A 136,207-nucleotide genomic window follows, 5' to 3' on the forward strand; every position below is an offset into this window, starting at 1 on the left:
TGCTTGCTGCTGGGGGTACCCTGATCCCAAACCACAGCTGGGGCTGGAGGTGGCAGTGAGCTCTCCTGCTCCTTTTTCAGGACATGGGTGATGGAGACACTGGCAGGGAAGAACAGAGTGGGTGCTGATGCTCTGCAGTGCCGGTAAGGAGGGTGCACATTGATCTCCAGGGTTGCAGCCTGCCCCTAGGATGCCCTGCTAAAAACCCCTATAGTCCCAAGCTTGCTGCTCCGACCACTTTGCCTGTTTCCTTGCAGACCACCACGGCCAGGGATGGCGCAAGGTGTCTGTCCCACTGCGGTGCTCAAGCTGCATGTCCATGGGGTTTGGTGGCCAGCGTGCAGTGGCATTTCCTTAGTCTGACAAACTGAGCCTTGTCCTGGGTGTCCCCAGCAGCTGCAGGAAAAAAGTTGGGAGCAAAAGGAGGTACAGAGGAGAAACCCAGCAAGGGACCAGCTGGTGGCTGGGTCAGTCTGCCAGCCCCGTGGTTTGTTTTCACTTGTGCATCTCAGCTGAGGATGGAAACTTGGGTGATCTCAGCAGGACAATGATTGTGATTTTTGCACGGGGTGTTTTTGGATGCCAGCCACAGCAGCAGCCCTGCTCAGGCATGCATGCAGGAGCTGCTCAGCAAGGCAAAGCAGGGGACAAATCCTGGCCCTGGGACGTCTCTTTGCAGCACCACATGGCATGAAATGTGTTTAGGAGTTGCCTCTGGGCAGGGACTGTGGGTAAACAAGCTGTCACACATGCTGCCACGTCCTGGGCAGAGAGCTCTCCGTAGCAGAGATGCAAAAGCGCCTGCGGAGCTGTGCTGATGCCAAGTGACACCCGTGGGGGTCCCCGCTGCAAGGACATTCCTGTCTGGCTGAAACTCGTACAGATTGCCCTGTGCCCCGAGGTCTGCAGCTCACTTCTTCACGCTGCTTCTGTGTTTGGGGCTTTTTGTTTGCTTTATGTTGCCTGAGCACAGCAAATCACACTGTGGTGGGAGGTGGGAGCTGCTCTCCTGTCCTACTCTGTGCCCCCAGCAGAAGGGAGATGCGTGGGCTGGGAGCTCAGTGCACCCTGGTTTTGGAGAAGGAGGCTGTTTGGGTGCAGTGTGACAAAGCCCTGTCCCCTGCCACCAGCCTCTGTGTGACCTGGAGCCCCTGAGCTGGATGTGGCTGCTCCAGTGCAGTGTGGGCTCTCTGCTTATAGCCCCACTCAGTGAAGCCTTTCCCTTTGTGCTCTCTGGTTTCTCCCCATGCTCGAAGCCTTCTGCAGGGTGGCAGAGGTGTTTCATCTTTCCCGACACAATGTGATTTTCTGCCATCAGCGCTTTTCCAGCAGCAGCCACCTGCACCACAGCTGCTCCTGAGCAGAAAGCAGGCTGCACCAGGAGCCTGCTCTCGCTGCTGACCAAGGAGCAAATCACTCCCGTGATGGGCTTCCCACCGCGACCAAACCTTTCTGCTCTGCCTGCAACACCTTAATGAGATGTTAAGCACAGTTTATCCTTATTCCCTTCCTGCATTAACTCTCATGCCCACTCTTAGATGCACAGGGGGACCTGGGACGAGCCCCACTGCACCCTGCAGCACCAGGGTCCCCTCAGGACTGGGGCAGAGCAGCTGGAGAGGGAACAAGCCCCAATCCCACCTTCCCTGATGAACTATATCATGGGGTTCCCTGTGCAAAGCTGCAGACACCCAAGGAAAAGGTTTTTTCCTGTCCTGAGCACTGTTGCAGCAAGGCTTTGGTGCTGCCCTGTGCCCTTTGCATCCCACCTGGTTCAGTCCCGCTGCTTATTCCCCATAGAAATGAGGATTTCAGTTCATCACGTCTGCCCGGTGGGCAGCGAGCTGCCAAGCAAGGGAGAGGGAGCCTGCAGCAGCCAGCCGGAGAGCTGGGAGAAAGTGCTAGGTAATAGAGGTATTTATTATAGGAGGAAGGAAATTTATATGCTATTCCTGCTTCTTCAGCTTTCAGTCATTGCCAAGGGGAGAGGAGGAGTGGGCAGCTTGTGCAGGAAATAGCCAGAAGTCTGTTTTCTGCCCATTTGTCAGTCTGATGAACAAGAAAAATATAGGTGGCCTTGATAAAGGAGAAAGAGAGAGTCTGGAGGAGGCTGGTGTGTGCCTCCATGGCCGTTCAAAGCCATGAGCAGCCCTGGGTTCACAGGGCAGCTGCCCTGCACTGGGGCCAGACCCCAAGGCTGGAACCATCCCGGTGGGGTCCTCCCCCCATGCTGGGGCAGAAAGCTGTGAGCATGGGGCGAGGGCAGGGGCAAAGAGGGCTGCAGGAGGTGGGAGAAGGGCAGAAAGGGCTTGTGGAGGGAGCTCATGGGCTGCGGAGGGGACAGGCTGGAGGAGAAGCCTGGGTAAGGATGGTGTTGGTGCCTGGAGCTGTCACCACAAGGCTGCACATCTCCCCTTGGTGAGGCTCTGCCTGTTAGTTTATCTGAAGTGCTTGGCATCTACCAGAGAAAAGCACTAGGGAGTGAAAAACCCACCAAGTATTAAGTGCTAATAATTCCCCGCTTTTATTTGCGGTTATCCACCTACATGAAAGAGGCTGGGTTTTTGCTGACACTTTCTTGCTGGGAATTGAATGCTGCCTGAATCATCCATCCAGGGCCATTTGCTCATAAAAGTAAGGAATTGCTGTTTGAATCTTTTTATTCCTGCTAACGTGACACATGCAGCAGTGACGAATCTGGAGAGCCGTTGTGCAGGCTGGGATGTCCGTGCAGGCACGTAGCAGGAACGTGGGTGCTTGTGCACCCTCCTGGGGGTGCAGATGCTGCCCAGGTCTATTTGGGCTCAGCCTCGTGGAGGAGAAGCTTCTGGGGCCATTTCTGGGGAAATCAGGGCCCTACCAGGCTGTACCTGCAGCTTTTCCAAGAAGCTCCTTGAAGCAGCCTGAGGGGCATCTTCTCCCCCTGGGTACCAGGGTCTGTGCATCTCAGAGCAGGGCTGGAGTGGGATTTTCACCCCCCAGCCCTGTGAATGTGACAGCACACAGGGGAGGACGGATTTTTATTATTTTTTTTTTAATCTTGATGCTTCCAGAGCTGCTGGCTTGGCTGGACAATGAAATGCTTTTCCTTTGGCAGAGATAAATAGGTAAAGCCATACCCTCCGGCATCCTGGCTGCTGCTTCTGTGCTCAGATGTGATAAATTCATCCCGGGAGAGACCTGAGACAGCCCGGCCCGAGGGGGCTCAGCCCGGGGCAGGATGAGTGCTGTGCACTGTGGCACTGGGCCAGGTCCTGCTCTCCAGCCCCGCAGCCTCATGCCTGTCCCTGCCAGAGCCGAAACCTCCCTCAGCTGTGAGGATGTCTCCAAATTAGGGACGTTATTAACTACAAGCTGCTTTTCCCCCGACTGCTGCTTGCACAAACGATAACTGATTTAAAATGAATTGAGCCAATTACTGCAGTTTTTCCTAAAACAGATGATGGCAATCCTCTGGTAAGAAGGAGCAATCCCAGCTGCAGCGTGGATAAGAGTTAGACACTGAAATGCCCTTTGGGCCTGAATTTCCAGCTGTCTCGGTTTTCTGGTCTACGTCTAGCTGCTTTTCCTCAATCGCATGTGAATTTAGGCAGCAGCAGCCAGGGGCTGCTGACTGGGCTAAGCCACCGCAGGCTGCAGAAGGTGACAGTGTCTGCTCTCTGTGCAATTATTTGCTAGGAATGAGCGATGCTGCAATGATCCTTGCTGTTCGCAAGCAAGCAGTGCCTGAAAATATTGATGTAGTTATGGAAAAGCAGAAAGAAATAACACCTGAATTATTTTTATTCAGCCTTGAGGATGGGTTGGGGGATTTGGCATGGCAGTTCCTTGGTGCTTGTGCATGGGGAGGTTCCTGTGTGGGAAAGGTGGGGTGTCCATGGGCTCCAAAAGGGTACCTCCTGCCCCAGGTTATTTAACCAAGTGCTTATTTCATAGCTACAAGCGCCTGGTGTGCTGGTTTCATATCCTATCTGCACACAAAGTTCATCAAACTTTAAAGAACAAAAACCTGCCACTGGATGTCTTGTCCTTGCCACGCAAGGTGCTTCGGTGAAAAGGAAACCTAATGAAGATGAATTCGAGCTTAACTGTGTGCAAATGAGTTAAGGAATCTTGAAATCAGCTTCCCATTTGTCTGCCTTTCCAAAGCCTGGGAAATACTGATTTGTGCCAGTGCATCGTGTTCCCAACAGAAAGAGCAAGGAGGGACACGGGTGCCTCCAGGACGGGGACAGGTCGGATCCTGCACTGCCTCTGCACCAGCTCAGTTTGCCACAAACTCTGAGCCATTGGCAGTTTGGGCTTTGGCATGCAAACACAGCAGGTCCCCAGCTTGTTGCTGTAGCTGTTGTGTTCCCCGGTTTGGCTGCAGCCCCCCACCCCAGGATTCCCTCTCCTCGGGGCACCTCCTGGGTCCCAGCCCCCAGCATAGCCCCGTTCTTGCAGCCCACCTGGAAAGCCTTTGGCACAGAGACTGGATGAGCTGCTGCAAAATCAGTGAGTGATTAAAACCCCTTTGGGCAATGCACACAACTGTACTGTTTTATTATATTGCCGTCTGAGCAGTAAAAATACACAGATAAACACATCTAAACCAATCTGAAACATGGGGTCAGGAATCTGGGCTCCTGCTGCTCCTCCTTTTAATCTCCTCTTAAGTGATATATCTTCTGATTGCTTTTGTCAGCTCTTTAAATTTAATAACTGAAATAACCATCTTTTCCTATTGTTCACTTATTTATAAGTGCGGGATCAATAAAGAATATCTTTAAAAGCCCCTGGATTTGAAAAATGAGGGGTGCATGGCCTGGAAGGCAGCTGTGAGGAAATTATGACTTTGCACTTCCAACAGTGTTCAAAATAAGGTGGGAGAAGAAAAAAAGGAAAGCTCCCTTCAGTGAGATGCTTTCAGTAACCAAAAAAAACAGAATCGATGAGGCTTTAATTTGTAGTCACAGATTGCCTGGTTGCTGCACTTCTGCCCTGTCCCTGCATGGGCCAAATTGTGTGGTTTTGGGGAAAGTGGGGCTGCTGCTTGGCTGCCTGGAGTTCTTGAAGGGGGTTGCTAAAGGGGAGGTGAGCGTCATTAACCACTGCTGTGGGGCTGCTCTCCTGGGGTGGGTTTATCCATTTATTCCCCATCTTCAGTCTCTTCCCTGAGGGAAGCAGCTCCTCCTTTGCCTCGTGGATGATTGCAGGCTGCCTGCACCTCTGAGCACGTCGCCAGCACTGCTCATGCAACCTGTGCAGGCAGCACCCACCTCGAGAAGGCTCCTTGCATTGGGATGGATGCAGCAAGGAGGTAAAACTATTCTAAAAAGGAATTCCCTCTGAGAAGCATCCCTGAGACTGCAGGGGCAGGCCAGGTGCTTGTGACCTCTGCTGGCTTTACAGAGTTTAAAAAAAAAAAAAAAAAAAAAAAACTTTTTGCAAAGGTTTTGCACATCTGGCGAGGCAGCTGGCTGGGGGTGGCCAGAAGGGATTGCTGCAAGCATCTGCTGCTGCCTGGCCAGCTGCAGCATCATGAGCAGAGACAGCACAGGGCTGGGGCACTCTGTTCCTTCCCTCTCCTGCAAAGTCCCCAGCCCACCTCCGACAGGATCCCTGGCGCCATGTGCTGCTGCTCTCCCCCTCCAGGGCCTGCTGCAGTGCTGTTGGTTCTGCTGGCATCGCTGCATCGCAGCAAAAGCCAAGCAGCCTTTGTAACTGCAATATTGTACAAGAAGAAAAAAGAGAGAGGGGTCTGCAGCTTAGCACAGTGTTGTGTTTCGGGGGGGGGAAAGGGGGAAGGAGGGTTATGGAGGGCTGCATTCCCACAATATATTGCACTTTAAAGTCCATGGGGTGGGATAAGTGATGCCAATGGGGCTTCTTTGCTTCCTTTGTACACCGTGTGTTCAGTCACCTGCTGTAAAACAGCCCCGGTGCTTCCACTCCTCGGCTTCAAAGAACAGAAGGAAAAGGGCTTGGTGCTCTGGCAGTGCAGGGAAGGAGGCTCCTGAGACCCGGGGAGAAGGGAGGACGAGCCATGAATTATTCAGCGTGGCTGTCGGTGTGAGAGCAGAACTGAGACCCACTCCAGCAGTGACCCCAGCATCAGGCTCTGGCCAGGAGCCCTGAATTTGGGCGATGCAGCCTCAGTCCTGCTGGGAGCAGAGGCACGAGGGAGCCCGGGGAGCTGGGGCTGGGGGCTTCTGTCCCTGCATCCCTGCCCTGGGGGCAAGCCTGGGGGCAAACTTCCCATCGGCTTTGGTTGCTTTGGCCCAAAAGAGGAGGAAAAATGGCTGAGAAGGGGCACGTGTGTGCTGAAAGGAGGGGGGTGGCTGCAGGTGAGAGCCCCAGTAGTGAACGTGGCTGGGATTGCCCTCCAGCCGGCTCGGTAACAAATTCCCTGACACAGGGAACAATTTTTCCCTGACTCTGCCAGTTCCTTAACACTGCCGACTCTAAGGGCCCCGTGGGGAGGGGAACTTGCACTCTGCAAAAAGCTCTCTGCTGCAGCTTTATTTAAGGCTATGTGGTGGACGCCGAGATATTAAAGGCCAAAAAAAAGCCACTATAATGGATGGTGCTAGGCTGGGCAGCGAGCACCTCTGCCCCTGTGGCCATGATACAACAGCCACAGCAGCTGCCCTGTGCCTTTTCCCTGTCTCTTTTTGCTCCTAACCCCTTTTGGTGCTTCAGCTGATGGGGCTGTTACCTCACTGGGGACAGTCACTGGTCTCACCTCTGTGATCTGTGCTTGATTATTCCCAGGTCCCCTTTTCCTGGCTTTTGAGGCAGCCCTGGGCTGGTCTCTAACAGCAGCGTGGCGTTTTCTCAGCTGGACATCAGCGTCTTGTCGACACGGCCCAAGAGAAAGGAAAAGGACTGAGCGTCTTTATTTTTCTCTGTGCTGCTTCTGTTTATTTCTTACTTTTTAATCCCTACTTCTCATCTGTAGAAGTCCTTGTGCTGACACGATGTTATTTATTTATAAAATATGTACAGGAAGGTGCTTGGGTACCGGTCCCACCCTCCAAGGCTGGCCGTGCTTGTCCAACCAGCAGGAGCGAAGGTGAAAGACGATTTCTGTGCCTTGGAGCTGGGAGAAGGAGGAGAAGGAAAGGGCTGAGAAAGATAGAGACTTCAAAGTATGTGAGCAAATATTTACAGGTTCCAAGACACACACACAAAAAAAAAATATATCTACAGTGTTGTCTTGGGGATACAGGGAGTCAGGCTTGAAGTAGAGCCTGCTCACAGCTCCATTTGTTATATTGATTTATAAAGACTACGGGTATTGATTTCTGCTGGCTGTGCTGTCAGCAGGGTGCGCAGCCCCGGTGAGACCCAGGCTCGGGTGCTGGCAAGGGGCAGCCGAGACCACTCCAGCCACAGATTTGTGCTGCTGGGGATTTTGCAGCGGTGCTGTCATTGTTTATGCTTAGTTTTTTGCAAATGAGGGCTGAATGCTTCTGAGGCACTCCCTTGAGCACCAGGGAGAGGAGGATGCTAGCAGGGAGCGTGTTTCTGAGCGGATGGGAGGCAAATATTCTTCTTCAGGGTTTCCCACTGGCTGCTGCTGTTTTAACGTGATGTGAACTAAGCTGAGGTCTTTGCTGGCACTTGGGGCAAGTAGGGAGCATTCCCAAAAACTGACCAGCTCCCGGGAGCTGGGGATGGGATGTGGATTTTGGTGCCTGCAGAGGTGCTACAGAGGCTGCAGAGCAGGGGATGGAAATGGTGCTGTGGAGTGGATCTGCTTGTGAAGCCACAGCGAGAGAAGCATCCACCCTCCTTGCTGCCACCCTGCAGCTCTGCACGAGCACATGGAGGCCATGAGGAAAGGTTTTGCATGCAAATCCTGGGGCAAGAGATGCTTTAAAGCAGATTTCCCTCCTGGACCAGTAGGTGTCATGAAAGGACACCCCCCTACCCCAAACAGCCTGGAGCTTGCTCTTTCCCCCGTGCTGTTGCACCCCAGCTCTGGTTGCAGACTGGCTGCCCAGTATGGGATTAGCACAGCATCGATGTGCAGGGAGTGAGGTGCTCCAGGGCTGGTGTTTGCAGGGGGCAGGATGCTGCTTGCACCTGGGGGTGCCCTGGTGCTGGACTGCAGCAGCATGGAAGGGCTCAGTGTGCCAGGTTGGTACCCATGGGGACAAGGGGAAGCCGTGGCAGTGTGCACAAGGCTGCTTTGCCAGGCAGGAGCGCAGAGCTCTGCAGGACGGCAGGAGGGGGCTGCTGGTGTGCAAGGGAGTGACTGCGTGGGATCAGGTTGTGGGTGTGAGGGTGTCTGTCTTGGTCCCCGAGCTCGGTGGTCACCCCAGTTCAAACTGTCCATGGTCTATGCAGGTGAAACTTGGCTGGAGGAGACGGAGGAGACCTCGGTCTTGCTCTGGGATACAGCGGAGGAGACATCTTCGTCCCCAAAGGGGTTCTTGCCGCAGCAGATTGTGGTGATCATGCAGTTACGGAACTGAAGGGGGGAGACAAAAGGAGAACAATGGCACCCGAGGGCAGCAGCGGTGAGCTGTGAGACTGAGAGCCCTGAGCTTGCTGCTCCCCTGGGCTGAGATGCAACTGGGGAGGACCAAGGTGCCCACAGTGACACTGGGTGTACTGGGAAGCCCCAGGCAGGGGAGAAGCTGTGCCCTGGGACGTCTCACCTGCTTGTTCATGAGGACATAGATGATGGGGTTGTAGAGGGAAGAGCTCTTGGAGAAGAAGGCAGGCACTGACATGAGCGTGGCGGTGAAGTCTGCTCCCTTGTTGGTGAAGATCCAGAACGCCACCACGGCGTAGGGCGTCCAGGCCAGCATGAAGCCCAGCACCATCAGGATCACCATCCGTGTCACCTCCTTCTCTGCCTTCTGCGTGGTGGCCGACTCCTGCTGCTGCGCAGCTGCCTGCGGGTGAGGGGCAGTGAGGGGCAGCCCCCAACTTTCCCCCTCCTCAGCATCACCTCCCCTCTCCTGCCCGTGCTGCCCCCCCGGTGCCCATTCACCCCTCCGTGTGCCCCCACCCCGGCTGTTACCTCTCGGACTTTGCAAATGAGGCGCCCGTAGGAGAAGAAAATGACCACGACCGGGATGATGAAGTGGATGATGAACATGTAGAGGACGTAGGACTCGTTGTGGTAGTCGGGGTTGTGGGTGTAGTAGTCTGGGCCGCAGGAGCACTGCATCCCCTCAGGCATGTATCTGCCAGCGAGAAAGGTTAGGACCATCACCAGGACCCTCCCCGGGACAACAGGAGGGGTTCAGCCTGGGGACTGGATTCCCCAAAGAAGGGGGGATGCTCCCAGAGTGGCACGTGTCTGGGGGGAGCTGCTCCCCAGCTTCTTCTCTGCACCCTGTGCCCCTGGCCTAGCTGGCTCTGCAGCACAGCTCCCGTGGGACCAGCAGCCTGCAGCACCGCTCACACCGTGCCGACACGTTGCGCTCGGGTGCATAGCATCGTTTTGTTGTGACACTGCTTCCTCCCACGGGCAGCGGGCTATTTATTTCCTTCCTACGTGGCTGAGCACTTGCCTGCCAGGAGCCACCTGCTCTCTCCCTCTGCAGATGGAGGCAAGCTGAGCAGGAACGAGAGCTGCTGGCTCGGTGGGTCTGAGCTCTGGAAGGCTTGGTCCCTGACACTGTGTCGGGCAATGGGATGCACAGCTCACATCCTGGGTGCAATACAGGTCAGGCTGGGTGGGAAGCCAAGGACCTGCCTGGCCCTGAATCTTTATCCAAAGCCAGAGAGGAGCTGTGTGCCCATGCCGTGTTTTAGGGGGATGATGGAGGGACTTTGTTGCTCCAAAGCCACCTCCTGCCTGTGCCCAAAGAGGTGATAGGGGCTTGTTATGACCTAGGGGTGGCAGCTAGGGTTGGAGCTGCAGCTCTAGGGAAATCACCTCTGTCTCACTCCTCCTTTTCACTGCTTGATGTTCTGGGTGGGCTTCGGCTGATGCATCAGCTCCTGGCAGGGGCTGTGGGTGAGTGCAAGAGCCAGGACTGAAATTCACTGCAGTGCTGGGAGCAGAACAGATGGGTTTGCAGGAGAACATGGCAGGGATGCTGGTAAAGGTTCTGCAGGGCTCCCAGCAGCCACGCTACAGCAGCAGCACATGAGCAAGGCCACGCTTGCTCCCCAGAGCAACCTTGTCTGTGGGGCTGGTTGCTCAAACACCCTTTATGATCTGCAGAGAGAAATGAGACCTTCACGGCACAGGTGGGACGAGCCATGCCTAGCAAAGCCATTCTTTCCCTGCAGGGTGTAAAGGGCAATTGCAGCTGGAGATGCCGAGCATCCCCCGACTTACCTGGACCAGCCGAAGAGGGGAGGTGCAGCACAGGAGAAGGCCATTATCCAGGTGAAAGCGATGCCCATCATGGCGTGGGTCGCGGAGAAGCGGAAGTTTCCCATGGGCTTGCAGACGACGATGTAGCGTTCGATGGCCAGGACCACCAGGGACCACAGGGCAACCTGGCCTGCGGGAGGGAGGGAGGAAGGGAAGGAGGGTGTGCAGTGGTGGTGAGATCTCCTCTGAGCTTGTGCTTCCCTTCGTGGTCACAGCGAAGAGCAGCGGGGATAGAGGGGTGGGGGATCAGCAAGGGATAACCCGCATCCCATGCAGCAGCTGAGAACCTCTCTCAGACATATAAAAGGTCTGGGAGCTGAGGAAGCATCTGCATTGTGCTGGGATGCTGGTGATGGAGGAGGGGAATGTTGTGTTTTTTCATTATTTAAAAAAAAAAGGCAAACAGGGAGTAAGGGTGCAAGGAAGCATAGTTTCCGGCAACAATGCCAGATGCATTCAGACCTGTTGATGCCTTTAAATGTGCGTTTCAGGAGTCTTCTGCCAGTGCTGGATCGGGGGGGAGGCATGTGGGGGAGGCTGTGTGGGTGAGCGTGCATGCACATGTATTTATAAGGGATAATTAAACTTCAGGGGATTGGGAGCGTTTAGTCGGTGCTGTAAGCCTGCTAATGCCCCCAGCTGTGATAATCTGCTGATAACTACACCCTGTGCTAGGATTCACTGGAGACCTGCTGCTCAGTGACTGCTTCCTATCAAACTTTCTTCCCTGTGCTCAGGAGCCACTGCTTGCTTTAGTAGATAGGAAACCTGGAAGGGCGAATAATGTTGCTGGAAAACCCCTAGGCTCACTCAATTGGAAACGCTGCAGACCCACAGGGTCTTCCGATCCTAAGCCATTCCCTGGTCTGTGGCTTGGATCAGGATGCTTAGCTTTGTTTTTGCCTAGCAGAAGATCCTTCTTTTGTTGAGATCCACATCATAGCAGGAAATACCCCGCCTGGGGGAAAAAATTAAAGTCTTTGCAGTGGTTGTGAGTGTCTGCAGCAAGGATTAGCGGCTGCCAGATAAATCGCAAAATGTAGTGTGGGCCTGGCTGTCTGCGGGGGTTTGGGTGTAAAATGGATTTTCCCTGCTCTGCAGGGGGGCTTTCTGCAGGGTGAAGCATTAGCAGTGTTTGCATCCCTGAGAAAAGGAAGCTCCCAAAGGCACCCAAACTGGGTGCAACTGGGGCAGAGCTGAGCAGTTGCTACAAAGTCTGGAATCCTCCTTCCCCTCCATGTTGCTGCTCTTCTCTTCTGGTTAAGAGCTGCCACAGCTTCCTTTTGCTCCAGGATGAGCTGTGGCCCCACTCCTCATCTTGCTCTCCTCCTCTCCATGCCCATGCCCCTTCTGCAGGTTCCCTCTCCTTTCCTGGGATGTCTCTTCCATCTCTGAACCCTCCCAAATGCTTCACCTTGTTCCAAAAAGGGAAGCCTTTTGGTAAAGATGCTTGGCACTGACTCAAAGACACCGCATCTACATCCCCAGCAGGTCTTTGCTAGTTGCATGACCTTGACGCGAGACCCCTGAATGCGCCCTGGGCAGCTCGGCCAAATGACCCCAGGCCTGATCCTGCAAACCAGGATCCCTTCCCAGGCCTGCTCGTTTCCTTGCCCTGCTAGTGGTGAGGTGGCTGCATCTTGGCATCAAGATCAAACTTGCATAAATCTCTTTTCCTCCCCATCTTCAAGCCGCAGGGAAGAAGCATCTTGCATGAGGAGCCCTGTGCCAGTGGGACCATCCCAACAGCACCACAAAGGCATGGAGTTGGGCTCCTAAGGCCCTGAAGAAGCAAAATCACCCGCTGCCAAGCCTGGCCTCAGACCCAGGCTCCCACCCCGCAGCCCTTACCTCCCAGCGTGGCGAAGAAGCCCTCCACAGCACAGCCAACAGGGCCGAAGACGAAGTATCCATTCCAGGCCGTGTAGAAGGTGACCGTGAAGCCAAAACAGGCCATGAAGAGGTCAGCCACCGCCAGGTTGACCAGGATGTAGTTGAGCGGCTGCCGGAGCTTCTTGTGTTTGAAGGTGACCAGGAGGGTGAGGAGGTTGATGGGCAGACCGGTGGAGATGAGGAAGAAGATGTAGCAGCACACAAGGCGGTATTTCCAGGGCTCGGCTAGGTAATACTGGGGGTACTCGAAGGGGCTTCGCACCACCCCTGTCTTGTTGGACATAGGCACGTAAAAATTGATACCTTCCGTCCCATTCATCCTGCCAGTATTATGGCAGCTGCTGTGCTTTTAAGGTTACTTTTAAAGCAAATGTTCTTTTTTTTTTTTTTCTTTTTTTAATTAATTTTGTTTCAACCCTGATTACAAAATAAAAGGGGGGGGGGGAGCCCCAACCCAATGTTTAAAAAATAAAAAATAAATAAAAGACCCCTCCCCTCACTCCAAAACTGAATTAAGTGCTAAGAACAACAGTAAATCCCAAGGGAAGGAGAGGTGGTGCGCTGGCCCCGCACCACATCGAGGGCTGGCGGTGCCGAGGGAGGTTTTATACCCTTGGTCTTCCTTGAGGGAGTGCGGGGGGAGGCCGGATTAGGGGCTAGGCTAAGTTTGTATGACAAGGGCAACAGGATTGAGAGGGGCTGATGGTTTAAGAACCCTCTAAGCAGCCAGTTGGCCCCAAAACCTGCATTAAAGCGTATTAATTTCCATTAAGTGTTTAATATTGTTTAAGGAGTTGGGGGAAGGAAGGGAAGGGCTTGGGGAGCCCTTTGGAAGAGGGGTGAAGGCAGGAGAAGAGATGGTGAGTTGGGGAGCAGTTTCTTTGGGTGACCAATGGGGGAAATGGGTCTGTGTTTGAGTCTGTGGTGGACCATAGCCTTTGGGGAGTCCCTGGGTGGTTGAGGGACTCCATCGGAGCCTTGGGGGCCCAAGGGGTGCCCAGCCCTGCTCCGCCATCCTCAGGCAGATCACTGGGAGAGCAGCAGACAGAGTTTGGCCGTGCTGTGCTTCCCGTGCCTGGTTCAACGTGGGCACTGCATGTTTTGGGCCCGTGTCCCTGTCACAGGGCAAAACCAGGTTCTGCTGATGTGGGTCAGGGCCACCTGCATGCATGGCACTGAGCAAAGGCAGGAGGGGAAGCTGCTTCCATCCCAAAGGCTGCAAGTTTGGTAAAAAGAGCATTTGGGGGACAGGTTGGCTGTGTTGCATCCTGGCTGTGCTAGAGTGAAAAGAGCTAAATTTCCTCCTCTGTCTTGCCTCCTCTCCTGGCTGGAGGATATATTTTGTTCGGCTGACCCTCCAAGGACCTCCGGTAGGAGTACACCATCCAGCATCTCCCATCCGTGCCTCTTCCCAGTCCCAGGGAGCTGGACACCAATCTGGGTTGGGGCTTTGCAAGGATTGGCAGGGCTTAGGGAGGATCCCTGGCCACAGCTCTGAAACCAGCCTGACGGTGCTGCTGTTTGCTGGAGAAGCAGAACCTCAGCTCCCTGGGGGGGAAAGGAAACTTTGGTGATGCTGTCATCCTCAGTTCCCTCCAGAGATGGTGCAGAGAGACCAGCACCAGCCTGTAGCCACACTGGGATGGAAGTTCCTGGTCTCTTGGTGCTCATCTTAAGGTGTGGGACCTCTATCCCAGTGCACGCAAGATTGTGAAACCCTTCTCAGCAGCATCGGTGCTAGCTTGGAGCACCAGAGCTCCATCCTGGACAAGCTCTTCCTTCTGGGTCAGGGGTACTCCTTCTCCAAGAGACCTGCCTAAGGCGCCTTAGCGAAGCTCTTCCATTAATCTCTGACATCTGGTGGCGTTAATGGCCCTGATCTGTTAATGCCGTAAGCTGCTAGCCTCTTTCCCACAGCTGCCCTCCACCAAGGCAAGGTGGATGGAAAAACTCAATGCTGTCCTGCTGGAGGAATGAGGTCTCCTGCTATTCTGCAGTCTCTCAGAGCTAGAGGGCAGGAGCGGAAGGCTAAGGGGTGTGGGTGGGATGAATGATGTCCTAATCGCTGGCCCACTGATCCATCTGCACAGGTCTGAAAGGAGCAGAAGTAGGACATGGCAAGAGTAAGTGGGTCACAGCAGCCTCAGGTGCCCTGGGATAAGCAATGCCCATGGGATGTCCGTGCCTCTCAGAGCGATCTCCCTGCATGTCCTGTGGAACCACCGGGTGTGGAGTTCCCAGCCCAGATCTTTTCAAGACTTTCCACAAGGCTTTCCTTGAGGAGAAGGCTTCTGTGGGCAGAACTCCCTTGGCCCTACATCTCAAAACTTTCCCCAGAGCTGTTTCGTGCCTTTCCTGTCCATAGTCAGGCTTCTGGATGTACAAAAGCTAAGCGTGTTTTTGCAGAATTAGTTGAGTACTAAAAGAGAAAGTTAATACACATAAAGAGGCATGTGCAGATGTGCTTCTCAATTCCATTGTGGAATCTTTCATGGTGCAAGACAACTCCTTTCACCTAAAAGATATTACTATGCCTGTCCACCTTCATAAGACTTGGACCCTGGTGCCAGTGCCAGCAGCATCTGAAAGCTCTGGTGTGTCTCCAGGGCTTTGCACAGAAACATGGTCATCTCCATGGACTGCGACTTTTCACTTCCTGATATTTCTTTCCATAAGACTTTGTGGTGTCTCCTCTTCTCCTAAAGAGTAAAAAACGTTGTACAAATGAAGCATATTTGAGGGGGGAGGAGGCAAAATGGAAGCCTGTTTTAGATGGTGCACCAAGTTTGGGGGAAAAGGTCCGGAGGTGTTTTTTTTTTTTTTTTTTTTTGGATCAGCGCAGATCCTCTCCTCTCCCTGTTCCAGCTAACACATGGCACAACTTCGGCTTCATGCTTGGCACCCAGCAGCCTTTCATACACAGGATTACCAACACCTGGGCCACGAGGACTCTCACATCATCTTGGACTAGGTCTGGACCTGCCCCTTTCCCATTTTGGAGACCTGAATGTGGAGCAGGTAAGCCTGAGTCCCCTGTGTTACACTAACAGGGCTGAACACAGTGCTGTCCCTTCCCAGCTGTCTTCGTGGACTCAGCTTCTCCCCCTGGCAGGCTGAGGGCAGCGTTTTGGTCGATATCCCAAGGCTGCTGTTGGCATGGATTTAGAGCTCTCCGCAGGTCAGCGGCAGCCGGAGCAATGCCGAAGGCCTCGAATCAACTCTGCAGAAGAAAACGACACCAGGGAGGTTAGCTGGTTCCTCCAGGACATGCCCTGAATGCAACCTCTCTTCCCTCTGTGTCCCTGTCACAGAAATGGAAAGTGATGGCTTTAATTTGGTGTCTCTTAGCGGGGAAACTTTACGGACTGTCTCCCAGAGAGCTCTCAATTGCTTTCTATGCTGACTCCATGGCAAAGAAAGCAATAGCAAAATTCAGGCCCTGTTTAATGCAAGAAGAGAAGCTTGCTTCCTTTGTGTTTGTCCTTAGGAGAAGGAAGGTTTTTCTTCCCTCATACAGGCTTTTCTGCTTTGCTAAGCTCTTTGAGATGAGATTGTCTCTTATTCATTGTTTGTCAGCACATTGCGTGAAGGAGCCCTGAGCTTCTCCAGGCTTTCATGTCCTGTGTAAAGCAAGAAACGATAATTATAATCAAATAACCAAGCTGATACGGTTGGTTTCTGGGATTTGAGTGGCAAGCAGAGCGAGCCACGCAGCTGTGTTGGGGGTGGCTTTCCCGTGGGGGTGGCAGCTGGGAGCCCTTTGCTGTCCCCGTCCCTGCCTCCGTGCAAGGAGCACGGCCGCTTGGACAAATACGAAGGAGTGACTTGCCCAAGGGCACACAGGAAATAAGCTGCAGAGAAATGCAAAAGTAATAGAAATCACTCCTGAGGCAAATGTCTGAGCTTAAATTCTGGTGATGGCCTCATGTATAGGACCTTAAACCTCAGCCACGAGCACCAGGCACCAACACTGAATGCAAAGTGATGCTGAGCTTGCTTTTGTGCTCTTGGCAGGTTCTGCAACAAGCTGCTTTGAATATACCTGCTGGAGGGGTTCATTCCGCCCTCCTGGGCAGGAGGAGAGGGAGACACAAATATCATGGTGCCTCCCAGTCCTCCAGCTGCCCTGGGAAGACCTCGCCTCCCCATATCAGATAGCAGCCACGCGCGGCCACTGCGCTGAGCCGCTTATGCTGGGCTTGTGAGCTCCCTCGCCAGGAAAGGGGTTAAAGCAAGATAAAGCTGGAGCGCTATGGAGACCATATGGAGGGGAAGAAAACCCTTTATCCTGTAATTGGATTCGTTCCCAGCGGCTCCCGGCGGAGGTGAGGCTGAGTGGAGCTGACAGGACGTGATGGGTGAGGCGCTGCCAGCCGCCCCGTCCAAAGCAGGATGTGTGTGCACAAACTTGTGGATCAATCCGTTAGAGTGGATCAAATAGATTTAAATGCGTGGCAGTGAGAAGGAGGACACAGATGTATTTGCAGTTTGGTTTGGTTGGCTGCTCCTTGCTCAGCGTGGATTAACTCGGCTGTGGCTGGTGGGGCTGGCTGCTCACGGCTCTGCCGGGCTCACACGGCTGCATCCACCCAGGACAAGGAGCTGGTGGTGCAGAGAGGCTCTTTATTCCATGCCCTTGCTTCTTTCCCCAAAAATTAGAGTTCACAGAAGTCTATCTCCTGCTTTGCTTACTGCATGCATGAGCTTTGTGCAGGAGGACGCCCCAGGTCTTGCTTTCCCTGCAGGTTCCCCTTCCTTCCCCTGAGGGAGCTCTTGGGGCTCTCCCCACCAGTGCAGCTTTGCAGGGGGTGGATGCACCAGAGCCAGAAGGCAGCTGGGAAGTGGGAGAGCTTCACTGCTGCCAACCACATCTCATGTGCAAGCAAGCAGGCCCCTGCCACCTCCCTGGCTTTTCCTCCTGCCACTGATCTAGGTAACATCTCTGCAAGCACCATAGGATTTCCTTGGAGGGACGGAAAGTCCCTGGGACCTGTCATTTTCTTGCCAGCGAGCTGAGCAATCCCGGTTCAGCTGCAGACCTGCACCACTCAGCGTGGTGCTGTCAGCACCTTTAACTAAGTGATAAACCAGAGCTTTGCAGCGGTTTGCAAGACAGTCTCACCAACCACGTAGCACCGGGACCAGCAGGCAGCACAGCCCAGCAAACCAAAGCATCACGACCACTTCTCTCTGTACGTTAGCAGCTACTTAATGGCGCAAACCAACCTCTGATGAGGGCAACGGCCAGCGAAAGCAGGAAGATGCTGCCTGCTCCTGTGAGTTCTTTGTCTTGCAAACTGGAAAAAATAAAAATTAAAAAGATAATAATAAATTAATTCTGGTTGGATTTTGTTCTGTTTTAGGGGCTCTTTGAGGCAGGTGGGAGATAAGGGGTGTTTACAAGGAGAGCTGGGAGCTCGGGATCTCTGTGCAGCTCTTCTCTCCAAGCTCTGCTTTGCCCATCCAGGAGCAGACACGTAACTGCGATGCCTGAGAGGCAAAAGGAAAGATTTTTCATTGAATGCTGAAGGGATGCAAAAGAGCAGCCTTTGTTCTGCAGTGCTCAGTATCACTTGCTGTGGCCTGGCTTTGAGAATGGCTGAGCAGTCAGATAACGGGGTTTAGGCAAACAGAAATAATCTTTTATTTTTAATTTGTAAATCTCATTTGAAGTTGAACTGTTATTCCTCGGGGCCTTATTGTGGATGTTTGTAGCCCTCTGTAGTGATGCTTCATACATGCTGTTTCATTTTGTCATAACTGGGTCAATTTTTTTTCATTTCCAGTCCATAGCCCTTGGTTTTCTCTGTGGAGACTGCTGCGAGTTGGCCAGCCGGGATGTAATCTTTTGGGAAAATCGTGGAGGAAATCTGGAGGTGGGTTGCTTGTTTTCTGCTTTCAGAGGAGCTGCTTCTGGTACCTGGAGGGAACGCCTCTGTGCTCCAACATCCCTATGGGACCATGGACAGCCAAAACTGGCGCATCAGCTCCCAGCAAAGACGCTTTAGGTCTCTCACCAGAACAACCATATTCTGTACCTTATTGCCCTATTTTGAGGCTGCTATTCCTCTTGACTGGAGTCGAGGCTGCGCATCCTTCACTGGAATTCATTTTGTCTTTTTCTTGTTGTCCCTGCTTTAAAGCCTTGCAGGGATTTGCTCCAGACCAAATGTGTCCCTTCTCTCCCTTTGCCCTTCATCCCATAATTGGATTCATTTATTCCGTCCAGCCCACCCTGGCGTTCCCCATCCCTTTACGTAACGACACCTCTCTGGGCTGTGCCTGGCCGACCTAAGCCTGGCGCTTTACTTGACCTCCAGCCACTGAAACCAGCAGAGGGTTTGCACCAATTCCTGTTGCAGGCTGAATCCTGTGTTGGTACAGTGACCCTTTTCTTTTGCACTTCCTTTTCCCTTCCCATTTACTTCATCTTTTTCCTTTCCATGTGCATTTTGTGGTCTCGTGCCACTGTTGCATCTCCATGCTCTCACCAGGGCTGGGCTCTGCATGAACCCTGGGCACGTGCTCCTGCCCCACATGGCGTGAGCAAAGAGGGAAATGCAGCAGCCCAAGTAATGGCAGGATCACCTGGAAAAAATGATTAATTTCTCACTCCTTACATTAATATTTATTCTCCTTAATTCTTGGTCTTTACTGCTTTAGCTCTCTAAAGCTTTTGTGGTTGAGAGGCTTTCACTGAGGTTGCTATTCATCACCTAAGCAAAACATCCCTGGATTAAGCAGGCATTTTATCAAATTTGTGTCCTGTGCTGGAACCAGATTTGCCTGGACGGATGTGCCTGTCTCTGCAGATCTTTCTGCTGTTGTCTGACACCTGCAGCTGGTGTTCCCATGTCCCAGCTGGGATATTTCCCTGATCACCCATTTGGTTCTTGGAGTCTCACCATCCATGCTCAGCATGCTCATTAACTTGCCATGTGCATGGTCTCTTTTTCACCCTGAAGACATCTGACCCCGTTTCCTTGCTGCCTCGCAGACTGAGTTGGTGTCTTGAAAGTCTGAAAGGAGATAAAGCTGCAGCAAACTCTACTCCCCTGCTGCAGATAAACTGCTATTAAAAGCTGAGGGTTTCTGGAATGAAAAGGGTGACTCTCCATTGAAAGCGCTGATAAATCCTGGGCATCCAGCATAATCCGGCCTGCTGTATCAGGAGATCTCGTGGGAGCTGGCAGCATTGAGAACAGCAATGTCTTTTTGTGCTGCAGTTCTCCCATGGACAGATAATCTCCGTGGCCAACAGCAGCAAAGGCTGGGGGATGGATCTCAAATACTCTTACTTCAGTTTTTATTCCCCTTCCTTTCTCAGGAAAACCACTGCTGCCTTCTGCAGGAAGGCAGGCTGTACCTGCAAACCTCGCCTGCAAAAGGGACTGTGGGGCTGCATTTTGCATCCCGCCTGTGAGCAAGAATATCATACATCACCTTCCTGCTGATTTGGCAGCGCAAGCAGCCCTGCAAAGCAGCGATTTAATGCACTTCTTGGTGCCTTAGTGTTTCGTCTTGCTATGCTTAACCTGATATATTGTTGTTTGATGCAGGAACAGTAGGGGGTGTAAAGAGAGGTAATACGAAAATAAAAGGTCAATGGGTGCCTGGTGTGTGTAAAGGCTAAATTGCTCTTTCATCAAATCTAATAAATATTCCCTGTGAGTTGGGTAGGGAGCTCCTTTCCTGAAGGATTCCTAAGTGATTGCCCTGCCTCCAGTGCCTCAGCCCAGGGCTGGGGGTGCTGGAGGCACGCAGGGGCTCCCAGATCTTGCTGAGCCCTGGGGCAAAAGGAACAGCCCTGGTGCAAAGGGACAGCAGTGACTGATGAGGGACAAGGCAACCTCAGCCCCTCACAGCGCGTGAGACTGCATTTTCCACTGTTCCTAAAAATATTCCTGAGCCTTCTAGTGCAAAACTGGTGGTTTGGATTTGAACACCAAAATGGAAACAGATGAGCTGTATCCCATCTTGTTTTCTCACCTCCTCTCCTTTCTCTCTTCACTTGTTCCAGACTGGGTAGAGAATGGCAAAGGAGTGACCAAATATGAAGAAAAACAAAGGAAGGAATCAATTATCTTTTTTTTTTTTTTTTTTTTTTCTTCTGTTGAGAAACCATAACATTTTTATAAGCATGGAAACCTGTTTGGTTTTTGTTTTTTCTTTTTTCTTTTTTTTTTTTTTAGATGAAATGTAATGATTAGGAAATGGGGTCCTTTGACTAGTGGCTGTCTCTTCTGTCTCTGGTGGAGAACCTAAATCTTTCTAGGCTGTAGCCAGATGGATGTACTGTCCTCTTTCTTTCATTTGTATGTCCTTTGCAGACCTGAAGAAACTGAGGCAGCAGGCAGAATTTCCAGGTGTCCTCGCTTCTGGGGTATCTGCTCTAGGTGACCTTAAGCTTGGTTTCTAGAAAGACTTTGGAGTTACAAGGTATAGCACTGACGCATTAGCTTTTAATGTCTGCTGGAGGCTCTCAAAGGTGTGCTGAGTGCCCAGAGGAGCTCAGTGAGGTGCTGGGATGTAAATTGAGGCCATCCTGATGGAGATGGCTCTGCTGTGAAGGCATCTGGGCGTGTTGGTGTTGAGGAGCTACAGAGCTGTGTGCTTGCAGGTACAAATGAGTTTGTCACCTACGGAAGGTAGTGGTGGGATGTTCCTTGTGCTCTGCTGCACATCCAGAGCCTCCTCCTCCTTCTCCATGTCCTGTACCTCTTCCACAGCTCCCAGCTCCTCAGCACCAGGAACCAGGCAGTGGAGTGGGTGGAGAGAGGAACGACACAAGGCAAATTCCCCATTAATCCAAAAGATCATTATGAGCTGCCAGAACCAGGAGGGCGAACTGTTTTGGGGAGTCAGCAGGAGTTAAATCCTTGCTATTGATTCTTTCCCGGCCCGGCTGCATGGCTGAGCATTACCATGAATTACACTGCCGAGCAGCGGGGAGAAATGGAAGTGGGTGCAAAGCAAGCGTGGGGATAGGAGGGGGATGCCTGCGTGCTTAAAATATTTATGATGCAAATTAACATGTGTTTTAAGCCTGTGATTCTTCAAATATTTATCTAGCATTAATATTTTGAAAACTGCATTAAAATTTGCCACCGGTGCTTTATTCATTAGGAGAGTTCAGCAGCCACAGACAGCAGTGCCTGCTAAATCTGTAACGCGTCCATGCAGAGACAGCAGCTGGAGGATGGTGCCTGGGCTGTGAGAAAGAGCTTTCTGCTCCCACTTCCAGAGCAGGAGCCTAAAATGAATTCCTTACCCACGTTGACTTCAGCTGTGACTGCAGACATTACATTCAGCAGTTCACGCACCGGGCTTCTTGACCCATCTGACTCCAAGTAAAAACACTGTAATGTGAGGGAGGTGAGATTGATACTCCTGTAGGAATCAGGAAGGGGAATTAGGGGCTGAGGGTTGTGAACTTGCCTAAACCTGATGGCTACTGTGGGTCTGATGGAGCTGTGAGAGCAAACTGAACTCCTCCAAGCACAAAGGCAAGGTTTTCCATCTTGTATGTGCTGGCCCCATTCAAGGAGATTTTTGGACAAGGGCGAAAAAGAGGGTGACCTGCTGTGCTATGGCTCTGACAGCCCCAAATTACAGCCTTTGGGGCACACAAATTCCCAACCACGCACCAGGCAGAGCGGCAGCAGGGCTCCAGCCATTTGTTCTTTCCCCCTTGCTCTCTATGTGCTGCCTTAGCCTGGGGCCGAAGCTCAGGTTCAGACCAGCGCTGGCTTCTAGCTCCTGTTTTTGATGCCAGCCACTTGCCAAAATACCCCAGGCACGGAGTGACTTGGAGGGAAAAGTACAGGACATGGAGACAAATGCTTGGTGGTGCTGGCACAAGGAACTCATTTTCCCTTGATTCTTTGACACTGCAATTGATGCATGGCTTAACGGACTGCACTACCACTGCCAGTTGCCTGTTAAAATTACTCCCAATTATGGCAAACGTTTAACTTTAGGTACAAGCAGGACTGTGAGCGGCTTCATTTTGCACATCATTTTTTTTGGTTAAGCTTCTAACCTCTGCTGTAATTTTGCTTCATAAAACCTGGAGGGTTTAAGGGAGCCTGCAGACTGCAAGTTGTTACAGGGACTGCAGCAGGGCAGAGTTTTTGCCTTGTGATGCTAGGGGTCAGACTTCCAGCTGTGACTTTTATTTTCCCATATCCTCATTCTGCACTGGTGACAGGGCATGCCAAGCCTGCCTTTATGGACTGGGAAAAATAGGACAAAAGGGTGCCCGTTTGTGCCCGTTTTTCCCACCTGCTCTGGTGTTTCCACTGTGGAGGTCCTGGAGTCAGGTCCCTTATTTCCAGTTTTGTTTCCTTTCCCTTTTTTGTACCTTTGCATAATTATGAGGTGAAGCTGGCCGACAGCATCCAGCTAATACAGATATGATTAATTTTCATCTTTCCTTTTTATTTTAAAGGTTGTGCTCTCCAATGCAGAAAGCTTCACCACAGACGGATGGGAAAGCTGCCAGCCAGCCACATTTTTGAGGTAAAAGGGGACAAGACACGGGAAAGTTTAGTGCTTTGCAAAAGTGACCTTTCTTGGTAATTAATTTGTCACTTCCCAACACCATCTGCTGACTCGTCAGCTGCATCCATCATAACCATAAAAAAAGATACTGAAAAAGTCAATTAAAACAAGGACCAGTGTCAAATGGGCTTTGCACAAATTCTTTTGCAAAGGTGGGAGAGGAAAAAAAATATATAAATAAAAGCTAGCCCAACAACCTATTCTATAATATCCTTTTCATCAACACACATACCCATGGTCCCAGGGAGAAAAACTATGTTGAGCTCCCCGGAAGTTTTATAGCCAGGACCACTTCACTGCCCAGTGATAAACAGTAATAAATACACAGGGATCTGGGAAGCATCTCAGCGACTGCCACAATTTTAAGCCAGGATTTGGCCCAAATCGAGCAGTATTGACTGCGGTGGCAGCAGCAATCGCCTTGCGAGGGGCACCATGCAGCACGGTGTGTACACATCGCATCGATCAGCTGCGCTGCGGATGGGTGAGAAAAGTCATTTTAGGGGTTTGGGCTGTAGCTCTTTTCCTCTTGTCTCCAGCAAATAGCACCAGTGCTTAGTGCTCAACCAGCCGGGCAGGAACCCTGCTCTAACACCCCGTGAAGCCATTTGATGCAGGAGGCTTTCATTGCTTTCTCCACCTCATTTTTTCCTCCTGCATCTCACTCACTTGCGGCTGCTTGCTCTCGAGGTTCCTGGTGTGTAGCCGCTGATCTGTGAGCAGCACCGGGACGTTTCTGGCCTGATCCCAAACCCTCCAGCCTCAGCACCTGTCTGATGGCTTCCAGAGACAACCCTGGGAGATCTTAAGCAAATCGCTTTCTCTTTCTGCACCTCATTTATCTGGAGGGAGATGTTAGTGCAAGGTTCAGTCCCTGAGGGGTAGTGCTGTGCCCGGGATTGTGAGATGTGTGGTTATTATGGTAACAGGGGCCACACAGGTCTCAAAACGGGCAGATAAATAGCTCGGGCTGCCTTGGCATCTCCCCACTCATCTGCTCAGTTTTTAAAGCTTTTGGTGATAGGTTTAGCATATATCGTTTTATTTATTATACTAATATTTAGCTCTAGATCCTGCCAGGGGATTTGTTGCCTTGAACGGATACTTCCGTAATGCCAGTGGGTCAAACTTCATTCTGCTGTGGTTTTGGCACCATTTGGTATTGTTGTTACTGTGATTTGTTAACACGACAGTAGAAATACAATCGGTGCATGCATCATTTGACTGCTGATACACTTGCATCATAAAGACATTATCCTGGGGGCTCACAGCCTACGTAGACAAGCTGAGAGAAGAATTTATCCACCTTACAGATGGGGAAACTGAGGCAGGCAGCAATCTGCATTAGGGGCCCTATCCAGTTGTGGGATGCACAGAGAACAGCTGCCAGGGGATCATCCTGGAAACGAGAAACTCTTAAAAATCTGATGCAGATAACAGTGCTGCCCATCTGGCATGCTCGTTTCCATGCATGCCAGGTAGCTGCTCCCTGGCCCTGCTGGGAGTGGGGGCACCGGTGTGTGCACAGCTGTGTGTGTGCATGGGTATATAAAGGGTGGGGAGCACAGCAGGAGCATCCAGGTGTGAGAGGGAACAAGAAGAGGTCTGACCTCCAGCACCCGGGCTGCGCTCACCAGGTAGGTGTGTGGTTTGTGCTTCCATTCCCCAGCTCAGTGGGGTGACCCGTGGGTGCTCGGGTGGGTGCTGGTGGCACCAGAACCCGTTGGCTTCAGCAGCAATTGCTAAACGTGAGAGAGCTCTGACAAAGAAGGAGGAAATCAATGCTTAAATAAGGGGAAAGGTGCTTTCGGCTCTTAACACATGGTGGAAGCATTGATTCCATCACCTTCTGCCTTCTTGTTTTGCCGTGAGCACCCAGCAGACACTGGAGAGTGCTGCAGAGGCACGGCAAGCCCTGGGTGCCCTCTGCACTTGGGAAACTGCTTTAAACAGACCAAGAAGAAAAATACATGTATTTGTACAGCTCCTATTGATGGTAACAACTTCATTTTTATTTATTTATTTATTTATTTATTTATTTATTGGAAGACAGAGCCTGGCTGATAAACCCACTTCCTTGTCACTGTTCTCACACCAGTACCAGGTGGATGTTCACCCCTCCTGCCCTCAAATTGGCACTTCACTCCCGCTTTACTCAGGCATAAGCCGAGCTGGGCAATGCTGCTCCCAGCCTCGTGTGACCTCGGTGCTTTGTTGTGCTGATGCTGAACTTGGGATCCTCCTGCTTTGTGCTTTCTCTTTGTAGCTGGGAAGCAAATTCACAAACAACAAGGTACATATCTGCCTGGAGAGGCATTGAGCCGGAGATCTCGGGTCTGACAGACATGTCCTGCCTACAAAATAAGGAATAGACATTCAGAAAAGATATTTTTTGACTGGAGTAATGTGCGGGGGTGTTTCTCTGGAGGAAGAGGGAGAGAATCAATTCACAAAGGGCTAGTCAATACGAGATGAAGGAGGTGACTGAGTTTATTTCTTTGTATGTGGTAGTATTTCATTGCAGCGTTAGAATAAATGAAACCACACAAAAGATTGATGCTACTGAGATAACACCGCATTATCAGCACATATGCATATTGACATGCTGTATTACAAGGGGAGAGCCTGAGAAATTCCCCTTCTGATCACTCCAGCAACAGCTCCATTTCGCGAGGTCTCCCAGGGTGATCTCTGAGCGTTCCTGATGGTTTTCTGTCCCGGTGTGAGTGGTAAGGGATGAGATGCCCTCTCCTGGGTGCAGAGCAGTGACGAGGGAGAGGAGTGGGGCTGCAGCCACCTTCACTTGCTATGGGAGCTCCCCTGGCCTGGCACGAAGCTGGGGGATGTGACCGGCAAGTGCTGCAGGAAGGGAATATTTATTAACTTCCACTGGCCTCCAGCTCAATACTAGCTGATATTTATGGGAAATCTAATTTAGGGGTCAAATTTGACCTAACAATGTCTTTTTAATAATGTCCAAACCGAGAGGTTTCTGAAACTAATTAAGGATCAGGCTCCAGTCAGGTAGAGTAGTTAAGCTGTGAGAGCAGACTTCATTAAATGCGTCCAGAGAGAATATTTTAATATTTAAAGAGAGCATTTAATGTTTATATAAGTTCTCTTCCAATGCAAAGTCACTGTTAAATCACTTCAGAAGGTAGTTTTTAAAGCCCTTTATACCAGACTTTTATGCAGCAGGGCTGGCAAACACCCTTCCCAGCTCTCTTGAACCCAGTGAGGCTTATTAAAGGATTCAGTCTATCGGTGCAGATTTTCAAGGGTGAGGGATATAAAAACAAAATTTAACAAAACAGCTGTAGTAAGTTCTTTCTCTCCTGCAGCATCACCGTCTCCCTTGCTGTCAGTGGGATTGACGCGTGTGTTTTGCTCTGGATGTGTGGAGGTCTTAAACCACTACAGCTGGAGGGCTAAAGCTTGCAGAACAGAGGGAGTCTTTAACCGTACTGAAGGGCTGGGCTTTCAGTCTCCAGAGATATTGCTCAAGAACAAATCTGTTTACAAGAAATAGTTTGAGAGGAGAACTGTCAGTCAAGGCACTTCTATTCTCAGCTTAGGAGCAACTGGATGAGTAAATATACCTTTAGTTAGCTGGTGGCTAAATTAGATTGCAGCTGATGAAAAGCCGAAGGGATTTCTTGTCAAACGGCCCTCTCTGTTATCACCCCGGCACCATCCTTCCTGTGTTCTTCAGGCTCTCACGATGGTTTCGAAGAAGGCGATGGCCAGTTTGCTGCTGGTGTACGTGGTGTCCATGTTGGCTGAACAGACTGAAGGCTTCGTGCCATTTTTCACCCAGAGCGACTTCCGAAAGATGCAGGTAACTCATGGGATGTCCTGCAGTGGCAGGAGCCCTGAAAAACATAGGGAAGGCTTCTTCCTCCCTCTGCTCCCAAGCCCTGTGTACACCATGCCACTGTTGATCCCATTGTCTGCCCCCTCTGTTAGGACAGAACATCTAAGAGTGGCAGTCCCTCCTCATCCCATAGTGGTAGGAGATGGCAGAGAACACTTCCAAGACTTGAGACTAAAGAAGAGCCTGGACTCCTTTACATAAAAACTAAAAAACCCGTGCGGGACATCATCTGCTGCTAGCAGCTCTTGCTTTTCTTTCCTCCATGCTAGTGGTTGTGATTCCTATAGAGAAGCTGCAGCCTCCCATCATCATACTGATGGGTCTTTTTGTTGTAACAAATAATTAACCATCCTCCAGATGGTTGTCACCTCTGGGATGTGCAGAGAGAATGTTTTTTCTTTTGATGTGAAACTAATACTGTTGAAAGGTGTCAGGCAGGCAGCCTCAGAGACTGCATCTTCTCCTTAAACACAGCCAAAGGGAGCTTCCCCCGCACGACACAATCCATTGATACTGGGGAGGAATCTTTTTTTTCCCAACACCTACTTGCTCACTGGATAGTGATTTCTTCTTATGGGGAGCACAGACATCCTTCAGCCTCCTTGAAGGAGGAGATGGGGACCCACGCACAGTCCCCAGACAGTTCATACATCGTCACCCTTTTAGTTATGTGTCTGCTGGTGATTGAGGGGCTTCTGGAGGTACGTGGGTGAAATCAGTCTCAGCTTTCTTCTAGAGGCTGCCTCTTCTCCTCCGAGCACGTGTTCAAACCAAAGCAAGTGCACAGCAAGCAGTCAGCATGGCGCTGAGCGCAGCCTTCGCTGTATCTTTCATCCTGTTTTGTCGGTCATACCCCGAAGCAACTCTGGCTTTTCTGTTTGGGGTAGGAAGAAAGGAAGGGTCCTGAAGCCAAGATTAGCCCCATAAGTGGGAAAGAACTGATGTTACAGACTTCCAAGAAAGTCTGGCCATATGTGTTGTCTGCACAGAGCTCTCCATTTGCAATGAGCTTGAGCAGGTTTTTGTTAAACTTCGGTGCCACTGAGACAGAAAAGAACCAGGACTGAGCCTATGGAATGGCTGCGTGAGGTCGGTGTGCTCAGCTGTCACGTCCTGCTGCCAGCAGTGTCTTGCACGGATCAAAGCAGTCATCCAGGAGTGTCAGGTTTGCTGCAGAGCTTTACCCACAGTCCCATAACCCAGCCTTACACTGAGCATTGCGGCCCCTCCTGCATATCACAGTTACAATCCCCAAGGCCACGATGACCGCAGCTCTGTTCCCCATGAGCTGTGGCCCTAGGGTAGGATGCTGCAGGCAGCGCTCAGACCGCCAGTCCCTCTGGTTTTCTGCCCTGCTCCGTGGCTGTTGATGTGATGCAGAGAGGGTTTGGTACCTGTGCAAAGCTGCCACACGGCACCACTTCCCTGTTTGCTCTCTGCTGTGGGGTTTCAGGAAAAGGAGAGGAACAGAGAGCAGAAGAAATCCCTGACCCCGCTGCAGCAGCTGGATGAGGAAGGCCTCGCTGAGCAGGCTGGCGCAGATGTCACAACAATCCAGGTACGTTGAACCCTGCGACTCTGAGAGCTCATAGGGACACGTGGGGGAGAACTGACAGCCCAAGGGCTGCCCCATGGGGCCTGGTGACCACCAGGTGCCACAAGAGAAGCCAGAGGGTGTTATTAGGGAGCTCACAGCCTGTGTAAAGCAATAACACCCATTTCCTACCAGCTCTGCCAGGCAACCAGGCAAGGATGCATCAGAGAAAGGTTTTACCTCCAAGCCATAAATTATCTCAGAGGTTTAGCAGCCTGGTCACCCCTCAGACCTGCCTGGCCTCTCCCTTAGCATGGGAAGATGGAAACAACATGAGGTCTGTCTCCGCCGTTCAGTGAACGCCAGCCAACTGCAAGGCAGTAATTTGCAGCTCTGCTTCAGGTCTGGTTTTAACTTGTCACTCTTTCAGGCAGCTCCGGATCAGCTGTCTGGTGTCACTCACCTCCCATCTCAGTCCTCTGCACTGCCAGGATCTTATTTATAAAGTTGGGTCCGTACAGCTGCACCCCCCAAAGCCTGTATATAGAGCAGAAAATTGCCAATTTTAGGGATTTAAGTGCCAGTCTAAGCCCTCAAAGGCACGCTTACTTGGTTAGCTAAGTCCGAAAATTGCACTTTCCCACTTGAATACGGGGAGCCCTTTGCCCGGTCGATGCAGCCACTCCTGTGCTCAGCACAGCTGCCTTCTGCCAGCCAAAGGAGCTTTTAGGTCTAGCCCAAGCAGCGGGACGGGCAGCGGGGCCAGCCTGGAGTTTGGCCAAGACACAGGTCGATGTGCAAGTGCTCTCATAACTGCGGTACACCGATGATCAATAATAGGATTTAAACAGCAAAGATTTGCAGTTCAAAGCATTAAACAGCTGGCACATCCCTTGTCCAATGCTCCCCAGACGCTGCAGCCCTCCCGTGCCTCCAGCCACGAGTGGAGCAGCTCTATTTACCTCTAGCACATCTGAGCCATGTCTCAAAGTCAGGCTGGAGGTAGGGCGATGTCTCCTTCTCAGTCCTTTCTAAGGCAGGATGCTTCGCCAGCATCAGTAAAGCTGCTGTCTTGAAGGGTAAAGGTATGAGATAGTGGGGGATTTTAAGGTGCAGAAATGATTTTTCTTTGCAGCCTGTTGCCGGTAGGTGCCTTTCTCTGTATTTCTGAGTCAGACCATAGATGCTCCAACGCATGAAAACTTTGGCATTTTCACCAGCACAAGATTGCACTGCAGTACGTGGGGTTGACTTAATGTTGCTTTTCCCCATGCAAGGATCATCTCACATCAGCATTAGACCCTTTACTGACTTGAGCAAAGTGGGGTCGAAGCACTCAAACCTGCCTGCCTCTGCTCCCCTCAGCCTTTCCTGATTTTCTTGCTTCCTCCACAGCTAGCTGTTCCTGTTAAAGCCGGGATGTGGCTCATCTCAAGGCAGCTGGAAAAATACCAAGATGTCCTGGAGAAACTGCTCGCGGAGGTGTTACAGGACACCCCAGACGGTACTGTCAGAAGGTTGATTCCTGCCTTGGGAATTCTGCCTTTCCCTCCTCTCAGCAGCTCATCATCACCGAGATATTTATATTCCTCAGAAGGGTTTTTGTGTCATGTTTGCTCACTTTACAGAGTCCTCAGATACCCCACCCACTCACATGCACGCGGTTCCCTTCTGGGAAGGTTATACACTCTCTTAGGGTGCTGTCCTGGCCCCAGAGCCACTGTTGACTGTTAGCAGCATTGCAACACTTCCCAGCAGCTCTCCCCAGCCCTGCTTTCCACCTCCCTAGTCCTCCCCAATAGTCCTCAGTCTTTAGGGTGTAATTTCCAACAACACTTACAATGCTAGCTGCATTAGAATTGTAATGCAAGCTGTGAGGCACTTTGGCACCCACAGGCAGGTGTGGACACCTTGCTCCCTGCACTGGGGCTTAACACTGGGTGAATTGGCTGCAGCTCAAGGTCTTGAGTGCTAACAAATCCAGCCCTGGGATTTTCTCTTAGTGTATAGGAATTGCAAAAGGAAAAATGCAGGGGCGGGGGGGGATGCATCTGTTCCAGCCTCAGGAGTGATGGAATGATTATCACTAGTATTATCACTGAACCTTTGTCTGATTTGGGCTTAAATACCCCAGACAACAGAGTCCCTGTTATCCCTGGGGGAGTTATTTTACTTTGGCCTGTGCTGATTTCAGCCTCCTTGTTTTTCAGGTGAGGAGCTGAGAAGGAGAAAATGATATAGAAAGCCTGGGAAAGACTGAATGATAAATTTAAGGACACTTGTTCTTTCCTCTTTGCTTTTTAGCTGACTGATATCTGCAGCATCAGAAGAGAAAGCGATGCAGCTTGCTAAAGCTGAAAGACTCCACTTATGTAAACGAAATCTGTAAAAGAGATTAACAACAAAATCTGAGGTGAGATAATAAAATGCGCAGTATAATTAAATGGAGGATTTGTGCCTTTTTTTTCTGCATGCGTCTCAGCCAGATGGCAAGCAGCAAGTGTGGGAAAGACGAGAGGGAGGGTTTCCAGTTCTAGAGAAATCACGTCCTTCTGAGAAGCACAAAGCATGCTGCAGCACATGAGTAATTAATCTTCGTGGACTAATAGCTTTTAACCTTCCCTTTTGGCAAAGAGGGAAACTGAGGAACATTTACAGGGACAAACCAGGGACAGAAGCACAGGCTGAGGAGCTTGGGTGTGGGTTCCCACCCAGCTCAATGCTCCAGACACAGCAGGGCAATTCTCCTACACGGCTGGGAGAATACCGGAGTCCTGATGTGCAGTTTCTACCTGCAATCTTAACTCCCTGTTGCTCAGCCAGGCTACACGCATCTAAACAGCATCGCAGGGAACACCTCACCCGTAGCTATGATGTGAACAGACACAGTGTGAAATGACACAGAGCTCTGGCCCGATTTCTGGCTCTCAAACAAACCTCTATGTGACATCGTAATTCCACTTGAACATATTGCTCTCCATTTACATACCTTTGGCTTATTTTAGAGCTGCTCCTCTCTACTGGCAGCAGGAAATCCAACATATGTAAAGTAAGGACTGATGAGATGAATGGTACGTATGTGAATATATCCGAATTCAATCCAATTTTATCCTCCCAACCTAACGCAAATTCTGTTCTTACTGAGGCTCATTTAAATAGCTGTGTTTGTGCTAGAACAACACATACACGCTTCTAGCTCCTTGGTGCACTGTCTGCTGCAAGCCATCCCTTAGGAGAAATGAAATCTCCCGATGTATAATGCAACATCCAGCACAGAGTGGATTCCGGTTTTAATATTTGATTCGAAGGTATACTCCTACTGAATAGACTGATCAGCTCGGTGTAACTGGAAGTTTGCAGGGATTATTGCTGAGGCAGGTTGAGCTATGGAAGCACTATAAAGGAGTCTGAGCAGGAGGAAAATAATACATTCCATTAGGCTGGAAATAAAAGCAACTGCATGTCTTGCTGGGCTCGGAGCTCAGCCAGTGCAAATCAGTCTGCAGTGGAGTGATACCCATGGGAAATCTGTCATGGAAATAACCGGAGGAGCTGCACTGTGTTTACACCAGTGTCCAGCAAGGTCAGAGACGAGGCTGTTTGCTTTGAAGGGGCACTCATTACTTCTGAAAGACCTAAATCCTTACCCTAGGCTTAATTTTGCCCTGCTATGGCGGGTGGAAAAAAAACATGGATAGTTTCCACCTGAAGTGCAAGCTGCTTCTTAGATCCCTACAGAAGCTCTACTGCAGGTCGGAGCTGTCTCTCTAGCATCCCTCTTGCCCTGCTCTTTCACTGAGGGGGTTTCCTGGCTCCCCATGCTGTGTAGGAAGGAATGTTACCCAGTGGCAAGCAAAAGTAAATAACTGGCAAAAGTAAATAAGAAAGTGAACGTGAGCCTCTGGGATTTGCTTCCTGGACCATTTCCACGCAGATTGGCGCTGCAGAGACTTCTATAAGGAGATCCACAAACGAGCCTTTACTGGGATGTCTCCCTCTGATCTTCGATTTTGACCCACACAAGCCACTGCTGGGCTGCAGCAGCAAGCTCTGCTTTCACCCCAGTCCTTGGTTGTGCTCTATTCCCAGTTGACCAAGGTATAAATGAGCTGTGGGATGCATGGCAGCTTGTGACAATAACCATATGAACCCTCTCTCTTGTTCTGCAGCAATAACTTTACACCAAAGTGCAAGGGGGCCTTCAGCTTTCGGAATAAAATTCCCTCCAACTTGCAGGCTTGAGTAGTGGGAACAAAGCAGATATTTACCCCAACCACCCTCCCAAACATGACTCCTGCAGTCAGGGATGTATCTGGTTAAGAAGAAAAAGGGGTTCCAAATCGCGGGACACATCTGTATGCACAGTGCCCCCAGCAGGCTGCTTTGGCATGGCTCAGCCAGCAGCGCTGAAGTCCATGCCTGCAAGCAGGTAGGAAGATGTTGCTGCTCCAGAAACCAAACAAGTTCCATGGCAGGATGAACAGCTGGGGGAAGAGAGGCTGGAAAGGAGGAGAATGAGAGAAAAGGATGAAAGTGGCACCCCCTTTCTAACCTAAGCTTGTCAGGCTGAGGACACGACATACGAGGAGGACAAGAAGTGGTGTTCTTGGGTCACACCTGTGCCGCGGCTGTGAGTGACAGGGTGTTAAATCGGCACAGTCGGCTCCCAAGTAAGATTTGACACTTCCCCTAGTGGCATATGCAGGACTGTCACCCAAATACCATGGGATAAGAGGTGGGGGTGGGATGGCGGTTTCTCTGGCAGCCCCTCTGTCAGGGGTGGGCAGTCATCTGCTGACTTGCTTTTTGGGATGCAGCACGCTCCCCTCTTAAGGCACTGTGTAAAGATGGTGCAGATCTATTTCTACCCCTCTGCTTTTACCACTCCTGTCTTGGTGCTTCAGGAGGAGAAGCAGACAGCATGGCACTCCTGCTCTTCCCATTTGATAGCTGAGTCACTGCCAGCTGGCCTAAGACAGCTTCTGGGCTAGCAGGACAGGTGGAGGGTGTCCCGTCCTCACTGTCCCATCTTCCCACAGCCAGCTCAGGATATTTAGAGCCAAGATATTCCCACCGTGGGCTGGGAACTGGCTTTCCTTAGCCAAGGATCTCTGAGCATCACAGCCCATCTGCAGCACTGGCAGGGCTGTGCTCGCCCCGGCAGCCTTTGCTGCTGCCCAGGGCTGTGTGGCTGATGGAGGGGCTGCACAAAACAGAGGGTCCACTGTCAACCTCACCAGCAGCACTGTTGGCAAGATAATGGGAACAAATAGGTGTTTGTACATGGGGCTATGCCCTCTGTCATCTCCAAGAGGCTGTCTTCTCCTGCCTTCTTCTCCATGGTGTCCAGGTACGTCTAGGGAAGGCAGTGATGTTCCCAGGGTCTGGCTTGCTAGGGAAGAAGGAAGAGGGGCAGTGGATTTCTCTCCACAAGGAGACATCTGTTTCTGCTGAGCATTGGTCCTGCCAACCTCCCTTCTGCAAAAGAATCACAACTTTTCCCCAGTCCTCCAACTCTCAAACACCACTTCCATGTTCTCCACTCTGAAGGTCACACAATGCTGGGCCAACTGCTGCAACTTCCCTGACTTCCAGAAGCAAATGAAGATGAAGAGTGGTGCTCTTCTCTGCTCTGCTCCGCTCTCCTCAAGCAAGAGAAATTCACTTAATTCATGAGCTTGTATGAGCTCATGCTTAGATACCAGCATGCATCTGCAAGTCTAGGCAGAGCTTCTCCAAACTGTTTGCAAGCTGTGAGCTTTCAGAAACTGTGTACTAAGAGCATATTCTAATTCTGTATTTACATTAGACACTACTCCAAATTATTAGCTGTCAGTTGTGCTTTCCACTTAGTGAGCAGGGGAGGCTCGGCTTCGCACATTCACACTTCCCATCGGAACGGAGTATGCTCTTTTAATGGGCTCCCTGGCCTCTACTAAGTGTATATTTGTTGTTGCTAACCAGATTAACAAATCTCAGTATCTCTTTGCTGCTTTCTCACATAAATCAGGAAGAGCAAGGCAAGCCTTGTCTGATGCCCTGAATTAGACGAAGGGCACGACAGCAAAGTGAGCATGAAAGGAGGGCGAGAGGAAGCTGAGAGCCTCGCTGACTTGCCTTGTATTTAAGGCATTCATTAAAATCAAAGATGCCCTCACTTGCTGGAATTGTACAAGATGCAACATCTAAGCTGAGGACACAGCGGAGGTTTCTGTGTCCTTCTGTACTCCATCCTCACAGTTGTGAGTGGCAGGCAGCCATGCCAAGGCTCTTCCACAGCCCCTTCCCCACAGGTCCCACTCCTGTGGCACTGCGATGTTTCCACGGCTCTGGTATCATCTGTCGATCACAAAAACGGCGATGTACAGACAGTCTGCAAGCATTCATCACCACTTTTTCATTATCTTTAATTAAATTCTGATATTAAGCCACAGTATTTCAGCCACTTTCATTACTTTCTTTACAGGCGGCAGCAGGAAAAAGCAATTACTGTACATCACTGCTGTGCCAAAATAAATTTTCGAGTTGACATTTGGTTTTGCCTTTTTAGGCTTCAAGTACGTAAGGAACCTCCTTCCCCGGCAAAAATCCCCAGGACCCAGATCCTGATCCTGCCCAAAGCAGTGGCAAAGTGCCAGCCCGCCTGGCAGGTGCCAGTTCAACGACTGTAACTTGGCAGAGAGGAAAGGGATGAGGAAAACATGTGTAGGGGGGTGGCAGGTGGCAGGGAAAGACACTTCTTACTCCATAAATGTCCCTAAAAGTGTCAAAAATTGGTATAGCTTGGTTGGAGCAAGGCGAGAGCTCACCACCCCTACTCGCTCCAGTGCAGTTTGGCTCCCAGGGTGACGGGGCAGTGGCACTGGTTGGCTGGGAACGATAAGGCTGTTTTCATCTTGCTTTCCCCGCTCCTCCCCCTGTCCTCTCTCCTGGGGTGGGCAGCAGCATTCCCTCCCTGAGAAGCAACTTCACTCGACCTGCACAATCTTCTACAAGAAGGATATCAAGGCCCTGCAGCATGTCCAGAGCAGGGCTATGAGGCTGGTGAAGGGCCTGGGACACAAGTCCTGTGAGGAGCGGCTGAGGGCACTGGGGGTGTTTGGGCTGGAGGAGGCTCAGGGCAGAGCTCATGGCTCTCTGCAGCTCCCTGAGAGGTGTGGGGAGCTGGGGGTCGGCCTCTGCTCGCAGATAACCAGGGACAGGAGCAGAGGGAACGGCCTGGAGCTGTGCCAGGGGAGGTTGAGGTGGGCAATGAGGAGCCATTTCTGCTCAGACAGAGCAGGCAGGCATTGGGCGGGTTGCCCATGGAGGTGGGGGAGTCCCCGTCCCTGGGGGGGCTCCAGGAGAGGTTGGGGCTGGTGCTTGGGGACACGGCTCAGTGGGGACAGTGGTGGCAGGGGATAGTTAAACCAGGTGATCTTGGAGGTCTCTCCCAACCTCAATAACTATTCATAGGGCGCCGCCCACGGGGGCCGAGGGACGCCGCCTGAGGCCCCCTCCCGCCCTTCCCAACATGGCCGCCCGGAGGGGGCCGCGAGCCCTCCCCAAGATGGCGGCGGCGCTTCCTCGTCGGCCGAGTCCTTCCGGCGAGGCCCGGAGCCCGGCCGCGGCCATGGCGGAGCTGACGGACGCGGAGCTCCGCAAGGAGCTGGTGGCGCTCGGCTACCGGCCGGGGCCCATCACCGACACCACCCGCAAGGTCTACGTGAAGAAGCTGGGCTGCCTGCGGGCCGAGGTGGCGGCGGCGAAGCGCAGGGGCCGCGGAGCCCCGCCTAGCCCGGCCCGCAGCGCCGGCAGGCCGCAGCAGGCCTCGCCCTCCCGGCCTCGCCTCGGCTTCAGCCCCAGCGGCAGGGAGAAGGAGGAGGAGGAGGAGGATGAGGAGGAGATGGAGGACGAGGAGATGGAGGAGGACGAGGAGGAGGAGAGGGGGCAGCCGCCAGTGTCCCGCAGGGAGGCCTCAGGGAAGGGCGGCAGGCTGGTCTGGGGGGGCGCCCGGTACAGCGGCAGGGCTGAGGGGGGCTCGGCCCGGGGGCTCGGCTCCGGTTACGAGTGGTACCTGGACGAGGACAGGAGCAGGGGGCGCACGGCTCGGCCAGAGCCAGCCCTGGATGGGTTTGGGGGGCTGAGCCCCGTGTCGCCATGGGGCACGTCTGCAGAGAGAGGGGGAGCGCTGAGTGCGGGGTCAGCGCTGGACACCGATGGGTTTCGGGTTTCGGGCTCCTCAGTGTATGGGGGGAGCTCAGTGGAGAGAAGCAGGGGGCTCAGCGAAGTGTCTAGGCCGTCCCTGGATGGGTTTCGGGAGTCGAGCTCCTCATCCCAGTGGAGCACATCTGTGGAGAGGGGTGGGGGGCTCAGCGCCAGGGCTGGACTGAGGACATCCCTGGATGGGGCCGGGGGGCTGAGCTCCGAATCCTCCTGGGGCACATCCACAAGCAGAAGTGGGGGGCTGAGCTCCAAACCCCTTTCCAGCGATGGGAGCGGGTACCTGCCATCTAGGAGCGGTTGGGGTGCGTCGCTAGGACGAGTTACAGGGCAGAGCTCCCCGTCTCTGTCAGAGGCAGCAGGAGATAGGAAGGGTCTGTCCTCCTACAGCTGGTGGAAGCAGGAGAGCGAGGTAGCGCCCAGCACCCACTGGGGATCTGCAGCGGCACGTTCTGGCTTGAGCCACCAGTTTGGGAGAGGGGAAGAGGATTTGCTGTCCAGTGTTCGGAGGAAGGAGGACAGGGAGCCGAAGCCTGGCGGCTGGGCAGGGGGCCTGGCCCGACGGCTCCCCTGGAGCTCTGCGAGCAATGCAGGGCTGGCCTCTGGCAGCCGCTGGGATGCATCGGCAGCAGGACAGGGAATAACGCCCCGCACGAAGCTGCTGCGGACAACCCCCAGGCAGCGGACGGAAGGAAAGGGCAAAGGCCTCGAGTACTACCTCTCCAAGTTCCTTTTCCTTGCCAGCTTTGTGCTGCTGATGATTTTTCTGGGCATCCTCATGGTGAAGATGATTGGGTCAGGCTGGCTTGACAAGGGAGAGGAGAACTGTACGTGCACTGTTTTAATCCAGTTTTTAAACTTTACTTTTCATGATTTCCCTTTATTACTTCTATCACCGTCAGATTTATCATTATCAGTGCCATAACTTGACACCTCTATTTCTGTCCCTATTTCCCTTTCCCCTTGTCCTTGGGAAACCTTGTTAGTGTCATTGAAAGTCAGTCAAGTGTGTGCTTATTTTTTCCCCGCTCAAATGAGTTTGGCCTTCAGTTTTTCAAAACCCCAGGTTTTATGGAGAGCAACGTTCCTGCTAGGAAGTATTTTATGACTGTCCATTGTGTCACATAATGCCCGTGTAACTGCCTGTGGCGTGTTTTAATGTTAGACTCTGCAAAGCACTGACCGCAGAGAAGTACAGAGTTGGAATTGGTACTTCTGTACCTCGAGTGTGGCAGAGCTTCAGTGGGATATGACAACAGGCTTCCCCATTGCCTTGCTTATAGAGCAGAGTTCCCCAGCTAAAGCAAATTGAAATACTGATGCTTTATGGCTTTGAACTGAACGAGGAGTTTTGATTTGGAACTGAAACTGGGCGTACTGCTTGTAGATGTTTGTGCGCTTTGTGTGTGCCAGGATGTGTCCTGGTTCCTCAAAGCCAGAATAAAGCTATCCAATGTCACTGAATTTCTGATGGGCCCTTTAGGATGTTGTTAGGTAATTGCTAAACCAGTGATACTTTAAAGCAAGAAGTCATACAGCACAGCTGAGCACTCTTTTAAGTACACAGGTAGTTAACAGTGCTAGAAGGGAGTGTATGACCAACCCATGGCCAGTCCGTATCCAATTGTCAGGGCAGGAGGCAGCTGTTAAACCAGAGGCCATAAGCTGCAGAACTAACAGCTCCGAGTGAAATAGACCTGCTGCTTCTGCCTTGCAAAGTCTCAGTTTAAATCCTTGTTACTACCGTGATATGTCAGGTGACCGTGGCATACAGCGGGTGGCATTACTAGATTGCAAAAGATCAGTGCAAGTTCTCATCTACTCGCATCTACTTAAACAGGAGCTGTTAAAACACCTGGGCCACAATTTTTACTTTGCAGATGAATGGGGTTCATTGTTTTCACCCTGATACAAAACCACTTCTATTTGTTTTGCTTTCAGCACTGCCTACCAAAGCAGTGCTTTGAATGTGCAAGGTACTGTGCAAAGTAAATTAAGAACAGCAGAATCAGACTTGAAAGTAGAGCCTTTTTTAAAAGACATAATTGCTTTCTTGATCAAAGCTATTGTTTTGCAGCCAGCTAACTTTTATTCCCCTTCTTCTCTCCCGTAGTTAATCTTTTGCATGTGGATTGTGACAAAAGAACAGATGATGTAAGCATATACTTATTTATCTTCAAGTATTGGGGATTGGGGATTCTCACAGAAGAGTAATTATTCTGGGAAGCTTCCACCACTATCAGTATCACTGTAAAATTATTAGTTCTATCTTTTGATTTCATGAGTTGGAATTAATGGGCCAGATTAAATTGGGATTGTATATGAGACTCTGAAAGATAAAAAATTAAATTCCTGATTATGTGAATCAATTTCTTTAATAGTTGTAACAGAAGTAATATTGGTTTACAGACAAAGCCCTACCTGTGTTCAGCTTCAACAATGCAAGACTTAATCCAATTCCCTGAACTTCATTTCAAATTGTTTGTACAGCCTTTTTTTTTTTTTTTTTTTTTATCATAATGCATTATTTTGAGAGAAAAAAAATGTGTTGGATTCAGCATTATGGTTGGTCTCCTGTGGTGTTTGGGGCATGCAGAGTTGATCTGCGGTCTGTCTGAGGGGGTGTCTGTGGTGCAGCCTGGGCAATGAGCTGGGGGAGTCGGTGGCACTTGTACAGGATGTGCAAGCTCACTTTTGACTCAGAAACTGCAGCTCTTTGCTGTAGGCGTGCTTAATTTGAACTAGTGATGCAGAACTGAGCCAAACCCCACTGCTGGTATTTCATTTTGACGTTTTTTAGCTAGTCTGACTGCTGCCCTGTTGCTGCCAGTTTATTCATGTTTGTTACCTGTTTCTGACTTTCAGTTCTGTCAAGCCAAGCACAAGGACATAATAATGAACATACTGCATGAGTTGTATAACTACTTGTCCATACAAGCCGGTGAGTTCCAATTGTCATTATAAAGCACTTGTGAACGTTCAACAAACTGCCTCTCCCAGCTGTCTGGACATTTTTAACCTTAGTTTGAAGAGAGGGGTTTGCAGAACAGTCAGTTCCACTTGAAGAGCTCTGAGAAAGTCAGGTAATAGAAAAATGGAAAAAGATGTGTTTATTTTTAATCTGAACAGTGCTTAGCTAATGCGCTTATATCACTGTGCTCTTGTGGATCAAGTGTTCCTTGCACTTGATGTATTGGGAACTTGAGGTACAAATATTCAGCTTTATGGTTCTTTTCTACAAGTATCTTGAAATTGTCTTCAAGACACTCAGAGCCAGTAAGTGTAAACTTACAGCGTGTTCCTACGAATGGAGTTGAAGCGACTTAAGAAATTTGCCAGTTCTCTGCTGAAGTGTGGTAGCTGACTATGTGAATGCTTCTGTGTTTTCTCGGTCTTGAGTAAGGCAGGTTCACTTGGCTGAGGAGCTAACCCCACGCAGTAGTTAGCCAGTCTCTACCATATATGCGCCAGTCCAATCCATTACTAGTATTTTGTGATGGAGAAGGCTGCTAGAAGTTCAGTGGACAAATAAAACCTTTTTGTTGGTGGTGGTTTTTAGATAATAGTGTTAATCAGCGATGGTGCATAAGTTCCATTTTTCAGATTTCAGACCTCAGCAGGGCTGAATCCTTTAGATAACTGGAATTTCATAGAATTGCTAAAGCTTTTCAAACCAGACTTCGTATTGTGAAATGCCCACCAGTTTTACATAGTCTCTTAGCACATTTGTTTGGTCAGCTTTGTGAAGCACGATGTAGAAACCCAAGTTCCTGGCCAATACTCCTTTGCCTGTGTAGAAGGCAGAGCTGGGCTATAGGCTTCTTAGAAGCATTTTGTGTGTTAATCTGGAACTTCAGCAGTGCAGTCTTTGGTGCTTGATGGAAAGAGCCCCTCTGCAGGGCTTTAGGTCAGAGAGGCAGTTACATGCTCCTCAAAGGGAAGAAATGGCATTTTTTCCCCTCGTTCTGCGCAGAGTAGTTCACACACTGAAACATGAGGTTTGATTGCCCCTTTCCAACCTATATGCAGTGGTTGAGGGTTTTATTAATAGTCATAATCTTATCTGCCTACCATATAAATCCCACCTTGTAATCATTTTGCCCAGAGCTATAGTTGAATTTAAAGGGTAGCATTTATAGACAGTTCAGTGTGCTTCTGAAGTGTTCGAAGGCTTTTTTAAAAAAACATGATTTCTCTTTGACTTTTTTACCAGGTAATTTTGAATGCGGAAACCCTGAGAATCTAAAAAGCAAATGCATTTGGGTTAGTGAAGCAAGGGATCACGTGGTGGTGAGTAGGCTGTGAACAGCTATTGTTATAACGTAGTGCTTAGTCTCTTACAAGGCAATAAATAATAGACACTAAAGCAATTCACCATCTGTTTTACTTCCTCATCCTGTTTTGATTCTTTCCCATATCTCTAGTCTCCCCTTTGGCCAGTCCTGTTCTCAGCAGTTCGTTTGAAAATAATCTTCTCCTACATCTCTGATTCAGCCCCTGTAAATCTAACTTAATGGTTTGTTGTTTCGCCATAGTCATCAGTCTTGTGAAACCAGAAATTTCCCTGGATTGAGGGCTGGGCAGAAGAAAGATTTTTCTATACCCAAAAGTGTCAGAAGACAGACTGCTTTGATCTAGCATTCCATTTCTTTCATGGTAAACTGTCAGTAAGATTATGTTGTATTTAGTGGTTAGTCTTAACAGTCTGGGATAGTGTTATTTTACAGAGTGCTTCATGCATCATCTACCAGAGTCAGAAGATTTTAGTCCAGACCAAGCTTCAGACGTAGTTTTCCTTCCTTCGGTTTGCAGAATTATGATAAGAATTAACCTAGGGACAGACTGTATAGAATAAATTCTCCCCCTACTGTAATAAAATAATGTTATTTGGTATTTTAAATGAATGGAGAACCAATCTTCTTATGGATTCTTCTGTGCAGAATATAACTGGTAGTTCCCCGCAGAAGTTTGAGGCTGCCCTGCACTGGATACTGAACAGTAACAAGGATTTAGGAATATGGTAAGTGGAAACCCACTGTTTCAAAATCTCGTTTCTTGGTGTTGGCTGCTACGTAATTTGACATCCTGTGTGGTGTGCACAAAACGCTTCCATTCCTCATTAGATTTCCAAAGATAATCTGAGATTGGCTTTGTCAGTGTTTGGTAGGCAAGATTCCAAATAAAACGTACGGTCCTGCTGCAGAGATTGGCAACTGCAGACATTCCTTCTGAGCGTGTTTCCCAGCCTGTGTGCTGGGGGACATTGCGTTCACGAACACACTGTTTCGCAGATGAAGTAGAAATCTGAGGGCATGGCTGCTTGTGGCTCTCAACTGCTACGTTGTGCTTACTGCAGGGTTTAGAAGTAATGGTCCTGGTGTCTTGCTCACAGTCTTTTGACTACAGTACTCATGTTAAACATGCCCATGTACCCACTTTTTGCCCAAATAATGCATTCCTTCAGTACTCTTACTGTAGCCAGAGCTTCAGTATTGTGTAGAACTGCATCCTTTGACCAGAGGGATCGGGTTATTTAGGTCAGTGAAACGTTCTCTTCAGTAGGTAACAGCCCACATGCTTTGGGATCCTTTGGAGGAAGTTCTTGTGAGGAAGAGAGGAAATAGATTGTTGAATGGTTGGTATCTTTTCTTTAGTGTCAGTTGTCTTTCTGGCAGAACACACAGTACATGTTAAAAGGAACAAACTGGGACTATGTAGGGGTTGGTCAGTCACCAGTGGGGCTTTATTCTTTTGGGTTTCTTGGCTACCACCCACTTCAGTACATGAGAAATGGCAGAAATACTAGTTTCTTCAGGTGAAAAAACACAACATTCAGGCCATAATCTAATGAAAGACTGTTATCCAGAGTCCACAGACATTATTATCTGCCTCTGGGAAGTGTGGGCTGCCTCCACTGTATGTTACCTCTGAAGTTGAACATTTGTTTGCGTTTTAATATTGCTGAATGTATCTCTGATTAAATGAATTGTAGCATTACAGTAGTAATGCTAGAGCTTATGGGCATAGCTTGTATGAATTGCCACTGCTTTATTTTTTTCCCTAAAAAAATTTCGGTGGCTGCTGCTGTGATTTAATGATCAGACAGTGTCTACTACTTTGATTCCTGGTGCGTGGCAAATTCCCAGGACAGGATATTGCTTTCCTGGTGGCAGGCTCGGATTTGTGGGTGGGCTGGGATCCAGAGTTTTCAAATTTATATTTTCATACGGGAGCAGTGCTTGTGTCAGGAGCCTTGTGGTACGATATATTTCCATTTTTTTTATTTTCATAATTAGCAATTTTGCCGGCTGTTCGCCAAATGGATCCACTTTCATGAAGTCTGCATAGCGTGCAGAACGAGTGTTCAGCATGCTTAAAAACCTGCGGGTGGCATTTTTAGCAAACGCTACGTGAGGTTATTTTTCTAGGTGCTAGTCTGAGAGGCAGAACTGAAAATGAGCTCTGCACTTGGTGATTCTCCTGCATATTTTAAATATTTTCATGGAATTTGGATTGTAAATAAGACAAGGGGTGGGAAACAACTGTGCATCTCCAGCTACTGTAGAATCCAGTAACCAAATACAAGCTGTCAGCAGTTTGTGAGCTGTGCGCTAGTAAATTGAGAAAATGTCTTTGTCTAATAGGTTATTCATTGCAAACCTAGAATGAATTAGTAGCTTAAAAAAATGAAATCCCCTTTAGTCTAATTCCTCTGAATCTGATGGCTCTCACTTGGTTTGCTTGATGCCTGTTGGCTTAGAGTATCTAATAAGGAAACCACATCAGTGTAGATCTGTATATAAAGAAGGGAGTTAAAAGCATATCGGCTAGCGCAGCAGGTGTGGACGAGTGATTTTGCAGGAGGATGTGTTATCGATTTTGCCGTGAATGCTTTCTGAGGGTGTGTCTGTTTCTCACTGCAGATACAGTTGATGTGTTGTCACTTTTCTAGCTAAACTGTTTATGCTCATCTGTACTGAGGAAAACAGCGCAACCTCCATGGACATTTGCAGTCTCCCTCAACTGCTCTCTCTGCAATTGCTGATGAGTGACTCAGTAAACATTTCCATTTCTCTGTGCTGGGAGGTGGGAATCCAATTTAAAGTTTAATCTTCTACACGCTGAGAGGTGCTGTCAAAGAGTCTGCAGAGGGAGACTTCAGTTTACCAGTGGGAGTTCCAGCCCTGCTGCCTTTTCTAAAGCCATATCCATTCCTTGCTAAGCAGCCAGTCCCAAAATGTTCTGGAAAAGAGAAGTTGCAAGGATGTTGGTGTATTTTCTTTGTGGTGTATAGAACGAGTTACTGCATCTGCAGTCTGTTTGTTCTCCCTCTCTTGATTAAAGACTGCAGTTGGAGTGTGTTCTCTCTTCACTGAAGATTTTCTGCCTCTTCCCATCAGGTTGAGAGGCACAGACCTTTCTGAACCAGTTACCAAGGTGGAGCAAGTGGTCTGTCTCGAATCCGCCCATCCTCAGATGGGTCTTGGCTGCCGTTTCCGTCGGGCAGTGGTCACTGCCATCATGAACCTTTTCCTGTTTTTCTGGAGTAAGTTGTCAGTGTTTCTAATCAGCTTTTCCCCTTGCTGGCTGTAGAGATGAACACGCATGTGCTCACACATTTTTACAGCTGTATGAAATTACTAACAGAGGTGAAATAAATCTGCTGATGAGTTAATTTCTAATTAACCTTTGTTCTGGCAATAGAGAGAGACCTGTGGACCTGCTCTTGTGCTGTGAGTGCTTAACACTTACTTTAAATCAGCAAGCTGATTAGCTCTCTGAGTATTCCTCAAGTACCCATTACTGTGGTCTGCAAAATAAGTACGTTAACCTACCTGAAAGGTTCATTTTTTCTTTTTCTTTGTGCACAAGGCTACAAAGTCTTCTGGACTCTTTAGTAATGACTTGTAGCATTCCAGTGTTACAGGTTTTATTGGAATAGTCTGTCATGCCCCAGCTGAGACAGAAGTCTTACTGAGCAAGGTGATAACGAGAGATGAGTGTTGAATAGTTGATAATCTAGCCAGACAAGGTGGGGGTGAAAGGGGATAGTTATGTTTATTGTAGAGACTGAGATGCTAAAGTTAGCTCATGTTGTAACAGGGACATTTGTCAATGCTAAACCTTCACTATAGATCTGAATTTCAGGCTGGCACTGGAGCCCCAGGCTTTATCTCCTTATCAAGAAGCTATCTTCAGAGCAGTGGAGCTTGACAGTCTTCCTAAGTGATTATTGTGGGGGAGGCCTCTAGCAAGGAGAGAGCTCTGGGATTTAGACAATTACAGCCCTGTGGTCATGCTGAGGTTTCTAGTAGGGGAGAAAAAGTCTGTGATGAGGCCTTCTGACCACCTCCCACATGCACGCATGTTCTGCTGCTGCAGGTGTTGTCAGTACCAACAGTTTTGTGGGGTGCAGCTGCCGTGGTGAACAAAATGAAATGCTTGGATTCAGTTCCAAGCAGGCCTGAGTAGCTGGCAGGAAGAATGCTGCTTCCAGGGAGGTGTCAAAAATAAAACTGCTAGCATTGGGCACATACACAGATGTCAGTATTGAATTCTATTTCTTTTCTATTCTTCTAGGTCTGGTAACTCTTTGGGGAATCCTGATCTTCCTTAGGTACCGCTGGCGGAAGATGGAGGAAGAGGAGCAAGCCATGTATGAGATGGTGAAGAAGATCATAGGTAGAATCCAGTAGCTTTCTAAACCCAGGTAGCACTGTTCTCCTCTCTGCAGCATTGAGGTCTCTCATTGTTTTGTCCTCCTGCCTTCTAGCCGTTGTCCAGGACCATTACAAGGAATGGGAACGTAACTTGGAGCGTTACCCCTATGTCGGCATCCTCCACGTTCGGGACAGCCTCATCCCTCCTCAGAGCAGGTGAGCTGAACTTTGTTCTTTAAGGAGCGTTGTCAGCATGATGTTATTCACCTCAGCTCAAAACTACAGTTCCTGGCTAAGAGACCATGAGCAGACAATTGCTGGGAAGCTGGACTGCAAGAAGTCTGTCTGGCCTTTCACTTCATAAAGGATTTTGACATAACTCAGGCTTTGTCTCAACCTGCTGCAGATTAATGTGACAGTCCAGAGGCTGATATTTTGTGCAGTCACACGGTTTTATTGTCGTTATTCTGTTACACAGTAAGTGGATTTTGCTTTTTCTGGGCATGGTGCATCTTATTTTCTCTTCTTCATCCGATCTGTGTTAGGGTGCTCTCCTTTTTCTGAGCCGTTGTATCTTGTTCTGCAGAAGGTGCTGCACTTCTTAGGGCAAAACTTTACATGAATTGAATAGGGTATTGGGAGGCTCTTCTGAAGTGGTTGGTTTTGATGGTGGTTTTGATAGGTGATTTTGATGCCTTTTTGAAAAGGAAGCGTGGTCAAGGTGGTGGTGAGGCCAGAGGGCTGCAGCCTGGCTCTTGGTGGTTTACATGCCACTTATTTCATCTTTGCAGGATTTTTTTTTTCCTTCTGGCTAAATGGCGCTGCTTTGTTTGCCTGACAGCACAGAATGCTGTGTGCGCTGCAGTCTTAAATGCTCTCCCTCTGTATTAGTCACAATACAACCAGTAGGAAAAGGAGTTATTTCAGCTGGTTTTAATTGATCTCTGTGTATGTGGTGCCCAGAATTACTAGAAAACTGATTCAAAACTGGAGTGAACTCCAATTTGCTCTCCTTGGTCTGAGAGATCTCTGCAGGAGAGAGATCAAGGGGGTGGCGGCAGCTTGCAGATCGAGTGCCTCTGCAACGTGAAGCGGGCTGGAAATCCAGGGCAGTCATCAATTGCTTGTGCTGCCAGAGGGTCTCATCTTCCCCACTGGCAGGACTCGTGTGTTCATGTCCTGAGCTGAAATCACCTCTAAACTAGAATTCTGGTTTAACCTCCTTTGCTGTCTGCAAAGGGAACAGGAGGAAGCCAGCCCTAGCTTGATCAGCAGCCACAATGGCTGTGAGCAGGAAAGCACAATAAAGATACAATTCTAATTTATTTTCTTTTTGTCGCTGTTTCTTGCAGAAAAAAAATGAAGCGGGTCTGGAACAGAGCTGTGGAGTTTCTGGCTTCAAATGAGTCACGGATTCAGACAGAGTCACACAGGGTAGCAGGAGAGGATATGCTAGTATGGAGATGGACTCAGCCTTCGTACGTCTCAGATTCAGAACACTAAAGAGGAGCAGAAGTTGAGCAACTGTTGATATGTTCCTCTGCAAGGGGGCAGTCCCTTCTCTGGTGGTGGGAAAGAGCAGGTCACGGTCCTACTCTCCTTGGGTTGGGGATTGCACGTATCTGTTTGCTCTTCTTTCTGAAAATCTTCACACGCAAAAATTCAGGGCAATAATGTTGGCTCGGAAAGAATATGGGCTTGAGCTGGTGGGAAGCTAGAATCACACCAAAGCCTTCCAGCAGATATCTGGCTTCTGTAGGCAAGCATGCCTAAAACAATTTTTTAAAAAGAACAAATTTTTATACTTGATATCAAGAGACTTAGGATCTCTCTGACAATGGTTAGGTTTTTAAAATTTGACCTCAATTTTGCAAAAGCCAATTGGTGGCAACATCCATCAAGGAATGTGTTTAAAGGAGATTAACATTTCCCATGGAAACATTAGGGTGGCAGTAAAGATACATTTTGTTAGAATTTGATTTTATCAGTACAAAGGTAGTGATGAAAGCACTTGCTGCTTCCTTAAAGGGAGAATGTTTGTGTCCACTTCACCCTTCAAAAATGGGGAAAATGAGTAATAAAAAAAATCAGGTGGAGGTCGTCGTAGAGGGAGGGCAGTTTGATGTGCCTTGATGGTTTGGGCTGGGCTGGGGAGGGAGGGATGGAGGAGCGTTTGTGATCCTGCTTCACTTTTTAAGTCTGCAATCTCTGTGCTTTATGTTTTCTGGGGGGTGGGGGGAATTTGGGTGGAAAGCAAAGAATATAGGAAGCATCAGAAAGCGCTTTCTTGTGGCTACAGCCAAAGGGACTGCTTTGTGGGCTATTGAAGAGCAGCTTTGGAAAGTTTATTAGGGCTGAATGTACATGTTTATCCTGGGCAGCTGCAATGTGTGTGCTGTGTGTCAGAGCAGAGCTATTACAATGCTTGGAGTGTCAGTGCAGGGGTTGCCAAGTCAATGTTCCTGCAGCCTCGCGACCGGTACAAGGAGCAGCGATCAATCCTCTGTGCATGCTGCAGGCATTGTCTTTTGTATCTGCCATAATTTAATTACTTAAGTTTGGTTTTATATCCAGCAAAGGACTGTTTTTTGTTTTTGTGTTTTGTTTTTTTTTGTGTGTGTGTGTTTATTTTTTTTTTCTTCCAAAGAAAACAGCTCCAGTGCATGGCAGCTTAGACTGGGCAGAGATACTGTTAATCTACTTTTCCCAGTGCTATAAAACTGCTGTCCAGGTCACCACTGAGACAGCAGGGACCAAATTCATTTCTGGCATACGCTGGTAAAACCTGCAGAGAGAAGCCAGCAGATATTTGAACCCATGTAACCAGCAGATGTTTTTAATCTTACCATTCTGGGTACCATGTGAATGTTTGCGTTCATCTCTGATGCTGGATGGGTGGAGAGCTTCCTCTCCATGCTCTGGGCTGGCAGGTAAGCTTAGGATGGCTGTCAGAGCTCTCCTGCCTGGTTTACAGGTTGGGGATGCCACGTGGAAGGCTGGTTCCTCATGCCAGTCCCTGCTCACCTCCCTGTATGAAGTCTGCACCTCTTCCCCCCGCTGCTGGTTTTGGTGGGGTGTTGCACTGTGCATCCTGCAGGCTGCAGCGGAAGGAAGGCAGAGACTCCTTGCATGCCTCCTGCTAGACATCAGCCAAAATGGGTGGAGAGAGGAACAAAACACAGGAGGTCTTGTGCATTACGTGGGAGGTGTCTTGAACAGAGTTGATTCTTATCCCTGTATTTCGGTTTTGGTTGCAAAGGTAGGGTGTTTGACCAAAAGAGGAGAATCGACAGCTGTCTTCAAGGCATTAACCACTAAACAGGGAATAAAGCGAAGGCAGCCTTGATTCTTCTGAAATGTTGTAACGAGATCTTCACTGCTGTCATCTTTCCAAACACCAGTGCCTACATTCTTAAGCCTTTTTTAATGTTTGCAGGTTTTGGGTTAACTTTTTTTAACCGTCCAAACCCGGAGTGAAAGGTTAAGCATTGCAGTCATGTTTTTGTATTACAATTGTTTTTGTAGAATAAATTTAACTGGCTTGGTGCTGTTTATTACACGTTCAATTTAGCTTTGTAAGCCAATATATAAAATAAATTTATTACAAATGATTTGTTACCTTTATTATTTTTTATTTTTTTTTGAGGAGTCACAGTTTGTTCCAAATGCTTCTGCTCATATAGATCAAGTAGTTCCTGCTCTGGAGAGCTGACAGTTTCTAAGTATAACACTGAAGATGGTATGGGGATTGCGTGACAGCCTAATGAGACAATGTGGATCCTTGTGACGCTCGGTGATCTCAGCGCAATTGCCCAGGAGTATCAAATGTTTGGTTGCAAATTAAATCCGTGTTTTGGGAATAGTTGGCATTAAGTAGGGGTGAGGATGAAAGGCAGTTGTCTTGTTTAGTTGCGTTTTGAAGAGAGTGACAGCTTTGGGTGTTGTGGAACCGTAAATATTAGTTCAGCTTAATCGCTATTCCTGCGGTCCGCTGTAAAGCATTTACTCAAAGCGGGGAATGGGACGGAACAGTCAGTCTGCGGTGGCTGAGGGTGCCTCGAGTTTCTTACGTTTTGCCATTGTTCTCTCAAAGGCAGATCCCTCGTGCAGTGGGTGTGACAACAGCTTCTGCACCAAGTCTTGATTCTGCTCCAAGCTGCTGCTGATCCTGTGTGCTGGGACCTCCTTAGGCCGTGGTTAGCTTGCCTTTTTTGGGGGACATGGTGTGAAATGCCAGGTGACGGTGCAGGAAGATTTGGGAGGTGGTGAGGGCATGGGGTACAGTGCTGGAGTGGGACAACGACCCTGCCCTTGCTCCTGGGCTGTTGTCTGTCACCAGGCACCACACTTCCTCCTGGTGTCCCATGGGTTAATGCTCTCTAAGCAAGTCTATTGCAAGGCACTATAAAAGGGAAGATATTTCTATCAAGAATGAAGGCAAAAAGTCATTTTAGACTATTTACCAGATACCCGAGGTTTCCAAGGTTGCAAAGTGAGTAGAAGACACACAGACAAATCTTGCATGAATGCTGGCAAGTCCTTGGGAAGTTGTCCTTGGGATCTGTTTGCCTGAGCATTTTCAATTCCTGTCTCACCTGAGTGTCAGTGACTCAGAGCATGTACACCACGAGCTTTAACTTCTCCAGAGTCTACTCGTGAGACAGTGACAGTAGTCCGTGAGTCATCATTGTGTAACTTCAGTGGACGGGGTTGACTCACTGGTGTTTGGTTAGAGCAATATTTAATTACTCTCATAATGTAGGTCTGGATTATAAAGGGGCAGGTTTCCACCAGCAGGAGAGGTGACTGGATCTGTGGCTCCTGCGGAAGTCGATGGGAGCCAGCTGCCTCCTCTCCGGAGCTGGGTTGTTGCTAAGGTATGGGAACAAAAGGGAATGTGAGGCTAAATCTCTCCTCTGAACCTGCATTCCTGTTTAGATGCTTTCACCCAGTCTACGTTGCTAAGTTACAGCTGCAATATATTCAAGGTTAGGAAAGAGTCTTCAGTTTGGTGTAATTACATGTGCCAGAGGATGTTTGCTTTGAAGCAAGTTGCCAGGATGTTTTCCGTGATAGTCTTCCCCCTTTCATTTGCAATTTTGAGAGCACAGAAGACCGGTTTGATGCCGCTCTTGCTGCCATGCTCCTGCGTGTTCTGTACAGGCTGCATTGATGGTTTCTACGGTACTAGCAGCTTTCCCAGAATCCCAGCTCCATTCAGAGAAGAGGGAGCTCATCTCCCTTCCCTGCTCATTGCTCTGCTAACACCGTGCATTCACCCAACCTGAGCTGCTAACATCCCCCTCCCACTTTCTTGCAAAGTATTAAGTTTCTATAAATAAACTCTCAAACAGTGGGCTGATAAAGCCATCGCATCCCCTCACTGTCAGAAAGGAAAATATGTACCAACAAGGAATCTAAAATAAAATTTGCCCTTTATCTTTTCATTTCCTGCTTCCATTTAAAGCCTTTCACATTAAATGTTTTGTCTCCTGCTGACATGACAGCTGATGCTGTGCCTTATTTATGGGATGCAGAGTCGGGGCACCACGCCAGTTCTCCTGGAAAGATCAACGTGAACCAGAGAAGAAAAAAGCACAGACAGGGAGCCCTGCCCAAGGTGCCTCCTGCCAGCGCTGCCCTGTCTGAAGCAATGTCTACTCAATGCCTTCTCCAGGATTTCCAATGTGATTTTGTTCAACCTTTAAAACAAGGGCTCTTGAACTTGGGACAGGTGCCGCCAGGTAGGTGTTTCCAAAAGCTTTTGGATACGTTAAGGCACCAAATCTCCCTGCAGCAGAGTAAGGTGCAGTCAGACAGAGCCAGGTCTCTGCCCTGCCTGGCCACCGCCGTCAGTTTGCAAAGACAGGAGTTATTTTTGTGTGAGCACTTCTGCGCTGAGGGAGGCTGGTAAGGTCTGACCCAAAGCCCACGGGTGTCTTTGATTCGGGTCTCCAAGGTGAGACCCCAAAACGTTGTGGAAGCCTTGTTTGAGTCCCAGCTGGTCTATGGGGCTGGATTTTTGCACCCTGGTAGCCCCTGGGCTCCTCCATCCCCTACTCCAGGCAGAACAGCAGATCCTGAGGGCAGGAGCCTCCATGACCTGCCCTCTGATGGAGGAAAGCACCTGCCCTGTTTTTGTTGACAGAGACTTCCCTTAAGGCTGGGTTCAGGCTGTTTACTTCTCCACTCCAAAACATCTCCCTGTGTCCAAACAGCAACAGCAGAGGAAAACATGCTGAGGGTGGCCAGGAGCTGCTGGCCACCAGTTGCGAGCAAGGCTCGCAGGGTGCAGCTGAGCAGCTTGCACGTAAAACAGCTCAAAAACAGTTCAGGGGGGGTTCCCACACACTGTGCTCCCCCTGGAGCTCCTGGTTTGCTCGCAGAGGTGGCACCAGCAGCCAGGGCACCTCGAGGTGCCCTGCATTTGCCAGCCAGCAGCTGAAGCTCCAGCAAGGTCCTGGCCAAGCTGTGTCAGGATGAGGCCTGGCTTTGGTGCAGAGGGTACCAAGAACCCAGGGATCCTGAGTCTCCCGTGCTGGCTTGTTTGAAGCTTGGCCTCCCCTAATAACGGCATTCCCTCCCTGTTGCAGTCCCTGCCCGAGCTGGCAGTGGGTTGGATTCGGGACCAACGTCTCCATCAGACGGAGGCTGCAGCCTTCAAGCTGGCCAAGGGTAATAATATCTCCGTGCCCGTAATTAGTTCCTAATTAGCATAGTTTTAATATGAGACGGGCTTGCTCTCCCCTTAGAGCGCTCTGCTTTTTACAAGAGGCTGAGTAATTGGCTCTGCGGCTCTGCGGCCGCTCGGCAGCGGCAATCAGCCCGGCTGCTGGCGGGGGCAGCGCGCGGGGGGCCGCGGCCCCGAGCCGCTCGCGGGCTCCAGCTCGGCGTCCTCCGTGCGCTTGTTTTTACCAGAGCGAGAGCTGCCGAGGTCTTGTCTCCCGGCCCAGCGGTGCGCCTGACATAAAAATGAGATTGAAGCAATTAACGCAGGCATTAAAAATGCATATGATAGCAGGGCGGGCTTCTGCGAGGGGGAAAGGGGCTGCTGGAGACGTGCTGGGCACCGCAGGGCAATTCGGGGTGCTCGGTCCTGCCTCTCGCTGAGCTGGGGAGTGTTGCCCAGGGGTCTCCCCTCCTCCTGCCAGCTTAATAATGATCAGATTTAAAACCACACGCGAGATTGCATCCTTTAAGAGGGCTGTGGCTGGAGAGATGCTCCAGAGCCGAGCCCACGGGCAGCGTGTCCCCAAATGTGTGTAGGGACCACGGGGCTCCTTGGGAGCTTCCTGGTGCTGTTGCAGCTGGATGATCGTCGTGTTTCAGTCCCTACTCCCTGATTTATCGGGTGCTGCTGAGATGCCTCCTGGTTTCCTTACAGATGGTGACTTGTGAAGGTCTCTCAGAGGCTGTGGCCCCCCATCCAGTGAGCTGTTTTCTCCCCAGCATGGTGGGGCTGTGATTTCCCCAGCCCGGTGTGTTTTACACCCTACCTCTCCTCTCCCGTGGCGCGAGGGCTGTCACGGTGCAGGTGAAGCTGAGCAGAGCTGAACCACGGCTGGGGGAAGCCTCACACCCCTCGGCAGAAGGCAGCGAGGTACAGGGCTGCCCGAGCACCTGGCAAAAGGTTCTTGAACCTTTTGTGGTGAGAGCACAGAAGGGGTAAAAAAATAAAAAGCCTGTTGGCAGGGATGCACCACTGGCTGAATTCACAGAGTGCCTGCATGGGCTTTTTTCCTGCCGAAATCAAGCTTTTTTTATTTTCTTTGGATTTTTTCTATTTGTTTTAAGGCACTTTCCTGAGCTAATACAGCAGCATAAAGCAGAGTGAAGTCAGGACTCAGGCAGCAGGGAATCAGGGGCTGTGTTTTATCCTCGCCTTTAATCTCGGCCTCTGCCCCCGACTGTCAGTTCGATCCCTCTGGCCTCCGTGATCCTGTTTTCTCCCCCCCCAGTTAGCGAGCATTACCGCATCCTTCGATCATTAGCTCAGCAGCAAGATCTCCTTCCCCACCTCCCATCACCTTGCAACAACCCCCTCTGCTGCCCTCCCCATCACAGCCCAGCTTGTTGGCAGGGATTTGCTGGTGCCCCCCCTTTATTTTATCCCTGGGACAGGAGGGGGACGAGCACAGGCACCTCCTCGTCCTGCGGGATGCCCGGCCCGCCTGTGCCGTGCGTCCCCAAAAATACCAAAGGGGTCTCGCTGGGACACGCCGGGCTGGCAGCAGCAGGCGTAGGAGGAAGGGTGCCCGCAGGGGGGTGTTTGTGTTCCCAGGGGTGGAGGGGTGCTGGGGAGCCGGGGGCACGCGCTGTCCTTGCAGCGCTGGCAGGAAACTCTCCGGGACTTTTCCACTCCCCCGCTGGTCCCAGCGTGCCGGGTGTCGATTTTCCCTGCACGAGGCCGTTGGCAGGATCAGGGCCAGGTGTCAGCAGGCTCCGCACCCCCATTCCTGCTTCAGCCCTCATCTGCTGCACGGATTCGGGCACAGCCTGGTCTCACCCCCCGCCTCCCCTTTCCAAAAATATCTTTCCTTTTCCCAGGCCCGTTAGCTCAGCGGTTCAGTCTATCCCAAGCATCCCAGCTCCTTCCGTTGCCTCCCTGCCGCAATACCAGCCCCTTTGCCCCATCTTTCCCCGCGCCGTCCCGGTGTATTTCCCATAGCAAACAGCCGGAGAATTTGCTTGCTGAAGCCCCCGGCTCAGCGCCAGCCCCTGCCCTCTCCCTGCAGGGTACAGCTGGGCCCCAGCCTGCTGCTGAAGGGCTAGAAACAGCAGCACCACAAGGCTGGGGGAGCTTTGCACGCACTGAAATAAAGCAACAATTGTTTGGATTCCTGCAGAGCTGGTTACAGGAGAGCTGGAGCATGGCCACAGTTTCTGGAAAACCTCGCACATGGTGGGGGTGCTGCACCCACCAGCCCCCTTTCCCCCAAGCCTTAACCCTCACGCACACAGCTTTGTTTTCCTGTAACACCCTAAGCTGTTTTCTTCCCCTTTAAACCTCAGCTGTCAGCTGGACATACCAGGAATTTGCCAGAAATGTCGGCAGTGTCAGGTGATGGCCCAAATGTCTGCGGGCTCCCCCCCCAGCTCCCTCATTTCTCGTCCTCGAGCAACACCGAGCAGCAGCAAGAGCCCAGCCCAGGCAGCGCCGACACCAGCCACAAAGCCAGTGGCCATCAGGTGAGAGCCAGGGCAACCTCAGCGTCAGCTCATGGTGGCCAAGGACAAGGTGGCCGAGCGCTCGATTTCGGAGAGCACACAGGGAGTTGTTGGAAGCCACGGCTGTGGCTTGCAGCAAGGGATGGGAGCACGGGGAGAGCAGCACCCGGGTGGGTGGGAAGCTCTGGAGCAAACCAGGGCGGGTGAAAAATGAGCATCGTGGCTTTGGGTTCTCCATCAAGCTGCTGGGAAGCATGGGGCAGGTTGGTGCTGGGGCAGAGGGGTTTGGTGCTGAGGTCCTGGTGGTGCCGGTGCTGGTCCAAGGCCAGAAGGAGCCGTGCCGGAGCGGGGCTCGGCAGCACTGCGAGGGGAAGTGAAGGTCGGTTTTGATCCAGGTCCCTGCTTTTGCACAGCTCCTAAAAAATAACTGGCTGGAAGGTAAGGGAAAGCACATCCAGGTCAGAGCCCCAAGGTGAGACAGATCGGTGTATGTCCAGATGAGCCTCCGTTGCTCGGCTGGTCTGGGCCAGTTTCTCAGAAACAGCCCCTGTTTGTGGGAGAGCTGCTCCAAGCTCGGGAGCTGACGACAGACCCGCTCGGTGTGTGTCCCCAGGCAGCATGGCAGTCCCCACCCAGCCTGCCCTTCATGGGTACGAGCTGGCCAGGACGGGCTTGCAGGAGCTTGGGTTTAAGCACACACAGGGGAAGCAGCCCCAAGCAGCTCAGGCTGTGCCCGTCCATCCTTTCTGTGGTCGCAAGGCTGCTGTGAACGCCATGTCACGGCATGGGATGGCAGGGCTAGGACGGGCTGAGGGAGCTGTGCCTGCTCCCTCAGGACCCAGTGCCATGTCCCACAGCACTGGCAGCCCTTTAGGTGCCATCTCAGGGCAGTGAGCGCTGGGAGTGATTAAAATGTGGGGACAGATTTATGGCCAATAAACCCCAATATTGCTGCTATGGATGCTGGGTTACCCGACCTGTGCCTATCCCTGTGCTCACCCCATCCCAGCAGTGGAACCGGGTGTTTTTGAGGCCGGTCCATCCAGGATAACGCGGCTCCTTTCCCTCCCTCCTGATGCTTCACAGAGCTGCCAAATAAATCCTTCAGTGCAGCAAACTGTATCTTTGCATCTTATTCACGAGGGATGCGGGGACTGGTCATAAAGTTTATGAACGTCATTTTCTTTCAAGAAAGGAAATGCAAGATAAAAGAGCTCAGGGTTTCTGCACATCAGGATTTATGGCTCGAGCTGGGCTCCTGCCCCGAGAGCTGAGCTGTTCACTCCTGGCACGATGCTGGCTGTGGCTGCGGTTGAGAGAAGAGCAGAAAAGGTGGAGTGGAAATTCATCTAGGACCGATGCTGTGTCTGCTCACAGCCCGTGTGGGATCATCCCTGTCCTGGGTGACCCAACCTCAGTGCGAAGGCTGAGATGAACCTGGTGCTAAGGCAGCCCCACCAGAGACGAGAAAGAGGAGCTGTATTTATAAATAACTTCAGAGCTGTAATGAGAAACCCATCTGTGTGACAGGGGGGAGAGATTTGGGGATTTTAGCTGCATTTGCACCAGGGAGCAGGAGGCTGGCAGGGGAGGCCGTGCGGGATGGGGTCTGCGCTGGGGGCAGTTTTTGCTGTTTTGCAGCAGCTGAGGGAGGCCGAGTTTGCTTTGACCCTGGCAGGATGTGTGCTGGGCTGGAAGCAGTCGGATGTTCCTTACGGCCAAGGCTTCGAGGTGTTCGGAGGCACAAGGCCAGAAACTGAACAGAAATGGGGCAATTAGATTTGCAAAACACCACCGCGCGTTGCTCCAGGGCTGGGCTGGCACTCGGTGCAGGAGCTGGCTTTGAATCTAGGTCAGCCGTGCTAGAGAGAGCTACGGACATGTAGGTCTCTTCAGATCAACAGCCAAGTTACTTTCTTGCCTTTTAATTAAGGAAAACACATAATAAAATAAATAATAATAATAATAAATGCAGCACCCTGCAGCGCTTGAAACAAGGCTTTGCAGCCCCGCTCCTTGAGGTGCCCAGTGACACTGAGAGCCCGGTCTATTGACAGGGCACTTGCTTTTATGGCATTTCTCCTTTTTTGATATTCCGAAGTGTTTCTGTGAGCAGCACTGGGTGAGCAGGGCTGTCTGGAGGTGTGTGCATCCTCCCGGAGCTGGGCTCTGTTTGCCCCCGGCTGTCGGGCCCAGAGCTGTGCGGGATGGGACAGAGCAGGCGCTAATTAAAGCTCAGAGATTTTCATCCGCTTGATTTCTTTTGGCTGTGCTTAGAGTTGGGAGTAAATAGACTGTTCTTCGTAGCCTCTCCTGACATTTGGCCCTAAATGAGAGCAGCACAGAGGGGAGCAGCACCCGGCCATGTCCCCAAAAGCCCTGGTCAAGCGTGTCCTGGCCAAGCCCATCCACGAATTGCAGAAGGCAGAGCCGTGGTTTGGCTGGGGTGGAACAGCCTGGCAGGTCCTTGGGCCACACACACGAGTGTCAAAAATGCAAACTGTCCTCAGACCAGCAGTGTGGTGCTGGCAGCACCGCAAGGGAAGCTGCCGTGTGCTGACAGCGGCGGGGGGAGAGCCGGGAAGATGCTTCCCTGCAGGTGTCATCATGTCTCGGGTGGTTTTTCTGGGGAGGGGAGTTCCCTGTAAAGAGAAATGTTTTCCTTCCCCCAAATTTTCTGCCTCTTCTTCATCTGCAGTGCCTGGGTTACTTTTTCATTTTAGCTGGAGGAAAAAATATTCAAGGTTTCCTTGGTTTTATTTTTGAGGATACAGATTTATCTGTAATTCCATGTATTTTTAGTGACGTAAATATCTTTTGGCATTCACGATAACTTGAGCTGGCAGAAGTGAATTATTTCAAGTGTCTTGTTTCAGAGGAGCCCAGCCTGGCTCAGTGAGTGTCTGCAGGAACATTTATCTGCGCGGAATGAACGAGCTGCTTCAGAACAAAAAGTAAATGAAAAGAAGCCCTCTCTCCCTTGTGCAAATCTTGCTCGGAGTTTTGCTTAAGAGCAAACAATAAGAGCCTTATCAAATTGTGTTTTTTCTCCCTGACTCCCTTAGCGATGCCAAGGCTCCCAGCACTGTGTGTTGTGTCAGCCGCGTTTCAGCCTTGGACTGTCTCTAAAGCAATAAATACAGATTGAAGTCAGGTTGCACTCTCTGCTCCAAAGAGGTGTTTTGACAAATGTGCTTGCTTTTTGCTTTTCTCCTTTTTTCAACTAAGGGAGTGGATTAAAAAAAAAAAAAAAAAAAAAAAAAAAAAAGGAAAAAGAAAAAAAAAAGAGAGAGAAACACAACAGCAAACCTACAGCTTTCAAGGGAGAAATCCTCTTTAAAAGTTGTTGCAACTTAACAAAATGCTAAATGCTTTTATTAACTTCTAGAAAGGCTCTGAAGAGCTGCTTTCTTCCTGGGCTGAAAAGCACTCATCTAAGTGGTCTGGCTTTGTTCGCTCAAGCTGGTGCAGGCTGGTAATTGTAGAGTAGAAATTCCTTTCTGAAGTGTGCAGTGACGAAAGAATAGGGAAGAGGGAGGAAAAAAAATAAAACAAACCACCTTGGGGGATGCTGAAGGAGCGAGCTTTGCAGGTAGGAGGGTTTCTTCTCCTCCTGTGCCTCCAACCCACTTCATCTCACTCCTCCAGGCGAAAAACAAAGCGGGCACCTGCGTGGAGAGCCTGCTTGCTCGGGGGTTTAATTACAGCAGGAGGAGGGAGAAGGAGAAATGCAAGCGTCGGAGCTTCGGCTCTTTGTGGCGGGGCGAGGAACGCGCTGCAACTCAGAGCTGGCAGGTACAGGAGGGAAGAGACCCAGAGGGAGCGGGTGCCCTGCCATGGGGCACCTGCAGGTTTATGCCGCCCCCCCTTGGCCACCAGCATTTGAGAGCAGTGGCTCCGTGTGCCACCCTCGTGTCCCTTGGCTATGGAGAGGGTGACGGCACTGGCCGCAGGGTGGCAGAGGCGGTGTCGTGCCCACCCAGCTGTACAAGCTTTGGTGTAAGGAAATGGACCTTCCAAAGATGTTATCCTCTACTGTGCTGAGTTTCTTCTAGCAGAACTGGGATGCCAGAGGTCCCAGGCTGGATAAATAAGGGGAAAGTCACCCACATTAGCAGGGGCAGGCCAGCCAGGGCTTTGCATGCTGCTTTTGGAGGGCTGTAGGAATACGAACTGGCCCTCAAAATAACAACAATATATGTTATTCCATCACTTGTAGTTTGGGGTCTGGAGTATCTTCCTCTGATTTTACTGCCTTGATGGCATGGAGCCTGATGCTTCCTCAGTGTAAATATTTAATCTTCCTTTTTATCTTCCTCAATAGCTGTAGGATTCCCCTGCCCAATGTCCACCAGAGCAGGAGCATCCTTGCAAAGAATTAAAGTGAAGAAGGGAGAGGGTTTGCTGGGCACTTGCAGGAGAAGCCAGGGTGCAGCTGCTGGAGTGTGTTGGTGCTTTTCCTACCTTACACCAGCAGTTCCTGCCACAGCCACGGATGGATTTCTTTCTGGGGCTGGAATTGGGAAGTGAATCGTCCAGCCAGGCTCTGTGGCAGCGTGGAGGGGCCGAGGGAGCTGCAGCTTGGGTGGGAGCCGTGCGGGTGCTGCTTTGACACATCCTCGCATTGTGTGTATGAGCACAGCACAGGAAATGTTCCCGGTGGCACTCAGGTGTTACATGGCAGGGAATGTCCCAGCCTCACGTTTCTCTAGAAGGTGTAGAAAATGTCGCTAACCCCACCGGCAGTGCTGAGAGGCAGGGAGCTGCCCAAGGACAGCAGCTCACAGAGGCTTTATTAATAAACCTCGTTCGCGAGGAATGTCCTAGCCTGGGGAAAGACTAAGACCAGCATTAACACTGTCTCATAAGGCAAACTGAGATTGTTTCACAGCAGGGGTGGTATTATACAGCGTATTAATAACCCGGCATTCCTGGTCCAAGGAATGCCCTGATCCAGCTGGTTCGATGAGGCCACCGCATTAATCTGATAGCTCCTCTCCATCGTCCCCCTCTGTGTCTTTTACCCGCAACAGGTCTAAATCGGGTCTTTCCTGGACTCCACATGTCACGCCGGGGCTCCCAGCCAGTACCCGGGGCTGTGCGAGGCCAGGCAGTGCTCCCAGCCCTGCCGATGCCACTGCAGGCGGAGGCTTCGTGGTGCCTCATCCCCCCCTTCTCATGCTGTCCCTTTCATCCTCTGTTTGCAGACACCATTGGCGCCACACTGAGAAGCCAGACGGGGTGAGAGCCCGGAGACGGTGTGAGGTGGCCCAGCACAGCATGTCCCAAAACCCATCACCCCTCCACTGCCACTGACCGGGAGCGAGCCCTGCGCCGAGCAGCATGGTGGGGCAGAGCGAGGGCAGGAAGGTGGTCCTCCTGGAGCCTTTCGTCCACCAGGTGGGCGGCCACATGAGCATGATGAAGTACGACGAGCACACGGTCTGCAAGCCCCTGGTCTCGCAGGAGCTGAGCTTCTACGAGTCGCTGCCCCTGGCCATGCGGCAGTTCACGCCCCAGTACAAAGGTGCGACCCCGCGCGTGGTAAATGGGTGAGGGGGGTGCCACCAGGATGAGCCCTGAGCGTGGGTTCAAGGTGTGGCAGCATGGGAGGGACGGCTTGGTTGGGGATGGGAAGCCCCTTTACCTGTGCAGATCAGGTTTTGCTCAGTGAGGATGTGTGCACAGAAGCAAGTCTGCAAGGCTGGCTTTTCCCAGCCCGGCTTTGAGGAGTTTGCTGGCCATGGTCCCGGATGGGTTGGTGTGACACCATGTGAACGGTGGCAGGGAGTGGTGGTAGGAAAGCTGGGGCTTGGAGAGACTTCTCTAAACCAGGATCTGACAAGTCACACACACTGTATGAACACTGCCGGGTTATTTAGCAGCTGTGGATCTCCAAACCACCCCGTGCTGCTGTGCTGCCCAGATGCAGAGGAGCTGTGGCCAGGCAGAAGCACCACATACATGTATTTCTGAAGTGGCTTTGACCTGCAAGACAAGTCGAAGCAGCCTGCCTGCCCAGGCTACCTTTCATTCCTTGTGGGTGCTAGCCCTCAAATAGACTGCTTTTTCCATGCAGTTAACATTTCATTAAGCCCAGTTAGGAAGCTGGCCCACTCCTGCTCGGTGCTGCCCTGACCTTTTGCTAACGTGATGCTGTGGGAGCTGCCCGTGCCCTTGGGATCACACAACAGATCACCCCACACAATAACCCTGGGAGTTGAGATGCCGCTCTGAAATAGAGTGAGAAGAAAGGGTTTTGTGCCAGGAGCAGGGTTCAGGGGTTTTGCTTTTGCCCCACACCCCTTGATTTTGAGGAGGTAAAGTTTTGGGCCAGAGGCAGCGAATTGGTGAGGGTAAGGAAAGGGTCAGGACTGGCACCAGCATGAGCTGGGGGAGAGGTGGTCCTTGGGGCCAGCATGAAATACCAAGCCTGGAAAAAACCAGCACAGGGCTGTATTAAACATCTGTTTTGATGGCTGCTCCACCTGAGCCAAGCCCTGCTACAGTGCTCTGTGTTCATGGATCCCTAGAAAAACAGAGGCAAGAATCTCTTAGCTTCTAAAAATCAAACCCCGCTCTCTCAGCTTTAGAAACACAGCACTGTGTTTCTCAGCTATAGAAACACAGCACTGGGTGTCCGTGAGGGTCTTAGCATGTTTTCATTTTATTATTTTTTTAAAGATATCTTTCCTCCCTCCCTTCCTTATTCCCTCACTATTTTTGCCTTTACTGCCAGACTTGTGCTGCTCGTAAAGCTCCTGACCCTGGATTTTTGTGAGAGGCGAGAAGCTCAGCTGTCACCTAAAAACTTAAAATATCTTTTGGTCCTTCAGCGTTACGGAAAGGAGCTCAAAGTGTCAGCTGAGGTCTTGATGCACTTCCAATCCAATTTCCCCCTTCTCCAGAAAGTCAGGAGCCCCTGTAGATTTATGGGACAATATTAAAAAGATGCTTAAGAAAGAAAACAAGTCCTCTAAGCAATTTCCTTTAGCAGGAGCCAGGGTTTAGTGCTGGAGAGCTAAGCCCTGCTCTGTCTCTCTAATAAAGACATTAAGCAGTCCCAGCTTATCAATTCAGGGGTGGCCCGGTTATTAATCCCTTTTTGTCATCTTTTTCTTTTCTATTGCAAGTCCCAGTGAGTTTTGCAATGAGGGGTAATTAAATAGCAATTCTCCTCCAATTTGGCATTGGGCAGACTCATTTTTTTTTTTCCTGCTTGTAACCGTCCCAGCCCTGAAAGCTGGGTAAATTAAAGAGGTGGGACGTTTTCCCACGAGGCAGATCAGCACCAGGGGGAATAATCCTGAGGTCTTCATCACCCGCTCACACGTGTCCACGCTCCTCATCTCTATTCTTAGGCGGGGGGGGCTCAGGGATCATTATGTAATGATGACATTATGTGCAGCGCTGATCAAATGTCATCATTCAAATCCTACACCCAGTTGGCTGCTTCAAAAACATCCACTGCTCACTTAACCCTTTGGGGTAGGTCGGTGACCTTGAGGCTGGCTTTCCCACACCAGCCCCTTCCAAACCTCCTCCCGCCCCATCCAGAGCTTGCAGGGGGGTTTGGATGCAAGGTTGGAGCTCCTGAGGGTCCCTGGGGTGCCACCAGCATGGTGATGGCACCAGAAATACCAGCTACTGGGCTCCCAGTGAGTGGGATTGTGTTGGTGGTGGCACTGAAAGGCAAGCAAAGGCAAGCACCTGAGTACGTCTTTGCTCCCAAGCCCATCTTTGCTCCCAGACAGATGTTTTCAAGTAGCAATAAAAGAGGCGGTTGGCAGCATTGTATTTGTTTTGCACACAGAGGTCACTTGCAGGACATATGCAAAAAACAGCCATCCCATAAGGAAATACATTGGGAAACAAAAGTAATTGTAAGGCTGGGATGCAGGTTTATGAAGCGGTGTTCAGGGGGAAGGAGGTGAGATGATCACGTTCCCTTGCAGTTTAACTGCTTGTTCTTGCCTTTGAAAATCTCCCCATTAATTTTCATATTAATGTAAGATATTTAAGAACTCTTAGTTTCATGCTATATATAACATTTTTAGGGCCAGATTGTCAGCACTATGCAAATCAGCACAGCTCCATTGACTTGCAGATATGTAATTGGGACAGTTTTTAAGGTTACAGGCTGCTGTAGTGCCAGAACTGAGGCGTAGTGCTAGATTTGAGAATTAGATTTTTAGAATCGAGGACTCTGTTCCCCCTTCACTGACTTCTTAAAGATAAAAGGGTTTTGATTCCAGCAAAAAAAATAAAATAAAATAAAATAAAATAAATAAATGTTGGCTTTTTTCATGCCCACCTGCCCTGAAAATTCAAAGCAAACGTCTGAGCTGATAGGAATTTCACTTGCTCTTGGTAATCTGTAATATGGATTTTACAAACGGGACACTGCTAGAGATCATGCGGGTGATGTTGGAGCCTGAGGAATATGTAGCTCCCAAGCTCCTACTGCTCATGAGCACCATGAGCAAAGGATTGAGATAGCTAAAAATATCACTCACCCCCTAATTAAGGTTTCTAGCCCCACGGAAAGAACCCCACAGGGGTTTCCAGCCCCTGTCTCCCCTGGGCAGAGCAGCCTGCGTGTGTTCCTCACTCATTTCAACACAAAGTTAGCAGATTTAGCCCATCCTGCTGTGGCACACCATTAGGATTAATGCAGATTTTTTTACAGCAAAAGGGAACAGAAGCGGTTGTGTGCTGTACCTGGGGCAAGGTACCTAAACGGGGGCCATACAGGGGACACGAGGGCACAGTGGGACCTGCAGGGATGTGAGGCTCAGGACCACCACAAGTCGCATGGAGGTGGCTGGTGGCTGCAGACCTGCAAATCTTCCCTCGGTCGGCAAAACCCAGCAGGGAGGGCAAACCCCTGTGTCTGTGTTTACTCTCCGTAATCTCACTTTAAACGGAGAGGAGGCAGTTTGCATATTTATTTGGCAAATTTGTTTGGGAGAAGAGAGCTGCCTCGTTGGTAAGCTGCAGAAATGCATCTCCCCGCAACGAGGAGCAAACCAAGCGAGGACACCCAGGAGACGGCTGGCACAGCCCCAGCCCCGTGTGTTGCTAACGGGGGCTCTTTCCAGCGATGAGTTTTGTTGGTTCAACAGCCCAGACCGTCCTCTTTTGGATCTGCCTTGCTGCTGCCAGACTTGAAAGCAGCGGGGTGCTGCCGCTGATGATTCACACGGCTGGCATCCCCTCTGAGACTGAAAGGGCGATGCTCTAAAAATGCCTACGCTGCCTCGAGAGGCTCGGACAGCCCTGACAGAGGGCTGCAGGAGCAGCGCTGCCCTGAGAGAAGGACTGCTGTTATCAGCCTTTCCCAGAAAGGTCAGAGCCGTCTGGAACGCCAGCCACGGCCATTCCTGCTCTGTTATTTGACACGCGGAGGCAGCAGTCCCGATGCCAGGGATGGGCAGAGACTGGGCTAAATACGTGTGACGGGCTGAATGGCATTTGAGCCCTGTGCTTCCCATTAGAGTCAGGGAAAATTACAATCCGAAAACATACGATGGTGTTTTAAGCACTTAGAGCAGAAAGAAATAATCGGCGCTCACGGCTGCATTCCCCCTCAGGAGCACGTGAGGGTCCAGTCCTTCCCGTCATCCTGCCACCAGGGTCCTGGTGCTGGGGGAAGGACACGTCCAAGACAATGTGTGGCCATCACGTACGCAGGCAGCGTTGCCAACCCCTATGTGTGCCTCTGCCCTTGTTCCTGGGGGCTCTCCAGTTAAAAGAAGCAGTTGGCATGCTGGTCATCTTTGGAAAATTCCCATTCCCCAACCCTCCCTTTGCTTTCTACCAATGAAGAACATTTCCACCTTGCCCTGCGCTCAGAAGTGAGACCTTAATCCCTCGTCATAAATAAGGCAGGAGCTCCTGGGCCAATGCAGGGGTCTTTGCTGGGTCACTTGCTGCGTAACAGAGCCTGAAGGAATGGAGAAGGAGGGAACATGGTGTTCGGAGGAGACAGCTTTCAAGCAGAGCCCACAGAAGGAGGGGAAGGAACGTTAGAAAAGCCTGTGGCTGTTTTCCAAGGGTCTCAGACTAATGGTGTTTAATGGGCCTCAAACCAGGCCGGGATCAGTGTGAGGGACCACTAAAACACGAGGGGGCAGCTGTGCCGCTGGTGCTGAGCCTGTACGTTAACACAGGGGTTAACCTCACTCTGCTTTGCTTTTCCTCCTTTCCTGCAGGTGTCATTTCTGTGCACCTCAAAAAGGACAGCCTCGGCAACCTGACCCTGCTCGCCAGCCCCAGCCTGCAGGCGGAGAGCTGCGGCCGGCTGGACCATGCCATCGGCGACTCGGCAGTGACGATATGGCACAAGTGCAAGTGGGCTGCCAGCACCAGCACCGGCAGCGAGCACACACTCGTCAAGAGGTGTCACACGCAGATCACCAAGACCTTCAAAGACAGGTGAGGGTTTGCCACGGGCAGGAGGCTCCCTGCAGATTTCTCCTGGTCCTGGCCTGCTGTTTGGCAGCTGGAGCCATCCCGGTCTCGGTGGGGTTTAACCAGGATGGTTTTGGTGGCACAGCTCCTGGTTTAAGGCAAGGTCCAGGCTTATAGAACAAAAGCAAGGTCCAGCTTGCCGGCTTCATGGTTCACCCACAGAGGGAGCAGGGCAGATTTGGCTACGGCTGAGGTGCTCGATTTTATGCCTCATTATGCCTGCTTTAAGCCCGTTTCCTCCAAGTGCAGCCAGCTTTAAAAGGAGGAGAGGCCCCATGAGAAGAGCCACCGAGCACGTAGTGCCCTTCTCTGGTAGCCAGCCAGGTCGGTAGCCACACTCGAGGTTGGTTCAATCCTGTCCTCATCCCCAGAGAGAGCTGTCTCTGAAAGGCATCACGGTGCTCGCAAGCACGCCCTGACCTCAGGACCTGCAGAGGCTTTCCACAAGACATCTTTCATGTCAAATTGCTTCAGAAAAGACCTCGGTCAGCTATGACTGAAGGGTGCAATATTGCTACCGTGAAACCGCTGCCCTCGGTGTGAATGGAGTTAGGGCTCTGGGGCCAGCAAATGTCCGTACAAGGAGAACAAATATCCTTTTTGCTCCCTCACTTCCCTCCTCGAAGCCAGCCTGTGGAAACTGAGAATCATTCCTATTGTTGGACAATTTGCCTGTGTTGTGCCTGTTAGGTAGATAGAGATTCCTGGTCATTGACACCATGAATGGTGCTTTTCACAGAAGCCAAGCACACTTTGAAATTATAATGAAAGAAAATATTGGCATCCAGCAATAGCTGGCTTTCTGAAAATTACTTTTACAGAGTAACAAAAGATCTCTGCAGTTTGGACATGATGAATATGTTTCCTTTGAGAGTCCCTGAAAATTTCCCTTATCAAGTTTGAGGCTCTACAAAAGAGGAGGGGAGGGAATATTCTCTTCTGGAGCGTATAAACCGAGCGTGTTCTTTTGTGTTCTTTGACTAGCTGCCCAGGGAAGATGCTATTGAGGACAGACCTTCAGTACCACACAGATCCACTTTTGGAAGATGCAAACGGAAACCAGCCAGAAAGAAAGAGCTACAACCCCTGGGGACTGCACTGTCACAGGCAGCACCTGAACCGCATGTCCTCCAAGTATAATGAGAACAAACTTCACCGTATCCTTTCTCTTCTCTCTCCTCCATCGCAGCCTTTGCTACAAATATCAGCTCATGAGCAATGTATGTTTTATTGCAGTGGTACGCATCCCTTCTCTGTCCAGCTGCTGTGCAAAACCAACCAAACAAACAAAAAACAAAAGAATATAGCTGCTCTCTTCTCCCACTATCTAAAAAAAAAAAAGAAAAGAAAAGAAAAAAATAAAAAAAATATTTCCCATAAGGGGGTATTCAAGCTTAAGTCAAAGATCCCCTTGGCATACATTTAAAAACACAACTATACAGGAATTAGCAGCCACCTCGCCTTTTATTTTCCTATTACACTCCATTACCCACCAGTCATGTGAGTAATACAGTTTAACAACTTCCCCCACACCCACTGGGGTGAGGACAGCACTGAGGCAAGGTGTTGGATTGACAGCCCAGGGCTACGGTGTCACTAGAGAATGGAGCTGTTGGTGCTTTAATTGGTAGGACTGTACTACAGTAAATTAACTGCAATTGGCAGCAAGGGGCCTATAGCAATGACATGTTGGTAAAATTGGCTCAGAAAGACTCATTACAGTTGTGAGCTATTATGGAGAGCGTCAGCAGTTGCTTTGATTTAAGACCTCTTTCAATTAGAATTTAAAAGTATTGGGTTTCCCTTAACTCATGCCCAGAATTTCTATTGCTTGAGAATGTGGTATCAAAATACAGCTATCCCTGCATCCTGGACTTAAAGATGGGCACCCGGCAGCACGGGGATGATGCCTCAGAGGAGAAGAAAGCGCGTCACATCAAGAAGTGTGAACAGAGCACCTCTGCCTCTCTGGGTGTTCGCATCTGTGGGATGCAGGTAAGACCCCGGTCCTTCTGATGCCTGCCTGACACGCAGCTTGAAACCAAGCTGGAAATCCAAAGGGATTCTTTCCCTTGTTGGTGTAAACTGAAGTAAATTCCTTCTTGTCTCCCACCAAATAGAGGCTGTAAGAGCAAGCCACTCGATTTGTGCATCTTATCCTCAGACAGGGCAGATGCTTAGGGAAGAGTACAGAATACGGCACGCAGAGGGGAACCTTTTCCCATACCCATTTGACTTCTGGAGATTTTTATTACCTTCAAGCTGAGAATCTGCCTGTACATGAGCACAGATTCTCCTCTTGTGCTCAGCTCCTGGCTGCTGCACAAAACAAAACAAAACGAAAAAAAAAAAAAAAAAACAAAACAGAAAGCATCACTTGCTCCATCCACTCATGCCTTTGCTGAGCTGTCTCGTCTGATTGCTGCAAGAGCGAGGGGTTGCTTTTGTGCTAAATATTATGGTTCTTCTTGATTAAAATCACTGCCCTCCCTGCTAGAAATGGAAGCTACACATTTGATTCACTCACAGTTCTCAAGCAGGTTTCAAAATGTTGTTCTGCTCTGCCTGAAGGATAATTATGACAATGATGATTATAAAGCACATACACTGCAGTGTAAACAGTGTCAAAAACTATGTCTCTTTCTGGTCTCTGACATCCTTCTGCTGAGCAGATTAGCCTTTAAGTTACAGCTGGTATGTGAGCTAATTCTGAATTCACGCTTCCAGTTCTTATTCTGTATTACCACTGCCTCACATACATAAAGATTTCTGTCTGTACCTTGTTCCTCTGTTTAAGAAAACAAGATTATTGCTACCTGTACTAAGAGAAGGAACAAAGCTGGGGTGTTCCTGTACTACTGCAAACTCCTGACATAGCCAGAGGGAAAATGATATAAATCAGTAATGATGTGGCTATGACTTAGAGCTATACAGGATTTACAAAGGGGTAATTTACAGAAGCACAAGAAGAATCTGCACCAGTGGCTTAAATTGAAGAGTTTAAATCTCCAGAAAAGGCAGGAGGTGGGATTCAGTGAGAAGCCTGCAGTACACTGCCAGTATTGTTCAACTGCAGAGGATCTGAGTCTCAGCTTGGGACTGAAATTTTTAGATAAGGGCAAAAGCCAGAACACTGGTGGGGACACACACACACACATACACACACGACAATAAGACATCCACTGAATCTGGATTGTTGCTCTCTTTCCTCAAGGTCTACCAAGTGGACACTGGCCATTTTCTCTGCAAGGATAAATATTACGGGAGGAAACTCTCACCTGAAGGATTCAGGCAAGCCTTGCGCCAGTTCCTGTGCAACGGTAACCACCTCAGAACAGACGTCCTGGAGCCCATCATCCTGCAGCTAAAAGCTCTGCTGTCTGTCATCAGGAAACAAAGCTCTTACAGGTTCTACTCCAGCTCACTTCTCATCATTTATGACGGACTGGAGCACAAGGAGAACACAGCACCCTTGGATAATCACCTCCAGGGGCACTTCCAAAAAACAAACTGCACCACAACACATGGCACCAATCACGCCAGAGTCGACGTCCGCATGATAGACTTTGCCCACACCACTTTTAAAGGTTCCAAATGCAACCACACCACTTATGACGGGCCAGACCATGGCTATATTTTTGGCTTGGAGAACCTCATCAAAATTCTTCAGAACATCTCGGAAGGAAAATGACGAATTCTGTGAAATAGCCTGAATTTACTAGTGACCGATATCCCTGAGAAGTATTGCATTGGGTCAGTTGTATGGGACCCTCACAGCTGCTGAATGTCACGTGCACGGTTTGGAATGAGAGCATGGACAGCTTGCTAGGAAAAACTGCTACGTGCCATTACTGAACTGAAGCGTAAAAAGCAAAGAGCTGAAAGAATCTGTTCTGTCTGCAATCAATCAGAAGATTTATTTTCCTTTCTTGTTTTACTGCTGTCCTTGATTTATTTGCGAGTCAAAAGAAAGCATTACTTGAAAGAGTCTTAATGATAAAATAGGACCTGCTCACCTCCACCACACTCACAAAGCCAAGCAGGCTAAGAAGATGTTGTGCATTTGAGTGAGACTATTAAAATGAGCTGGCAGGTCTTAACAGATTGCAGCATTACTCTCATCTCACGCTCAGTGCTACGGGCCGAACACACTCACAGACACAAGTGGAAGAAAAATGCACACCCTGACATTCACACTCCACGTGCCCAGCGCTGCAAGACTGTTCTTGGAAGTCATTTTCCATAAAGCGCGGGTATTTGGTGCTTTGTTGAAACACAAATGTACCAGACGCAGAGCTCCTGGTTCTGTACTGCTTAAGGTGTAAAAGCGGGTGTTCCTCAGACCAAGAACTGGACCTTGCAAAGGTTTAATATCCCTGCAGGACATAACAGGGCATGTTTCCTAAACTTTCTAGGCAAGAAGCTCCTTGGGGGCTGACGTATGGGAATGTGATGATCCTGTCAGATACCAGTCACAAAAAACATTCACATCAAGGTACTTATGCTCCTAATTTAAAAAAAATAAAATAAAATCAGGGACTAGACATTAAAGTTCACCTAGAAATTCTTTGATACAAATATTGTGTATGTGTTTGGAGGAGACAAAAACAAAAACTTGATACAATGTTTACAGCTTTTGTTGACAGATTTTATTATGGAACAAATATAATTCCTTCCTGCATGGTGTAGGAAACTTGTATGAAAAGTCCTTACACAAGGAATAGAGGTACAGAACCCAGTTATTGGGGACTGGGGATACAAATAAAGTTGTCTAAGTAACGCTCACTTGTTGTCCGTCTTTTTTGCACTTCCAGAGCATCCTGACGTTATGTTATCTTTTGTTTAGGGCTGTGTGTTTTCAAAAGAGACATTATTTCCACAGGTTTAAATATCAGATCTCAAGGGGGACCCCTTCACTTGTATTTTACTGCATACAGCTGGTAAATTGCAGCAATTTATTGCCGGAAAATTTAAGTCATCTGGCCCAATTGCATATTTTACTTGGCCTGAAGTGGATTTGGGAAGACCCGATTATTTACTGAATGTTGTTCACAGCCTTGCATATTTCTTGCCCACAAACTGCAATGACTATAAAAAAAAAAACAACCACCACAAACACTCTGCTTCAGCGGTGAAAGGATTGAGTCATCAGTTGTCTTGGCTCATGCTTGTGCAGTGAGGTTGGTGCTGAATTTGGCCGACACAACCCACCTGAAGGGCTTTATGCAGACCTCCCTCAGCCTTCGCAGCACTGCTGAGCCTCCCACTGGGTGTTGCCACCAGGCCCTCGGGGCTGGATGGGGAAAGGACAAAGAGGGGTCTGAAGGGAAACTCCAGCAGCTGGCTACCTGAAAGGAAGGTGTGGGAAGCCGGGGGTCGTCTCTTCTCGAAGATAACCAGGGACAGGAGCAGAGGGAACGGCCTGGAGCTGTGCCAGGGGAGGTTGAGGTGGGCAATGAGGAGCCATTTCTGCTCAGACAGAGCGGGCAGGCGTTGGGACGGGTTGCCCAGGGAGGTGGGGGTGTCCCCGTCCCTGGGGGGGCTCCAGGAGAGGTTGGGGCTGGTGCTTGGGGACACGGCTCGGTGGGGACAGTGGTGGGGGGGTGGCTGGAGCAGGTGACCCTGGGGGGCTTCTCCACCCCTAATCATTATCTGAGCACACGCCTGAGTGCCTGATTAACGCACTCGATGATCTTGAGGTCTCTTCCAACCTAGACAATTCTGTGACTAGTGACATTTCCAACCATTTAACCACCCTCCTGCCTGGAGGCGACTCTGAGCCAGAGCACAACCTCCCCACACGGCAGGGCGAGCCGAGCAGGGCTCCGTAGGCACTGAACCTGCCAGAAACCCAGCCCTGACGCTGCCTTCAGCCAGCAGCCCGCCATGGCAGCACCACAGGGGCAGCACCCCAACGTCCCCCCCCCCCATTGCCCCCCCCACCCGCGTTGTCACTGCGCATGCGCACCCTACCCCCGGCCCCTCTCGCTCGCCGTAGTTGCGGCCGCCGTCACGTGCCCGCTGCCCCGGCCGCCATGGCGGCCACCAGGTACCGGCGGTTCCTGAAGCTGTGCGAGGAGTGGCCGGTGGAGGAGACGAAGCGGCAGCGGGACCTGGGCATCTTCCTGCGGCAGCGGGTGGCGCAGGCCTTCCGCGAGGGGGAGAACACGCAGGTGAGGGCGGAAGCGGCCCGCGGGGCGCTGAGGGCTGGGCAAGAGATGGGGGAAAAGGGCCGCGCATGCGCGCTGCGCCGCTGTGCCTCAGGGGTCGGCGCCATCTTAGGGCCTGAGGGGCGGGATGCGCATGCGCAGTGCGCCGCTGCTGCTCCTCCTCGGGGTCCGGCGCCATTTTGGAGCCAGAGGGAGACGGGGGGGAGGCTGCGCATGCGCGGTGCGCCACCGCTGCCTCGCCTCCGGGCCCGGCGCCATTTTGGAGCCTTGGGGGTCCGGTCAGGGACCGGGGGTGCGGCGGGGCCGGGCTGCGCTCCTTCCCTCCCTCTGTCCTTCCTTCCTTCCTTTTTTCCCTCCAGGCACCTTCGCTGTACGCGGAGATCTCGCACGGGTTGCGATATGTGCTGTGAGGTGCCCTCTTCCAGTGGGTTTCGAACCCCCTGTTGCAGCGCTCAGGGAAGTGGGATGCAGAAAATTTGTCAGAGCCGTCGTGGAGTTCAGGGTGGTTTGCTTGCTGTGAGGATGGGCTGATAACACGATACGGGGTGGGGTACGCTGCAAAATCCATCACTGCTGGGATGCGGTGGTTTTAAAGCTGGCTTCCAGCTGTAACTGTGTTGGAGTTCAGGTTTCAATACTGAAATAAAAGAAGCAAACACTTGACTTGGGCTGCAGTCATTTACAGGCTTGGAGGTGGTGCTGTGGAATGTAAATGTGCCCTTTCTTTGCATAAAAACATTGTTCCAGGTGTGCATTTTCTCCTACAATGTGCCATTATAGGCACCTAATTCTATATCGGTCACCAGAATAAGCTGCAGCAGACATTTCAGAAAGTGCTTATTGCTTTTTCATATGCCCAGGACAGCTGAATGTGCTGCACCAATTGGTTACGAGATCCCAAAGCTGCCACTCATCTTGAAAATCTAAATTGATGCCTGCAGCACTGATGTCAATTTGTATGTATAAAGACTTAATACAGTAAAGGGAAATGTACTGCCAGACAGCAGGAGGAATGTAGGAGAAAAGCGCTAGAACCTTAAAAGACATTTTGTCAGTGTAATGCCCGTTTAATTCACATGGAGTAAGATCTGCTGATTTTTTACAGGCAGTACTATTTCAGCTACCTATTTAATAGGTAGCTGCGTGATGGTGCTTATATTTAACAGTTTGCTTGTCCCTGTATCCTCTCTCCCGGAGCAGCCATTACCTGCTGTATCAGGAGAGCCTTTCCTTCATTCTCCTGGCTTGCACAGGGGAGGGAGGCATCACCTGCCTTGTGCTGAACATGTGCCAGTGCCTGAGGACAGATGAGCTGTGTTCACTTTATTCTGTCTTGCTGCTCTTCATACTATACTTACTCATGTATCCGTTTTAATCATTTATGTTTGATGTCATCGAGCAGCAATGCAGAGTTCTGGTCAGGTTGGCCCCACTGTAGGATAGAAAAAGAAGTTGACATGCCATTCGTGCTGCTAAATAGCTGGCTGTGCAAGGCAGATGCACCTGTTGGAGGCACCTCGGAGAGTTTTAGGTATCAGCAAAATCTTTCCAACTTACTAGACCAAAATAGAAATCCATTTACCCTTCACAAGCTGTACGGTGCCTTACATGCTGCTTTTCCCTAATCAATTATAAACTATTTTTAGCCTTGCCAGGATTTTATACCTTCCATCCTAGTATCTTATCCTGTTTGATCCTTTAGAATAAAACAGGCGGCCAAACCAGCCTTTGATCAAAGAAATCTCACAGATTTCACAGTGCTGGCCAGTAAGCGTGAGAAAACCGTACAGCTATGTTCGCGTTAGCTGTGTGCTCAGTTGATCTGTCGTATCTTTTTGAGCAGAATTCAAGGTTCATTCTGGAACTTAGGTGCCTCATTATTCTTGTAGGCCAAGCTGGTGAGAGATGGAGGGGAAAGAAAATTTGCTGCATTCTGGAGCAGCATAATAGGGGTCGCCGGCATCCTGCATTGCTCTGAAAAAGTAACAAAGATACTCCTTTACTGTTCTTTTCATGAGCTTTTAGCTAAAATGAAATGGTTTTGCTCTGCAGGTTTAAAACGGGACTTGTGCGATACTTTTATCCTTTTCCAGATTGCTGACCCTGAGACCTGTGACCAAATGTATGAGAGCTTACTCAGAATCCACACCAACTACTACAAAAACAAGGTAAACATTTTGGTATTAGCCATCATCAGCCTTTTTTGTGGGACCTGCAGCTGTCGGTGCAGCAGGCCACATCCCAGCAGGGTTTCTGGGAATGGAGCAGGCAAATGAGCAGTCAGGTGGATGCTGCACTGCCGGGTGCCTTCAGTCTCTTGGCTTTCAGTCTGAAAGCTGCAGACGTTTTGGCCTCTGTGACATGTATGAACAATGTAGATGATAGTTCCTGGTATGGATGAACAGAATTCTTAGAGCTTGATGGAAAATAAGTTAGGATTCTATTATTTGGTGACATAATTACCTGTGTTAGTGCACTACAAGTAACATCTTGTTCTCTTCCTCCTTCTCTCACCTGCCTGTTTGTTTGTGAAGTATCCACGCCTGAAAGAAACAAGCTTCACTGGAGTGACAGTGCAAGATTGCAAGATGATTCTAGCAACAGGTATTAATACTGTGATTGATTTGGGAATAAATCAGTGCAAGAGAGAAAGTGCGTTCTAGTCTTTGTTGTGTTGGCTTTATACTTCTACCAGTTACTAAAGGACTGAATTGGACTGCTGTGCAAGTTTATTAGGGTGGTTAACAAGAACTAAGTACAGGCTTAATTGAGGAGATTTTCAGTAATCTAGCAGGACAAAAAGTCGATTGTGTTTTGCAGGGGGCAGGAATAGCAGAGGGTTTGCAAAGGCTCTTTGAGACAGAGTGGCAGGAGCTGTGTGAAAAAAATGCACATTTGCGACATCGCTGGAAAATTCTCAGCTTCTGTTTCACTGCATTCATATTCCCTTCAGTATTTCTTCTCTTGTATTAGACTTTGAGAGAAAACAGGGTACCACAATGCAGAAGTACTCTCAGCCGAATCATTTATTAAATGCCATATAGGAAGCTAGTGCAGTTTTGTTCTGCTCCAGTTCCTAACTTCGATTGCAGTGCGTGGAAACTGAATATTAGTTGTTAGTGATAAGGGACTCCCAGCACAATTGATTGGAAGGGAAAACAAACTTGCCTCAGGTCCTGAAATAGAAATTCATTAAGATGAGAAGTGAAAAAAGGCAAATATATGTAAGGCAAAGGGCTTAAAAAAGGGATTTTCATGCTTTTGCTTTTCTGCTTTTCTTCCTCTTTCCCCATCTCCCTCTCCCTTCTCCTTTTGCAGACATTCTCAAACAGATGGAAGACATGAAAAAAGGAACATGGAAAAAATTGCGAGAAAGGTTTTCCGCCAAGAAATCTGAAGAGGACTTGAAGTGATAGGCTAACTCCCAGATTCTCCTCTGTATATATTCCTAAGCTCTGTATGTTGCCATGATGAATAAAACCATTAATTCCTCTTAGCAACAGCATTTTTTGTTCAGACCTACACCCTATACTCTTTATTTTTAACACCCACTCTTTTCTTTTTGGAAATCTAGGCCATACCTGAACACATCTGTGACGAAAGTTCTTGGATCAATGTAAAAGAAGGAGCTTTGTGTTGTTAGATCTGATCGTTTGTATTATGAGAAACAGACCATCAGGAAATGCCAGAGCACATAGGTGCAACCACGCTAGCTTTAAATCTGCTTGGGAAGCCAGCAGTGGTGATAACACAGAAATACAGCTGTAATGGTGGTTCTGTGTTAGCACTGGTAACAGTGAAATTGAGCTGGCATAACTTTAATTATCACAAGTTATTTTCCTTTGGAGAACTCCTGTTTGGGAAGACAGGAGATGACTGAGGGTGAACGTTTACCATGGTGATGAGAGAGGAGTTTAAGAAGAGTGTAATGGGATTTAGTCCCATACATGGTCTAGAGCAGTGTGTTGCTGGACAGGCTTTCCTCAGCATGGAAGGAAGGTTCTGTAGGGGTTACTGCATACGTGAGGGGTGAAGATCGTTTTTTGTGATGTGTTACTCTACCAAAGCTCAATTCTGCTTAGTCCTTTGTTGTGGCTCAGTTTTATTCCCTTTTAAAGCTCTAGTGCTTGCATCAGCCCCTGTTTTTGGAGGCAGAGGCACAGGCATGTAGCTGGGATGGCCGCAGCACTGCTTGGCTTGGGAAGGATGTGTGTCTAGAACACAGCTATGCCAGGACTCTGCTTGGCTCCACGCAGCACCAACAGCTGCTCCTTTTTATGTTTGAACTGTGTTTTCCTGGCACGTAGTGAAAGAATTTGAAACTTTGCAGCAGGCTCTGATCCAAAGCTTCAGAAAATAAGGCTGGTGTTCAAGGTAGTTGATCATGGTAGCATTCTTCATCTTCTCTATGGCTACATTGTAATGTTTAACAGCTGGAACCAAGAGCATTGGGTGGTGGAGCACTTAGGGTAAGACCTTCTGGCTTCAGGTCTTTGGATTGCTCTGTATTTCTATTTCTAACAGCCCTGTTGCATCCCCGAGTGTACAGGAAGGGAGGTTTCTTTACCATGTTTAAGTTTTTATTATAACTTGATTTTTGTTTTTAATTTACTTAAGGCAATTTACACTTTAGTTCTTAAGTAACAACAACAACAAACAAAAAAAAAAGTAAAACATTACACCAGAGATGAAACTAAACCACAGGACACCCCTTCACAGTGAACTCCTGGAAACCTGCAGTCTCCTACTACTGCCCAGATATTCTTTGTCCACACAAGACAAAAGACCAGTCCACGTAGTACTAGCGCAGGTACTCATCCTCATCTGGTGAGTTAAATGCTCAAATCCATATCCTTGAGTTTAGCGCCTCTTTACTGCACCACTGTGATGAACAGAACTCTAAATGGAGAGGAATCGGCATGGAACAGGTACAGCAGAGATGATGGCTGGTTTGCAAAGTTCCATGTTTTACTAGTGACGCTCCTGGAATGTGTTAAATATTGCAGCCCTACCGCTAGTTACACTACACCTGAGGTGGAGGCCACCCACACGTAGCACATGGAGATAAAGATACAACCCCCCACGTTTGCAAAATAAAAGAGTTATTGCAATGAGGAATAAAAGTCTTGTATAATTTATCTTCCTATAAGGGCATTGGAGTAACATGTGGGTCCAGGTATTGAGGAATCCTCGCCAGTCATTGCTTCCTGAATTGCTTACAAGCGATCTAAGGAAAATGTTGACTTGGAAGCCCCTCCGCATGGCCCGGCTTTCTCTGACAGCGATGTCCGTGCGCAGGACCCAGGAATAAGCAGCCTCAGCAGCTGATAGATACGTTCAGTCCCTCAGTGGGTGAAGCTGATGCTTTTTCTGTCTTAGTGGTTCATGGTATTCTGGACATCCACAAACCCCATCCTTTGTCTGCGCTTCCTTTGCTCTGTCATCTAGAATTCAAACAAGGACAAAAATGAGGTAGGAAACCAGATTTTTTTTTATGTTTGTTAGCATGCTTCTCAGGTCTGTGACTGACTAGGCTGCTTTAAGCATCTGCCAGAACACCCTGTGAGTTTGGTGAGGAAGTATCAAAAAGCACATGACCCAAGTGTAGCTCTGTTTTGGGGGTCAGGAACACGAGCCCTTTGCTTTGTATCCAGAGTTGTACTGGATGGGGCTGGTTCTGCCTTCTGTTCTTGCCTATGCTGCCTCCTGTTCTGCCTCGCTGTCTATTTTGATAAGGACAGGGGGGTTTTACACTCAGGTGTTCCTTTTTTTATAAGCGTTTAGTACCTGTTCCTTCAGCTCGTTCAGCTGGGAGGTGAGATGGGATACCAGCTTCATCGTGGAATTGAGTTTGTCTTGAAGGTTGCGGATCTCGTTCTGTTCTCCTTCCCCTTCGTTGCTGACCAGCGACATGGCTCGCATCCGAGGGAACCAGTCAAGGTTCTTGTTCTGGAAAGAGACCAGGTGGAACTTAACAGGAAGCCTGCCTATGCCTGGGGACTAAAGAAATTCCCCAAAGCTCATTTTGTATGTATCCTTGCAAATTTTCCACCACTGGTCCATTTGCACCTTTTTTTATACAGCCATCTGGATTCAAGTTCAGAGGTTTTTCTTTTCTAAGTTTCCTCACCCTCCCTTTTTGCCTTGAAATAACCTTGAAGTCACACTCTGTACTGCCTGGTTCTGCCCTTGGTTCAATCCTTAAATACACAGTACAAAACATCAAATAGACAATGCAGTGTTGGCTGAGATTGCTGAGTGGAATTAACCACCTAAGAAACCCAAGGAACAACAACATTCTTAAATATTTTGCAAAAGTTTCTTCTCAAAACTGTTTTTCTTTGGCGAGCCCATTGTTCCCAAATATTTCCCTGGGGTAGCTGCTCTGAGAGGGCGCGTACCTTTATCATCTGCGCCACGTAGCTCTCAGGCCCGGTGTAGTCTGTCTTGTTCTTCACTCGCACCAGCACTATGAAGTACAAGTAGTTCCACATGTTGTGCTCATATTTAATATGCTCCTCAAAGGACACTGTCTTGTTGTCGAACTTGTCCCGTTCGAGTCCTGGGAAAGGCAGTCAAGCACAGAGAAGGTGGAGGGGAGACGAGAAGGTAAGAAGTGAGCAAGCAAACAAATGCGAAAGGAAGTACAGATAATTGCCTCCTGTCCCAGGTGTGACTTTCAAGAAGTGCTTTTAATAATTAGTTGGCATTTAGCACATAACAAGCATCGAAAGCAGGGGGAAAATAACCCAGTCGTGTATTCAGGAGGCTTCTATTTAAAGTACTACTAGCTATGCTTCCTGCCTGTATATCTGAAAGAACAAAATGCACCCAGTGGATCCAATAAGAAAAAAAAAAAGTTATATTTAAGCTTGGATTGGCTTTTGTGGATGCTTTCCTATGACTGAAAGCATTCTGGAACATTTTCCTGTACTTCATTTCCTTAGTAATATGGTGCATTTTTTTCCCCCACTTGATAAGTGTTGGTCCCAGGAGGGATCACAGCGACGAGAACACCGCAACGTGGCATTTAGTTTAACACCTCATTAACAGGAGGCGAGGAAGAATAATTTCCCCTCTCGGTTTGTGTCCTTGTTTAAGCCTCCTCACTCTGCAGCCACCACCAGTGAAGAGATTTAAGTTTTGCTGTGAACCAAATGAAAACCCAAACCAGCTGAAACTCCTTTCCTTCCTTCATGTCACAGGTCAACCTTAAAAGAGAGGGACCACATGGGGGCAGTTCCTGCAGGCACACTGAGCCAGGGTCCCAGCACTCACCACATATGAAACAAGTGGTCTTCAGTATTTCTTCCTTCTTTTGCTTCTCACTCCTCAGGTCAGCAAAGGTGTCAATAATGACCCCAAAGATGAGATTGAGGACAATGATAATGACAATGAAGAAGAAGAGGAGGTCGTAGACAACCCGAGCAGGAAACAAGGATTCCTGTAATGGACAAATGGGAAAAAAGACATGCGTCTCGCACACCTCTCCTCTAGCCACTCCAACTGTGCTTTGCTGCAACGGCCGTAGGCTGAGGGTGCAAGGTGGGGAGCAATAACTGGGGTGTGGTGGGGAAGAGAGGAGGAAAGCACTGAAGGACGGCTGTAGGGGAAAAAGCTGGCAGTGCCACAGTTTCCAGGGAGGAAGGGCAGCTCCACAGTGGGATCTGCAGCAGGACTTGGCAGAGAGGGGCCCAACGTGCTGCCAAAACTCACATCCTTCGATGGCTTGCGCAGAATGTCACCCACACCCCCTCCGTTCCTCAGGCCGTGGTTCAGGACAGTGACAATGCACATGAGCAGCGTGTCGCAGGCTCGTTCCCACTGGTCAGCGTCTGCTTCTAGAATACCAGAGGGAGGGCAGGGGGGAATAAAAGCAAAAAGAGCACACACAGGGCAGAAGTACCACTGCAAAGAATCCCAAGCTACAAGATGAGGTGCAGTGTCCCATCTGGGAGCAGGTGCTCGGTGTGGATCTCCCAACCAGCAGCTCCTCCAGCTTGCTTCTTGCAGTGGAGGTGTTTGGCTGAGCACTCCCAAAGCTCCCACTTTCTTTATGACTAAATTGAATCTATTTCAACATTTTTATGCCAGGGTCAGTACAGAGCTTGCGGGCCTCTTGCTTAATATGTGCCAAACAGTGGGCTGTTTGTCAGCGAGCTCAGAAAAATCTCACAGCATCTTTTCAAAGATGGAAACAAACAAAGCAGCCAGCCTACTCTGCTGCTAACAGAGCTCAGCTTTCTAATGAGCTTGCTTACCTTCCAAGGCAGTGGGCACAGCAGAGCAGCTAATTTTGTCTCCACTGCATGACTCCATGAAGGTCTCCATGTTCCTTTGCATCCCCAAGGGGTCATCTGCAAGTAAAAGAGAACACAGCCTTGTCAGGGCATCAGCTTGCCTTAGCAAAGCTCTTTGCTTGTGTCCAGGTGCTCTTCAACTGCATCTCGTTGTAATATTCAAGCAACGTAAAAAATAAAGAAGCTTCATTTGTATTCTCCTAGCCTCTTCTAGGTTTTGAATCTTTTGCTTAGGTTTCAGTAAGACCTCTACTATAAACTTCATTTTCAGCTGCCAACCCCTTTCTCTGCTGTCACTCCTAGCCCCCAAAACCCCATTTTCTGCAGCAGGAGGTCCCTAAGTCAGTGCAGGCAGCCGCCTTCTCCCCCAGCCCCAAACCAGTGCTCCCAGGAGCTTGGCCCCGTGCTCCCAGGGTCTCCTGCAATGATCCAGCTGCAGAAGAGGCCCACACTCCGCCTGGCCCAAGCCCAGCAAGGGAATGGCCTGAAGCACCTTTGGCTTTGCTGTCCGGCAGCCGGTCCACCTCCAGGATGAAGTCATCCTTCAGGAACAGGAAGCCCACAATGGAGAAGAGGTAGACGAGGATGAGCGCCAGGAGGGCTGTCAGCAGGATGGAGCGCCCGTTCCGCGTCACGCTTTTGATGACATTAAACAAGGTCTCCTCGCGGTAGATCAAGTCAAACAGCTGAAAGGACCAGGAGCAAAGAAATGCCATAGGGTGCTTTTCTGTGACAATGCCTGGCCTACCTATACCCCTTTTATCCCGAGAGCTTGGATCACCCAGGAGACATCGACTAACTTTCACATAAAGCATTTAAGTTTTCCATCTTACTGTAGAAGAATGAAGTGACTTATGCACAGCAGGAGAGCCGAGAATAGGACACAAGTCCCCTGCCTCTGCCCTCACCAGCTCACGTTGTCTCCCAGCTGACCCAGATAAAGTACAGAGTAGAGATTAGAAAGAGTCTGATAGCAAAAGACTGGGAAGGACAGTAATAGATACTGTCGGAAGGCAGAAAGATCAGCCTACGCAAAGATTAGAGCACAGTGCATTGTTCTCACTGCCGTTATCGATCAGCTCCTGGAAGATGTCACAAGAAACTTTTAGCTTCTAACCGGGCGTTCTGGCTATGTCTGAGCCCCAAAAATCTGCATTTACTGTACCAGGATGCTGTAGAAGAGCTCATGCACAAAGAGTCCCAGGACACTCGTCAGGATGTAGCCAACATGGTAGAGAAACTCCACATCCATGATCATGGCCTTGTAGCCTCGGATGAAGGTGCCACGATTGCCCACAAAGCTCACTACGAACACAATCTTGTTGGTCAGCTGGAGAACAACCAGAAATGGGAAGGAGTGAAGTTTGCTGCACTTCAGGAATGCAGAACAGTCTCCTGTGCTATGAGATGTTGTGCTCCTTTTCTAGCAGCGTGATGAGAACTTACATTGAGAGCTCCCAGGATGTTCAGAGTGAGTCCAATTCCTAAGTAATAAATTGATCGCAAGATCAGGGCCACGAGGAGCGGTCTGACACCATAACGCTTGGTGAACAGGGCCATGATGGAGAAGCAGATCAGAATCCAGAAGAGCAGCGAGATCAGTGGGGAATCCAGCACTCCTGGAAAGAGAAGACCCACAACAACTAAATGGCATGAAGTTAAATGCACGTTGTCAATCCGACACTGTGCTGCTGTCCTAAGTGTCCAAAAAAAACTATCGTGCTGATTAACAGAGGGAAAAAAGACAGAAATGATGCTTGGCCGCAGAGACTAGTGTTGGCTAAGATGGTCCTTACTGATACACTTCTCTAACATCCTTTATCTGAGATCTCACAACCACTGTAAATGATTAAGACTTCCAGACAGCTGGTACATATTCTGTCATTACTTCCTCCATTTTACAAACACAGAAAGTACAGCCTGGGGAGAAGAGACTGTTCCCTAAGAAGGAAGTCGTGGGAGGGCTGGCAACTGAAATCTTGATTCAGTCCCTTGCCAGGACCAGCAGAAAAGGCTTGGGGCTTTAGGAGTCAAGAGGAGAGAAAGGGTCGGGAGAACACAAGTACGGGGACCAGTGCTCCCTGCACACGAGGGTCTCCTTTGTCCACCAACCCGAGGAGCAGCGAACACAGGGGCACTCACCCATGGAGGTGGCTTCAACATAGGGGTAGAAGAAAGCAATGATTATGTTGATGAAGACAGCCAGGTTGAAGGAAATGCTTCCCCAGAGCGTCATTCTGCGGGAGAACCAGTACATCAGCGGCATGCCTGGAGGGAGAGGAGGCAGACACACATCTCAGCCAACCTCGTGTCAGCTGGGGAAGGCTCTGACCTCCCCGACATCCAAACGGCTCGGCTCAGTGCAGCGAGCAGGCCTGGAGGGACCCTTGCCTCCCGCTTCCTTCTTGCCATTGACAAAAGCTCCCTCCTCATCTTCTGAAACACAACTGCACGTTCAAATCGTTACTGCTCACACCTCTCGGCTCCTGGGGCCTTTGACCTGCTCTGGCACCTTGGAATCAGATTGGCTTCGTTCTTTACTTCCCCCTCCTCCCCATCTCCCACCTCCTACATCCTCGCATCCTTCAAAACAACAGCGCCTTTGTGTTTTCAGCCTGATTCTCCGTCCCAAAGGAGACCCAGCCAGCAACTTCCCAGCCATACTGGAAACTTGTTTCCTGCCGAATTCCTAAGATAGTTTAGACTGGATCTGCAAGTGTTTTCAGTGCTGCTACACTACCTCTTAGCTGTATCGCTGTATTTATAGTGCAACTCCTGTTGACGGAGCTCCTGTTATTTTAAGCCAGGAAGTCCGTACTGGTGCAGCCCTGAAAGCACCTAGGGTCTGGATGGTGCAGAGGAACAAGTTTATGTCCCAAATACAGCTGCTAGATGCTGGCTTAGGAAAAGGCAGCTGAAAACAAATAAAGAGCGGACTTTGTAGGGGAACACAGCTGTCGGTGTTGTCCCGGAGAATGTGCTGTAAGAGGCATTTCAGGGGAACTGCACTAACAGGCATGGAGGAAACATCCCTGGGCTGGAAGGTCTCGATTAACCTCCACTCCCTACAAACTTCTGAGCACGCTGTGCCCTGCAGAGAGCAAGGGGCACAAGGGGCAGAGATGTGATCTGCAGGCTGCTGCCAGGATTCACAGCCCCCTCAAAGCACAGCTGGTTCCCCAGGTTCAAAACAGAAGCTATTCAAAGAGCCCGAGCTTGGCCAGTGCTAAAGGAAGGTCTGGTTTGCTCTTACTGCGCAGTTTCTTCTGCCACTCCATCTCGTTGTGGAGGAAGGAGGACTGGTCGAAGAAATCACTGACTTTGCTGCCCTGCTCGTCCTGCTCTGTCGTGGTGAAGAGCCGGTACTTGGTCTCCTTGGTGAGGAACTCACAGATGCCAGGCACCGGGAAGATTATCTGCTCCATGCTTCGGTCCAGGCGCACAATCTGCAGGAAGCAGGGCGAAGGGGAGGGTGCCGTCAGATCCTGCCCGTACCACGCTTTGGTTTCCGCTTTCCTAGCCCCAGCTGTGCCTCCCCAAATCCAAATATCACCAGCCACACATCTAACGCTACAGTTCCACCCAGCAAAGGCATCCTTGAGTGGCTGTGCTGGGACGAACACTGACAGCACATGGACCACCCCAACAAGCAAGGATGGGGCTACTCCCACTGCATCCCAGCTGCTGTGGGGAGAGAAAGGAAGGGTCTGGGGGGACCCTGTGCTCCCCCAGCACCCAACGGGCTCTGCTACTACCTCCAGCTCTGTGCAGCACAAAGGACCCGTCTGCTTTTAGCAGGCACAGGGATGGGAAGGCTCCCGGTGCAGAATAACCGGGCACGAGACAGCCGGAGCACACGTGGGATTCATCAGCCGTGTGTGTACTAGCAACCCAGCAGCAAACAGGTCTTGCCTCAATCTGGGACGTGTGCTTCTCGTAATACGCCAGCGGGTCCTCCTCCTCCTCCTGGATGGGAGCCGTCGACTTCAGCATCTGCGTCAGCTGCTTGTTATTTAGGCTGAGCTGGGATGTGGGGAGAGGAGAGAGGATGAGAGTGGGAACAGCCGGGGGGATTCGGGTCTAACTGCACTGACAACGCCGTTCCTCAAAACGTACTGAACCCGATTAGGTTTCAAGGAAAAGCAAATGAATTAAAGCTTCCTAGAGGAGTACGAGCGCTCCCTGAGGTGACAGACATTCGATTCCCTGCAATAATTACATCCAAAAGCTGCTAATCCACAAATTACAAATCAATGCCCCTAAAGCCCTAGGGAAATCACATTACTGCTGAATCTTGTACGGGATCTAAGGCAGAGGCAAGAAATGACAGCAAAGGACTCAGTCCTTCCTTTTCTGAAGGGAAGGGAGGAAGCAGGTAGCAGGAGCAGGAGCCCAGCAGGGCAGCACCCTGCAGCAAGCTGGATGTCACCCATGGCTGAGCCTTCCCCAGGGAGCCCCGCACACACAGCTCTCTGCAGCTGGGTTATAACGGGTGCACGTGCCATTGGGTTGTAGATTTGGCTACACTGGCTCTTATAAATCTTTCTTTCTTCAGTCCCCCCACCCCCAGGAACACTAAACCCCATCAAATCTTGAACGACAAGCAGCAGGGCAGCTTAGTGAGGCTGGGAGCAGCAGCTTTTCACAGCCTTTGGTTGGGGTCGGGGAGCTCTGCCTCTGTTCCCGAGGGCTTTCCGTACCATGGACGAGATGCCCTCCTCCTCCTCCTCCTGGATGCGCTTCACTGGCTTCAGGAGCTGCTGCAGGGACTTGTTGTGACGGGACAGCTGCAAGGGGGACAGCGAGAGTGGGTTAGCACAGGACGGAGCAGCCTCTGCACACCAGAGCAGGACACGGGGTGCGCACTAGGGGGATTAGGGGAATGGCCACTAAGCCAGGGTGCTGGGTTTTTGTGGGAGGCAAAAAGCACATTTCCCAGCCTGGCTGGAGGAAATGTAAATAAACACAGAGAAAAATGTGCAAATCGGTGAGTGGGAGCCCAGCACAGCATGGGGAGCCCAGCCTGGTGGGGGCCCTGCTGTCATGGCAGATTGCAGCGTCAGTACCTGCAGCGCCAGGATATAAATGTTGTGGCCGACTTCCCGGGGGGAAACCTCAGCGTTTTCGCACTCTTCCTCCTGCAGATAGGCCTTCTTAATCACGTCAACCTGGAAGGCAGCAGAGGGCAGGTGAGCTTGTCCTGGTCTCCTCACCTCATTTTCCTCCTCTGGCCACAAACAGCTCCGGGAACCCGACTCAGGACGGATGCTTGTGGTGTGTGAGCAGTGTCAGGGCAGCACCCGAGGTGGTTTTGGGGTTGCAAGCCAGAAACTGCACCAGGAGCCAGAGGTGTAGGAGCTCCAGCAGGAGCCACAAGCCCAGGGGCTTACAGGGGCTCGTGGGGGCTCTTTCACCCTCCCACCCCACTCGGCCCTTACCAGTTCCTGTGGGCGGAGGCTGATGAGGATCCGCTCGGCGTTCTCGCTGTCGTGTCTGCTCTCCATGAGGGCCAAGAGGAGCTTGGAGGCATTGTCCTGGCAGGGAGAAACCCGTGCTGAGAGGAGCTATGCCCTGCCTGTGCTCAGGACCTTGCAGTGGCAGAACCCCCCTGCACCACGGGCTGCCATAAATCCAAGCCATGCACACAGGAGATGAACCAGCCCCACGCAGCCCCTGCTTCAGATCCCTCTCACCCCACAGCTCAGCCCACGGACGTGCCAGCAAGCCGGGAGCCCACACAGTGCTGCACACACGTGCCCACCATCCCAGCCCCAGGCCCTGCCTACCTTCAGCTGCAGGACCAGGTCCATCCGGTACTTGCAGAGGGGGCTGATGTCGTTGAGGATGAGGGCTGTGATGATGTCGATCCCATTGGACTCGTGGGTCACGATGCAGCTCTAGGGCAGCAATGCAGTGAGGTTATCCCACGGGTGATGCCATCCCTCCCGGCTTCACCTCCAACACAGCTCAGGTCCAAAGCTGTGCCCTGCCTTCATGCTGAACCATCCCTTTTGCTCCAGGAGCCCCAGATCCCTCCTCTCCCTGCCAGTGGCACCATTTCCATCACCATATTATTTTTTGCATCACCATATTATCTAGCCAAGCAGGAGCTCGTAACCCACACACTGTCCCTGTGCACCACAGGGAACCCCTGCAGCCCACGTTGCGCTCTCCTTCACACCCTGAAGTCCAGAGCTGCCCCTATCCCTGCTGCTGTCCCATGCATCCCCCAAAATCCTTCCTTGGGCATCCCTGATGGGATGGGACACGCAAGGACGAACCCAGACCTGCAACAATGTGCACAGACCTGGTTCTCGTGGCAGGGCCCCTGGCAGTACTCGGTCAGGGTCTCCAGGGTCTGGGTGATGAGGGCCACGTTGTACTCGTTGATGTAGAGCCCCAGCAGCCCCAGCCCCCCCGTGGTGCTGCCGCACATGATGTCGAGGAACTGCAGCGTCTCGCACACCAGGTTGTAGTTGGTCTTGTTGTTCTGGCACCGGAGGAAGTTCTGTCGAGCAAAGCCTGCAGTTACAAGCTTGAGCAGCATCACTCTGACAGGGACACCAGGTTCTGGCCCCACTCCCAGCACAACCTCCAGCTAATTTTGATGCAAAATTAGGCTCAGGGCCTCCCCTGTAGTGTACAGACCCCCCCAAGAGCAGCACCCAGTCACATGAAAACAGCTGTGCCATGATCGGCTCCTTCCAGGACACCAAGCAAAGTTAATCCTAAAGGATGGTGCATTTGCAGATGGGGAAACTGAGGCACAGGGAAGCCAGCACAATGTTTTTTTGGACCCTGCTGGGGCAGAATCCATCTTCCTGCACCCCAGTCCTACAGCCTCTGTCCCCGTCCCTAGCAGCCCCTAGAACCAACCTGGAGGTCCCGGTTGTGGTTCTCGCACAGCAGCTGCAGGAATCGCAGGATAGGCTCCATAATCAGAACCGTCACCCCCATTTCGTTGTTCTGGCCCTGCTCACCACCGTCATGGCCCTTCCGAAACCCTAACGCCAGCGGGTATCGGGAGGGGGTGCCTGGCATCACGAAGGCCTCTCCTCGTCCTGCTGGGCAACCCAACCTCATTAGTATCAGGCTGTCCAACGAGGCAGGCATTGGGAGGACACGACCCCATACCTTTGGTGCCAGGGTCGGGCTCGTCTTTGTCCTCACGAGGCTTGTTCCCAATGTCACTCATGTTCACCGACACCGTAGACTTGGTCTCCTGCTGCGCCTTCTTCATCCGGTCATGCAAAACTTTGAAGAACTTCTCGGACTTCTTGTCGCTCGTCATGAGGTTGTAAAAGGATTTCTGGGAGGAGGGAGGACAGCACTTCCAGCCTCTGCTGCAGTATCCAAGCCACCCCAGCCTGCCCCTCTGATCCACTAGCCTCCAGCACTCCAGCCCTTGCCTGGGATAACGTGGCAAGCAGGATTATTTCCAATAGCCCTGGAGATCACAGTCCTCTTGGACTCATAGGGGTGCATCATCCCCTGTGCCTGTGCCCCCCTTCACCCTGGGCAGGGCTGGGGACATAGCAAGCAGCAACTACAGCAGCTCCAGGCTTGGAAGCCCATGATTTTTGTGTGTAAAGTTCGTCGGCTTCCCCATGATGAGGAATTCAAGATAACCTGCAAGTGATCACCTGAGAGCTGCAAATCTGAGTCATTTCCGCAATACCCGGCAGAGGGCATCAGCATTACTCCAGAAACCCTCGGCAACAACCTGCCCCTTTCACAGCATCCAGCCACCAAGCTGGAAAACCCGAAAGCACAGAAATTTCTGCAGTTCCTCCCCCAGATGGTGAGCAAATGCATGCACCTAAAATTTTGGTAAAGTCTGCTGCTCGGGGACCGGCCAGGGGCTGAGGACTGCCCTGCGCCCCTGTCTTCTGCACATTGTGACCCTCGCATCGCACACATCAAACCACGGCTGCCCAGTCCCCGGGGGCTGGTGCCCACCACAAGCACCTGGATCTCAGTGTTGCCTCCGTCCAGCAGCCGAATGGCCAGCAGGATGCTCTCCTGGAAGATCTTCTCGTTCTTGGTGTTCATGATGAGGTCAGCCACCAGCTTGGTGGCCCCTTCTCGGTCCAGCCGGCACTGGACAGCAGCGATAGCGGACCAGTCCTGGTCCTGGCCTGCAGGAGAGGACACAGACGGATGTGATGGTGGTGTAAGAGAAGGAGCACGGCCAAGTCACTCCCAGGGACATCTCAGACCCATCCCCTCTTCTCCCTAAATCCTTTACTTCCATGGAGGTGCGAGCATGGAGACCAGCTACAGACCTTATTCCACCATGGTTTGGGAACCAGGCATTCAACATGAGCGAGAGCAGCACAGAAAGATGAGGAAAGGCAGGAGAGGGGCACTCACCTCCCCCAGCAGCATCCATGATTTCGCCTTTGGAGCTGGACTTCTTGTTCTGCAGGTAATTGTTCAGGAGCATTTTCCGCAGCAGGTTGCCCTGCCAAGACAAATAAACGTCACGAGGCTCCCAGTGCCAGTGCCAGAGCAGAACAAGGCTGAGCGCCCACGGGCTGTGACGGGGAGGGTGCTGCCAGCCCGGGCAGCCAGAGCCGAGGAGTGGGACAGGGGATGTGCCATGGGGCCACGGTGCTCACCCTCTCACCGTACTTGTTCCTCTTCACCAGCATCTGCTGCAGCGTCCTCAGCACCTTGATGCACAGCTTCTCCTCCGTCTCCATGAGGTCCTTGGTGTGCTGCACCAGCCTGGCCACGCACAGCAGAGCCATCATCACGCAGCCGAGAGGGACACGGGGTCCCCAAGGGCACCCCTCCACTCCGCAGGCGCAAAACCCACAGAGGGAGAAGGTCAGCAGCCCTTCCCCAGCAACCCCATGGCAATTGCAAAGCATCCTCACTTGGACAGGAAACCTCCGCTCTCGCATCGCTGGTACGCCTCCGTCCCCTCCATGAAAAGCAGCTCTGGCCGGTGGAGGACATCCACCAGGACGGACAGCTCAGCCTCCACCAGCGGTTTCAAGCGGTCCTCCAGGGCGTTAATGATGTCCTACAAGTCACAGCGCACACCTTTAGCTCAACACATACCAAGGAGACACAAATACTAATACGGGACAGGCTTGCAGAGCCCATGTCTTCTCGCTGCCTCGCAGTGGAGACACACTGCGCCGCTGACCTGCGCCACCACCACCTGCTGGCCCCGTACCTGCAGCTTCTCTATGATGTTCTTGTAGTCCCACTGGTTTGGGGTGGTGGAGACGCGGGGGAAGGTCCGCGTGGCCGTCTTGTAGCTAGATGTGTTCCTCTGCACAGTGCTGGTGGAGCTGCTGTTGAGCAGGGAGCTGACGTGGGCGTCCAGGTCCATGGGCAGCGCGATGGAGCGGCTCTTGGCTATGGGAGAGGGAGCCGGGGTTGGGGACAGCCATAGCCCAGCCCATGCCATCGGCTGGGTCCTGCCACGCTGCCTCAGGCTGGGCACCCCTTCTCCTGCTCTTCATTTGCAGCACAGAGGAGAGGAGTTAAATACAAGAGAAAAAGCCCCTGGGTAGGTTGTGGTGCAGGATTTCCATACATCCCTCCCCAGAGCAGCACCACGTCGCCTGCAGCCCCCCTAGACTGACAGAAAGAGGACTGAAAGAGGCACTGCCTCTGCTTTGCAGTTGGGAAAGCCCAGCACGAGGAGCTTGTAAGTGCCCTGCCTATAATTACAAAGGGGAATCCTAAGGCTCTGGCTGCTGTCCCCACCCGGTGTCTCACCACCACGCAATGCTTTCCACATGGTGACTCAGTGCTGACAACCCTCACGCTGAACCAGGCAGCCACAGGCAGGCCGAGGGCAAAGTCCTGGCGAGGGAAATCTGCCATAAATGCTGGCTTTGTTTCTGGGCCCAGCCCCAGGAGGGACACACCAGGAATCTCCCAACCAAACCCAGCCTTCAGCTCGCCTCTGGCCACCCCGGTCACCAAAATTACAGCCCAAAAAGCACATCCCAGAGCCAAACCTCCCGGTTCCCAGCCAGCAGCCTCTCCAGGGCACCCTGCCACGGCTGCGGGAGGGGCAAGGGCTCTGCTGGAGCAGAAATAGCCCTGAGCAGCTGCATCCTCGCGGCTGGAGGGGAGCAGAGCATACCCGCAGCACGGCTCCTTACCAACCATGGCCAGCGTGCGGATGCAAGCCTCCACCGAGCTCTTGTGCTGCTGCTGCAGCCAGGGGCACTCCAGCAGCCGCATGGTGGACTGGAGAAGCTGCACCACAATGGTCTGGTGGGTCTGAAGGAGAGAGCAGGCAGGTCTGGATCAGAGCAAGGTGCTTCCATACCTCGCTCCTCAGGGCTTGGTGAGCCCTTTTCCCCTCTCCGTGCGTGGCCCGGCCGTGCAGAGCCTCATTACCTGCAGGGAGGTGCTGTTCTCCGAGAAGGGGGAGCTGAAGAACGCGTTGATGGTGTCCAGCACCACCGTCAGCACGTACTTCTCCAGCGTGGGGTCCGGCAGGCGCTTCTCTCGCTTTTTGCACATCTGTGAGGAGAAGGGAGGACTCTGATGGCACCAGGGCAAGGTGACCAAGCATTCTGGGTGGATGATGCTGCCATGCAGAGCTGCTGAGACCTTGCTGAGCCAAGGGACATGGATGGTGACACAGCTCCTGGGTCCGTGCCAGAGCTCTGACTGCTCCCCAGCATGGCAGCTACACAAGTCCCCATGGTGCCCATGCCCCCTGTCGGACTCCCCAGGCTTCAAGGAGCCTCAGTGGCACTGAGCTGTCCCCACCCAATGCAGCAGCCGTTGCTGCCATGTCACCCCTGCCTGGCCCTCCTCACGCACCTGGGCCATATCCAGGGTGAAGTTCTCAAAAAGAGTCCAGATGTGGTTGCTGGTGTAGATCTCCTTCATCTCCACCTCTGTGTCCACGTAGCAGTGGTTGACAAAGTTCACGTAGGCCATCTTCACCTGCCGGGGAGGGAGAGGACAGGGTGCGGGCACCATCAGAGGGACAGAAAACAGAGCAAAGCCACCGGTGCCCTCCTCGAGAGGCACCCCGTACCTCCGTGATGCAGTCCTCGTGTGTCACCACCCGCACCACGTCCTCCAAGGGCAGCAGGGACGTGCATTTGATCTCCGTGTAGACGTTCTTGCCTTCGGCGCAGGCGGCCAGCAGGTCCACCAGGGAGATGTGGTACATCAGCGGGCTGTTCTCCTCCACCCCATCCCTGGCTGCCGTCATCATCTCCAGGAGGGTGGCCAGCGACGCCTTGTCGTTGTAGAAAACCACCACGTCGTCCCCAGCGTTGGTGAGCTGTGGGGAAGGGTCACTGGTCACCGCCCCGCAGAAGGAGGGTGAGAAACCTCGAGAGGCAGAAAAATGCATCCTCTGCACCGGGGAGGGCTGAGAGGGAGCACCCGGGTGAATGGGTTGTGCGTTTATGGGGAAAAGTGGACATTTGCGATGCAATCGTAAATCACAACTTGTGGCACTGCATAATGGTTACTGGCTCTCAGATTTTTGCATCTCTTGGAGATTTTTCCAACTCCAGGGAGAAACTGGCATGTTTGGGAAGGCTCTTGCCCGAGGGAGAAGCCATGCACACTCCTCCTGGGAGCCGTGCCCCGCTGCACCCCGTAGGGGAAAGGGGTAGAGGCGCTTACCTCGGTCATGATCATGTCCTGGCACTTCTTGACGTACTTGCCCTCGGCCTTGATGATGGTGTGCAGGAAGTCCAGGTACTGCACGTGGCGGCCGTGGGTGGCCACGCAGTGGATAAAGTGCTGTGGCACTGTCTCGTTGATCTCTGAGCAGAGCTGGTAGTTGTTGAGGAAGATGTGCTGCATCGTCTCGGCCTCCAGGAGCTGCAGAACCAGGGGGACAGGGTGAGGCTGGGGGCTGCGAGGCACAGCCCCCATCATGCCCCGGCTCTGCCTCTTCCAGGGGTCTCCTGGCCTTTCCATCTCCTGCTCTCAGCCCCAGGAGCGGTGCTGAAGCCTCTCCCCGTGCTGCTGCCTGTGACCACCCGCTGCCCCCCTCTCCTTACCCCTGGGGTCAGGAAGAGGTTGAGGTGTTTGTGCAGCAGGGCCTGGTTTTCCTGATTGCCAGCGCAAAACTTCTGCAGGAACTGGTGGGTGAACTTCAGGATCTCCAGCATCTTGGCATCACCCTGAGGAAGGGCAGAGAGGGGACAAACACCCGGGATTGGAGAGGGATGGAGCAGGCTGCTGCCCCTCCTGCCTTGCCCAGCCACAGGACCCAACCATGCCCAACCCAGGGTGTCCCTATGTCCCCCACCCCTTGCCCAGACGCTTTGGGACCAGCCGGCTTCTGCCCACCCACCTTCTCATAGGGGATCTGCAGCAGATCCAGCATCACTTTGTGGGCGTCCATGTTCTTCAGCAGGCGCTGCTGCTTCTTGCGCACTTGCTCGCCAACACCACACATCTTATTGAGCCGCTCCAGGATCTGGAGAGAGAAGGAGCAAGGCCAGAGGGGAGTTGAGCCTGGGAGCCACCAGGATGGCCACCAGCACCAGGGGTCTGCTTGATATCCAGATGTGCCCCAGAAGAGACTGAACTCAATGGATGGTTGAACCCCAGAAAAGATTGGAAGTACCCCCCCAGTTTCTCCCTGTCCCTTCCTGCAGGTGCCCCAGCCAGCCCTGGGGACAGTTTTCGGTCCCACTCACCCCCTTGACTATCTGGTAGTTCTCGCTGCTCTTCTCTCCTGGAGCAATGACCTCTTCATCAGCAGTGTGCTGCAAGGGGACAGAAGCAGCGTCAGGGTCCCGCCACACCTCTCCAAAGCCTGGGCCACAACTGCACCCCACAGGACCCTTCCCCAAGAGGTGTGTGTGGCCCAATGAGAGCTGCTGGGTGTTGGACTGAAGTGAGCTGCTCCTCTGCCCCCCAGTCCTCTCCCCACTTAGTTCCCAGCACCTTGCTCAGGGCTCTCACCTCTTTCTTCTCCTTCTTGTTCCCGTCCCCCGTGCTGTCCCCTTTGACGCTGCCTTTCTTGTCCACCCACAGCTCAGATTTCTCCACCATGGTGCGGAGTTTGTCCAGCTCTGACTTGATCACCTTGTAGTTCTCGACATCCTGGGCTGAGATCAGGAGCTGAACCTGCAGTGACATTCCCGGGGGCTCCCCTGTGCAGCCGGTTTGGGGCACAGACCCCACTCCCATCCGCACCCGGACCCCCCTCCCAAGCAAAGGGGCCATCGGGTGCAGCCAGCCCAGCCAGGACCAGCACCGAGGTGCTGGGGGGTTACCTGCTTGAAGGTGTGCAGGACCTCCTGCCTCTGGCTGAAGTGCTTGAAGAGGAGCTGCAGGGAGCCGGAGATGAGCGGCGGGTAGTCATGCATCGTCAGGTGGATCAGCACCCGCAGGAACATCCTCCCTCCTTCGTCATCCACCTCCAGCATGCTGCTCGTCTTCCTGAAGCCGGGACGAAAGCGTTAGCAGCCACGTGGGAGCTTGCGTGTACTCAGTCAGCCCTCAGGGCTGATGGGGACAGCTGCATTAGCCTTTAGAGTCTTGTCTTCCTCATCACCTGCAGCTCTCAGCCTCAGAGTGAGTACAGGAAGGGCCCTACAGCCAGGCTACCTACGAACCAGAGGGGCAGGGACTCACCCCACACCGAACATGGCCTCTGCGTGCTCGCCGATCCGATCCAGGTTCATGGCTGCAGCTGCAGGGAGAGGAAAGGGAGATGAATGAGGTGGCCAACACGATCCCGGTGCATCAGCAGAAACCCCGCAGGATCCAGCCCAGCTTCCCAGCCCATGTCCAAGCGTCCACGATGGACACGGGACACCTCATCCCTCCTGCACAAACTCCGATCCCCTGGGCTCCCTCCCAGCAGAGGTGGAGGATGGAGAGCTGCTGGAGCTGGGGTTGTACCAGGAGCAAAGGGGAAGAGTTACTTGTGGAGTCAAAGGCTGGAGCCGTCCCGTCGGCCGCGCTGTCCTGCATGGGGTAGACTTCCACAAACTCCTTCTTGAAGACGGAAAGCAGGTAGGAGATCCTGTAGTCCAGCCGCACGTTCAGGATGAACTGGCAGTAGCGGGGAGGGAAGAAAGCAAAAGTGAGACCTCTCATCACACCATCTGCCTCCTTGCATCAGAAAACTACATCTTCCCACCCCATCCCACAGGTCCCACCCGCAGCTCCACGATGCTCCTCCGGCTCCCACCTGCAAGATCTCCAGGATCTTCAGCTTGGTCTCCATCACCACAATGTTCTCGTTCTCAATGCTCCTCCCTCTGTCCACTGGCTCTGGGGTAGAGCCAGCACTGAGGCTCGGGGGGCTGAAGATGGACTGTTTCCTGCTTAGCACCATGGTGGACATCATCTGCCCAACGCCCTGGATCGACCTCCGCACATTCTTCCCTGCAGAAGCAGCCACAGAGTTAATGCGGAGGGAAGAGAGGGGGAAGAAGACTGATGGAAGGGCCCACTTCAAGTGCAAATGTAGCTGTTAACCAGAGAACCAGCAGGAAGGACTGGCTATTTCTCTGCTGTGGCCAAGGACTCAGCATCTCCTGTCTCTTGTTGCATACCCAGCCCAAATTTCCACACAACCAAACCTGCAGCTTGCTCTCTTGCAGCCCAAACTGGAAAGCACTGGGCAGACCACAGGAACTACCTTCCCCTGGGACCGTGCCTGGTTTTGGAGCAGGGACTCACCCGTCACCTCATCGTTGTAGACCGCCTGCATCATCAGCTGTGGGTTTTGGACACAGTCGATGATGCCCAGCAGCGTCCGCGTCAGGCGCAACAGCTCACTGAAGCTGTAGAAGCCGAAGTAGATGAGGTTGTGGGCAAGGCTGACGACCTGGGGAAGGACAAAGCAAGCTCCAGACCTTGCTGTGCTTGGGGCTGTAAACATGGGATGCCGGCACAGCCAGCCTTGCCCCAGAGGCAGCTGCAAGGTGTGGAGGTGGCCAATGGCTGCGCGAGGTGCCAGTGACACCAGCAGGTCTCGCACCTCGAAGGTGAGCTTGTTCTTCTCCTCGTTGGCGAAGGGCACCGCCTCGCTCACCACGTTGTTCAGGTAATCCTCCACGAACTCCATGGTGCTGGCAAACTTGTTTTTCTTGTCGTCTCGCGAGGCGTTGAGGTTGGAGTCGTAGCTGCGAGGGGAGACGGCAGGATGAGCTGGATGGCAGTGGGTCTCCTTGCCCAGCCGGGCAGGAGCACTGCCCAGGGGCACGCTGAGAGCCATCACGGCCAGGAGCGATGCTTGTGACTGTGATGGAGACCACAGGAGGACATCTGCCACCCCACCTCCCACGTCCCCCAAAGCCCCAGCGCCTCTCACTCTTTGATGGTGATGGCCGTGGGGATCTCGGTCCAGAGCCGCGCAAACTTGACGGGCATCACCAGCTCCTGGGGGTCCCTGTCCACGTGCACGTGCAACATGAGGTGGCAGAAGGACGCCCGGAGATCGAAGGGCAGCATTTCATCCGCCATGCAGAGGAAGATCAGGTCCACCCCCAGCTGCTGGGAGATCTCCTTGATGGCCAAGTACTGGCGGTCCAGACACATGCGGGCAAAGAGCTTCAGCTGGTACCTGTGTGGGGACAAGGTGGAGAAGGAGCGAGGCCATGCAACCCTTACATCCTCACCCTTTCTCCCCAGAGCCTGGGGAGAGGGTGCCACAGGATTGTCACCTGTAGTAGCTGAGAACGTTCTCGTCGTGGGCATTGCCAGCCCGGGCCTCCTGCGCCAGCTGCCGAATGCTTTTCTCATGGTGGTCATTGTTCTTGTCGGTCCAGGTGAGCCAAACCTCCTCCTCTGAGTACTCGATGCTCAGGTACTCGTGGGTCTGGGACATCTCCTTCACTGGCCGCAGCCTGGGGTGGGGTAGGAGTAAACCTGGAGATGCTGCTGAGGATGGAGCACCTCAGGGCGTGATGGGGGTTTTCCAGGTTTTCCAGGGGCACCAAGGCAGCAGGCAGGGCCAGGCATTGAACCCTGGCCATGGAAAATCTCTCCCCATGACTACTCACTCAGTTTTGATGAGGATGTCACTATTTTTTGGGTCCAGCACACACTTGCAGATCAGCTCCTGGGTGACGGGGATGGCGATGTGGTTGGACACGCACAGGTCCGAGAGGTAGTCCAAAAACCTGGGGAGTGAGGGCAGGGCAGAGACAGCTCGCTGTGAAAGGGGGTCCATGGGGGGGCTCTTTTTGCCTCTGCTCAAGGCACATCCCACCCGTCAAGCTGCTAAAAGCCCCTCGGGATGGGGGTGCTGGGCACGCACCGTGGCTCGCGGTTCTTGCGCACCAGGCTGACGAAGGTCTCCACCTCGGTCTTCGTGATGTGCTTCTCCAGCAGCTTGCGGTTGTTGTGCAGCAGGGCCGTGATGGTGTCCTCGGCCAGGATGTCGTAGCCGATCTGGGACTGCATCATCCCGAACTGCTTGGCTATGTGCTCCTGGAGCAGGCAGAGAGATGGCGAGTGTGAGGCTGCACAGCAGGGTCTGCCGATGCTCCCCTACCCCACCGCGACCTCTGCAGCCCCCCAGGGCTGTGCAACGTGAGTTGGGATGGGGGCTCCCCACTTCTACCCCCCAACCCACCTGGTTTTTGCGATAATCCTCCTGGGAGTGCCGCAGCACACGGTAGCACAGCCGAAACATGTACTGGTAGGGAGCGTTCTTCTGGTCCGACAGCTCCTCCAGCCGTACCAAGGGCCCTTCGCCACCCTTGTCCTTGAAGGGGGCTTTCAGAATCCCAAAGATCTGCCCCAAAAGCAGGGATGTAAGTGCTGTGTCACCCTCCACACAGCCTCCCATGCATGGCTGGGCATCAGCTGTGCTTGGTGCACTGCCAGACCTCAGCCTTACCCAGGTGCACGGTCGTGGCCCCTCACCTGCTTCAGGATGTTCTGCTCCCGCATGAGCTTCTGCCGCTCCCGGTTGGGCTTGGTCACCACGATGTCCAGCACGTTCTGGCCGTTGTTGGGGACATCGCTGACGAAGAACACCAAGTCCTCCAGCAGTTGGATCACAAACCTGCAAGGGGCACGGTGCCAGGGGGGCGGTGGGACCCTCCTTCCAGGGAGGCCACTCACCCACCGCATGCAGCCCACCCGTGCTCAGGTGCCTGCAATGCTGCTGGCACATTTTGTAGGACCAAAAAGCCCACGTTCAGGGCTCAAAACACTGCCGGGGAAGCTGCTGGCCGATCCTCCCTACTGCTAGAGGCCAGTGGCTGCCCTGAAGCGTAAGCGTGAGGCTTTGCAGCCCCTGCAGTTCCTACGGAAATTATTGTCTCAAGTCAGGTGCCATGGTAAATGTCATGGGTTTGTGCTTGTGATTCACGCCGGGGATTTTGTGTTCAATGCCTCTGCCCCTTGAGTCACATTCAGAGTGGTGCAAGCGCCATGGGACCAGCGTGGGGCGGGCTGGCAGGGCGGCAGCGGCTCGCTCTGTCCCACCGGGTATCTGTGTTTGCTCAGGAAACGCCAAGAACCCACCCACCTAAAAATAACACCGTGACTAACCAGGCTGCCCCTATCATGGGGCCATCTCCCAGCCCCTCAGTTATTTTTCTAGCAGCAAAGGAGGGGCCAGAGCGGGTCTGTGCTGTTATCTGATTTCCTCGCCAGATCCCTGGGAGAAGCAGGCGTGGATTTGGGTCACAGGCAGGAAAGCAAGGCAGAGCTGGCACCATGACCCAGGCAGGGGCCCCATTCTGCAGAGATCCTGGAGGGCTCCAGCACAGCCCCATCTCCACAGGGAAATGACTTTTTACCTCCGGTCGTTCTGGCTGAGAAAACCTTCGTTCATCTTCTCCACCACATTGGCCAGCATCGAGCTGGCGTCGTTGGCAAAGTCCAGGTCCCGGATCTCAGACACGGGCACGGAGACGATGGCGAACGCTTCTTTGTCTTCTTTGGTGGGACACGTGCCCAGCTGGGAAGGAACAGGGAAGCGGTGTCACAGAGGCAGGGCAGCACCAAGTGTCCCCACATCCACCCAGCTGGCACCAGGGGCCCAGTTTGTCCCCACTGGAAGGACTGGGATGGGCTCAAGGTGACTGGGGGAGGCTGTGGGCTGGCGGCCCACTGCCCCCTTGGGTCATCACAGTCTCTGGGTGAAGGTTGGGGTGCCCCTGGGCAGAGCGGGGTGGGAAGGAGGAAGGAGCCAGGGGGTAAATCCGTGGATGGGAGCAGGGTATGGGGCCACACCATGAGGCGGATGGGTCTCTCCTCATCAATGTCGATGGGCACGTAGGTGCTCTGGATCCACGTGTTGGTGCAGAGGTGGCGCAGCCGCACGTACGAGTTCCTGCAGACAGCATGGTGCCTTGGTCAGCAGCCCCCGCGCAGACATGCTGGCACCCACCACTTCCCCCAGCACCCAGCAAAGCTTCCCTTGTGACAAAACTTCCCACCGTGGATGAATCCTCCCTTCTTTATTTCCACCCCTCCATGTTGGCGCTTCTCACGTACCGCGGGACGAAGGAGTCCGTCTTCTGCAGCGTGGTGGGGTCCAGCTCGAAGAGGGAGGCGATGTCGTTGCCGTGGGGCACTGCCACCAGCCGGTACTTGATCTTCTCCCCCGTGTTCCTGCGGCTGGAGCGGCTGCTGCCCCCCTGCACCAGGGAAAATGGCTTTGAGCCCCGAGCAGAGAGGTCGCCCCGCTGAGCCCAGCCTCTCTGTGCACGCAGCATCGGAGGACACGCAGCGGCTACGCTCAGTGCAGAAGCTTTGGCTCGGGTGCCGGGCTGAGCCTCGCAGTGCAGAGGCAAACGAGGGGCTGCAAGAGCACAAGCATGGCACAATGCCCCTGAGCTACGGGGACACCCCTTCTCCAAATCTCACCGAAGAGGAAAAAAAAAATAAGTCCAAATCTCTCTTCTACCAGCACTTCGTCTGCACACCCCCGTGGCCTGGGGATCCAACATGCACTGGGACCCCTCTCCAACAGATTTCGGCGGGGTCCTCTTGCAAGCGGGACATGGGGATGCTACTCTAGAGTGCGGGATGCGGGATGCTCTGCTCGGCAGCCCTGTGCCAGGACAGCCTCCAGCCACAACCTCAGCACCAAGCGGGACCCGGTGGCACAGCGCGGGCACTGTCCCCGTGGCGGGCTCTTTTTTTGGGGCATTTCCCTGCTTTCAGGCAGAGTCTAAGAGGCAGCGTGGTTTCAGGCAGCGGCAGCAGCATTTCTGCTAGCAAGGCTGCACACAGCTCACCGTGGGCGCTGCTTTGGGCTCAGCCACGTCTCCTTTATAACTTGGGTTTTCCTGAAAAGTTAAAGAGGGAGATGAAAGACAGCTCCCAGCCCTCCCCCTCAGTCCCTCCAAAGCCCTAAGCATGGGGCGTTGTTTCTGTTCCTTCCTTGCTCATGCACACTGCAGAGAGACAAAACCTGCCCGGATGGGGCTGGAGGACGCGACCCACGCCCAGGGCACAGCGCTGCAGCCCCACGGAGGAGGACAGAGCCCCGGGGCTCTGCATCGCAGCAAGACAAGCTCTCGCTGCAAATCCCTTGAGGCGCCAGGTTAGGGTCTCGCTGAGCACCACAAGCCAGGCAGCACCAGCCCAGGATGGGGATCTTCTTTCCTCTGCAGAGGTCAGCTGAATGTCTTTTGGTTTAAAGCACCCAAATTTCAGAGGCTCAGCATCGGATCCAGTAAGTGCTATTTCCATCCAGCCCGTGGCAGAAGGGGCCCCCTTGGGTCATCTTCCGCAGTGACGGCATGCCTTTGGCACAGGGTGCACCCAGCTCCCTCGGCACGTCCCTGCTCCCCTGGCAGCAGGTCTAACACTTTTCCCTTGGGCATTAGTGTCATATAAACCACATTACCTAAGAGCAGAAACCTCTTTGTGCCTCTGTCAGGAGGCCTTAAGCCAACCTTAAATGGGAGCAAAACCCATTTGGGGGTTTCCAGGCTCAGGCTTTGCCCACACCTCCCCCAGCCCTTCCCAGCCCTGGATGCCTCCACTGACCAGAGGATGAGGAAGGACAAAACCCGGACAGGAAGAGTTAAACGCAGCCGGATGAGCTATCTGCTGCTTCCATCCCACAAGGAGGTTGTGCCAGTACAGTCGCTTGGCCCAGAGTGAGCAAACAGGAAAATCCCAGCCACCCCCTACTGCCCCCTGGTTACACGTGCCAGGGCCAGAGGGGAGGCAGCCAGGAGCATTTTGGACATCACTGCTCTATCTAAGGGTGGGTTCTACTTCTGTTGACAGCCTCTCGAGGGCAGGGCAGCTCTCTGCACCCCTGTGCTCGCCCCCTTACCTCGGCTGCCAGGTAGTTGCCCGTGGCAAGGTGCTTGAAGCGGTACAAGCCGTTCCAGTGCCCAGCGCCCCCTCGGCATGGGTCGTGGTGGACCACCTGGAAGGAGCAGAGGAGCACTCAGCGCAGGGCTGTGATACCAGTCCTGGTCCTGGCCCCCAGCAAAGCCACCGGTGACAAGATCCCCATCCTGTCCCAAAGGTGCCCACAAGCAAAGAAGCTTGGGGCACTGAGCCACCGAGGGGCTGAGGGACACCCATCTCCTCCAGGGCAGCCTGAGCTATAAAATTGCCCATCCGTCAGCACACGTGGCTTCCAGCTCCCTCTCAGAGCTCAAGCCTTCTGCTGGCTTTCACCAGGGCACTCAGGCCACCAGAAAGTGGAAATTCAGGGCCTGAAACATACCGAAACAAGCACTGGTTCCAACAGCCTCCCCAGGCACGGGGAGGCACCCTGGATTCCCACAGCCCCGCTTACCTCCACCTCCCACAGGGCGTTGGAGCTGGTGGCCGAGGTGGCCGACTGCCTCAGGGTGGTGCGGAGGAAGACGTGCAGCTTGCCTTTGTACTCGTCGCAGGTGAGGAACTTCTCCTGCTCGGCGTGGAAGAGCCTCACCACGTCCCCCTGGCACCAGGACATGGCAGTGAGGACACGGAGGCAGCATTCCCCCCCCCCAGCCCCATGAAGGAGGGTGGCCGTGGCTCTGCTAAAAGCCACTTCTAGCAGCACAAACACTCCTCCAAGCTCAGGGGAGGGCACCTTGCCTGTGTGTGGGGTGGTGGGGACACGGGGGCACCCTGTGCTTTGCAATGCCATCACTCTGTTTACAGCTGCTTCTCTCTGCCTCTACTCCCCAGGCTGTGAAATGGGTACAAACCCCCTGCTTCACACCCCCGGAGGGGGCAGAGGCTCTGCTCACCAACACATTTATGGCATTAACACCCCAGGAGGAGGATGCAGAGGAAGCTGGGGATAAGCAGGCGCCTGGGGATGAAGATCTGTGAGGTCCTAACAATCAATATCCAGCCAGCTGCTTCCTGGAGGACCTCCGACCCGAACAATAGCTCTGCAGGGAAAGTTCCTTTCCCAGGCAGCAGCCAGCCCTGCTGCATGGCTGAACAGCCAGAAATTGTCCCCGTAGCTGGAACCAGAGCTGGCACCATGTGTGCCTCATATTGTCTTTGGGAGCCGATTGAATACAATAAGGCAGGGGGTAACCTGATGCCCCCTGGGCACCTCCTGCCCATAGATACCGAAAATCCCAGCTCCAGCTCCCTGTTAAGTGCTCCGAGTGATGAATTCCCCTAGAAACCAAGCCCCTCGAGGCATCCTGCCCTTGTCACACAGCCAAACAGCTACAGTGTCCTGCCTGAGCAGGGGATGGGGCTGGATCCCCTGAGCCCATCGCGTCCCAAGCGGCCGGCGGCCGAATCTCCTTCCTTACCCCCTTCAGCACTTCCTCCATGTGGTCGCGGAACTGCATGAAAAGGTTGATTTTCCAGCTGGTGTTACAATTGACTGAGTTCACCTAGGCAGCAAGAGAGCAAGGTCACAATCCCAGAAGGGAAATGGGACAAGAAAAGAACAAGAAAAAAGAAAACCAGTCAAGCCCCCAGCCAGCCCCAGCACCTCCTTGCAGCCAGCGTTGTCTGCAAGCTCATAGTTGCTGGCGTGCAGCGGCTGCCCAGCGTTCACAGGGTTCAGGATCACTTTGTCTCCCACGACTACCTGGGGAGCAAAAGGAGAACAGGGGAGAGAGCATGAGAAGGGTGCTCGGTGGGGATGTGAGCCCTGGCATGACTAGGCACTGCTCAGCCCAGCTTCTTCTGGGCGCTTTGCAGCCCTGTGCTCACATTATCTCCGTTGCTCCTCAGCTTCCAGAAGGGCTGGATGAAGAGCCAGGACCCCTCGTTGCCGGTGGCATCCAGCGTCACCCGCATGGCATTCTTCTCCAGCAGGGCCGGCAGCCGCTTGTTCACTGTCAGGTACTTGTTGCTCTTCATGTGCAGGAGCTGAGGAGCAAACGTTGGGGTGAGCTGGGGCGACCTGGCACAGCCCCAGGTCCCTGGTGCCGGTCCTACCCAGGAGGGGCACCACGAGCCCCTGCCCACCAGGTGTCCAGCTCACATTCACTGGATCTGTGCGTTTTTTCCCCAAAACCCAGCAGCCTGAGCAGCCTGGGGGCAGAGGAGCTGTGAGTGCCGTACCTGTATGACGCTGCCGTACTTCACCACGTCCCCATGCACTTTCTTGTTCTCAGTCTCATTCTGCTTCTGCTCCATCTGGGCTGCATGCTGGATGCCAAAAGGAGAAGAGCTCAGGGTGGAAGCAGCCCCATCCCACCCAGAGCAAGCCCCAGGGGCACCACCGGCACCCTGAGCTATGGGGAGGGCAGGGGACAGGCTGTGACATGGCCTCAGCATCCCTCTGTCCCCCAGGTACCACGGTCCATAGGATGGTCCTCAGCATCAGAGAGCTGAGCCCAGGACCCTGCTGTGGCCCTACGCAACGACATGAAGCACATAGGAGCTTTAAGCCAAGGATTTAAAAATTTGGACAGGCTTCTACAAAATTCCCCAATACGGGGTGGCACCACAAATGGACCAAGGGCTGGGGCGATGCCCCATCCCAGTGGATCAGTGGCACTGGGGGCTCCTGGCAGCACCGACACTGACATTCAGAAGGCTGCACATCAGCAGTGCCGTGCCCAGAGCTGTCAGCATTTTCAGATCTGCCACGGGCTGCGCCTGCCAGCCCCTCTCTCCTAAACCACAGACATTTTCAACGTGGCGGCTCTGGCAGCCAGAGGGATGCTGTCAACAGACGTGGAGCAAGGCAGGAATCTGCTCCGGCAGCGGATCCGTCTGGGAATGGCGAGGGTGCGGCACCGGCCCCGGCATGGGCACAGCCTGGGCAGCACCAGCCCCGCGCTCCCATGGAGCTGGGATGGGAAAACCACAGCGAGGGATGGGGCTGGGAGAGCATCCGCCCCTGCCCGTCCTGCTTCCTCCCCCTCTTGCATGAGGAATTGGGAAAGAAAGCTGGAATCACAGCCTGTACCCTGTGGGAGGATGGGGCAGGCGGTCTGTGATGTGAATCAGGGCTTCGAATCTGCCCGGCATGCAGCACTGGGCTCCAGCCCCTTCGCTCTTTTGGGCATCACCACCACTTTGGTTAATTCTCCATCCCCATGCAGTGCTGGATGCCACCCACGGGACATGCTCCCACCTGGCCAGGGACCACAGCGGTGGCTGATGCCATGGGGAAAACAAACCAAGAGCCTGGGGAAACCCGCTCTGCTGCCGAGCTGGGAGTTTAACAACCACCCCGTGCAGCAACATGGCCCCGGTGAGACATCAGGCACCGCGGTGGCTCCTAAATCTGCACCCAAATCTCAACTCCTCCCTTGCTGAAAGACACGGGGCCAGGAGGGAGGACAGGCTGCCCCGAGCCAACAGGGGCTGGTGTTGGCAGCCTGCCCCTCATAGGGAACAGGGTCTGTCCCCAGTAGGGATGGGGCACCAGGGATGCGCACAGGGGCAGCCCCAGAGGCTGTGGGGTGGCTCCAAAGATGTCAGAGGTAGGAGGAAAACCTCTGTGGTGCATCTGGCTGCACTTGCAATTAGTCGGCCGAGAAAACACTGAGCCTAAAACCCCCTTACAAGCAAAGGGGCAGGAGCACAAGCACAGAAAGGCACCAGTGGGTACAGGGCAGGGTTTCTCCTGTTGGGACCTGGGCTGCTGCTGCTTCAGGAAGCTCCCTGGGGGTTGCTGCTGTCTTCAGCCCGCTCCCAGTGCCGGCAGCGTGTGCCAAAAGAGCAACACCGGGAGCAGCAGGACAGAGCGAGGAAATTACAGGATCTCTTGAAGACAAAACTGAAGCAAGGTTCAATCAATCAGGCTCAGAAATGAGCCTCTCCGTCCAGTCGTGGCCAGTACGGCTGTCAACGTTACAAATTACTGCCTAAGCAGAGCAGGAAAATGCATGTTTCTGAGCGCGGTCAAGGAGGCGCTGACCCTGTCTCGGCATCTCCAACCCAAGCCAGGACGCCCTGGCCGGACACTGCCTCGGACTTCGCTCACCAAAAGCGAAGCTGGGGGAGCTGCGGGGCCCGGCTCAAAGCCTGGCGAGATGATTTAATGAATCCTGCCTGAGCTTCGGTGCTATGAATCATCCTCAGGGCCTCGCCAGCTGTCTGAGGTGATTATGCAATGTTTAACATGGGCCTTTTCCAAACCTCGTGGAAGTCAACAGGAGCCTTTCACTTCCCCAGCCCGTTGGAGCAGGTCCTGCTCACAACGGCTCCATGCCGGGCACCCCTGGGTGCCGGGGCTGTGCCGGGGGGAAGGCAGCGGGACAGGAGGCAGCAGAGCCAAGCAGGGGGACACCCAAAAACAGAAAAACCCAGGGCAGGTCCTGGCTTCCCAGGCATGTTTTCCAGGAAGCAGAATGTCTCCGGGTTTGCACAGTGAGGGGTTTCATGGCTGCCACCCTACCTGCCCACGGGGACCGTCCCCGCTGGCCAGTGCCTTGCGCCGGGAGCTCCGCTCACCTGCAGCTTCTGCAGCAGCACCACATCAGCGATCTTCTCCTTGTCCTGCTTGGTCTGCTTGGCCTTCCAGTACTGCTTCTGGGCAGAGTAGCGGTTCATGGGACATACTTTGAAGAGGCAATCTGGGAGCAGAGGGAGGCACACGTGAAGCGGCTTGGGACCAGCGTCACCCAGAGCCCCTGCTCCCAACCCAGCAGCATCCTCCCAGCCCGCAGCCACCCCATCTGCTGCTAGGGGTCCAAAGCGGACAGGTAGAAGGACGAGCCACTCGCTGGTAGCTGATGGACTAGTTTTGGGTAATAAATAAAGAGGCCAGGAGTGACTCCACTGCTTGGACTCGCGATAGAAGCATTCCCATCGGAAACGGCCACGCAATTTGGGAAGGAAAGCTTCAGGGGGAGAAAACGTATTGATGAAGCACAGCTGGGCTGAACCGGGAGCGGATCCTGCTGGAGGAAGGGAGCAGAGGCAGCGGGATAGGGACAGGAGCAGGCGTCCCCGCACTGCCCTCGCTGCTCTGCAGCCCCCGAACCCAGGCAGCAAGGCCGCGGGATGCTGTCCCCTCAGTGGCCGTGCCACCAGGACTCTGCAAACACGCTGCTGCTCTCCCGTGCCTGCTCACAACGAGACTTAATTAACAGTGCTGGAAGCTACGAGCCAGCACTCCTAAAATCTGGATTGCAAACAGCTGCACTTCCAGTCCTAAAAGAAACACTCTGGGGATGCAAAAGGTTTGGATCCTGGCTCCCCCAGACGCTGGCAGCGTGGATGTGCTCTGCTCCCCAGTTTGCTGTTATTCCCCACGCTGCTGTGGCCAAATGGGGGGGTGCAGACCCCCAGGGTTTTGTGAATCCAGGCACAAGAGCGGCCCTCTAGAAGCCAGGAGGCAGCTCCATCATGCATCTGATTCAGCTCATGGTACAATGCTGTGTAGGGACAGGGGGCGACGGCAGGAAGGGACCTACAGCCTGGGTCACCCAAATTACGCCTGAAATAGCAGCCCAGAACCTTCAGACACAAAAAGAAAAATCACTTCCATCTCTGGCCCCGGTCCCAGCTCACTGGCAAGCACGTATTTATTTACCTGGGAGTGACGAACAAACAAGCACAGAGCACAGTTCTCACCGGCTTGGGCTGCTGGTTAGGGGCCAAGTTTCACATTTCACTTTACAGGTCTATTTGCTAATGGCATGTCCCGTGCCAAGGAGGCTTTGTGACGCTGGGCTTTTAATCAGGGACTCGAGTGTAGCTGCTGTAATGCCTGGCTGCATTCTCCCACTGCCTCCAAGCAGGGCCACAGAAACACTCCGGGCCACCTGCAGCACCTTGAATCGTTTTCATTAAATTGCTAATTAGGTTGCAAAAGGACCTGGTAGAAAGGAGAAACTGAGGAATGAGGGAGAGGAAAAAAAATCCAGCGTAGCTATTAAGACAGAGGTGCAAATCAACCCCCCTTAAGCACTCCCTGTCCGCAGGGGCTGCTCACATCCCCATCGCTGCACACCAAGCCAGGTTTTGCAAGGAAGGAAACTGAGGCACAGAATCAGTTGCACACGGAAAGGCTTCAGCAAGGCTCGTGCTGGAAGCCAGAGGTTTTGGCACCCAGGTGTACGTTCCGAGGAGCTTTTGCAAGACGGATGGTGGGCGGAAAGCAGGGAAGCCGTGGAAAGCTCCCATGTCAGCACTGCGCGGCGAGCACCAAGCCGGAGCAGCGCCCAGATGTGGATCAGGGATGGGGCTGAGCAGCTCCTGATGGGCACAGCCATGGAGATGAAACCTCCCGCGTGTCCACCAGGGAGGATCCAGGGTATTTGGGGCACCAGCAGCCAGGCTCCAGCTGCCCCCTTGGCCTGCAACTGTCGCAGACTCTGCCGCAAGCCTCAACTCAGGCACCTGCCCCACTGAGCGCAGGACTTGGTGTTTTATTTGCTTCTTCCCAATGTGCCCAAAGGCAGGGCCAAGAAGAGGCTTGGGAGGAAGAAAGCACAACGAAAAGCAAATATCCGAGAAGCACCAGGTGCCTTTCAGAGGCTCGGAGGGCACGATGCAGGCAGCCCAGCCGGAGCCCCTCGCTGCAGAGCCAGGCTCCTGGCTGGCTTTGGGCACTTCCAAAACCCACCTGGGTCTGACTGCGTGGGGAAGGGCCCTGCTCCCCGCTCTGTGCCCCCAAACCCCCCGGTGGCGAGGCAACAAGCACCAGGGAGCTGAGCCGGGAAGGGCAGGGTCCAGCCACAGGATACGGGGATGGCAACAACCCATTAAAATCCTCTTAAGCCTCTTGCTGCTGCAGCAGGGAAACAGCACCAGCCCGTTGTTTTTACCTCCCTCGCGGTGATAGCTATCGACAAGGCAGACTGCTACTTTTCCGGCCATTAAAACAAGCGGCTGGATATCCTGATACGGTTTGCCGGGAGCAGGGCTACGTCTAGAGCAGACCTTAGTCTGGAAAAGAGATTCAACACCCGCCCATGTCCAGGAAGGGAGACGCTGCGGCTGCTGGGACCAGCAAGCCCGCGGAACTGGTGCCGGTTTGCGCCCAGCTCCCAGCTGTTCCCAGCCAGCCCCAGGTGAAAGTCCGCTGGGAGAGGGATGGCTGCCGGGTGTGCCAGGGCTGCGGGGCTCTGTGGGGCTGTCAGATGTCCCCAAAGTCAGCCCCAAACCCAAACAAGTGGCAGAGGCTTCCACGGAGAGCCAGGTTGCTGCTTGGCAGTGGGGAAGGCATCTGCACAGCACCCCACTGCAGGCAGTTAAAAAAAATTCATTAAAAAAAATGAACGGGCCTGGGGCACGAAGCAGAGTGGGAAACCAGTATTTAAACAGATTTTTTTTTCAAAGGGGCTTGAAATTATGGTAGCTGGTATATAAAGAACGGCTGCCGTAAACCAACCCCCAAATCCAACAACGCGATCACTGGTTTGGGGAAGTTTTCCCGGAGCACAGCCGTGCCTCAATCCCTACCTGCCACAGCACCCACAGGACCCGCGGGGTGCTCCAGGCACCCAGACCCACCAGGATGCCGTCAGGGACCCCTCCCTGCAGTGTGCCAGGCACAAAACACCATTTCCCAGTGCTGGGCACAAAGGAGATGCCCCAGGTGCAGCGCTTTGCTCCCGCAGAGCCCAAAGGTCTCTCCCCAGGGGCTAACACAGCCTGGGATCAGGAGGCTCTCCCCAGCAGCCTGGCCGGGCTTTTCCCGAGCATTCCCACACGCCGGGATCCATCCCAGCCCTCGGGTGACTCATCCCCTTTTCCGCCCGGCCCGGCCGTTGCAGCTCGCTCCCGCTCGGCGCTGCCAGCACGGGGAACAACGAGCACGGCCCCGAGCGCTCGAGGAGATGGTGCGGCCCAAAACGTGACCGCCGAGGCTGGGTAGGGATTTACCTAAACCCTACCCGCCTCGTAAAAGGGTGGCTTAATCCCCCGGCTCTCTCTGAGGTGCAGCCAAGCAGGGCAGATGTAATTAGCGCTGAGCGCTAACAGGCTTGCCTTGAAGTAGTTTGCCTGTTGCAACTGCCCCTCTCTCTGTCCCCTCCTGTTCTTTTTTCTCCCCCCTGCTCCCAGCCAGCAGACACCCAGCTGCCAGCATCCCTACGGATGTGTTTGGGTACGGACCCACCTTTGCAGAGGGCAGCTCCCTGCTCCATAGGGCTGGGTTATGGGGTCCCAAGGACCATCCCAGCACGGAGGTGGTTCCAGTAAATGTATAAACGCACCCAGAGGTGAACTGAGGAAGGTGGCTTTGGCCAAGCCATGGTGACAAACTACAGCAGCTAAAATCCCTCCGGGCTCCTCTGGAAAGGGCTCACCCCGGTCCTGAGCGAGCTGGGACCCCGGTCCCCATCCCTGGCACAGATGCTCAGGGCTGTGGTGTCCCCACGGTGTCACTGCAGTGACCGAGCTGCCCCAACACAGCCCCAATCTCACCTCGAAACTTCTTGGGAGGGTTGTCCAGGTCTCCAGCCGCTGGTTCCACCACGCACCGGTCATCCACCAGCCTGCAGGACCAAGCAGGGACAGAGTTTCAGAGACTACAAGGCAGCAGCGGGGCCTGAGCAAGCGAAGTGCCTTCCCCAGAACCCACAGCACCATGAGGGCACATGTGCATTGGCACCAGCCCCAAAATGACAGCATCAAAACCTGCACCTCCTGCCCCCTACCCCTTTGCATTTATATTTATATAAATATTTGGTTCGATGACACTCAGCTCCTGCAGCCTGTCATGGGTGCCTGCCCCAAAGCGACATTCGAAGCACGGTGATGCTGGGTGCCGGGGCCTTTGCTCAGTGACCCGTGCGGGAAGCTCTGATGCCCACACCCTGCAGGAACGGATCCTGCCTTGCTCAGCACTCAGCTGAGCCAAATCCGCCCCGAGGCGATGGGCACCGTGTGGAGCCAGGCTTTCTGCCCGAGCTGGAGGCTGAGGTTACTGCTCACAGCCCCCGGCCCCAGGTCTCCGTTAAACTTGTAAAAACGTGAGGGGTTCAGCTTTCTCTTAACGGTTCTTCTCCTCCAGCCAGGAGCTACCCCACCAGGACACAGGGGGTGTAACTGTTGTAGATGGAGGTGGCAGGGCCCCCTGGAACCAGTTGTTAATTGTAATTAAATTAATTATTACCAGGGATGCTGGCTCTGCCCATCAGACACAAAGTGCTTTGCACCTCCTGCCTGCCCCCTCCTCATTTCCCAGCGTTAAGCAAACTCCTGCGGGCTTGGCCTTGGGTGCTGCAGCCCTTCCCCATGATTTCAGGACAGGCCATTGCTCCAAAGTTTCCAAGGCCAGCGAAGCACACCCAGGGATGAGGCACCCCTGTGCTCGGCCCCAAAATCGCGGAGGGGTGAGCATCGCCCGAGGGCTGCCGGGCGCCGGGTGCTGCAGCGAGACAGGCTGGGCTCGCTCGCCTGCTTTCTGCCAGCCCCCAGGAGGCGATGCAGGGAGAGAAACCGCGCTCCTGCCCCGGGCGAGGAAGCAAGGAGCGTCGAGGAGCGTGTCCCCACCTGAAGCCGGGCAGCTGGGAAGCGAGGGGCTGGGTGCAGGAACGCAGCGGCTGCACAATCCCAGAGGGAGCATCCTCGGGGGGAGCGTTGCAATGGGGACAGGAGAAGCGTGGTGGGCACGTGGCACGGCAGCGAAGGGCACAGCAGAGCCCGCGCTGCTCTCCCCACTCCTTGGGGGCTCTCGATGCAGCCAACAAACCCAACAGGCAAAGTGCTGCTGGGTTTTCAATGGAAAGAAAAATCCCATGTGCCGCTCTGCCGATCCGGCCTCCCTCCCCTACCCCAGCTGCTCTCCAGAGGAGGGGAAAATTCCTCTTCGTAGCTCGGCAGAGAGGAATTTGGCCTCGGTGCTGATGGATTGGGGCCCCGGGGACCCCAAGACTGCTGCGTCCTTGGCAGCAGAGGTGCTGGAGCAGGAGCCGGCGTCCCGCCACGCAGCCAGCGGCACCGCGGGGCCTTTGCTTTTCACCCTCACTTCTCGAGCCAGAGCTTGTTTCTCCTGGCTGTCGTGCGCAGCCTCTCCCAGCTGCTTCAGGGGGGTTTGGAGGAGCTCCCCTCTGCCCGCTGGGAGGACCCATCCCTCGTACAGCTCAGGGAACCAGCAGGCCACGAAGGTGCAGCCAAACCTCGCACTGTGGCACCCAGGGGTCACGGTGCTGGCAGGAGAAAAGTTTGCCGAAGCCCCAGCTCCTGGGGCTCGGAGCAGATTAACCTTAGATTTTAAGTAACGAGAAAAAAAAAATAATAAAAAAATTCTCTAACGTTTTGGTGGCAGCAACAGCTTAAGAACAACTAGCAAAGCCCCAGAAGACTGGAAAAGGCAAACAAATAAACCCAGCCCTGAGGTTTTGGTAATCAAACATTGAGCTTTTCGCTAGGCACCACTGCCTCGGCTGTGCCCACACTCGTGGTTGGCAGCAGGGGGGTGCTGGGCTCCAGACCCACGCCTGCCCAGCCCAGGCTGCCTGGGGAAGGACCCGGGACCGTCCCCGAGCTCCTGCAGGGCACAGGCTCTCGGGAGGGCAGGGAGAGAGGTAAGGAAGGATGGGACAAAGCAGTGCCAGGAGGAGAAGAGGCAGCTGCGGACAGGGGCTTTACCACACGTATCTCACCGCACAGGAGATATGCAAAGCCTCAGCCCAGCCCAATGCCAGCCGTAAACTCATTTGTTTTCTATTACTCTGAAATGCTGCTTTGCACCCCCAGCACCACTCAAATGAGAGCAACGGAGCAAAGCACCAGCCCTCAGCAAGCGCCCACCAGCACCTACAGCAGCAGAAGGCTTGGTCCATTTATTAAAAAAAGTAAAATTTAAGTTCTCCATTGCAGCTAAGGGCCCACACAGCCCATTTCCAGCACCAGAGCAAATGGTGCAGGCGTCTCCTACCCACGCCAGCTCCATCTCAAGCCACTGCCTGGAACTTCTGTGCCTGGCACTATCACTCTGCGACGCTGGGCTGCAGATAGCGACCTGCCAGGCTGGAAACCTTAATTAGTTAATGAGCTCAGAGCAGTCGCAGTGTCTTTAATCCCGGAATTACACGCTCTGCAGGAATGCAAAGCACTGTTTTTATTAAACTGATACTCGGGATGAGCCTTGTTGGGTTAAAAATCACTGAAAACAGAAAGGATCCTGACGCGGTGGACATGAGTCACCTGGGTTACTGCTGGGGCCGGGCTGTGTTTGCTCTAAAAACCCGCATCAGCACGGGGGGATGGCACGAAGCGGGGCTCCCTCCACTCTTCAGAGCAGTGGTGCTGCTCAGCGTGGGGCACGGCCACTGCGGCTTTCATCTCCCAGGTGTTAATGAGAAAACCTCCTCAGCGTCCGAGCACCTGGAGGATGATGCAGGGAGAAGCAGCAGGCTGGAGGCACTGCTGAAAACCCCACACTTCGCCTTTCCGAGGCGCCCCTTGGGAGCACCGGGGGCCTGATCCTGCGCCTCGCCGAGCCTGCTGCATCTGGTTAGCTTTAAGCCCTGCGAATCGTCACGGCGGGTCCAGTGGGGTTTGTGCTGCGTGCCTAAAAACCGAGCACAAAGTGATTCCCTGGACCGCAGCCAGTGCACTTGGCCTCGTGCGAGGCTGAGCCTTCGCCGGAGGTCAGGGGACGCAGCTCCTCCAGCACCTCCAGGCCAGGCAGCCCTGAACCCAAGCAGGGACGGCGGCCAGCTGGGGCTGTCCTGGTGGCGAGGAGGAGGAGGAGGAGAAACAGAAGAGGAGGAGGAGGAGAAAGAGAAGGAGAAGGAGAAAGCGGAGGAGGAGGAGAAAGAGAAGAAGGAGGAGAAGGAAGAGCAGAGCTTGCCATCAGGCACAGGGCTGGGTCAGCCCCTCCGGCACAGAGCCCATGGATCGGTTGGCCTGGCAGAGCAACAGGAGTAAAAATAAAGCAAGTGAACGTGGCACGGCCACAAAAACACAGCCTTGTCCCCGCGTTGTGGGGAGGACACCGCTCTGCGCCTCGCGTGCTTCTCCTCCCCGCAGGAGCGAGTTCATCCTGACCCAGCAGGCCTGAAGTTACCCTTTAACCAACTGTGTTTCCCTGAACTGCTCCACCCTGTAAATCCACCTGCAATCACAATTACAGCCATCAAAGGTGGTATTTCATGTTAAACAGCCAACTGCCACCCAGGCGGGCTTACCATTGGCCCAGCCCCTCCACCAGCCCACAGTGCTGGTCCCCGAGCCCCCTGGGATGGTGGGGATGGGGTCCCCACCCGCGTCCTTCTGCTACTTTCTGGCTCCAGCCATTGGGTGCTGGCTCACTGGGGACACAAGGTGAGATGGGGACACTCCTGGCAGCGGTTTCTCCCAGGGCTCACGGCATCACCGCATCCAGCAGGACCCAAACTGAGGTCTCCCAGCTCCTCTCCCTGCTTGGCACTGGTTTGGTTTGCACGGATGATGCCCACAGAGCATCCCATGGCAGCAGCCGTTTCCCCACTGAAGACCCAGCTCTGGAAATTCCAGCTCCATGAGCACAAAGCCGCCAGGAGTTACTGGTGATGGGTTTCTGGTCAATTTCCCTGAGCATAAAAAGCACCGTTCCTTCGGACACCTCTAATTTTCAGCAGCAGAGCCCCGCAGAGCCCTTTCCATCCTCCCTGCCGGGAACAGCCTTGAACAGAGCCAAGGGGGAAGAGGAGCCCAGCCCTGGGTCCTGCACCTCTCTGCACCCCCTGGGTAGCTTCCCACATCCCAGACCCCTTCTGACAGCTCCAATATGCCTGTTCTGCTCTCCCATCGCCACAAAGGGAATGCATTGGGCACTGAACAACCCAGCCAAGGGATGCCTCCAGCAACGCGGCTGCCCTAACCCATCGGTGTTGCTTCAGTGCTCAGCTCCTGCCCTGCCCTTCTTAAATAACCTCCTCCTTTTAGTTTATCTTTAGCATTTTAGTGACTTGGGGAGTTTTGGCCAATGTTCCCCCACTTAGCCGAGCACTGGAGCGCACATGAGTCCTCCCCACCCTTCAGCGGGTGGTTTTTCCTCCTGCAGAGCAAACGCCCACTGCAGGCAGTGTCTGCAGGAGGAAGGGTTTGTGCCCTGGGGCTTTGATGGGGCCATGAACAGAACAGGCTCAGCCGGGGGGGCTGCAGGGCTCCCCCTGCCACCAACCCCCATTGCAAGTCCATTGGATGAACAGGGAAAAGTGACCACTTTAAAAAAAGAAAAAGAAAAAAAAAAAAGTTAAGGCTTAGTGTTAATGCGGGGCCTGGTCCTGCTTCCCTGCTGCTTTTCAGGGCATCCTGCTCCCCGATGCACCGCAGGGCTGCTGGACCCCCACTCCCAGGACTCATGGGGGCTGCTAAGAGCCCCGCAAGATCTCCCAAATGATGGGGCTGAGCTCTTCAAAGCAAGAACGGCCAGCACCCTGTGTGTCATCTGGGTCTGTTCCCCTGCAGGGTTTCACCCTGGGCTGGAGGTGAAGGACTTCCTCACTCGCTCTTCCTGGTCCAGAACCACCAGCACAAACGCACCGGGCTCACTGGGTTTAATTCAGCGGCTGCAGAGCCACGCACCCCGCTGCAGCCTGTCTGGGTGTCCTGCAGCCGTGGCCACGGGGGCTGCCAGCACCGCTGTGCCTCCCACCTGGGGTGCATCCAAGCACAGAGCCCTGCGCATCCTGCAGCATCACCTGCAGGCACCCCTGGCTTTGTATTTAGGTGGCATTCAAACCCACATCAGCCAGGACGCCCCAAAGGCCCCAGAAGTTCCCCTGGGAAGAGCTCACTGCCCTGCCAGGATGGGGAACCGCAGCACCAGGACATTGGGATGCATTCTTTAACTTTTGGGACCAGCACCTGGAAACCCTCCGTGTCATCCCATATAAACTGGGGATCCCGCTGCGGACCACTCCAGTCCAAACCCTCCTGCCTTCATCGAGGAAGGATGGAGGGAGCACTTCCGCGGGGTGCTCAGCTGGGCACGCAGCGCCCAGCTTGGGGCTGGCAGAGCTATTTGCCTTGCAAATGAGCCAAATAAGGTCCCAAACAGGCAGCAGTAGGGCTGGGGAGAAGCACTCTCAGTGAGTCACCCACTCCCTTATCGCAGGAGTGATTTAAGGTGCGGTTGGGTCTCCCAGGTCGCGGGGCACAAGGGAAAACAGTTTCAGAGGGTGGGAAACAACCCAGAGGAAACAGAGCCCTGGGAAAGAGAGGCTGCCCAGCAAAAGCTACGCTGGGGCCTGGGAGAACGGTCTCTCCAAGCAAGCCCTGCTTTTGAGATGTTTATAAAACTAGAGAAGCATTCTGCAAAAAATAAAATAAAATAAAATAGAGGGATCTGGGGACAGGAGCTACAAAGAGACTGCAGCTCCAGAGTGTCTAAACACCTCTTAATTTGGCTCCTGGCGAGCCCCTGGGACATGCTGCGTGGGCTAATAACCAGCGCCGGCTCCCACCGGGATGGAGGCGCGCTCAGTGCCGCGCTGCCGAGCTCGCAGCCCCTGCCCTGGGACATCCCCCGTGCTGGGAAAGCGAGAGAGCCGCCAGGAGACCCCTCCGAAAGGGCCCTGGGGGGCGTCCTCCCACCCGGCCCGGCAGGGAGGGCTGGGCGCAGAGTGGCTGCATCCTGCACGTGCAGGACCCGAGGTCGGCACCACGCAGGTGGGCACACGGAGATTTTGTGCCCGTGACCTCGCCCACTCCTGCCTAGCAGTGGGGCTTTGGGTACCAGGGCATTAAGCGGGAGGCTGCGTGTGCCCAGCAGTGGGTGCGCGTACACGTGTGGGCGCCGGTATGTACGGCTCCGGTTATACACAGGCATGTGGGAGCAAGTGCATTCATCGCAGATTATAGGGCCAGGCAGCTCCTGCCCCAGGAATCCCATCCAAGGCAACATTCCTGGCTGATCTCAGCCTCTCCTACATGCGCGATGGGGCAGGTGCTGGCACAGACCCACGTCCTGGAAGCGGCGCTGGCACTGCTCGGAGCTGCGGGCAAGATTTGGGTCCCTGCTTTGGGCAGCCCAGGGGCAGCGGCGTTTCCAGTGATCCCCATTGTATCGAGGCACCCCACGGTGAGGTACAAACCCTTCTGTGCCCAAGGGCACCCAGCAGCCCTGCCAGAGCCCTGTCCTCAACAGGAACGGAGCATCTCCCTGGGCAAATGTTCCCGCTTAGGCACAGAAACTGCAGGGACAAGGGACAGGTCCCTGAGGTTCCTGCGTGTCCCCAGGTGGGGCTGCAAGATCCCCTCCTGCTCTGCTGTGGGAAGGGGCTGTAAGGAGATGGCTCAGCCTGGACCTGGCCGTGCCCACACTGCCCCTAACACCTGGCAGGGCTTGGTGCCCATGGGCACCCACGGGTGGTGACCCCACAGCGATGCTCACTGTGAGCTTGGCTCCGTGGGACCACAAAGCGGGCAGTGAGAGCCGGAGATCTACCAGTGCCTGGCCCAGGGGACAGCCACCAGCAGCCACACGGGGCAGGGCTGGCAGCTCTCCTCCTGCTGTGCCCCACAGAGGGACTGTGTTTGCCCAAGCCTCATGCACAGCCCCAAGGACCCTCATGCTGCCTGAGCCCACCTCGTCCCCTCCAGTCCCCAAACTTCTGGCCACGGCTGCCAGAGAGTGGGATGCAGGTCCCCCCCCACACCCCAGGACCACATCCTGCCCCAGCAGTGACCATCCAGGGTGGAAGGGGCTCCCTTGGCACAGCCTGCACTCCCCATGGCCCCGCACCTGCAGGAAATGGTCCCCAGCCCCTGTTCCCACCGGGGTCAGCCCCGGCACCACCTCCCCTTCCCCTTCTGCCCGGAGAAACAAACCCACAGTGCTGAGCAGGCTCCGGGACAGGGCTCACTCACCCCAAAGTACTGATGAAGCCATTGACGGAGCCCTCGGCGTACAGGGAGACGATGTCCCCGATGTGCAGGAAACTTGACATCTCATTCATGGTTGCCTTCAACCCGGCGCAGCGCCGCTTCTTCCCCAAGTCACCTTCCCTCGCAGAAATCCACCATGGGGCAAGCGTGGGTTCACGGGAACCAGCCCAGGGGGGCTTCTTCCAGCCCGGCTCTCACCCCCTTCTCCTCGCCGGCTCCCTGCGAGCAGCAGAGGGGAGTGGGACGCGGGCACGGGCTCTCGCACAACTTTTACATGTGCTGGGCAGGACGCGAGCCAAGGGAGCCAGGCAGCCGCGGGCGTGCTGCGAGGAGGAGGAGGAGGAGAAGGAGGAGGAGAAGAGTGGGGAAGAGGCTCAACTAGAGGTTTGCATGAGATCTGTCCGGCTGTCCGTGTCTCCGTCTCCGCACAGCTTTCTACCTGCAGCCAATAGAGAGCAATCAGGAAGTCCTGCTCGAAAAAGCATGCAAATAATTTTGGCCTGGGAGGAGAACCGGAGCTGCCTGGGTGTGTGTGTGTGAGGGGGGGGATGCCCAAAAAGAGGCCCCACCCTCTGCTCCCCGCCTCCCGGCTTGGGGGAGCGTGGGCTGGGGGGGGGGCAGCACCCCAAAGCCATCGAGCAGCCCCCAGTCCCTGCATCGCCGAGGCTGGGCACGCCACACTCGCAGCAGCCCGGCAGAAGCGAGCACTTCCACCGCACGCCAGCTGCCCTGGGTTCACCCCACGATGCAGCTCCCCAGGGCGCTTGGCCCCCCAGCCCCACGGCAGTGCCCCCCAGCCCCACCAGCAGCCCCTCCGGGGTCTCCTTCTCGCCCCCCTGGCCCTGGACTCCTCTGCTTGGAAAAGCACCGGGTGCTTCCTTGCCAGCCGTGGGGGCTCTCAGGGTGCTGCCCGTACACAAACACAGGAGAAAGGGAGGTGCTGGGAGCTGGCAGCTGCACTTTGTGTCTCTCACCAAACCAAATTCCCCGTGCAGGTGGGATGTGACATCACCCCCAGCAGCTGCCAGGGGGAAACTGAGGCTGCTGCGACCACCCCGTCCCACCCAGCCCCTCTGCGGCTGCCCCCGCAGTGAGGGCACTGCTCTCACCACCCCTCCATCTGCTCCATCCTCCCCAGGAGCAGACCCAGGGCCCCCAGCCCTCCGTCCCCGCTCCTAAGCCCCCCTTCAGGCAGCACTCCCCCAGCCTGGCTATCCCGCACCACCTGGGAGCAGGGGAAAGCCCCGGGCTGAGGGCAAGGCAGCTCTCGCTGGATTTTTCTGCCCCAGGCAAGTGTTTGTGGTCAGACGGGCTTCCTGAAGCCCGGGTGCCAGCAGGCAGGTCCCCTGCTGGAGCAGATCCTGCTTCACCTCCTGCCACCTCTCTGTGCCCCTCACACCCATGTGCCATCACCCAAACCCCCCCAGCTGCCAGCCCCATCCAGCACCCAGCCCACCCATCACCGCCAGCAGCAGGAGGGCTCACACACACCCCAAAGTCCCACCCGTCCTGGTGCCTAAATCCCATCAGGAGCCTTTTTGTGGTGAACCTGGGGCTGGACAAGCAGCTCCGAGCTCCCGGTGTAAAAGGAAAAGGACCAGCAGAAAAGGATCGAGTCCTCAGAGCATCTTCTGGACAGCACAACTGCCCTAGTTCCGCAATTTAATTAAAACTTGTCTGCTGTAAAAACAATATTGGAAGGGGAAAAAAAAAAAAAAAAGGCATGATGCTTTTCTCATTTATTTCCCTCCTGTCCTCCTTCCTTGCAAACAAACACACAGGTTTCAGGAATCTAAACCTTGCCCTAAATAGTGATTTTTTTTTCCACGAGGAAACGGACAGGTCCCCTGGCAGAACAAAGGGGGAAAAAAAATTAGTGCAATTCCTTCGGGGAAGATGCGAATTCAGGTCCATCAGGATTAGCTGCGTTTTCAGCACAGGACAAATTTAGAAGCCTTTATCTCAGGGCAACAGAGGGGGGAAAGAGAAGATCATAAGAAAAAAAAAAAAAACTCGCTGCTGTTAAAAGCAAATGAAGGTTTCACAACAGGAGCTCAAAGAAAGCCCCCAAGGAATCAAAGACCAAAACTTTGTGCACAAATCAGCCTCTCTGATCAAAGGCATGAGTGGCATCTCAGCCAGCACGCGGTGTGCCCACCGGCATCATCGGGCACGGCCGGGCACCACTAGCCCAAGTTGGGCTCCCAAAGCTCCTGTCCTCCTGCACCCCTGGGACTGCTCATGTTTGCAGAGCACCGAGCAGTAAAATCCCTTGGAAGTGCAAAAAAACCAACATCCCACTGCACTAAGTAAACACACATCTGGCCAGCTTTCTGCCATCCAGAAGGACAAATAGGTGAAGCCCCTCGCGGGCTCATTTGCACCTCCAAAACAGGAGGCAGCCCCGTCCCCATGCTGGGGGTGGTGGGCACCGCATCCAGCCCACGCTCTGGGCCTTGCATCCCCACTCCGGGCCTTGTGTCCCCGCTCAGCTCCATCAGGGATGGGGAGCAGAATGTGTTTTGGGGACGCACCCCTGCCTGTTCTGCACCCACCTCAATGCGGGCACAACCACATGGAGCCATCACGCTGTCAACCCCATGTGTGCCCCCAGGGTGGTCTCTGGGCTGCTCCCAACCTGTAGGGATATTTTGGCATGGGTGCAGACCCCAAGATGCTGGGGGGAGCTGCAGAGAGGCTGCAGCCCCAGGTGAGTGGAGCGGCCCTGGCCATGAGGATGCTCCCAGGAGCACGCAGCCAAGCGGCTGCCTTGCTCCCCCCACACCCCGGGGAGATAGAGGAGTTAAAAATAAGAGCGTTTCCTTCCTTACCCCCTACTTTAGGCCACGCGATAAATAAAAACTGGGAGTTTCTGCCTCCCGGAGAGGAAGCGGCTGCGGAGAGGCGGCCGGTGAGTCAGGCCAGCAGCGGCCATCCCCGCTCCCAGGCACAGCCTTCATCCCTGGCGGGGCTGGGGCCACATTCCTTTCACATGCTGAAATTGCTCCTTTGCGGGCAGCCTCTCAAACTGCGCGGCCGCCTCCCTCCCCCGGGCCCCCCAGCCTCGTCCGCAGGATGCTCCTTTGGCAACAGATCCCCTCCACCCACACCTCCCGCACACCCTTCCCACGACGGCCCTCGGCTGCCGGGCTTCGCAGTGAGAGTTCCCTGAGTCTGCAGCTGCACCGTGTTGGCTTCCCGACCCTCCAAAAAGCTGGACAGCCTCAAGAGTCCCCCCCCCAGGTTGGGCAGGAGCCCAGCTGGAGCTCGAGTTTGGCTAGAGGCTGTGGGAGCAGGAACACTGCCGGCCATGCGGCAGGGATGCTGGGCCGGTCATGGTATTCAAGCAGCATCCCAGAGCCCTGCTGGATCTCCTTGGGCATCCCAAATCCAGGCTGGGAACTCAAGGGTGAAGCCACATGCAAGAGGAAAGCAAAAAATAACTGTAGGCTCCTTTGTTAGGGGAGGAAAGAGGGAGACACTCAGGCCCTTGTGTGCAGAGCGGGAAGGCTGTCAGCAGATGCACATAACAGGGGGATTCTTGGCAAGGAGGCAAGTTTGCCCCCCTTGTCCTGTGGGCGCCGGGCACGCTGACCCCGCTGCTGCCCACGGATGCAATGCAGAGGCCACCCTGGGGTCTGCACGGTGCCCTTCACACCACTGCACCCTCCTCCTGCCCCAGCCACCCCACAGAATCAGGCCAGGACTGACTGCAGGCTACAGCTACCAGCAAACAGGAGATGTTTTTCCTCCTTGGTGAGGATTTCAGAGTCCAGTTTAACCAACACCAAAAACAAAAACAAAGACAAAAACAAAACAAAACAAAAAAACAAACAAACAAACAAACAAAAAAACACGTCCTTTTGGTGCAGAAGATGCTACGTGCATCTGCGTGACGTGGTGACCCCAAATCTCCTTGGTTTGAGCTGCAAACCCAAACCCCAAACCTCCCCACCAGCAGCCAGCTGAAAGGGGACCCAAGGTGTGTCAGGGCAGGGCTGAAACCCCCGCAGACAACTTCATTAACAGCATGGACAAGGGCCAGCTCCCTCCTGCCTGTCCCATCTGTGCCTCCTCTCCTGCCCGGCTGGCCCCGACGGTGGCAGTGTGCAGCCTCGCGGGAGCAGCTCCCCAAAATAGCTGCAGACTGAATGACTTTGGCCCACATCCTCAAAGGTGTTGTGGCTCCAGGTTACGCGTGCTAACCCGAGCCCCTCTGACCCCTCAAGGGTGGCTGGAACCCAACAGTGGACAAAAAGCATCCCTTGCACCAACCCTGGGCTGACACCAGCAAGACAGAAATGATGAAGACATAGGAAAATAGGGAAAAAGGGCAATTCCTCCAGTCCTACCTTTACCCCTTGCCCATCCTCCTGTCCCCCAGGCCCACCCTGCCCCAAGGACGGGCAGGCAAAGCAGCCGGAGCCCAGCAGAGGGGAAAAAGCTCCCCAGTCCCACCCAGCCTCCCCAAAAAGGGTTAAGCAAAGCCAGATTGAAGACACTTTGTACTTGGGTTTAAAAATACAGCCAATCCCCCCGTGGTGTAGCTCCGTGCAAGTTGCAGGTATATTTCCACAGCAGAGCCAATAACCTTCCCCGAGGGAAATTTAGGCTTTTTATGATTAAAAGGGGAAAAAATAATAGTGGGGAATTAAATATAGTACAGAGCAAGAGAACAATTAGCAGTTGCCATTAGCGACACCGGGCCCACTTCGGGACAAACGCCGCGGCTGTCTGGGGAGCAGCAGGGCCAGGGCAGTGCCCAGGTGACAGCGGGGACCGGGGGCACCTCTGGTCCTCGGCCGAGCTGACCCCACAGGGCCCTCGCACCCGGTGTGCAGCCCGCTGGGACTGGCCGCACCTCACGGGCACAATTTTTTCTCCCTTGACTTTATCAAGAGCAAATGGAAGTGTTTGCACAGGCCTGTAACTTCCCTAATAAGCAAACACAGGTTAATTGTGGGGTGGAGCAGGGTCTGGGGCTGCCAGCTGTACCCTCGCTGCAGGCCACAAGGGCAGACAGTGTCAGGGACAGGGAGGGCGAGGGGTGAGCTCCGCTCCCCATCCGTCCCCACGCATTGCCCAAGAGCTAGGGCGTTGCACAGCCGCCCTCGCTGGGCTGCCCAGCCACAGCCCCGCACTCGTTGCCTTCCACACAAGCTCCTGAGCAGTTGCACAAGGGGGCTTTGCCCCACATTGGCCACTCCATCACCCGCTACAGTCACCCCTGTGTGACAGTATCACTCGCAGCTCCGCTGGCTCATCTCCGAGGGCACGCTCTGATTCACGCCCTGGGCAAAAAACCCTGTTACTTCCCCAAGCTCTCCTTGACAGCCTCGTGCAGTCCCCATCGATGGGCAGGTTTTCAAGAGCAGCCCTGAGACCTTCTGGAAGCAGATCAGCTCTGACCGCATGAGCTTGGCTGCGTTTCTGCCCCTCTACACTCGCTCATCTCAGCCCCTGATGAAACCCAGAGGGCTCTGCCGCAAACCCTGCTCCAGCCTGGAGCCTCCCGCAGCACAGCCTCCGCTTTCAATAGCTCTTTGGGAGATTGATTACCACACCAAGCAGCATTTCCTCTGCCTCCAAGTGGGCCACGCAGGCCCTCTGGCCTGGCTTGCGGTCAGTGCACTGTGATGAATGAATAGCGCGGCTTATCGCAGCATGGCCGGGAAGTGCGCTCCTGCCGCGGCTCAGAGCGGGCACGGTGCCCACCTCCGCGCACGGCCAGCGGTGGGACAGGCTCCAGCTCTGAGCTGGGGACTGGGATGCTCTGCTGGGCTGAACTGGGGTGTACTGGGAGGGTCTGGTCCGACGGGCACTGGGTATTGTGGAGAGAAAGTACAGAGCGCAGAGGAACCAGCTTCCCACAGCAGGCTTGTCCTGCCCTGGCCTCCATTTCCCCCCTGTAAAGTTTTGCCTAAAATGGCTGATGTGAGGTTCTCCCCTCCTCCCCGGCTTTTTTGAGGCAAGTTAGTGCCAAGCAGCCTAATTACAGCCTTTGCTGAGGTAACCACACGCTCTGCTGCTGAATGAGAGGCTGGGTTACCGTGTGGCTCGTGGCCAGGGCCAGCTGCCTCCCTGGCTAGGCCTGGCCACCGCCTCTCCTCCGTCACACCGGTCACGTCCCCGAGGGACAGGGGGGGACAATCAGATGCCGTTTCCCTCCGGCAAGTGCGTGCTGAGCACGGGAGCTGAGCACCAGAGCGTGCAGGCAGCCCTGCCCACAGCAGGCCGTGCTCACGGTGGGTTTTATGGGCTCCCTTAATGAGAGGAAACGTGGCGCAGCGCCCAGATCAAAGGAGATGCTCAGGGCAAGCTCAGCAATGCCACGGTGCAGGTGGCTCCGGGAGAGGGATCCCATCCATGCCCTTCCACCCTGTGCCCCTGTGCCAGGGCTGGGGAGACATGGGTATTCTCTGGGGCAGGGTCAGCGTTGGGATCCCAGCTATGGGAACTGGTGGGGAGGTGAGTGCAGTGGGGCTCTGCTGTGTTCTGAGCACTGCGATCTGTCAGAGCGAACCCCGTCCTGGGGCAGCAGAAATCCCTCAGCAGGAGCGTGGGGTGTGACCGGCTGCCGGGGCTGGGAACGGAGGCACCCCCAGAGGCAGCCAGCACAGCAGTTACCAGCCCAGGCTGCAAAACACGTTTTTGCTTTCGCTCCAGCAGAAACCTGTCCCTGGGTGCACTGGGGAAAGGTCTGGATGCAAATGTGGGAGCAGAGAGCAACAGCAGCAAGGAGTGCTGCTGCTCCCAGAGGACGCAGACCATCAGCCCCTTGCACACAGGCTCAAGGCCCAGCTGCTCCCATGGGTGCAGCTGAGGCTCCTCTCAGATGAGCCCCAAAAGCCCTACACAGGGCAAGGGGAAGCCTTCCAAAGTCACAACCCCGTGCATGTGTCCCAACACAGCAGAACCCAAACACACCAGCTGCTTAGGAAAGAGCAGTGTCAGACCCCACATGGTGGGTACTCACAATTCAGGACCCACCGTGTCCTTGCTTAGGGTCAGGCACCACAAACCACATCTGCCCCAGAGCTGCAACCCCTCCAGCCCCATATGAAATACCCCTCCCCTCCAGCTCCCTCCCTTTAAAGGCACGCCTGCAGTTAAAGCTTCAGGGCTGGGTACGCTGCCCCACTCCTGGGTGTTGCTGGACCAAAGTTTTTGGCTTTTTCCTGCTTAAAACCTGCTCAGCACAGAGAGAAGAGGAACATCAGGTGTGCGGTAACAATGTCTCATTGGGCATGTCTCCATGGGTGTCTTGGGTGAGGGATGAGGTTCTTGCTCCCAAACCACCTCATCGTGCTGGGGGGGTGAAGAGAAGCCAGACACAAACCTCAGCAGCAGTCACCCTGCTCAGTTTCATGGCAGGCAAACCCTCCCAGCAGGTCCAAAAGCCACTTGGAGGAAGCCGCCCAAATGGCACCAGGAGGATTACCGGCAAACCAGGCTGGCAGCCTGAGATGTTATTTCAAGGGACAAGCCACCAAAAAAGAACATCCATTCATGAGAATAAGAGTAGCTGGGTGTGCTTGAGGAGCACCAGGGAGGGATTTCGCTGCTCTGCCTGCTTGCAGCCCAGCTTACAGCGAAGGGCAGCCCCGGCAGAGCCACAGCCCGGTGTCCTCACACCCCAGCCATCAGAGTGCTCCTCCTCGGGCTGAGTCACGCTGCTGGGCTGGGGTGGTTCCTGGGCAGCTTCCACCGGCACAGAGGAATGCATTGAACAAAGACCCGAAATCCCTGTTTGCTGTGGAGGGAAGAGTTAGTCATGCCCGTGCTCCGCACTGCTGAGTCACCCCGTGGCCGCTGAGCTGTGGGATACAGGACTGGAGAGGGTGGGAGCGACTGTTTGCTGCCTGTACGTGTAAATCGATCCAGAGGCTGTGCCGATACTACAAACCAAGCTGAGAGGGGAGAGGAATAGTTGGCAACAGTTTATAGCCATTAAAGAACAGAGAAACGGACCTTGGAGGTATTTTATTTGCAGGACTGGAGCTGGCTTTAAAAATTATAGGTAATGTTATATTGGGTTTTATACACCACCAACAGACCCCAAAGCTCTCTTACATGCTGCAGCAGATGCTGCTCCTTCCAGCCTGATTCGGAGCAGCAGCTGGGCCCCGATTTCTGAAGGCATCAGCCCCTCGGCTGGGGCTCAGCTCATGGCATGGGGCACAACTGGGGAGTGGATGGATTAAAAATCTGCCTGGGCTGTCCCAGGAGCAATGCTGGTTTTGTGAAGCTAATGAAAAACCCACACAGAGGCAGGACACAATTGCCTTGTTGCATTTTTAAACTGGGACACAATGCACGTCCCTGCTGGTAAAGCGGAGTTTTCTTTATCGTGGATGCCAGTTTACCATCTAGCATTTAATTTTAACACCAAAGGCTCAGCTCTCCAATGACTAACGTTTCCTTTGATCAAAATCATGGCTCTGGTGAGCAAAATGCTCCGATGCTGCTGGGAGGGAGTGTGCCCAGCCTGGCTGAGCAGCACACAGCCACTTCCAGCACCCAGCCCTATGAAGGATGTGCGTGCTGGAAAACCTGGGGATTTATCTGATGGGGTCAGTCACTGCTCCTTATCCCAGCCAGGAGCATCTCTGGGGCTCAGCTTTGTGTGTCTGGGTTACCCCAGTGTGTGTGCCCCATTGCACAAGCCCAGGGAGTTTCCTTGGGAGGGGTGTGGACAGAAATAGGTACATCTACGCTCTGTGTCTGCAAAGGGACTCAAACCTCTGAGTGGAAAGCAGGAATTACATCTGCGTGTAAATGCAGCCCTGGGTCCCGTTCTGGTTTCTGGAGGAGGCAGGGGAACCAGTCAGCCCGTGGCCTGAGAAATTCCTGCCCACAGGCTGCCTCAGCTGCTCGCCTCCAGAGCTTGAATCATTTCTCTCATTTGCTGCACAAGACAGATGATTTCCTTGAAAATGGACTCTTTGTTTCACAAATATTTCTCCCGTCTTGTCCGGGACTCTGAGCCTTCTTTGTTGATGAAATGACAATCTCTTTCACAGCCCCATGATACCATCAGCAGAGAGAGGACTTTTGAGGCTGGGCTGAATTGCAAGGGAAGAGCCTAAGTGTATGCAGACGCCCTGCACAGAGGAAATGCTGTGTGTGCTAGAGCAGTTTTGTTTTTGAAAAATACCAGGCTACGTCCTTGGTGGTTTCAAATTTGGGGCACAGATTGTCTAGTTGTTCTGTGATTTTGGAACACCTGCAATAATGGGATCTCTGGCTGGAGGTGATCTCCTAGAACCTCCTCACCGCCACCACAATACAAATGGGTCGTAATAAAAAATAAATTAGTGTGAGTCCACAGAAGCCAGCAGAGCTCTATCCCTTTCAGAGGCCGAGGATCCAGATGAATATTTCATTGAAAATATCCTATTACGCTGGCTCATATCATTGGAATATCTGAGTGTCTCACATTTGTAATGCAACTTTACGACAGCTTTGTGAGACCTGGAAATCTCAGACTGAAAGTTATTCCAGGAGCAGGCCATCTATTTTGCTCCATCTTGGTGCAGCATCTCATGCGAAGGAGACCACAGCAGGGACTTTGTGGTGCTATCGCAGACCCAGAATAAGCAGAGTGAGACCTCGCATCTCGGAGCACGGCTGCACCGAAGGAAATTGGGTTGAGGCTCCTGGTGCTAGGGCAGTCCCATCGGCACATCCGTCTCTGCAGCCAGACAAGCTGCAGCAGTTCCAGCCCCCTGGCATTGCATCAACCTCTGCTGTCGGTGCCTGGGAAAGCGACAAGGTTTGCAGCAGCTTCTCTACCTTGCACAGGTTGCAAGCAGCCTTGCTTGCCCTAGCACCTCGTTGGTGTTTGTAAATAGCATTCTTAAAATACCTTGAGCAGGATGTGGGAGCATCACGTGAACATGCAGCTTCTTGTCAAGGCGATGGGCCCAGTTCTGCCCTCGAAGGGGAGAGCAGAGTAACCCAGCCAGCTCGCCTCTGCCTCCCTGCCCTGAGCAGCACCGAGGACGGCTCAGCGAGGACGGCTCCACGTCCTACCCGTGCGCAGGGACAAGGGTTGTGCTGACCAGGGATGCTCGGATGCTGTGGAAATGACTCTGACATCTCTGCCAGACCCATTTTGGCAGATGACACCAGCTGCTTCCCGGGGAGGTGCGCGTAACCCTGAAAAGAGCTGCTCTGAAGTGAGTCAGCCAAGGCAAACCCTTCCTCCTAACACCTCCGAGCTGGGCGCTGGTGTCTGACACATGACCTGGCAGAGGGAGACTGCTAATAATACCAGCAATTTATATAGCGCTTTTCTCTGGGAAATCTTGGGCTGCTTTATACAGAAGTCAAGTTTATTTGGAGCTCAAGGCTTCTAGGATGTGTCAAGGACAGAGTTTTGGTACCCAGAAAGGCAATGTAGGAATGACCTATTGCCACAATAGCTCTGCCACACAAATTTAGTAAGAAATTAATGATGGCTCTGGTTAATTTGCCACTGTTAGGATCCAGAGTAAAAACCCCAGAGACAAGCAGGGAAGGAATTCATCTCTCATGGGATGTTCCAGGATAGCCAGGAGAGTTGAGGTGCCACAGCCTCATTTTGTGATGTACTCCAGGGACCAGCAGGAGTGCGGAATGGCTGCGAGAGCATCTCGAGCCCTGCCAGGAGCCCTGGCTGCTCACAGGAGGGCCGAGCTCTGGGACTGCACCCAAAGCAGGTGCCCAAACCTCGGGAGAAGTCCAGGGAGGGAGCCAGCACAGCCTCCCGCTGGGGACCGCTCAGAAATAGTCCCAAGCAGCGCAGAGGAACACCGGGGGAGAGCGGGCGCGTACACGGCGGGCTTTGTCTGGGGCAGGTCGGCTGGGTGTGTGCTTCCTGGCATACAATTCCCAGATTAGCAGGAGCCGGGCTGCCAGCAGCTCCTCCAGCCCCGCTCGCACAGCCCGGTCATCACTGAGCCGCTGGGAATCGCTGCTGAGGTCAGGTCCAAGCACACGGCACTGCCAAATGTCTCCGGATGGCCACAGGGGATGGGACGAAGCGAGGACACGGTGTGCACCAGCACGGTGCATGAGTGGGCATGGAGCAAGCAGGGCTGGAGGTGGATGGGGTGGGATGCTTATCCCAAACACCTGAAGGATAAATGAAGGAGCAGGGTGGCATTTCTCCACCGCACGGGGACAGGGAGCCCCTCACCAGCACCCCTGTATGAGGTCAGTGTTACCTCTCAGCCCCACAGAGGGGGGACAAACACAGGCTGAAGGATCTTACCCCTCATTTTGCAGCGGGTCAGGTAGAGAGACAGACCTGCCTCTTCTTACTCCCAAATTTAAAAACTAATAAATAAAAGCATTAAAAGCCACAGAATAATGTGGAAGACACAAAAAAAAAAAAAAAAAAAAAAAAAAAAAAAAAAAAAGCTGGAGGGAGGGAGGAAAAGAAGAAAGTAGGAAAAGTAATTTGACAAAGAATTGTTTAATAAGGGAAAGTAAATAATCAGAGAGAGAAGCGAGAACAATTTATTCACACTAAATGCTGAATCTAAAAAAATGCAAACCAAACCTGGCTGTGCCAGTCTGTGCGGTGAGATCCAGGGTCCTTCTCCAAGGAACAGGCATGGGAGAAAGCAGGAAGGAAACGGGGCATGTGCATGAACAACAAACAGAGGGAAGAAGAGGAGGAAGCTGGAGCGAGGGGCTCGTCAGGGGGCAGAGGGGAAGTGCCAGGTCTCCTCCAGGAGGGCTGCTGGTGTGGGAGGCTCTGCTGGGGGCTGCTCCCCATCCCTGCCCGGCGCTGGATCTGAGGAAGGAGAGATGGGTGCACCTCAGGGTGGTGATGTTGGGCAGCTCTGCACCTCCAGCATCTCTCCAGGCAGTAGCTGGACCCATACCAGCACGCTGCAAACAACAGCGGGCAGCCAGGATGCTCCGACACCCCACTGGCACCTGGCTGCTTGCACCCCTGGCCACCAGCCCCATCGAGCTGGGTGCCAGCAGCACCCCACCAACTTCAGGCATGTCCCTGAACCGTGGACCATGCTTGTGAATGGGCATCTGTTGGCAGACACCCCCTTGGAAGCTGAAAGGAGCTGCTGTGGGCTCAAGGATTGGCCCCAGGCCCTCACAAGGGAGGACAGAGACACCCCAGTGTCCCCATTAAGCTCTGGGAGCCTTCCTAAAAGCTAGAAACCTGCACTTGCCCACACACTGCAGAGCGAGGTGGCTGCAAAAAAAGCCAAACAAGAAGGAGAAAAAAAAACAACTGACCAAACAACCCACTAAAACTCCTGGCCTGCACGGTGCAAGACAAAAAACAAAACACGCCTCTACACATTTTTCCAGCAATATTTAGGAGTTCCCTATCCCCCTGTTGCAGCTGCTGAAGGCAAGGCGACACAACGGGGCTTGGCACGAGGGCGGGGAGGGGAGGCTGTGCAGGGACCCCATGCACACCGACTCGCAGCACCCCACTTCCCCGCCTCGCAGACACGCTCTTCCTGCGGGCAGAGCAGAGGAAGCCGCTCTTTCCTCTCTCTGAGGCTGTCCCAGCCTTGGGGAGGAGCACGCTGGTCTTCAGAGGCACTCGGGAACGAGGCACTGAGCCCTGCAGGACCAGGCAGGAGCTGGTGTGGCATGGTAGGAAAGGCAAAACGGAGGCAGGGAGGTGCAGAGCCACGCTGCCCAAAGGCAGAGCCTTAAAACTAGGCTCAGCTGATGACTGACCTCGCTGAAAGGTGCTGCTTTTTCTTCAGAAACCCCCAGCTTTACCAGCACAGGGTTGTGGGGCCAACACTACGCACTTTTAAACGCATTGGCCCAAGTGGTCCCCCAAGGATTTGGGGCAGGAAGCCGAAGCACAGCCCCAACCCCTCGCCCTGCTCCAGCCACGAGGTGTTGAGAGCTCTCTGGTGACAACCAGCAGTGACCACAGGTCACCATGGGGGCTCTTGGCTCATGGAGAGATGCCCCATGGCAGCGCCCTGAGGGTATGTTTCCCTTGACCAACCTCACCTTTATCCAAGGGCTCCTGTGCCACTTGCTCCCAGCTCCACCCGGCTTCTCCCAAAGCAGCCAACGGTTTCTCCCACTTTGTCTTCAGAAAACCTTGGATGAAGAAAGAAATATGTCAAAGAAGCAGTCACCTTGTGTATGACAGCAAACTAGACCAATTTTCTGAACCTGTCCTTGCAGCAGGAATCGGCCGCAGGCACCAACTGCTGGGTCACATCAGGACAGACCTGCAGGACCCTATAATCAGGTTGTCCCAAGCTTTTTGCCTGCTGCGAGGTCTGCCAGCATGCCTGACCACTCTCCGTGGCTGACATGCCAAGGATTGGAGAGTTTTCTTTCTGCTTGCAGGAGCCCTCACAGCCAGGAGGCGATGGGTTTTCTTCCCTGGGTGCCAAAAAAAGACTCAGGAGACACTGCAAGGGAAGGGATGGGAGTTCTGCTGATTGAAATGCTTCAGATCCAGTGGGCAAAGTTGAGGAATGGTCTGGCTGGAATAGGGCCATGCTGAGGACAGGGGTGGAGGAGCAGGTACCAGGGACTTCTTTGCTCCCCGCTTGCGGGCAGCCCAGACAATGACACTCAGAGCACACACAGAATCATCAGAGGTAGCTCCATGCCGAATGTTCCCCCTTCCCGTGGTTATACAACAGACTATCGGGAGATGTATTTGTAAGTTATTTTGTCCTAAGCAGATCCCAGCTCTTCCAGTGCCTGGAACAGACAAGCTGGCTCACGCCGGGTTCTGGGGACACAGCAAGCAGGCTGCTCGATTAACTTCCATCACGCACCAGTAGCTGCTGCAGGAACAAGCCTGGATGTTGGGCTTTCTTTAATCAATTTGATAAATCTGATGTGCCTGAGAAGTGCCTTGCCTCGAGCCTCATATTTTCCTTGTTCAGAGCCCAGAGACAGCACAGCTGTGACAGACTTGGCACGGAGACACCCACAGGATCCGAGTGGCAGCTGTGTGCCGTGGGGAGCTAGAGCATCGCACCTCCAGCCTCAGCATCCTCCTGCCTCCTCACCCTGCTGGGAAAGGCTCGCCCCAAGCACGGTGACTTGCCCTTAGTCACATCCTGGCCAGTTAAACCAGGCTGTGCCGAGCCGGATGGAGGTGTGGGTGCTCCGTGCTCTGCAGCCGTCTGACCGCAGCGGGGTGCGAGTCCCATTTCGGCCAAGAATTTGTGGGAGACAAGCCTGCCTCCACGGCCACGGCCACACAAGGCATGCCAAAAAGCCTGTGTGGCCCAGGTGCATCCATCAGTGCCCCTCGATGCGCCCCCTCCCTGCTGCCCCCTGCTCCCCGCAGCCCGGAGCGGACAACCCGGCGTGGCCCCACGCGTGTCCGCGGCAGCCCGGCTGCCTTAGCCCGGCTCGGCACGGTTTGAAGGCTGACAGTGCCACCTGGTGCCGCGAGGGGATGCCGCTGCCCTGCTCTGCAGGCTGACAGCGGGGGGACAAGCTGTTGGGGCGCCCCCCAGCAGGACGGGGCTGGCAGCCCACCTGTAGGCAGGGAGCGTGTCGCAGGGCTCTGCGCGCAGCTCCAGCATCGTGGGGTTGCTGTCAGCCGCCTCCAAAAGCGGCTCCTCTTCGCTCTCCAGTCCCAGCGAACTGCCCGAGGCATGAGGCTGCAGGGAAAAATTAAGATAAAGGCCATCAGAGTTGATAAAATTCCTCTGCACAAGCTTGACTCTGATGTAACGCCATTTCCAGCAGCTGTTCATGGTGAAAAATGCTAGATTTCCCCACCACTGAGCCAATTTACCAACCATCTCAGGAGTGCTTCGTGCAGGTGAGGGGATCTCTCCTGGTATGGATGGGAAACTGAGGCAAGCGGGGGAAGAGGCTGGCCCTGGGCCACACAGGGAGCAAGAGACAAAACCCATCAGGCTCTGGACTCCCACACCCTAACCCTTAACTTAGCTCTCGTTCCCTGTATTTCTCCAGGCAGTAGCAGGATCTGCAGCTGGCTGGAAAAGGAAATCTATTAAAAATAAATAACAATAAAATAAACTTTCTAAAGCGTCCAGGCAGTTCCCCAAGACTGCTGTTAAAACACTGTCCCGGAGTCCCCCTCTGCTGCCTGGAACAAACCATCGACCGCTTCTGAGCTGATTTAGTGCGCTGCACCAGCCAGCAGAGAGGGGGCCTGATTTGTCTGGTGTCTCCGTGCTGCACCGTTCACACCCACAGCCACGCTCCGAGAGAGCAGGTTCATTAAAGCTTTATTAAAGCATGAGCCCTCCAACACCCCAGCTTCTTCCTGCTGCTCCCCCAGGTCCCGTGTCAGCACCTCTCAGAGCCCTGGCCCCGCAGCTGGAGGCTCGGCTGTGCTCCAGGTTTGTGCCTCTGCCACAAACCTGCCCTGGTTTTGTTGTCTGGGTTGGAGACACCCACGCTCATCCACCTGTGGCCTCACTTTGTCCCGCAGATACTAGGGGAAAACACCAGCATCCCCAGCCAGACCCCTAGCTCAGATGAAGACCAAGTCTGTAGAGTTGTCTCTTGTTTTGGGATCAATGTGTTAGGTAAGTTATTGCAACAGGACTGTCAGACAGCAAGATAATTCTGTACATGCAGCTCATTCTAGGGCTGCTGGGTGACAATCTTCCCCAATTAAACAACCACGGTCACAGTGGGGGCTGTAAGACAAGCAGGAAGGGAATCCTAAAAGCCTGGCTCTTGCTGCTAGCCCCTTTTCCCACCCACCCATCCCTTTTCAGCAAATATCCCAACACCCATCACAGCCCTACAGCATCCTGAGACCATTTCCTTGCTCAGCTGGAAAGGACGTGGGGGTGCAGAAGTGCTTCAGAGACACCCCTGAGACATCGGGCCCACAGCCCCGATGCGTTGGTGCCTGGGCAATGCCAGCATCGTCCATGCTGGTCTCTCCCTACACCTCTTCTCAGGTCTGAGGGCAGTTAGACTTGCCAAAAATTTTTAAAAATTAGAATTGCCAAAAGGTTGCCTTCTCACCACCTTCGCCCCACGCTCCATGTCCTCTCACCAACCTTATGTGAAGCCCACTGCTGTCTGTTCATGCTGATGAGCCTGTTCCACAGGGAGAGCTCTGCCTTGGAGGATCCTGCACCCTGATCTGCTGTTTAAGACAAGCCCAGAGAAAGCAGTGACTCCCCAGAGCTGCCGCCTCCCTTCCATGCTGCCCCTGGCACAGCAATCAAACATTTCAAAGGGGACACAGTGCCAGGTCCGGATCCTCCAGTACCAGGAAAGCAAACGGACCTGCTGCCAGGCATGCCTGGCACTGGATTCAGTGGAAAACAGGCTGAGGTGCTCCGTCTCATCCTGTCCCGTCCCATCCTGTCCCATCCCATATCGTCCCATCCCCATCCCATCCCATGCCCATCCCATCCGCGGGTGATTTTCAGTGCTCTCTGCTTGAGCCCTTGGGTACTCCCCTGGTGGTCTGGCTCCCTGGGTGTATCCCCCTGGTGGGCAGCCTCCAACACACGGTTTTGATGCCAGCATTTAGCCAGCAGACAGGCCTCAGCACTAGCCCCTGGGCTTGTACCCCAAAAAGCAGCATACAAACCCAGAGAAGGGTTACCGGTGCCTAGGGCCAGCCAGCTGCCCCAGGCAGCCCTCACACCCTCAGGTTTAGGGGGAAAGAGGAGGCTTCTTGCCCTCAAACCCACACACTCACCTTTCAGGAGCTGCCCTTTGTCCCATTCAGCATCAAAGCCTGCAGAAAACAGCTCAGAGCTTGCAGAGCCCATAACGTCTTCAGCAGCAGCACTCGGACCATGGAGGAGCCCATCCCTGGGGGGAAAAACAGAATTGGGTATGACTGGACAGACGCAGGAGCAGCATGGCCATTTCAGAGCCCCTAGCAGCACAGCTGGACCCAGCTGCACCCTGCCAGCAGCCAGGAGAGGCCCGGCAGTGCAGAGACTCCTGATGGGTGCCATCGTCGATAGGGAGCAACCAGGGAATGGAGCCTGCCTGGGGGTACAGGACACCCTGAAACACCACACAGGTTCGGGAAGCCAACTGGGGCCTTACTGGGGGTGCTGGGCTCATTTCAGTGTTCTCAGGAACAAATAATAATAATAATAATAATAATAATAATAATAATAATAATAATAAAAAGGCTACTGTCTGTTTATAATATCCAACCGTGCAGCTTTCTGCAAAGCGTCGCCTGCTTGGGATCTGACGAGGCTGATGCAGCCAAGGGAGCTTCACTGTATCCCTTCAGACATCTGTATCCACAAAGACACGGCACTGAAGCAACTGTGGCCCCATGCCACCCCCCAACCCATGCTTACATCTTCAGAGCTTTGTCCCCAAAAGCTTCTGCTGAGGCCACCCCGCCGGCTGTGTCCTGCTGGGCCCCGCTGCTGGCAGAAGCCTCCTGCCCATCCCCGGCCACCTCCAGCTCCGTGTTGCTGGTGCCGGCGCTCAGGCAGCTCCTGCTGCTCCCCAGGGAGCCCTGCAGGCTGAGCTCCTGCAGTTCCCCCAGCAGCAGCTCCGTGCCCTCCCTCTCCATATCCCTCAGGGGCTCCCAGTACGGGCACTGCTGGCCCCCAGGCTCCCTGTAGGCAGGCGAGACCCGCTCTCCCTGCGAGCCACCAGGGTCCCTGGTGGTGCCTGGCTCTTGGTGCTCCGCTCTGGGCCCCTGTGTCCCCAGAGCGCTTCGGTGGTAGCCAAAAAGCCCCCTGAGGAGCCGGAGCAGGGAGGGACGGCTGGGCACAGCCTGCGGGGCATCCATGGGTGCCAGTGTCAGCAGTGGGGCCGGCCGGTGGAACAACGGCTGCGACTGGGATTCGAATCCAACGGCCCCAAACGGTCCCAGAACACAGAGCTGGGCTCTGAAATGAGCTGGGGGGAAGGATGGCACTGAAGGGGGCAACACGTGCACAGCCCGGGGCTGGGATAGCAGAGGGACCCCCAAAAATGAAGCTTCTCTTCTACCCACAGCAGCTCACTCCCGCTGCATGCCCACCTCCGCCACGGCTTGGCCCAGCCCGGGGGTTTTGCACCATTAAGGGAGGTGGGAAGGCTCAGGCACCATCCAGCAGCGCAAAACCATGGCCAACAGGAGGCTATAACACTACTTCTTCAGGCAGCAGATGAGCAACTGACTTTGCAAATGACTTTTAAAAGGAGTTTGCCACCGCACTGCAATATGTTCATGACAACGATGGCAGCAGCAAACCCAACAAACTATTTTTCCCTTGGGCACTCAGGCACAGCTTCAGAGTTTTCCTAGGACTGGGATCACAGGCAGGGGCATGATGTCTCTGCAAAGTTCCTGTACTTAGCAGAGCCTTGCTATAGCTGCAGTGCCACTGGCACAAAGCTTTCTCCATGGGTGTAGCGAGGCCCTCAGGGCAGCTCGCTGGGTGGAGTTTGGTTTTGCTTCTGTGCTCAAGAGTTTCTCCTGGCTGGCTTTGCCAGCATCTGCTCACCCGTGGATCTGCTACCTGTCAGCTAGCCCACAAGCACAGGCTGCCAGAAGGGTTTCCCCCCCGCCGAACTCATCTAAAACTGCCATGTCATCATGATCAGTTGAAACCGAGATTCTCCCCCCACCCCAGCTGCGTCCTCTTGTTTCCTTTCCTCTGCCATCGCCCGGCTCAGGCGGCCAAGTAGGGCAGGGTTCCCACAAAGCACAGTTTGCAGCCCTCCTCGCTGCAAAATTCACCCCTTCTCATCAGCCCCTAACTCTCCATGGGGCAAGAGGAGGGCTGGGAAGGCACAGCTCACTGCAGCCCCCTTGCCAGCAGCAGCCCAGGTTTAGGCTGCATCAGCCAGTCGGTGAAATCACTCCGTAAAAACGCCACAAGTCCTCAAACCAGAGGCTCCTTGTGAGGCTGTTCTGCACCTTTGTGCTTACCCCAGCAAGAGGGGCTGTAGGAAGCCAGGAATTTTTCACATCTGTATCTGCAGCCACAAAGCCAGCTTGGAACTTCTTCCCCAGTGCTTCTACATCTTAAAAGCACGGCAATACGAAGCAGGAGTTTAGACCACATGTCAAATGATCCCCTAAATTCTTACCACCACCGTTTCCCAATGCCCATATCAGCCGTTCCCATAGCAGAGCTAGTGCTTTCACACCAATTTCCCTGTTGTCCCCAATGTTTCTCCACTCTTTAACACTCTCCAGCAGCCATTTTCAGAGATTGCAGCACCTGAAGCTCAAGTGTCTGCTCCCCACTGAGAGCTCAGCCCCCACAGCCCCTTTGCTGTGGACACAGACGATTTGTCCCAGCCTTCTGCACAGCTTATTTCTCAGCTTTCCCTGCTCAGCACAATTAGATTTATTCAGTTAGGAAGATCATGGCTACCTGATGCTTGCCAAGTACCACTTTCCCAGCTGGTTTCAACAGCCATGCCACAGAGGCATCATGCAATGGACCTGAGGTGGAAGAAAAGTGGTTTGCCACGAGGAAGAAGAATTTTAGATGAGATCCCCCTTTTGCAAAAGCTCTCACCGCACTGCCTTCTAGTGAGGTAATACAAATGAGGGATGGCAAATCTGAAACGGTGGTGAACTGAGGAACAACCCAGGTTGAGGCAGTGTTGCAGCGAGACAAGTGCAGGGTTCACCTGTACAGGATTCATCCCCTGCAGTGCCTGTGCTGGTGTATAGTCTGAAACTAGGCACAGACAATGCCAGCTGTGCACAAGAAAAGCCACCACAGGATGAAGGTTGATGGGCCTCAAGACCCCCAGGTCAAGGTGTTTCTCTGGGAGGATGGCAGACCCCTGCCTGCCAGGCTGATGGGGACAGGCCCTGTTAGCTGCTGCCTCACCTTCCTCTGCTCCATGGTTATGGTCTTATACCCCAAAAAGCCATTTCTGAGCAGGCACAGCTCTCCTGGCCCTTGGTCCCCTAGGTCACCGGAGACATTCATTGCTTCCCCCATCACAGCCAGCTCTTTGCTGGTGCCCAGGGGGTGAGGGCAGCTCTGGAGCCAGGGCTGTGCCCCCTGTATCTGGGGGCTGCTTCCCCAGTGAAGCTCAAGCAGGGATTCATCAAATCCTTTCATTCTGCTCCCCTGGGCAAAGAACATCCCACAGGGCACAAGCAGTGCTCCTACCATGGGGCAGACAAGTAATTGGATAATTAGCAATCAAGCATTCAAACTGGCCCCAAACCCCTGCTTATCTGGCAGCTCACAGCCCCAGCAGCGAAGCCCTTGGCAGCCTCCTGGGGGAAGGGAAGAAGCTGGGGAAGCTTTGGGGCTGAGACAAATAGCCACCCCCTGCAGAGCTATCTTGCTCTCTAGGGTGAATTGCGCCCTTTCCTCCAGCTGCCCTGTTTTTTTTGTTTGGTTGGTTGGTTGTTTTGTTTTGTTTTGTTTTGTTTTTTCTGATCTCAGTGGATTTCAGCTTTCCCAGGTGCGAGGCACCTCTGCCACCACTGACCCTTTTGGCCTGGTGGCCCAAAAAGGAAGCTTCTTCCTGGAAACCTAAAATGGCCTGAGGGCTTTAATGCAGCTCCTGATCCTACCTGCCAGGAGAACCCGACAGAGAGCGAACCAGCAGCCTTCCCAAAGGCCAAAAAAACCCACACTGGAGACCACAGGGGATGCAGACACCCAGGGAATCACAGCAAACGGTGCCAAGGTGCATCGCACCAACCCTGCACCGCTGGGCTCAGCACCCAGAGAACCTCCCCGGGTGTCCCGCAGCCGGGGGGGTTCCCCCAAATCCTCCCCCAGGCCCCCCAGGAGCATCCCCTGGGTGCACGGCGCTGCTCACAGCGCTGCCGCAGCCCCTTTCCCACGCTCCGGCCGGGGAGGGCGCCTCTAGAGGGAGCTGAGCTGAGCCCTGCCCGGCTCCGCTTCTGCATCTATGGTCTGGGGTTGGGTTTCTAATTTTTTTTTTTTTTTTCGGTCTCTCTTCTTCTTTTCCCTCCTCCTCCCCGGCCCTGCTCGCTTCCTTCCCCCGCGCCGCGCCGCTGCGCTCCGGG

The 136,207-nt window shown here is 53.2% G+C and overlaps 8 protein-coding genes across 16 annotated transcripts in view; 5 read left to right on the forward strand and 3 right to left on the reverse strand.

Annotated features, from left to right (window-relative positions):
• Window positions 1-8,329: 8,329 nt before the first annotated feature.
• On the reverse strand, window positions 8,330-12,542 carry LOC311423468 (green-sensitive opsin; the record flags this gene model as incomplete). The annotated part of the gene is made up of 5 exons (XM_084497474.1): window positions 8,330-8,461; window positions 8,652-8,891; window positions 9,020-9,185; window positions 10,292-10,460; window positions 12,182-12,542. The coding sequence occupies 5 exons, from the start codon at window positions 12,540-12,542 to the stop codon at window positions 8,330-8,332; spliced, it is 1,068 nt and encodes a 355-aa protein (XP_084353600.1).
• A 3,861-nt stretch (window positions 12,543-16,403) lies between these two features.
• On the forward strand, window positions 16,404-30,638 carry MLN (motilin). Of its 5 annotated transcripts, XM_084497478.1 has the most exons (7): window positions 16,404-16,548; window positions 18,010-18,099; window positions 22,674-22,744; window positions 26,499-26,624; window positions 28,114-28,218; window positions 29,590-29,698; window positions 30,405-30,638. In XM_084497478.1, the coding sequence occupies exons 3-7, from the start codon at window positions 22,712-22,714 to the stop codon at window positions 30,428-30,430; spliced, it is 399 nt and encodes a 132-aa protein (XP_084353604.1). In that variant the 5' UTR covers window positions 16,404-16,548; window positions 18,010-18,099; window positions 22,674-22,711; the 3' UTR covers window positions 30,431-30,638. The 5 variants fall into 5 exon arrangements, with proteins under 5 accessions (XP_084353604.1, XP_084353601.1, XP_084353602.1 ...); XM_084497475.1 differs by lacking the exon at window positions 16,404-16,548 and having other exon boundaries at window positions 29,590-29,711; XM_084497476.1 differs by lacking the exon at window positions 16,404-16,548 and having other exon boundaries at window positions 29,590-29,711; window positions 30,499-30,638.
• A 5,138-nt stretch (window positions 30,639-35,776) lies between these two features.
• Window positions 35,777-48,667, forward strand: LEMD2 (LEM domain nuclear envelope protein 2). Its single transcript, XM_084498028.1, has 9 exons — window positions 35,777-37,223; window positions 38,510-38,550; window positions 39,262-39,337; window positions 40,610-40,686; window positions 41,337-41,416; window positions 43,797-43,942; window positions 44,977-45,078; window positions 45,170-45,272; window positions 46,409-48,667. Exons 1-9 carry the CDS (start codon window positions 35,807-35,809, stop codon window positions 46,557-46,559), a joined length of 2,193 nt encoding a protein of 730 aa, XP_084354154.1. The 5' UTR covers window positions 35,777-35,806; the 3' UTR covers window positions 46,560-48,667.
• Window positions 48,668-53,754: 5,087 nt separating this feature from the next.
• Window positions 53,755-69,482, forward strand: IP6K3 (inositol hexakisphosphate kinase 3). The gene is made up of 6 exons (XM_084498029.1): window positions 53,755-54,245; window positions 59,432-59,751; window positions 64,439-64,661; window positions 65,682-65,854; window positions 66,517-66,692; window positions 67,912-69,482. Exons 2-6 carry the CDS (start codon window positions 59,568-59,570, stop codon window positions 68,386-68,388), a joined length of 1,233 nt encoding a protein of 410 aa, XP_084354155.1. The 5' UTR covers window positions 53,755-54,245; window positions 59,432-59,567; the 3' UTR covers window positions 68,389-69,482.
• A 1,219-nt stretch (window positions 69,483-70,701) lies between these two features.
• On the forward strand, window positions 70,702-74,363 carry UQCC2 (ubiquinol-cytochrome c reductase complex assembly factor 2). 3 transcript variants are annotated; one of them, XM_084498032.1, is made up of 5 exons: window positions 71,093-71,159; window positions 72,270-72,398; window positions 72,920-73,035; window positions 73,402-73,471; window positions 74,186-74,363. In XM_084498032.1, the coding sequence occupies exons 2-5, from the start codon at window positions 72,365-72,367 to the stop codon at window positions 74,278-74,280; spliced, it is 315 nt and encodes a 104-aa protein (XP_084354158.1). In that variant the 5' UTR covers window positions 71,093-71,159; window positions 72,270-72,364; the 3' UTR covers window positions 74,281-74,363. The 3 variants fall into 3 exon arrangements, with proteins under 3 accessions (XP_084354156.1, XP_084354157.1, XP_084354158.1); XM_084498030.1 differs by lacking the exons at window positions 71,093-71,159; window positions 72,270-72,398 and adding an exon at window positions 70,702-70,870 and having other exon boundaries at window positions 72,961-73,035; XM_084498031.1 differs by having other exon boundaries at window positions 71,092-72,398.
• Window positions 74,364-75,425: 1,062 nt separating this feature from the next.
• ITPR3 (inositol 1,4,5-trisphosphate receptor type 3) lies at window positions 75,426-115,755 on the reverse strand. Of its 3 annotated transcripts, none has more exons than XM_084498021.1 (58): window positions 115,249-115,754; window positions 107,869-107,939; window positions 103,945-104,066; window positions 101,599-101,685; window positions 101,245-101,403; window positions 101,021-101,119; window positions 100,836-100,919; window positions 99,869-100,015; window positions 99,395-99,490; window positions 98,343-98,393; window positions 97,597-97,739; window positions 97,333-97,432; window positions 96,897-97,057; window positions 96,013-96,154; window positions 95,720-95,881; window positions 95,402-95,574; window positions 95,145-95,264; window positions 94,806-94,988; window positions 94,454-94,705; window positions 94,121-94,265; window positions 93,820-93,967; window positions 93,326-93,522; window positions 93,057-93,186; window positions 92,764-92,821; window positions 92,403-92,568; window positions 92,089-92,253; window positions 91,821-91,889; window positions 91,472-91,597; window positions 91,176-91,298; window positions 90,793-90,993; window positions 90,191-90,442; window positions 89,971-90,096; window positions 89,539-89,664; window positions 89,298-89,418; window positions 88,355-88,539; window positions 88,050-88,198; window positions 87,789-87,897; window positions 87,541-87,631; window positions 87,136-87,305; window positions 86,302-86,476; window positions 86,044-86,231; window positions 85,475-85,675; window positions 84,954-85,064; window positions 84,606-84,701; window positions 84,234-84,335; window positions 83,868-83,954; window positions 83,080-83,190; window positions 82,421-82,613; window positions 81,310-81,435; window positions 80,614-80,786; window positions 80,333-80,497; window positions 79,661-79,853; window positions 79,129-79,224; window positions 78,584-78,708; window positions 78,146-78,311; window positions 77,269-77,429; window positions 76,655-76,816; window positions 75,426-76,311 (listed from the first exon to the last, which is right to left on the reverse strand). In XM_084498021.1, the coding sequence occupies exons 1-58, from the start codon at window positions 115,335-115,337 to the stop codon at window positions 76,243-76,245; spliced, it is 7,998 nt and encodes a 2,665-aa protein (XP_084354147.1). In that variant the 5' UTR covers window positions 115,338-115,754; the 3' UTR covers window positions 75,426-76,242. The 3 variants fall into 3 exon arrangements, with proteins under 3 accessions (XP_084354147.1, XP_084354148.1, XP_084354149.1); XM_084498022.1 differs by having other exon boundaries at window positions 86,044-86,228; window positions 115,249-115,753; XM_084498023.1 differs by lacking the exon at window positions 98,343-98,393 and having other exon boundaries at window positions 115,249-115,755.
• An 11,049-nt stretch (window positions 115,756-126,804) lies between these two features.
• Window positions 126,805-132,997, reverse strand: LOC311423499 (uncharacterized protein; the record flags this gene model as incomplete). Its single annotated transcript, XM_084497547.1, has 7 exons — window positions 126,805-127,051; window positions 128,263-128,355; window positions 129,766-129,890; window positions 131,277-131,362; window positions 131,930-132,045; window positions 132,555-132,701; window positions 132,798-132,997. The coding sequence occupies 6 exons, from the start codon at window positions 132,995-132,997 to the stop codon at window positions 128,265-128,267; spliced, it is 765 nt and encodes a 254-aa protein (XP_084353673.1). The 3' UTR covers window positions 126,805-127,051; window positions 128,263-128,264.
• Window positions 132,998-136,153: 3,156 nt separating this feature from the next.
• The window catches only part of BAK1 (BCL2 antagonist/killer 1), an 18,731-nt gene continuing 18,677 nt past the window's right edge, over window positions 136,154-136,207 (forward strand). The window contains exon 1 of the mRNA XM_084498033.1: window positions 136,154-136,207. This exon is cut by the window's right edge and continues 102 nt beyond it. The gene's annotated coding sequence lies outside the window, so the exon portion shown is untranslated.

This window comes from Aythya ferina (genome assembly GCF_964211825.1).
Source record: "Aythya ferina genome assembly, chromosome: 25".
NCBI lineage: Eukaryota > Metazoa > Chordata > Aves > Anseriformes > Anatidae > Aythya > Aythya ferina.

What these genes read in the sequence shown, in the direction of transcription:
- MLN (XM_084497478.1), top strand. Translation starts at nt 22,712, where the DNA reads ATGGGAAAGCTGCCAGCCAGCCACATTTTTGAG. An exon ending in CAGCCAGCCACATTTTTGAG is followed by an intron (nt 22,745 to 26,498) that starts GTAAAAGGGGAC and finishes TGTGTTCTTCAG; the next exon opens with GCTCTCACGATGGTTTCGAA. An exon ending in GCGACTTCCGAAAGATGCAG is followed by an intron (nt 26,625 to 28,113) that starts GTAACTCATGGG and finishes GTGGGGTTTCAG; the next exon opens with GAAAAGGAGAGGAACAGAGA.
- LEMD2 (XM_084498028.1), top strand. Translation starts at nt 35,807, where the DNA reads ATGGCGGAGCTGACGGACGCGGAGCTCCGCAAGGAGCTGGTGGCGCTC. An exon ending in CTACTTGTCCATACAAGCCG is followed by an intron (nt 39,338 to 40,609) that starts GTGAGTTCCAAT and finishes CTTTTTTACCAG; the next exon opens with GTAATTTTGAATGCGGAAAC. An exon ending in GATGGTGAAGAAGATCATAG is followed by an intron (nt 45,079 to 45,169) that starts GTAGAATCCAGT and finishes CCTGCCTTCTAG; the next exon opens with CCGTTGTCCAGGACCATTAC.
- IP6K3 (XM_084498029.1), top strand. Translation starts at nt 59,568, where the DNA reads ATGGTGGGGCAGAGCGAGGGCAGGAAGGTGGTCCTCCTGGAGCCTTTC. An exon ending in TAATGAGAACAAACTTCACC is followed by an intron (nt 65,855 to 66,516) that starts GTATCCTTTCTC and finishes ACTCATGCCCAG; the next exon opens with AATTTCTATTGCTTGAGAAT. An exon ending in TTCGCATCTGTGGGATGCAG is followed by an intron (nt 66,693 to 67,911) that starts GTAAGACCCCGG and finishes TCTTTCCTCAAG; the next exon opens with GTCTACCAAGTGGACACTGG.
- UQCC2 (XM_084498030.1), top strand. Translation starts at nt 70,733, where the DNA reads ATGGCGGCCACCAGGTACCGGCGGTTCCTGAAGCTGTGCGAGGAGTGG. An exon ending in GCGAGGGGGAGAACACGCAG is followed by an intron (nt 70,871 to 72,960) that starts GTGAGGGCGGAA and finishes ATCCTTTTCCAG; the next exon opens with ATTGCTGACCCTGAGACCTG. An exon ending in CCAACTACTACAAAAACAAG is followed by an intron (nt 73,036 to 73,401) that starts GTAAACATTTTG and finishes TTGTTTGTGAAG; the next exon opens with TATCCACGCCTGAAAGAAAC.
- ITPR3 (XM_084498021.1), bottom strand. Translation starts at nt 115,337, where the DNA reads ATGAATGAGATGTCAAGTTTCCTGCACATCGGGGACATCGTCTCCCTG. An exon ending in TGCTGCTGCAGAAGCTGCAG is followed by an intron (nt 101,686 to 103,944) that starts GTGAGCGGAGCT and finishes TTTGGCATCCAG; the next exon opens with CATGCAGCCCAGATGGAGCA. An exon ending in GACATCCTCATCAAAACTGA is followed by an intron (nt 94,989 to 95,144) that starts GTGAGTAGTCAT and finishes ACCCCACCCCAG; the next exon opens with GCTGCGGCCAGTGAAGGAGA.